The sequence below is a fragment of the Apodemus sylvaticus genome, chromosome 8 (assembly GCF_947179515.1).
Source record: "Apodemus sylvaticus chromosome 8, mApoSyl1.1, whole genome shotgun sequence".
NCBI lineage: Eukaryota > Metazoa > Chordata > Mammalia > Rodentia > Muridae > Apodemus > Apodemus sylvaticus.
In genome coordinates, this window is record NC_067479.1 from 60,301,565 (window position 1) to 60,445,158 (window position 143,594).

At 43.3% G+C, this 143,594-nt stretch overlaps 2 protein-coding genes, 1 non-coding gene and 1 pseudogene across 5 annotated transcripts; 3 read left to right on the forward strand and 1 right to left on the reverse strand.

The window, feature by feature from the left end:
- Window positions 1–18,653: 18,653 nt before the first annotated feature.
- LOC127690934 (translationally-controlled tumor protein-like) lies at window positions 18,654–19,262 on the reverse strand (annotated as a pseudogene).
- Window positions 19,263–23,320: 4,058 nt separating this feature from the next.
- Window positions 23,321–77,539, forward strand: Ppp2r2a (protein phosphatase 2 regulatory subunit Balpha). Its single transcript, XM_052191129.1, has 10 exons — window positions 23,321–23,661; window positions 25,334–25,408; window positions 53,684–53,781; window positions 64,387–64,552; window positions 67,820–67,932; window positions 68,835–69,012; window positions 69,458–69,622; window positions 70,382–70,551; window positions 73,215–73,306; window positions 76,557–77,539. Exons 1-10 carry the CDS (start codon window positions 23,655–23,657, stop codon window positions 76,834–76,836), a joined length of 1,344 nt encoding a protein of 447 aa, XP_052047089.1. The 5' UTR covers window positions 23,321–23,654; the 3' UTR covers window positions 76,837–77,539.
- A 7,851-nt stretch (window positions 77,540–85,390) lies between these two features.
- Window positions 85,391–108,162, forward strand: Bnip3l (BCL2 interacting protein 3 like). 3 transcript variants are annotated; one of them, XM_052191132.1, is made up of 7 exons: window positions 85,391–85,578; window positions 93,703–93,886; window positions 99,546–99,618; window positions 103,850–103,953; window positions 104,063–104,212; window positions 104,392–104,436; window positions 105,574–108,162. In XM_052191132.1, exons 1-6 carry the CDS (start codon window positions 85,482–85,484, stop codon window positions 104,396–104,398), a joined length of 615 nt encoding a protein of 204 aa, XP_052047092.1. In that variant the 5' UTR covers window positions 85,391–85,481; the 3' UTR covers window positions 104,399–104,436; window positions 105,574–108,162. The 3 variants fall into 3 exon arrangements, with proteins under 3 accessions (XP_052047092.1, XP_052047091.1, XP_052047093.1); XM_052191131.1 differs by lacking the exon at window positions 104,392–104,436 and having other exon boundaries at window positions 85,393–85,578; XM_052191133.1 differs by lacking the exons at window positions 85,391–85,578; window positions 104,392–104,436 and adding an exon at window positions 92,877–92,992.
- Window positions 108,163–121,697: 13,535 nt separating this feature from the next.
- On the forward strand, window positions 121,698–121,825 carry LOC127691719 (small nucleolar RNA SNORA71). The gene has a single exon (XR_007979319.1). It is a non-coding gene; the product is annotated as a small nucleolar RNA SNORA71 (small nucleolar RNA).
- The last annotated feature ends 21,769 nt before the right edge of the window (window positions 121,826–143,594 follow it).

Here is a 143,594-nt window from a genome sequence, read left to right on the forward strand (position 1 = left end):
CAGATTCAGGCAGGGCTGGGCTTTTCAGTCTTCTTTCTTGTCACCTGGTTTATTCATATACTGATTTTTTTAAATTTAATTTTACTAAAGATTTATTTTCTTTTACTTATATGTGTGTGTGTGTGTGTGTGTGTGTGTGTGTGGTGTTTTGCTAACATATGTGTATTGCAGCACACACATGCCTTGCGAGAAAAGAGGCATGAGTGTGAGCTCTGGTGCAATTGAGCTACACATGGTTGTGAGAGGTGTGGGTACTGAAAATTGAACTCAGGTCCTATGCAAGAACAATTTAAAATTTTTATTTTTCACTTTTTTTTTTAGGAGGTAGGTGGTTAGTACAAGACAGGGTTTCTCTTTGAATCCCTGGCTGTCTTGGAACTCACTCTGAAGTTAAGGCTGGCAGCAAAATCTGAGATCCAGCTGCCTCTGCTGGCATTAAAAGGCTTGCGCCACCACCAGCAACAACAAATACTCTTGACCTCCAAGCCGTCTCTCTAGCCTCTTAATTTTTCATTTTAATTCCCTGCACATGTATGTATGCATTCACATGAGTATGTCCGAATGCTCTCACATGTGAATGCAGGTACACGTCTGAGTGTTTAAGGGTGGCATGGAAAATCGTCCTCAATTGCTCTATTTTATTTTATTTTATTTTATTTTATTTTATTTTATTTTATTTTATTTTATTTTATGCTCTCTTGCTCAGCATAGCTCAAATTTTTTGGCTAGTCTGCCTAGCCTGCTTACTCTGGGGATTCTGTCTCTTCCTCCTGTGAGCTGCGATTATAGAAGGCTCAACACACACACACACTCACACACACACATATGCACACAGTCACAGACACATCACTGCACACATACACACACTTGTACACACATGTATGTACACACATGCACACACAGACACACATATATGCATACAGTCACAGACACATCACTGCACACACACACTTGTACACACATGTATGTACACACATGCATACACACAGAGACAAACACATGCACACAGTCACAGACACATCACTGCACACATACACACACATACTTGTATACACATGTATGTACACACATGCACACACACAGACACACACATGCGCACACAGTCACAGATACATCACTGCATACATACACACACATACTTGTACACACATGTATGTACACACACAGACACACACATATGCACACAGTCACAGACACATCACTGCACACATACACACACACTTGTACACACATGTATGTACACACATGCATACACACACAGACACACACATATGCACACAGTCACAGACACATCACTGCACACATACACACACACTTGTACACACATGTATGTACACACATGCACACACAAACAGACACACACACATATGCACACAGTCACAGACACATACTGGCTTTTACACAGGCTCTGAAGATCTGAACTCTGGTCCTGACACTTGCATAGTTAGCAGCTGCCTTGCTGAGCGCTCACACTCTTAAGCTTTTCTCAAGTCTGACTTCTCCTACTCTGCTCTTCCTGACACTCTCCTGCTTCACCTTAGGGTCACAGTAAGAGCCCCGTTAGAGTCCCTTTTTCTCCCCTCAACTGTGTGAGGCAAGCGACTTCTTAGGAGGCAGAAATCACAAACAAAAATTAGTTGTTCCAGGTAACACTATGTCATCCGTTACTCAGGCACCTTCAGCTGGCTATTCGTACCATAACAGGGGACCTGAGTGACACTGTACCTGGTCATCAGTGCACTTGCCATGAAATGAAGAAGCCAGCAAGGGGATGGAACTTATTTCTATTCATGGATGCTCTCTCCTTTGGTGATGGGAGTTAGCACCTGTTGATGTTCACCAGTTAAGTTTTTTAAGATGTATTAACTGGTTGGGATTTTTCAACATTACTACAGTGAGACTGTAATGGTTCCATATAGCTCAGACTGTCCTCCAACTTGTTATATAACCAAGGCTGGCCTTTTAGAGTAAGGAAGGTCTCTGTTAGACCCTGGGGCCAGCCCATTAGTTCTCGTTGATCTTAAAACAGGCTAATTAGATGACAAGTGGTCAGTTTTCCATAAATACCTAATCTGTTTCTTCCAGGTCACTGTTTTGGACTTCACCTATTATTTAACCCAGAGGTCTAGAGTAGAAGAGAGAAGCAGTTCTATTCTGAACTGGATCAACCTGTCCCCTCCCCACTTAATCATTAATCAGAGCTGGGAAGTGCTCAATGGAGAACTTGTAGGTGTTCCAGCATCTTTTAGCAAAAGAGCAAGAAGGACTCAAAAATGAATACACAAGCGTGAAGCCTGTAAGCATGTATGTCACCAATCACATAGATATTAGCCAAGCCCCATACTGTCCACATAGACATTAGCCATAGATGTCAGCCAAGCCCTATACTGTCCACATTGAGATTAGGCAAGGATGGTGTGATCACTGGGACTTTGTGCCATTGTGTTCAACTATACTTTGTTCTCTCTCTCTCTCTCTCTCTCTCTCTCTCACACACACACACACACACACACACACACACACACACCACAGTCCAGAGTCTTGTAGGGAAAATGAGCAAGCAGGGAAGCGCTGTAGGAAAAGATCCGTGTAGGGATGGCAGGCTCCCGTGTATCTATGGAGGAAGGCTGCCCAGCTTGAGGGGGCGGTCCTTGCTCAGAAGGCGGGCCCTTCTGTAATGAGTCTGGTGTGTCTGTAGAGGAAGCCTGGCTGAGAAGAGTCTTTCCTCCTTCCTGGAGCCTGGAGATGCTGAGGCCTGTTCCATTGCTCCTACCAGTGGGTTTTGATAAGAAGAGGCAGCCCATGGTTTCAAAGCTTTATTATAGAGAAGTAGGAAAAGAAAAAGATAGAGAAGTAAAGAGAGAAAGAAAAGATAGAGGGTTGAGAGCTGGCCATGACCATGTGGAAAGAGGGGAGAAGAAAGGGGAGAGAGGGGGAAGAGGGGACAAGAGAGAGACAAGAGAAAGGGACCAGAGAAAGAGGCAAAAGAGCTAGGAGGGGCCTGGCATCCCCTTTTATAGTGGGCTGGGTTACTGTGGGGCAGGGAAAACCTGGCTGTAGCCAGGTGACTGTAGGGGTGGAGTCCAGCCAGAACACTGAGGGCCTGGCCCTATGTGACTAATGGCCACAAGATTAGGCAGTCAGGAGTATGGAGCTGGTGTCAGGAGCCTAGGTATCTGGGAGCGTGGCTCACGTTCTGTCCCTTGTAGACTCTTCTATTGGGTCTCTGGAGTAAGCCTCGCTCAACCAGGCCACAGAATGCCTTTCACAGTCCCACAGAATCTCATGTAAGCCCAGTCTGGCCTTGAACTTGATGTCTTTGAACTTCTGAATCTTCTGCCTTCACCTCCCGGTATGGCACTGGGATTACAGACATGAGCCACCACAGTGTAGGCTGTTCTAGGGATCAAACCCAAAGCCTCAGGTGTGCTATGCTAAGCAAACACTCTACCAACTGAACTATATCTTCAGACTCTTCAACTGCCTTCCCTCCCCCCAACTTTTGATGAAAAATATTGTAGTTTTGACATTGTCATTGAACACCAACAAGACTGTGATGTTCAGAGCACAGCAATTTAAATAAACTGACAGCTTCAGAATGTGTCCAGCATGGTCAGAAAATGTCTAAGCCACCGGAGACAGTGGGGTGCTACATGTCTGTCTTTCCATCCACTCTGCTGTATTCAGGTTAGCATGTGGCTTCCAGTGCTAATTCAGCCAGACAAAATGTGAAGGGTGCATCCTTCCACCCTGCTCCAACAGGGTCCGAGAGAGCACTCCAGGGAGCGACCTTCAAAGCAAATAATGCCTTTCAGCCAGAGAAGGTTCTGGATTTAATTACCAAGTGCTGAAATGCAAAGCCACAGCTGACTCCTCTATCTGATTTTAGGAACTTGACTAACATGATGGCAGTATCAGTTATTGTGAATTATAGAGGATCTATTTCTCTGAAAGGGTGAGATATTTACCCGAAAAGACAAAGTTCTTGGACATCAGAACTTTGCAACAAGCTGGGCATGATAGCCCAAACTCACACTCCCAACACTCACAAAGCAGCAGCAGAGAGAACGCCACCAGTCTGAGGCTCTGTCTGCTCTACACAGAGTTCCAACCTAGCCAGTGATACACATATGGACACCCTGTTTCAAAACCCAAAAGCCAAAGACCAACCAAAGGAGGAAGACTCATGCTTAACATGGAGTTCCTAATGCACTAGCGAGGGCAAGACAGATAGCCCACGGCTCTTTCAGGCTTATCTTGAGAGACTCAGTCCAGTCACAAAGGTGGGGATGGGTCTTTAGAGGAGCCAGAGGAGTCTGCCTGTTGCCTTCAGGGTATCTTGGAGGAAGTGAGCTTGTCTCTGCTCTTAGGTGAACTTAAGCCGGAGCTGGGATGCAGGATGACAGACGGTCACCAAAGCTACCCCCAGCCAGTGGCTCCACTGTCAGGCGGAATCATGAAGACACTCAGATGTAAATAGAATTCTCTGAGGGGTTTTCTGTGCCCCTTCTGCTCCCCAATAATTGCAGAGTGTTTCTACACCCACTCTTACCTGTTTTAGCTCCTGAATAAAGACACAGAGACTTCATATTTTTATTAACAAGCTGCAAGCACTAATAGCTGAGCAGATTCTGATCTATTCTAATCTGACTAGTAAACTGCTGCTACCTGGCCAAATGGCCAAGGCCTTACTTGTCATTTGAGTCTTGCTCTGGTTTGCTGTGGTCCTTGTGTGTCCTCAGGGTGACCTTCTCAGCATGATCTCATGGCAAATCTTCCTGGTGTCTCCCTGGGGTCCTTCTCTATACTTCCTCTTCTTCTCTGGGACCCCCCCCCTCAACTAGGACTGGAAGCCGTATCATATCTCTTCTGCCCAGTTAATTGGCTGATCAGCTCTTTATTAACCAATCAGAGGTGATAGAAAACAATTTTTATACAACATTGAGACCGGAGATGCTTGATCACACATCTGGACGATGGTCCAGACTGCAGCCAGATGTCAGGGCATAGAAATCAGCATCCGAGCACATAACACACAAAACCATCCTCCAACACTCAAAGAGTGGGCAGCAGATTTTATTCCCTACCACCCTGTTGCCCTGCCTAGTTGTGTTTGTTTGTTTGTGACAGGGTTTCTCTGTTTAGCCCTGGCTAGCCTGGAAATCACTCTATAGACCTCGGTGGCTTTGAACTCAGAGATCTGCCTGCCTCTGCATCCCCAGTGCTGGGATTAAAGGCGTACACTCCCCAAGCCTCTCACCCCTGTGAGGTTGATCATTTTTTGAAGCATCTGGGAGAACTGGTGAGAAATTCATGTGCCAATAATGAATGTGCCCAACAAGAGAGGTGATGTTAGGTTACTCATCCAGTGAGGGGTAGACAAGCACCGTGTGTGTGTGTGCGTGTGTGTGTGTGTGTGTGTGTGTGTGTGTGTGTGTGTGTGTGTGACTAGTTCATAATGCACCAGGTCTTGCCCTTACTTCCTCCAAGAAACAAACTCCTGTCTCAGTATTACTTTTCTTCAAAAACATGCCTGCCAGGCCATGGTGGCGCATACCTGTAATCCTAGCACTCTGGGAGGCAGAGGCAGGTGGATTTCTGAGTTCGAGGCCAGCCTGGTCTACAGAGTGAGTTCCAGGACAGCCAGGGCTATACAGAGAAACCCTGTCTTGAAAAAAACAAATCCAAAAAACAACAAAAAAAAATTGCCTAAGGGGCTAAGAAGATGGCTCAGTGGGCAACAGTATCTGCTGCCAAGCCTCATAACCTGAGTGAGTTCAGTGCCAGGACACACCGGACTGAAGAAGAAAAAAAAAACAGTTGTCCTCTGACCCCCCCCCCCCCACATACCGGAAGTGGCATGTGTACAACCACACCCCCACATTGAATAAATAACTAGATAAATAAATTGAATAAAATAAATAGATAAATAAGTCAAATATAATTTAAAAACATGTCTAGGGACGTGAGGGTAAGGGAGTCCAGGAGTAGTTGTTGGGATGTAGGAGTAAATATAACCAAAATATATTGTATATTTGTATAACATTCTCAAAAGATAAAAAAAAAAGTTACAGGTGTTTTAAGCGAGAATGTGTGTTCTCAGCAGCAGTTTTAGTAAGCTGAAACCTCTGTGAGTGAAAGAATGAAGGCGGTGGCCTTGGACCTGATTCCCCCCCCACACACACACACACCGTGTGACCGCCACTCTCACACATCCACCTGTTTCTGTTGTCCTCAATTTCCATCCTGCTGGTAATCGGAATGTGGACAAAACAATGCTACTCAGTGACATTATCTTCAAGACAATCAACACCCTTTGGCCGGCTTGCCACCTCTCTTCTGGGTGCTCAGTTAAGGATGAACCCTGGCACCAGAATGCCCACATTTGGATCCTAAGTCTAATGCTCATTAGCTGGCAGCACTTGTTTGTAGCATGGGGTACCAGTGCATCTGCCCTGGGTTGTTGAGAGGCACAGTGAGTTAACGCAGATCCGGACCACAGGAAGAGTATAATAAATGATATGTTTCTACCACCTAATGACAGTGGGGCCTCAGCAATGTCCACGAACAGCTCCTTACTCAGCCAGGAGTTGTACAGTCTTATAATCCCAACACTCAGGAGGCTGAGGCAGGAGGATCACTGAGAGTATGAGAACAGACTGGACTATGTAGTGAGTTCTATGCCAGTCTATACTACAGGGTGAGACCCTGTCCCAAACAAATGAGCACAGCACATTCCTCTCTGGGTTGCAGTGATGTTGGTGCAAGAGCACTTCCTTGTGCCCAGTTGTATAAAAGTCCAGCTCAGGGCCAGAAACATGGCTCAGAGGGGGAAAATGCTTGCTGTGTAAGCCGGATGATCTGAGTTTGATCCCTGGAAACTCCATACATGTCTTGTGACATATATGTGCCTGCATTCACAAACACACATGATACACATACTAATAAAATTGAACTTCATAAAGCACAGCAATACAGTTATGCATAGTATATAATATTTGATAATGTTTATAAAGCACTGTATTGCTAGTCTATGCCTTTGTTATATTTTTATTTCTGTTTTATTAAAAAAAATAGACAAGGGGCTGCAGAGAAAGCTCAAAGGTTAAGAGCACTTAATGTTCTTGCAGAGGACCTGGGTTATTCCAGCACCCTCATAGTGGCTCATTGCCATCTGTAACTCCAGTCCCAGGGATCAAACAGCCACATACATAGTGCACAACACGTATGTGTCGGCAAAACAGTCATACGCATAAAGTAAAATAAATAAGTCTTTTTAAATGAATTATTAACAAAATTAAATCTCAAAATAGTATGACATGTTCTACCAGCAGCAGCCATGTTCAGTATATCACCTAGTGTGTGTGTGTGTGTGTGTGTGTGTGTGTATGTGTGTGTATATGTGTGTGTGCATGTACATGAGACACACACACACACACACACACACACACACGGAGGGACAGAGACAGAGAGACAAGAGACAGAGAGATACAGAGGACAGAAGCTAGGACTTCACATACATTAACCTTTCCCACTGAGCTATACCATCAGCTGCTGAGGTCAGCCTTGAACCCACTCTACAGTCTAGGCAGCCTTTGAACTTATGGCCCTTCTCATCAGCATCCCAGGTGGCTGGGATTGCAGGCCCGCTCCACCATATCTGGAGATGCAATCTCTGATTGCTCCCAGTCCCTTGGTTGATCAATACCCTCAAGGCTTGCATCAGTGCACTCAATTGTATTGATTTGTGCACAGAAGCACCTAGCACTTCCCTTCTCAGACACTTTCCCATCATTAAGTCACACTCAATCATGCCTGTCCAGGGTTCAGCTGGGCACAACAGATGTTTATGTGGAACTAGAGGAAGTAGGCTACTTCCTCCAGCCAGGCCCGAGCTCCTAGAGTTTTCAAAAACTCTAAAAAGCACCACAGCTGGATAAGTTAGCATATGACTTTAATCTCTGCAGGAGAATCTCTCTGAGTTCCAAGCCATCCAGGGCTACACAGTAAAATGTTGTCTCCGAAACAAAATAAAACAAATAACAACACCAAACAGCACCATAAACAGGAGACCAAGCACTTAGAACAGAAGCTTATAGGGTACATTTGTGATTCAAAAGACAAGAATACTTTTAGTTGTGAGACCTGATTTCCAGGAACATACGAAGCCAGTACTGCAAGGATACTGCTTTGTCGACTACGACATCTCATATCACACCTCTCTTACCAATAAGTCAGGGATTCCCAAAACTTTGGGTTATAAACATGGACCCCCCTTCAAAACTTAGATGCATACCAGTTTGCTTAGAACAGACCACATACATACATACATACATACATACATACACACACACACACACACACACACACACTTTGTATGTAATATATTTTTCACTGACCTCATTTTTAAGATTTCCCTTCTGTAGACATGAGAAAAATTAGAAAAAGGAAGTTCTGGAACAGAGCTTCATTCCAAAATTCTTTGAGGCTTGTCTCCATGGTGACAGTTTCAAGTGCCAAGTTCCAGGGCCACGTCTTCGTTTGATGAACCTTGGGATCCAATTATTTCTCATTATTATTTTTAACTTCTCCTCTAGCAGTGCTTCTCTGTCTTGGCCCATATACTAGAATCACATGGAGGTTTTTTAAAAATTCTCAAGGCCCGAACCACACCCTGATCAAAGGAATCCAAATTGCTAGAGGGTGGCAACAAGCCGACCTTGGCATGTCAAGCCAACCTTAGCATTTCAAGTTCCCCCAATGATTTGGACCCCTCTGTGTTTAACATTCTTCTCTCATTGCTGAGACCATTGCCTGACAAGAAGCAACTTGAGGGAGGAAGGGTTTGCCTTTGACTCATGGTTTGAAAGGGCACAGTCAGTGAGGAAAGTTTGTAGGGGTTCATCTGAGAGTATGGGGTGAGCTTACTGCTATCTCAGTAGACCAGAAACAGAGAACCCTGAAAGCAGAAACCAGGCAGGGTTACTACTAACCTCTATCTAACCCCTTCTCTAGGACCCTATACCTGCCAGCTTGGTCTCTGTATTAGTTACTTGTTTTTACTGTTGGGGCAAAACACTTGACAAAAACAATTTAAGGAAGGAAAAGTCTGGGGCTGGAGACATGGCTCAGTGGTTAAGAGCACTTACTGCCTTTGCTAAGGACCTGGGTGTGGTTCCTAGCACCCACATAGTGGCTCCCAACTACCTGTAACTTCAGTTCTAGGAGATCTGATGTTTCTTCTGTCCTCCACAGGCTCCTGAATGTACACGGTGTGTGAGTGTGTGCAAGTGCACACACTCGTAAAATAAATATATATATTTTAAAGGAAGAAGGAGCTTGTTATTCCTCACTACAATTCATCAGAGCAAAGAGATCATGAGCTCAGGGGCTTGGTGTGCCTGATCACATTGCCTTGGTGGTGGTCGGAAGGGTGAGAGAGACAGATGCTGGTGCTCAGGTAAGCCTCTCCTTTTTATTCAGTTGGGGACCCCAGGCCATAGAGTGAGAAAACCCACATTTAGAGTGGGTCATCCTACCTTAATAAATCTCCGGAGACTTGTTTCCGTGGTGATTCTAAATTCCATTAAGCTGCCAATAAAGCCTAACTGTCACAATTGCACATCCAGAAGTTTCCACGGTCTTCCAAAACGACCCCATCAGCAGAGGGCTGAGTGTTCGAACCCATGAGCCTGTGGGAGACATGACACATGTAGACCCTAATGATCTCCTTTGTAAGGAGATAGTGACGCCAGGCTGGAGAGATGGATGGTTCAGCAGCTATACACTCTTTTTTTTTCTTTCTTTTTTTTTTTTAAAGATTTATTTATTATATGTAAATATACTGTAGCTGTCTTCAGACACCCCGGAAGAGGGTGTCAGACCTCATTATGGATGGCTGTGAGCCACCATGTGGTTGCTGGGATTTGAACTCAGGACCTTTGGAAGAACAGTCAGTGCTCTTAACCGCTGAGCCATCTCTCCAGTCCAGCTAGACACTTACAGACGACGTGAGCTTGGCTCCTAGCACCCACCTCTCTCAGCTCACAACTGCCTATAACTCTAACTCCAAGGAAACTGATGCCTTGTATGCTGGCTAACTTTATGCCAACTTGACACAGGCTAGAATAATCTGAAAGCAGGGAACCCTAATTAAGAAAAATACCTCCATAAGATCAGGCTGTAGGCAAGCCTGTAGCATTTTCTTAATTAGTGATTGATGTGGGAGGCCCAGCCTATTGTGGGTAAGGGTACCTCTGGGTTGGTAGTCCCAGTTTCTATAAGAAAGCAGGCTGAGCACAAGCCATGGGGAGCAGACCAATAAGCAGCACCCTCCATGGCCTCTGCATCAGCTCCTGCCTCCAGGTTCCTGCCCTGATTGAGTTCCTGTCCTGACTTCATCCAGTGATGGACTATGGTGTGGAAGCAGAAGCCAAATAAACTCTTTCCTCCTCAAGTTAATTTTGGTCATGGTGTCTCATCACAGCAATAAAAAGGCTAACTAGGACAATGCTGGCTTAGGTAGCCACTTCACTCTGTGAGTTCAAGGTCAGCCTGGGCTACTTAGTGAGTTGTAGGACAGCCAGAGCTGCAAAGAAAGAAAAGGTGTCATGGTGGTGCACACCTTTAATCCCAGCACTTGGGAGGCAGAGGCAGAGGCAGAGGCAGGCAGATTTCTGAGGTGGGCCTGGTCTACAGAGTGAGTTCCAGGACATCCAGGGCTACACAGAGAAACCCTGTCTTGAAAAGCCAAAAAACAAAACAAAACAAAAACAAAAAACTCAATGAATGAATGAATGGATAGACGGATGGGTGGATGAATGAATGAGTACTTCATGGTTGTTTGGCTGCTACTACAGGCTCTTGGTTTATTTCCTTTTATTCTTCCATGACTCAGGACCTTAGATACATTCCTTTCTCAGTCATGTCTTGACTTTTATGAGTCTCCCAGGGGCAAAGCACAGTTTCCCCTAGATATCTTGCTTGAGACCCAGAAACCTGCAGAGACAAAGAAGGACGGCCTAGGTGGGTGCTGGCGCCTGAGGGAAATTTTAGGTTTGGAAAAAGTTCTGCCAGGAACTGAAAGTGGGACTTCATAGCATCCTCACGTGACCTTCCAAAGAAGTCACTTGTTACTCTGTAGGGGCTTCGAACTTTGACATAGTGGAGGAGGTTGTGGCGGAGGAGGTGCTTCAAATAGCGTCTGAAGGGTGTGCCTTGTCTTCTTCCCCTGCTGAAAGCAATTTGAAGTTTCACCTTTGTTACAGTTTATTGCCTTCCAAATTAGAAATTAAGTTCATTTTTTTATTGCAGTGCTACCAACATAACCTACCACAGCAGAGTTTTTTTGTTTTGTTTTTGCTTTTTGCTGTAAGCTGTATTTGATTCATTAACTTTTCAATTTTCTCTAAAGTCCTTTTTAAATGTTTGTAGATATATTTATCGCCTTTCCCCCTGCGCATTGAAGAGTTTCTCCTAAAGACAAGAAGTGAGGTAAAGTCCTACCAGGACATATTTATGGCCTATAAATGAGTTTACATGTTTTACCCATAAGGACTTGAGGGGGGGTCTCGAGACAGGGTTTCTCTGTATATCTCTGTAGCCTTGGCTGTCCTGGAACTTGATCTGTAGACCACTCTCTAGCCTCATCCCAGAGACTGGCCTGTGCGTACCTCCCTAGAGCTGAGATTAACGACATGAGCCACCAGCACCAGCATTTAAGGTTTTTTTTTTTTAGTATAGAATATAGTTTATTAAGGGCATGGGAAAGGGAGTTAAGAGGGTAGTAGAGACAGAGAAAGGCAGAAAGACAGAGGGGGGGGTAGACGCTGACCATGAGCATGTGAAGAGAGATTGGGGGGGAGGGAATGGGGGGAAGCAAGAGAGCAAGAGCAAGGATTTTTTTTTTTATCCTGGCAGTTTTTGATTGGTTGTTTTCTTCTTGGCAGCCTTAGAGATTGGATTGAGAGGCCTGCGCATCGCTAGGCAAGTGTGGTACCACAGATCTCTCTCTATAGCCCTTGTATTTATTAACTCACATATCTGTTGATTGTTTGTGCTTGAGAGGGGGTTTCCAGGAACTCAAGTTAACCTTAAATTCCCTGTATAGTTAAAGCCGAGGATGACTTTGAACTTCTTACCCTCCCACCTCTCTCCTGAGTACTGGGCTATGGGTGTGCGCCAGCACAGGGAGTTTATAAGGTGATAGAAATGGGACCCAGGGCTTTGTGAGCGCTAGGCAAGCGCTCTATAACACCAGTCCTATTTTTTTCTGTTTTGAGACAGGGTCCAGCTAAGTTGCCCTGTAATTTTGTATAAAAAATATTTTTATTTGTTGTATATGTTTATGTGTATGTACACATAAGTAAAGATGCACATATATGGGGGAGAGGGGAGTGGACAACTTAAGGGTGTTAGTTTTTCTCTTCACTGTGTGGGTTCTGGGGGGAATAAAACTCAAGTTGCCAACCTTGGCAGTAAGCACCCTAATCCACTGAGCCAATTTGCTTGCCCTCCTCCAACCCCTAACCCCCCTCCCCCCGTTAGTATTTTCAAAATGTGTGTGAGCTTATGTCTCCTATAAATGCTCTGAAATAGAACAGAATACAATGATAAACACTTGAGAAACACTCACCTTGGTAGAATAATGAAGGGAACTTTTACTGAGTGGACAGACAGACAGCCTTGCTCGCAGCCTTCTCTCTAACTAGCTGGCTGACCTCCAGCATGCTATCTCCACTGCGTAACAAATGTCTCAATCCCGTCAAACCTTAGTGTCCCCTTTTACTTTAGGAAGATCTTTAAAATAACATTCCTGAAAAAGTTAAGCAGTTTGCCAAACAGAATATGCTACTTGGTTTTGCCAATGCTGTCCAGAATAATTCGATGATCCTTGAATCCCGAATTGTGGAAAACAAACAAACAAACAAACAAAACCAGAAACAAGCAGGTTTTACCTCCTTCACAATCTCAGAAAGTAGAGGAAGACTGGCCCCCCTCTGCTGTGCACACTGAGACAGTACTTAGGTTCAGCATTGGACCTGGGTTTGCCTTCAGAAGCCCTATTGTTGAGATGGGGTTTTGTAAAGTTGTAACCAGAGTCCAGGAGCTCTGGGTGCCTGTCACCACAAAGGCTAGGGAGCAGAGAGAAAGAACTGAGACTTTAAAGCTGTGTGGTATTCGGAAAGCCAGTGATCTCAGAAGGCAGCTGATTAGTATCCTATAACCCCCACCCACCCACCCACCCACCCAAATAAAAGTATCTTTCATCTTCTCTCCAGACAGCAAGCTTTATAGGGCATAGGGATGGGGTGGGGACAAAGAGAGTCAAACACTGTGGAGCTCAGTCTTGCCCCTCTGATTAGGTGCTGGCCAGTGGTGTTTCTGAGACTCTGAGATGTCTGTGTCTCCCTGGTTCTCATCCCTTAAATTCTAGAATTCTGCTCTCATTCTGTGTATATCTCAACTTGGCTGCTTCTTAAAATGCTGGGTCAAATCCATTTCTGCTGGGATCTGTGTAAACTGATAATATGACCGCTCTATGGTATGATTGAGGGGAAGGTTTTTAGGAGAGAGAGAGAGAGAGAGAGAGAGAGAGAGAGAGAGAGAGAGAGAGAGAGAGAGAGAGAGAGAGAGAGAGAAAGAGAGAAGTAGACTGAGCATGGATGGCTAGGAAACAGGAGAAGGGCATGCTGGGCGGGGGGAGTTAGCATATCCAATATAATAATGGTATAAAGAGGTATAAAGGAGTATAAAGAGGTATAAAGCAGGGTGGGGATGAACTGGGGGCAATTTTAGGAGAGGGGAAGAGGTGAGCAAGGCTCAGGATATAACAGGTTCTGGTGATACCAATGTACTGTCAGAGAGCAACAGGAACTTTGTGATGCTAACAGGCTTCACAAATAGCCAGTTGCCCACTCTGCCATTTGGAATTTGTAGAAAAGGAATTTCCTATGGACATGACAGTATCAACCTTGTAATACTCTGGGCCTCATGGATTGAGACGAAGTTAAGAGAACAAACCACAAATAGCATGTGCATGGTAAGTTAGTATCAGCATGAATGTGCAGATTCCACCATATAATGTGGAGTACAATTGTGTCTTTATAATACAGAGCATGAAGAGTCCCCATATGTCCCTTCTATCCCCCACAAAAGTGTGAGCCAAAACTAGGGGCTATTTTCTATTTGGATAAATGAAAAATCAACTGTTTACCCCTCTAAAGGGACTAGAAGTCCCAAGGATATGGTAGCCGGGGACGTAGTTATCAGTTTTTGAGGATTCTTGTTTGTTTTTAAACATTTGGAAAGCTTTGTTTTTAGCTGTGTATATTTATATGTGCCTGCATGCATTTATGTATACCACATGTGTATAGATACTCGTAGAGGCCAGATGTTCTTGGATCCTTCGAACTATAGTTACAGGTGGTCACGAGCTGCCCAATAAGGGTGCTGGGAACCAAACTTGGGTCCTCTGCAAAATCAGTAAGTGCTGTTTTTGTTTTTGTATTTTGTATTTAATTTTTTTCGAGACAGGGTTTCTCTGTGTAGCCCTGGTTGTTCTGGAACTCACTCTGTAGACCAAGCTGGCCTCGAACTCAGAAATCCGCCTGCCTCTGCCTCCTAGAGTGCTGGGATTACAGGTGTGCGCCACCACCGTCCAGCTCAGTAAGTGGTCTTAATGACTGAGCCAGTTTTCAGCTTCTTGTTTTGTTTTACTTCTTTGAAAAAGAGTCTCCAGCAGGCAGGTTGGTCTCATACTTGCTGGGTGGCCACGGATGCTTTGAAACTCCTGATTCTCCTGCCTCTACATCTCAAGTCTTGCTGAAGATTCTGAGATTCACCATTACACAGGTTTTTGGGAGTTTTGTTTTGTTTCATTTTCCTAGACAGTTTTTCTGTGTAGCCCTGTTTGTCCTAGAACTCACTCTGTAATCAGGGCTGGCCTCGAACTCAAAAAAACCTACTTGTCCCTGTCTCCTAATTGCTGGGTTAAAGACATGAACAACCATGCCTGGTTTACTCATGGCTTTATGTGGTGCTGAGGACAGAACCCAGGACTTTGTGCATGCTTGGGAAACACTCTACCAACTGAGCCACATCTCCGGCCAGATTCCTGGGGTTTTGAGTCCTTAAGACGCATGTGCTATTATAAGATAGTTGGGGGAAAAAAGTCAGCCAAGAACTTATCAGAGGCTCCAATATTTAGACTAAATGCCTCAGGGCTGTGAATGCGAGGAGATAAGATCTTAGGGCTCACGGAAGTATTGCTTTGTCAGTGCTTGTCAATCAACCTTAATGGGACTGTGAAGGATAAGACAGAATCTCCAGCCATGGGGCTTAGGAAGAACTGTTTGCATGTATAGAAGCTACAGGATGCCCCTAGGAGATTTGAGTGAAAACAGGCCTCATACAGTGAAAGTCCAAAAAGAGGCCAAACACACAAACAATAGTTAACTAAATCCCATGATGCATTATAAAACACTGGAGCTGAACTGCTTTCTGGGAAGACAGAGCGGCAAGGACTGTCTAGCAGTCTAGATGGAAATAACAAGCAGTGGCCTCTAGCACGCTCAAATTGTTCCTTAACAAAATCCAGAGACAACCTTTGCCAGAGGCACAGCTGTTTTCACGCTAGTTGGTGAGTCTTTACTGTGTACACATGCCCCACACTTCTGTTTTGTCATCACAATAAGAAAAAGGCTCCCAACTGATATATAGGTATATTTTAGTAAATATTCTAAAATAGGACTTTTGACCTCACTATTTAGAAAGTGGACATCATAATTGGACATCATTAAAAGCCTACGGAAATAGGTTTTTTTTAAAGATTTTATGGATAGTTCTACCGTTTTAAAGATTTATTTTTTATTTGAACTAGAGAGTGTGTACCATGTGAGTACAAGTGCCCTTGGGAGACAGAGTGCTCTTTGAGTCCCCTAGGACAGGGGTTACAGGTGGTTGTAAGTCACATGCTGTGGGTGCTGAACTCACATGTAGGCTACAGAGCTCAAGTCCTCTGTAAGGGCCGTACACATCCTAACCCACAGAGCTGTCTCTCCAGCTCTGAAACTCTCTTTTTAAGAAATGTTTCAGAATCTGGGTGATGACAAATGAATTCCAGGATAGCCGGGGCTACACAGAGAAACCCTGTCTCAACACACCAACAGCAGCAGCAGCAGAGAGAGAGAGAGAGAGAGAGGGAGGAAGATGATAGATAGATAGATAGATAGATAGGTAGATAGATAGATAGATAGATAGATAGATAGATACATAGGGAGGTAGATAGATGGGTGGATGAAGAGAGACAGACAGACAGACAGACAGACAGACAGACAGATATATGATAGATTTTGGAACTAGGTGAGTTGGCCTAGCAGTTAACAGCACTTGTTGCTCTTGCAGAGGACCCAGGTTTGATTCCCAGCGCCCATGTGGAAGCTTACAGCCATTCATAACTCCAGTCCTGGGGAATCCAAAATTCTTTTCTGACCTTGGCAGGCACCAGGTATACATGTGATGCACATACATATGGGCAGGCAATACACTTATACATATACAATAATAAAGTTTTTTTTTTTTGAAAAAACAGTGATGTGGCTTAGCAGGCAAGGGTTTGATCCCAATAGTAGTAGAGAACTAACTCCTGAAAAATAGTCTCTGATCTTCAAACTCAAGCGCCCCCCACACTAGAGCAACTCAGTGTGTGGTGCACATACCATAGACATACAGACACATGCACACACACCACTCTTTACCTTCCTGTCTCTACTCCCAGCCCCCAAATGTTGAGATTACAGACACTTGCCTCCATGCCTGGGTAGAATGAATATTTATTTACTTGTCTGTTTGTTTATATTCAGTTATTTATGAGTTATTTTGAGTCAGGGTTTCTCTGTGTAGCTAACCTCAAACTCAAAGATCCACCTGCCTGTCCCTTCTAAGTTCTGGGATTTAAGGTATATGTCACCATCATCTGTCTTTTATTTATTTATCTAAATGCTTATTAAAGTCTTCATATGTGCAGTGCACTCTTGTGCATGTGTGTGTATGCATTCCTGTGTGCATGTGTGAGTATGTATATGTGTGTATATGCGTATATGTGTGTGTGGGTGTACATGTCTGTGTGTGAGTGTGTATATGTGTGTGAGTATGCATGTGAGTGTGCATTATGCATGTGTGTGCGTGAGTGTTCACCTGTACATGCATATGTATACATGTGCTCATGGTATGATACATGTTTGGAGGTCAATGCTTAACGCACAGGAGTAACTTTCTTTCCACCTTGTATGTCTGAGGGATAGAAGTCAGCTCACCAGGCTTGGTGGTAAAGACCTTTTACTGCCTGATCCATCGTACTGGCCTGCAGTTAGCTTTAAAAAATAAAATTTTTCTTTCTCACTGATATATGTTCAATACATACTATTTATAAAAACCCAACTGGCTAAAGAGGAAATGACCACCCAAATATGTCTGTGCCTGGAGACATTGTTATGAACACTGGTAACTGTTCTTCCTGTAAGGAATCTACAGATTTTCAGTTGGTTGTCCCTACTGGGGAATCATATTGTATACAAATTCTGTATCCTGTTTCTGAGGCTCTGCAACTTCCTTTTTTTTTCTGTTTGATTTTGTTTTGTTTTTAACAACATAACAATCTACCTGGTAGAGTTACTGTTATTTTTGTTAAACACTTTTCTGTGTAAGATACTGGTGACTTTTAAAAAGTGAATTCTATGTTTTGATCACCTTAGTAAGAATTGCTGTTTCAGAGCAGACTACTCCTAGCTCGGAGAGATCACCTTCCAGGCCAACTTTGTAGTGAAGATGTGAAAAGGTGACACCTGCTTATGAAGTTTCTTGTAAAGGCCTTGCAACTGTTTCAAGTCTTGAAAGAATAGCTATCATTTAGGAGGGAGGGAATGAGGGAGGGACAGAGAGAAGGAAGGAGGGAGAGAGGGAGGGAAGGGATGTGGAAAAGAGGAAGGGAGAGAGTGACAGTGACCACAGGTTAGTACCGGGTGTTTTTCTCAGTTGTCTACTACTTTATTTTTTTGAGGCAGGTTGTCTCACTGAACCTGTCCTCACTAGTACAACTAGACTAGCTAGCCAGCAAGCGTCAGCATGTTTCTAATCCCCCTGTAACAGGTGTGTTACAGTGTTACATACCTGCAAGATGTTGCCACACCTGCTTTTCTAAAGGTAAGATGCTGGGGATGTGGACACAGGCTCTCAAGCTTGCTTAGCAAACACTATCCACAGAGCCATGTCCCTTGCCCTGTTAATTTCTTCCCTTCCCATTTTCTTTCTTTTCATCCCTTTCTCCCTCTTTCCTGTTCATCTTTTATTTTATTTTCTCCCCTCCCCAGCCTCTTTAAATTCATTTTTCTATTAGATCTCCTGTAGGCCAGGCTGGCTTCTAACCCACTATACACAGTCAAAGATGACTCTGAACTTCTGATCCTCTTGACTCCACCTCCCATGCTAGTTAGGATTACAAGTATGCCCTAAAATGTTTGGCTTTAAAACAGATTAATTTCTTTTCTTTCTTTTTTTTAAATTTAAATGCACTTTATTTTTAGACAACCCACATGACACATTTTTTTCTTAAAAAAACACAAGCTCTCTACTCCAAATAAATCACAGTCAAAAATAAAAGCTCAAGATGACCTCAGTCCCATTTGTCCTAAGTCTTGGTGTTGTATGGATGGTAGCAGCAGCCAAGTATGGTGACAGGCGATAGATCCAATTTGTTAACATTTTTCCATCTCTAAGCCATCCTTAAAGAAAATCATGAATGGCGTCACACCATCTTCACAGCAGTCCAGGAGAGCAACCATACCATCTGGATTCATGCTCTCACCAATAAAAAACTGGTAGTTATTGAAATTAGCAAGGGTGTGCTTAATTTGCTCTGCAGCTCCAGTCATAAAAGGCTTTTTACTCTTTCTGGTTTCTGCTCTTCAAGTTTGCCTTAGAGTGATTTCATGCCGTCTTTGATGTACTTTTTGTAGGCCTCTGTTATGAAGCTGGTGTCTTGTAAGTGATGGTTCATGACAATGTCAGCACCGGTGACTGCTGCACTTCTGGTACCTTCGCCCTCTGGAAGCATTTCCACCAATGAGAAAGTCATCAATGGCGCCCTCTGTTCTACTGACCATCTTGCCCTCCACCTCCAGGCACAGCCTTTCCGAGATCTCCCAGATCTTGTAGATGTCAGAGAACAGCTCATCATGGCTGATGAGGTCCCAGTAGATGATCATGGTGACGCTGTGGGGACAGCGGTGCTAGCATGACAGTGCAGAGCGAGAGGGGTGCAGCACTGGGGGGTGGGGGGTGAGGTGGGGGGGTGGACAGAGAAAGCAATTTATTTCTATTGTTTTTATTTTTGAGGTGGAGGTCTTCACATGTCGCTTAGGCTAGTCTGAAACTCAAGATTGCCCTGGTAGCTGTGATTACAGTTGCTGTCATGCCAGTTTCAACTTTGGTGTTTGGGATATCTGATTTTGTCCTTACATTTAAGGTCTTACATGGAGACTCTTTGTGTAATCACCTGGAGAACAGAGGGTTCAAAAGGATACCACTTCTCCATTTTTTTTTTTTTAATGGAGAAGGATTTGTATTATTCTGAACTCCAAATCTAGCTCATCAGATGAAGAATTAATTCTTGGATAATTCTCCTCTGGTCATGTGAGCTGAATATTTTTGTGTGAACTTGACACAAGCTAGAGTCATCAGAGAGGAGTCACCTACATGCAGGCTGGAGAGATGGCTCAGCGGTTAAGAGCACTGACGTGAGGAGGTACTGAGTTCAGATCCCAGCAACCACATGGTGGCTCACAACCATCTGTAATGAGACCTGATGCCCTCTTCTGGTGTTTCTGAAGACAGCTACAGTGTACTTATATAATAATAGTAATAGTAATAGTAATAATAATAACCATCACCTACAGTGGAACTGGTTATGAAGGCTTGAGGGGTCACAGAGAGCAGTTGAGGCTTGGCACGGAGTCCCTGAAGAAAGCCTAGGAAAGGTTATTGGTGAATATACATCCCAGTTGCAGCAGAAGACCCTAGCATTTTGGAGATGCCAGTACCGTGCAATGAACCAAGAACAGCAGCAGCAGTGGAGTAGAGCCAGCAGGAACATAGAAGACAAGCGATGTGTGCTTCAGTGGACAGAGCTGGAGAAGTGACCCAAGGCCCCAAGTGCCCAGAAGATCATGAATGAATTCCAGTTAGTAATAGAACCCCTAAGACATCATGTAATATATTTTAAAAGCCACCTTGCAGTAACCCAGGGTGAGACCTGTTCAGCTCTAATATGCTCCTGATTCTATAATTCTTTGTGTCTCTTTACTCAGATTTGAAGCACAAAAGTCCCAAGTCTTCTAGAGTGTCATCAGAAAAACCAAAAGGGAATTTCCCTCTTCACATACCCAAGATGAGCTTAATTCTGCAAGGCTGGGTCACTGTGCGTGGTCATGCAATCAAGAATTACATTTAGGAGCCTTCTCTTTGTGTGTGTGTGTGTGTGTGTGTGTGTGTGTGTGCGCGGCACGCACATGAGACAGGGTTTCTCTGTGTTGTCCTGGAACTCACTCTGTAGATAAGGCTGGCCTCCAACTCAGAAATCTGCCTGCCTTTGCCTCCCAAGTGCTGGGATTAAAGACGTGCACCACCAAGTCTTCTCACATGATCACAAGCTTGTAGCTAAATGTGGTGGCTTGCCTGAAATCCTAGAATTTTGGGGGCATAGGAAGGCATATCTCCGTGAGTTCAAGGACAACGTTATCTTCACCATTCTAGGTCAGGGCTACAGAGCAAGACCCTGTCTCAAAACAAAACAAAGCAAAACTCAAAACCAATTCAAACAAAAGTTTCAAGACCATGTACAGAGAAGAGAACATTATCCTGTTGGGATATCCTATCTCCTGAGTAGTGTGTAAACAGGTTTGAAGATACAGTGGAAAGTAGCTACAGCAAATGTATGTACAGGTCACTTACCTACTTACCAAATGGGGTTGGTCATTTAATAATTGTAGGTGAGATCACCAAGATGACTTTTAAAATGCCTCCTTTTTTTTTTTTCTGGAGTTATGATGAATGAGGGCTGGAGAGTTGTCTCAATAGTTAAGAGCATTTGCTGCTCTTGCAGAGGACTGAGGTTCAATTCTCAACATCCACATGGCAGCTCACAAGTATCTGTGACTCTAGTTCCAGGGATGTGACACACTCTTCTGACTTCTGAGGGCACAAGGCATGTCCGTGGCACACATACATGCTTGCAGGCAAAACACTCGTACACATTAAATAAACCTTGAAACTTAAAAAAAAGAAGAGTGAGTGGAAATATTTACAATTCAGCGAACCTTAAGGAGCCAACATTTTAAGCGGTTTTACTTCCCAATCCAGAAAGACTTATTTATTCATCCATTAATCCCATGAATTATGTGGCTGGTGATAGGGAGGTGAATAACATACTTCCTAGCCTCAAAGAATTCTGTCTAATAACAGACACAGACTGAGATCATTTTAATGCGGTTTAAGAAAACAGAAAAGTGCATTATCCTTTATGAGACTATTTGTATAAACTGACAACATGACTGCTTCATAGTTTGGTTAAGGGGAGGGTTTTATTGTAGATATGAGAGAACAGCCAGAGGCATCTGGAAGAGTCCAGAGCACAGACTGAACATGGCCAGAGAGGGAAGAAGAGCAGGGGATAAAATATAGAGGAAACAGCAGACTAACAGGGTCATAAGGAGGAATAGCTGGGGTGGGAGTTTATGGTGTGTGTGGGGGGGGGGTAAGAAGCGCGGGATGCTAGCATGGACTGAAATGTGTAACAGGATCTTGTGATACCAGCATGCGCTTTGATATACAGCTAGGCAACATGGGTAGCTGTATCTCCTTTTTTGCCAGAAGTAAGGGAAATGACATTTTTGGTAGAGGGCAGCTGGCTTCACAAGTTGCTGAAGAATGCTGTTTTTTTTCTAACTGCCAGAAATCCTCCTATAGTCCAGGTTAGGCTCATTTCTGGATATTTGGATTGCCTTTTGCAGTTTGGGAAGTCTCCTTTGGACCTGACACCACTTGTTTTTGTTGTTCTTTTTCCTCCTGCTCCCCCTCCCTTCCCCCCTCCTCTTCTTTCTCCTGTTTTTCAAGGCAGAGTTTCTTTGTGTGGCTTTGGTCATCCTGGAACTAGCTCTGTAGTCCAGGATGACCTCCAGAGATCTGCTTGCCTCTGCCTCCTTCCCAGCCAGGAGAACTTGACACTATTAAGCAAGGACATCTGACCTGGTTAAAGGTGAATAGGAAATGGGGGAAAATGTCAGAGAGTCTGACTAGAAGAGGCTACATTTAAATGGATTTAGTTTAATTCTTTTGCATGTGTTTGATGTGTGTATGTTAGGTAGGGTCTCATATAGATAGCCCAGGCTAGCCTCAAATTCAGCTGTCCATGAACTCTAGAACCTCTTTCTTTCACTTCACAAGTGCTGCTGAGATTATAGGCATGTGTCACCACAGTCAGAACATCTTCTTGTTTTTTGGATTTTTTTTTTTTTTTTTTTTTTGAGACAGGGTTTCTTTGTGTAGCCCTGGCTGTCCTGGAACTCACTCTGTAGACCAGGCTGGCCTTGAACTCAGAAATCCGCCTGCCTCTGCCTCCCAGAGTGCTGGTATTACAGGCGTGCGCCACCACCGCCCGGCTCAGAACATCTTCTTAATCATTGATTTTACCACTTTTATCTGAACAGACCTGGACTATTTTTTGCACCATTCACAACATTCAATTTCTGTGGAGAGCTATTCTTAACTGCTTGCAGTAGCCAAGGGCTCTAGTCCATGGGAAGGTAACCTAATTCACCCAGATGGAACCAGCCCAGTTGTGTCCTTCTGGGCTCAGTGACCTCTCACCTTGGACAGGCAGTGGCAAGTAGGCACTCTCTTTATTTTGGTGCTTCCGGGGCTCACCCAGGGGGTTACTCACCCACAAAGGGGTATTCTCTAGAGAGGGCCGGCTCACTATGTGGGTGTGCATAAGTGAGACCAATCCCAGAATCCCGGCCTTAGCTCAAGGGCTTGCGACTGTATGAGGTGCAGACAGGCCGGGCCTTGGCCACTTGGGCACCGAGGCCTGGCACATCCAGCCCACAGCTCGAGCAAACTAAATGCAGCTCTAGCTCAGTACGGGACCTTCTCAAGGGTCCTAGCGGGAGGGGCGAGGCGGGGCGAGAGCACGGCAGGAAAGAGGCGTGGCTAACACAGCGCGACCCGCCCCAAAGACGCCCCGCCCCCTCAAGTGACGTCACCGGCCAGCCAGCGGGCGCCATTTTGAAAGTGGAGTCGCCTGCCCCTGCCGCCGCGGCCGCCGTCGCTGTCCTAGCCGCCGCTGCTGCCGCTGCCGCCGCTGCTGCTGTCTCCACCGCGGGAGAAGGAGCACGAGACGGGACGCCCCTGAGTGAACGCCACCATCCTGCTGACCGCTCCGTCCGGGCCGCTTCCTTTCCGCCCCGGTCCCCGTCCCCTCCCCCCTCAGGTGCCATCCGCCTCCATCCGCGCCCTCGATCCCCCCATCCCCAGGTGTGGGGGCTGAGCCCCGGTCGCGGAGACCCCGACGAGCCCGGCAGGGTCACCATTTGCAGTGCGACATGGCAGGTAAAGGAGAAACGGCCCTTGGGAGGCTGACAGGGTGCCGCTTCCTCTGCGCGCTCTCCGTCACCCCCTAGCGACCGTGGTGGCGGGGCCTCGGCCTGGGGCGCTGGCCGAGTGTGGGGCGGGCGGGCGAGCCTGGCACTGAGCTGGGACTGTGGGGCTTGGAGGCCGGGCGCGGGGCCTGGCACTACAACACGGCACGGGTGCGGTGGGGGTGGGAGATGGCGTGGGTGGGGCGGGTGCAGGCGTGCAGATGGGTCCCCTCTGCACCCTGCTCCCTCCGCTCCTTCTTACATATTCATTCCTCTTTCCGTTCTATTGAGAACCTTTCTGTCTGGACTGATACTAAGGAAGAGAGCTTTGCAAATTAAAATACAATGCAGGCATATGCCCCCTCCTCACCCCCCCCCCCAGCAGCACACAAACATTAATGGGGTAGGTCAGGTTTTGAGGGTGTAAGCCTGAATTTCGTTTCGATCGTGCTCCCTCTCCGTGCCTTTATTTTTTGCCACTCATCAATGCTAAGCCTTTAATAGAAGTTGCAAGGATTGGGGTGGGGGCTGGGTGGGAGAAAAGAAAGGTAATTTAAACTTTGCATTTTGCACAGTAGCGTTCGTGCAGATGTCCTTTTTCCCAGAAGGGTTTCTAGGAGTTAAAATAGTTGTGGAGTTCGGAGATATAAATAGCCAAAGGGAGAGGGATTTTATAAAAGCTTTCAGGGGGAGAAAGCCTGATTGGAAATGATTTAGCAAGGAATGGGTAAAGGAAACACGAGGTCTAATGTCGTTTGAGAGTCGGTTATCTTTGTACATTTCAGTCATGAAGCCTTTCATCTAGTAGAGTAATTCTAGATTGAGATTCAGTTTCTTTTCCAGAAATCCAGGGGTGCCCTCCCCAACCCCCATTTCCTCTTCAGTGCTGGGCAGTGAGTGTCAGAGATTAAACCAATTTTCTTGTCTTTTTCAATATTTACATAGAGAATAGGACCTTGAAAGAAGTTATGCAGAGCTGGTTTACAGTTTGCTATATAAACAAGCTGCCCTTTGACCTTGCTGAACAATGAAATGATAATTGGAACTGTATTGTAGGAGATGACAGAGGAGTAAAGTTGCATTTTTTTGGGTCCTTTGGATTCTCTCATTAGGTGACTGGAGGCAGAAGCAGCTTCCTTTGACCATCTCTTCCCAGGCATGCATTTCCGCCCCTTTCCCTCTGTCTGCAGCCAGTGATTTGCTCCTAACGAATGCAAAGAAATGGGTGTTGTGCTTGCTTAGTCCACACGAGTCATCCCTCCTCTCAGGCAGTAATGTTCCCGAAGTTTTCTCTTCGTTCTATATTTCATGGTAGTTTAGCCTTATAACTCTTTTGTAGGCCTTTTGTACATTTAAAGGAAAACTAACTTTGGTGGTTCTTCTCCCCCCCCCCCCCCCTAGGTCTTACGTGAAAGACTCTGACTGTCTTCTAGGGGAAGGGAAAGTAGAAATGAGGTTTTGAATATCTGTACGCTGTATGTCTTTGACTACCGACTATTGGAGCCTAATTTGGTTCCAGATCTGTGGGCTCAGTGGTAGTTATGTAGGGAGTATCATGATAGCCAGACTCAGATACCATCTCTGTGTTGATAAGTGTAAACAGAACAGAACTCAATTTTAATTGCTATGTTTTCTTCTTCCAGGAGCTGGAGGAGGGAATGATATTCAGTGGTGTTTTTCTCAGGTGAAAGGAGCCGTAGATGATGACGTAGCAGAAGGTAAGAAATTTTAACAATGACGACTGAGTATTTATTGACTTAAAAGTCCTGGGTACTGAAGGAACTCAAATGTTTTGTGTTTGCTGTCCAAGAGGCGGGATGGTAGTTTCAAAAATCACCTTTCTGAAAAGTCTGTATATCTTCTTATGTCTTGTTTATCTTATTTTTTTTCATTGAGTTAATGAAGTAAATGGCAAGGAGTAAGTGCTTTTTTTTTTTTTTTTTTTTGAGTAAGTGCTTTGAGGTTTGTGTGACAAAGGTTTCCTTTTTACATAAATTCTGCATATAAATGACTGGACTCGATGTTTATGTGTTGTCTTTAGATACTAAGGAGTAAGAGATGCCTGCAACACTTAGCTCAGAAATGCTCCCAACAGAACCGTTTATTATTTTTGGGAGACTCTGGTTCTTTTGAACTTAACTGCTTTAGGATTGTAGTATTTGGTTGCCATGTTTACTGAAAAAATGCTGGTTCAAATTATTTACTTTATTATGTTGCAGGGATTCCTGTGTGTGGTTAAGACATATAAGATATAATAAATCACTGTTTGGTGGGGGACATTTTTTGAGATAGAAACTTGCTAATTTATTTCAGAACATATCTGAAGTTTTGAAATGTCAAGGTCTTGCATTCAGTCTGAGCTGATCTTTTGTGGTAGAGAAAAATAATCTCAGAAGGGATTCCTTGCTCAAAAATATTTAAATTTTGTGGGTTTGGTGTGTGTGTGTGTGTGTGTGTGTACAAGGGAGAGGATGTGTATATGTGTGTCTGCTTGTCTGCCTGTCTGTCCCTAGCTGGCTTTGAACTTGCTATATAGACCAGGCTGTTCTTGAATTCTGATCCATCTGCCTGCCTTTGCCTGTCCAGTAACATTAGTGGGATTTTTCTAAACAGAAATCAAAGAAGAGTATGTACTTCTGTTGTCTGAAAATGTGTACCCCTGTCTCTAGGTGACTCCTTTTCCTTGTGGTTCTCCTCTGCTGCCATAGAGTGCTGTGGTGAGGATTTTTTTTCAGGTGGTAGTAGGCCAAAGCCTAAGGAGATGCTTGTGTGGTGACATTTGTTAGCAGTGTGTGTGTGGTGTGGTGATTCCTGTAAAAAGCCATTGGCTCACTTGTCCTGTCTCACAGGCTCTCCCACCTTTGTTTTCTGGTGGTCCTTATCCCTTTCTTACATGAGAGACCAGAAACTTGGAAAAATTAAAGCATTTAGGAGTGACTCAGTGAGGGTCAATCTGTGCTGCTTTTCTGTGGAACTCGTTTCGAGAAATAAATCCTGTGTTGAAGGGAGGGAGGAGTCTCGAATTCCTGATTTTGTAACTCCATTACCTGTTGAGTAGTAGGCACTCAGATACTGGATCCTCAGTTCTGTGTAGTTGTGTAATGCTTGCCGCATTATGAAAGTGCTCTCTACTTGGAAAACATTTCTTGGTTGCACTGTTTATTCCCTTTTCAAAGGTCTCCTGCATGTTGAGAACGGGGTGTATGGTGTCTAGAACATAAGCTTTCTACCCTTAAGAAAATCCGTTTACTTCATGTTAATCATGGGGAGAAAGAAGACTTCACCCAACCAGAAGAAATTAATTTTCTAACCTGAACAACAATTACTTAACCAAAACAAGTGGTAGTTTGTGATATTACATGTATATACAGAATATATGTGATGGATCTGTTTTAATTCTTATCTGTCAATTCTTCATAGCTTCACTTTGCTCTCGATTGATTAAATAACTTTCTAGGGTATATGTAGTGACAGTGTGCTCCTGACATCTTATAATGTGAGACTTGGAGTGTGTGCCTCAGGAAGAACAGGACTTGTTCTAGTACTGTGTCTGCACAAGTACATAAACAACATTGTTTTCACGTTACACTGCTTTGATTTGCAGATTCTTGGAAACTAGTTTGTATACCTTTGTCTATTATGTTTATTAAAGGGAAGTCTTGCTTTTCTAATGTAGAATATGATTATTGTACATGGCCCATAGGTAGAGATTATAATCTTTAAATGGTTGCTAGCCCTTAGACAGCCTGCTTTTTGTTAATGATGCATTCTGATTTTTTTTCCCTCTCGGTAGCTTGTGCAGTCTGACTGCCCTTGTAGCCAGGCAGTAGCCAGGGCATGCTGAGTTATTTGTATAATGTGTTCATCTTCTATACTGGCCTTATAACTTTTTTGGAGATAGTTTCTCTGTACTAATGGCTGTTCTGGAACCAGGCTAGCTTTGAACTCACAGAGATCTGAGTGCTTCTGCCTGCCCAGTGCTGGGATTAAAGGTGTGGTGGCTACCATGCCCAGCTGCATTAAATTCTTAAATGAGTACCACTTTCTTCCCATGTTTTACTTCTAATTTTAAACACAATCCTGGTTTGTCTTCTTTCTTGGAAATCTTCAGTGGATCATTGGATCCTCTGGATTAGAAACTACATTTCAGCCGGCAAAGTGTAACATTTCACTATGTTCCTCTGAACTGATACTGTACAAGCAAACACTATGCACACTCTACATCGGATTAGTTTTGCTCTTCTGAGGATTGAACCCGGGGCCTTGTGCATGCTGGGCAAGTGCTGCATCACTTAGCTACATCCCCAGTCCGTTAATCCCATTGATGTCTCCGTCCTCCTACAGTTGTCCCCATATCAGAATCCCACTCACCCTCAGTCACACCTATAACCTTTTAATTACCTTCTGTGGAAATTGTTTTTAAAATCTGTTTTACATTACTTTGTTAAATACTATATTTAGTACCTTGATTCTCTACTGCTACACTTTAAGCCTGGTGCCAAAGATCTTTGATTCTCTGAAAATGTCATATGTAAACTGCTTGGCCTAGAACAACGCCTGGCACACAGTAGGCATTGGCTATCTTGAGTGTCAGTGTTCCTGTTGCTAGGGTTTTTAAAGAGGAAGAAGAGAGGTAGAAGGTCTAGGATAGTGGAGGTGAACTTCTGGCACTGCCTTTCTGTTTCTAGCTTGCAGCTTTATATATAAGGCTGTAACAAATGTTCCAACAATTTAGTCTGTTGCTCTGCTTTGAGCCCTTCTGGGTTCCTGTACTTAGCCATAAAATTGACTGGATGAAGTGATTTCTGCTGTTTCTTTCTGCTTTTGTTCTCAAAGATGTCAGAAGGAGGTAACTGCATATTATTACTGCTGATAAGTTGTTTTCAGATGCTTACTCAATAAGGGCCTTAATTAAGAATAATGTCTTTACTGGACTGACTTCTCAAGGCTTAGGAGTTTTTATTAGGTGCAAAACAGAGTTTGACACTATTTAAGAACCCACTATCATGCTCATTGGAATAGACAGGCTTGTTTTGTTTTGGAGACAGTCTTACTGAGTAGCCTCTGGGTGACCTGGAATTTGCTTGCTATTCTTGAACTCAACAGAAGGACACTTCCACCTGCCTCTCAAGTGCTACCATACCTGGCCTGTTGTTGTTTCGAGACTGTCTCACTTGTGGCTTGGAACTTTTTTTTATGTGGTATAGTCTTTGCTGGTGTGGAACTCAAGATCTTCTTGCCTCAGTGCTTATATTACAGGTGTACATGAGCATGCCTTTCTTGTGAGAGCCATGTAAAGATTGATTTTTATTTCAGTGCTTAGAGCAAGTAAGGGATAGGTAGAGTCAAGAAACTGGGGATTGTCTTATTTATGTGTTGATGTTTTGCTGGCACATATATCTTTGTACAGAGTGTGTGCCTTTTGCCCACAGATGTCAGACAAGGGTGTTAGAACCCCTAGAATTGCTACTGCAGACCGTTGAGAGCTGCCATGTGGGTGCTTTATAATCAGACTGGGGTTCTCTGGTTCTTACCCTCTGAGCCATCTCTGTAGCCCATCGAGTGTTTTTAAAATAGTTACTAATACTTTGTTGGCCAAAGTGATTACATAGTATGTTGATGTGTGGAGCCTCACATTTTGTACAGCTGTGGATGACCTTAAACTTCTGCACCTCTGGCCTGCACCTCTCAAATGCTAGGATTATAGGACAATGCGACTACCAGGCTTGGGCTTTAAAAATTCTTTTAGTTAGTGTAATAAGTTTATGACATCTTCATATATGTGTACCATTGTACTTTGCTCCTATTCCCTCCCCTCACTGTACATGGTTTTTGATTATCTAGCAGAGACTAAGCAAATTGAAGACTGTTGTAGACTAGAGACAGACATTAAGATCACAAAAGCTATTAATTAGCATAAGCGCAGCCCCTCTAAGCAGATGGGAGGGGTTCTGAGGAGGTTGGGGAGCCTCAGACATCCTGACCCGGGTGGTGGTGTATAGATTAACCTGAATAGTTTTGGTTTGTTTGTTTTTTCTTAGACAAGGATTATTTTTTATCTTGTAGTTATTGTTTTGCCTGCATGTATGTCTGAAGGTGCCAGATCCCCTGGAATTGGAGCTACAAAAATCTGTAAAGGAGCCAGTGCTCTTAACCACTGAACCATCTTTCCAGCTCCTTGTTTTGGTTTTAATACTTTAAAACATTTATGTTTACTTGGGGATGGTGACAGGTATATGTAGGTTTGTTTGGTTTTGAATCCAGTGCCCTAGTAATGACTAGAATGAAACATGGCAAAATCTTTTTATTAACTTGTCTATGATCCTGAAGATGAATGTTAATTAAGCTCGTGTCTTGTTCCTTGTACTCACTTGCGTTTGGGGAGGAGTAAAATAATGATACATCTGTATCAGATTTACACCCTTTCAACTCAACAGTGTTGCAGCATATGCATGTTTCATTTGGGAGTCTGCTTGCCTTGTTAACACCGAGTTCATGTTCACTGTTGAACAGGTCGGGGTCCATGCTGTCGCTTGCTTCCTTTTCTCTAGTTATCGACTGTCCATTTATGTATTTATCTGTCCGAATCTTCTTTTTCTTCAGCTTAAAATCTGATAGCAGAGCTTGCAATCTTTAAGGAAAGTGTGTGGAGTAGTGTGATGAACTTGTACTGCCTGTCAGTTATATCAGCAGAGGGCCAGGCCACAGCTGTCACATTTCACACTCCCACTACTTCATCTTTTTCTATCTATTGCTTTTGAGTATGAATTCAAAATGTAAAAAAAAATGAAACAGCATTTGCTCTGTGAGACAGAATCTCATGTAGCCCAGGCTGGCCTCAAACTCCTTATATAGCACTCCTAAACTCATTGTATAACAGAGACTTGTGATCCTCTGGCTTCCACGTTAGAAGTGTTAGGATTGCAGGAGTGGACCACCACGCCCTGCTAATTTAATCATTTTTAAAAATATAAATGTTCTGCATATTGACAGTCTTCAGCTTTATTTCATAGGAAATTATTTTAGGATGGAATCTTGTTACTTAAAACCTGATTTTATGAAACCTGAATCAAAATGCATTGTATCTCTACTTTCTATTTTGGTAGAATTTAGTCTTGTGGACTGGTTCTTGGAAAAACATTTTATTTTCCCTTCTGTTCTTCAAGATAGGGTTTTTCTGTGTAATAGCCTTGGCTGTCCCAGAACTTGTTCTGTAGACCAGGCTGGCCTGGAACTCAAAGAGATCCACCTGACTCTGCCTTCCAAGATCTGGAATTCAAGGCTTGCCCCCCCATCACCTGCTGTCTTTGAGATACTTTTTAGCACCAGACCAGGTTTGTTACTGACTGACCTAGTCACCTTCACAGGACATGCTGCTCTGTGAATTTGCCTGGTAAATAATTTCAGTGGTATACTTCTGTAGTATCAGAGTTCTTTTATTGTATTTTACGGTGGTACTTTTTTTTCTTTTTCTTTTATACATTTAATCACTAAAAGCTTGTAAGAAGTAGTGGCTATTAAAGGTGAGTTAGTTGGCATCTGTTTCAAGTTTTTAAAATAAGTTGAAATTTTTATAACCAATTTAAAATCAGTCAAGCTCTTGGAAATGGTGGAATTGGATGGTGAAGGGGAAATTGCTTGGCTCAGTAGAGAACACAGATAATACATTGTAAGTTAGTTCTTTAATGGGAAAATTGAAATATTGAAGATAGATATTTAGCTAGCAGTCTTAGTTGTAATGTTCACCTTTTCTTAGTTGAGGTGAGGATCAACATTATAAGTGAGTAATTAAGGAGCCTCAATTGCTTCCTTAATAGAAGGAAAGAAATAAAAACCTGGAAGTCCAGGGAGATGGCTTAGTAGTTAAGAGCACTGGTTTGAGGATCATTTCTAACACCCATATGGCAGCTAAAAACTGTGGTGACTCTGTTCCAAAGGATCTGACATCCTTATACAGACATATATAGAGGCAAAACACCAATGTACATAAGTATAAACAAATTATTAAAAAACAGGCAGTTTTGGTGCATAACTTTAATCCCAGTGGTCAGGAGGCAGAGAAAGGCAGATCTGTTTGAGTCAGAGGCCAACCTAGTCTACAAAGTGAGTTCAGGACAGCCAAGACTATTAGCCACAGAAATCCCATCTTGAAGAACAAAAAACAAAAACAAAACAAAACAAAAACCAGAAAAATAAAGAAAACAAACAAACCCTGGTTTGACACAGATTGGTTGTTTTTTTTTGTTTTTTTTTTTGTTTTTTTCTTTTCTTTGCCAAGTGTCTAGAAGAGTTGGCCTGGTGTGGTTAATTAAAAACAGCTGCTAGCAATGTTGACTGTTTGTATAGTACACACTTGTGGTATACATTTATTTTTTTTCCTGTTTCTCTTTTCCCCCCAGACAGGGTTTCTCTGGCTAACCTTAGCTGTCCTGGAACTTGCTTTGTAGACCAGGCTGGCCTAGTGTTCTTTAATATAGAATTTAAGATAGAAGTTTATACTGATACTCCCAGTGAGATCCAGTTCCACGGGGTTCTTCCTTTACCTTCCTAGTTTGTATTTGTATCTTTCTGTCCTAGAATTGCTTAAAGTATCCCTGTGGTGTTTTTTGTTAGACTGTAAACTAGAATCTACATCTTTGATAATATGAAGTTTGTGAGTAACCTGCATTTTGGGGTCTTTTTATGTGAGATAACAATCTTATAGTAAAATGTATATGAGGTTTTTTTGTTTGTTCTTGAGACAGGGTTCATTGTGTAGTCCAGGCTATTCTGAGCTTGTTCTATAGACCAAGCTTCTGCCTTCCAGAGTGCTGGGAGTAAAGGCGAGTGCTTCCACCAGTTGTCTTATTTTTTTTTATTTTTAAAATTATGTTTATGTATATAAATTGTGCGACGGCCCACATGGTGGAGAGTAGAGAACAACTTAGAGTGCTTTTTATGTGGGTCCTTGGGGATCGGATACAGATTGTCACAGTGGTAAGTCTATCACTGAGCCATCTCACCCGGTCTTACTGTTTTGTATTTGGAGATGCTGTCTCATTCTGTTGCCCAGGCTAGCCCAGAGCTCATAGCAGTCTGCTTCCTGCCTCTGTTTTGCAATGAGCTGACTGGCTTGAGCCACTCCTCCTGGACCATTCCTTTGTATTTATTCGTTCCTTAATCTTCACAAAAGCCCTGTCAAGTAAGCAGACCTGTTGAGAAGGTTAATGTATTAGCTATAATCTTGGGCAAGTGGAGCCACTAAGATACTTACTTATCTTGCCTTCATTTTCCTAATGCAGTTTTATTTCAAATCCTGATCTCCACCGAGAGCTCTGTGGCTCTACCTGAATTCACAGCATTCTGGAGGTTGGGGCAAGAGGACTGTGAGTTTGAGGCTAGTGTGGGATACAGAGCAAGACCCTGTCAAAAAGACAAGTAGGAAAAAAAAAAGACAAGTAGATCCTATTTTACTTCTGGTAAAGAATCTTTTTTTTTTTTTTTTTTTTTTTAAAGTCCATCCTCAGGCCTGTCCCTCCCAAGTACTAGGACTACTGGGTACCATGCCATGTCTGGTTTTGTGGTTTTGGATTTTTGGTGGTGGTGGTGTATTTTGTCTGTTTTTTGTTTTTGTTTTTGTTTTGTTTTTTAAGCGCGGTGCTTACAATGTGGTTTATTTTAGGGGAAGCTGGTGCTAGGAATGAAGCCTAGAACTAAGGACCTTGCATGGACGAGGCAGGCATTCTGCTGCTGACCCCCAGCTAATACTTTTGTTTTGATATTATTTCAGTTTGGGGATTTACTGAACTTTCTGCTAATGTTATTTTGAAGCAGATATGAATGAACTACAGAAGAGTTAGGATTTTTTTATGAAGCTTTTAATGTATGTAAATTTATATTATATGTATTTGTACATAGGCATTTTTCTGGTCAGAGTTAATAACCACTGTGAAAATAGTTGTTATTAAGTTTTATTGCTCTCATTGTATGTCTGGCAACCTCTGAACTCATTGAAAACATATGAAATCAAAATATTTTCTTTTTTTTTTAAAGATGTATTTATTATATGTAAGTACACTGTAGCTATCCTCAGACACACCAGAAGAGGGAGTCAGATCTCATTACAGATAGTTCTGAGCCACCATGTGGTTGCTGGGATTTGAACTCAGGACCTTCAGAAGAGCAAATGGTGCTCTTAACCGCTGAGCCATCCCTCCAGCCTTCAAAGTATTTTCATAATGCAATTTGCCTTTTATACTGTGTTACCGTTTATAGCAATGGTGAGAAAGCCAGGTGTGTGAGCCTGCAGGCGTCTTGGTTAGCTAGCATTAATCAGTGCAATGGCACCAGCTTTACTAGTGGTCATAGTAATTCCTAGCAACACACACGAGCCACTGAGAGCATGCCCATTATTATTATTATCATCATCATCATCATCATCATCATCATCATCATCATCATCATTCTAGGTTTTGAGACAGTCTCTTGGCTGTCCAGTGTAGTCTTGGCTGGATTTGAACTCGGAGATCACAGTTCACTTGCCTCTGTCTCCTCTCAAGTGCTTGGAGTAATGATGTGCACCACTACACCCAGCTGTAACTAACCAATCTACTTCAGAATAGCCTCGGCAGAGTAGTAAGAAGTGTTACTTTTGGCTTGAATATCTGGCGAATAAAAGTTTTGTTGCAAAATGGAAAACACACTAAAAGCATTTCTGCAGCAGGGTAAGGTTGTGAGTGTGTGTGTGTGTGTGTGTGTGTGTGTGTGTGTGTGTGTGTGTGTGTGTGTGTAGAGAGACAGAGAGCTTGGTAAATGGTTTAGAAACCATTTGTTGGAGCAAGTATAAGCAAGAGTTTGGAACTGAGGATGCAGACTCTCTTCAGGGCACACAGCTCTAAGAAACTAGCGTCTGTTGGCTAGAAAGATGCTCTTCCGAAGATCCCAGCACCCACATGGTGGCTCACAACCATCTGTAATGAGATCTGATGCCCTCTTCTGATATGCATGAAGACAGCTACAGTGTACTTAAAATAAATAAATAAATAAATAAATAAATAAATAAATAAATAAATAAGTAAGTAAGTACATCTGAAGGAAAGAGAGAAAGAAAGAAACAAGCTACCTCCTGTCATGTTTGGCTGCAGTACCAGAGAGCTATCGCTGCCTACCTGAAGACTATTAAATAATACTCTCCCCTGATGAGCCACATTGCTAAATGAGGCTGGGTTTTTTTTTTTTTTTTCTCCCATGTATGCAGCTGGTTGTCATGTCATGAGAATCTTGTTAAAAGCAGGCCAGGTATTGAAGAGATTTGCAGCAGTGTAAACCACCAGCTCATAGCTGTCTCTTCTGTTCTGTTTTGAGACTGGTTGTGAACTCTCGATCCTCTTACCTCAAACTACCAAATTTGGGTATTACGAGTGTGTGCGGCCACACTTTGTTTGGGACATGTGTTTGGATTGAACCTCGGGCTTCTTCATCTGTGCTGCGCCAGCTCTGGAGTTGCCTTTGAAGGCTTTTGTAATTATGCAGAGTTTATAGTGTGACAAAAATACTTTAAGACCTTTTGGTTTCAGATACTAAAGGAAATTATGCTGTCCATAGAATTTGCCCGACCTTGCTTAGTCTCTTACGGTGGAATATGTGTCGTGTTTGGTCTGTGGGTACCTGTGCCTGGCCTGTATGTATAAAGGCCAGAGGTGGATGATAGTTTTTCCTTCTTCAGTCACTCCGGTGGATGGATAGATGCATGGATTGATTGACAGGTCTCACAATATAAAATCCTGACTGGTCCTTGAACTCTCTTATATAGGGCTGGATGGCCTCCTAAAGCAAGAGACCTGCCTGTCTCTCCCTGGATGCCAAGAGGTGGCTTAAAGGTGTTTCAACCAAGCCCTTTTTGAGACAGGGTCTCACTGAATTTGGAACTTACTGATTGACTTCAGAAGACTGAATGAATCCCATAGAGTTTAATCAGGGATTAAGAGCACTTAGGTCTATCCAAATCAGGCAGTTTGTGACAGAGGAGTCATAAACACCTTTGTGTGTATAAAATGAAAAATATATAAGTATATGTTTATATATTATATATAATAAAATATACTATATATTATTTATATTTATACATATTACTTATATGTAATATTACATATAATAAAATAAAAAAAATATATATATAAAACAGGGTTTCCCGGTTGTACTTGAATGTGGTAGGGTAGACCAGGCTGGACATAGATAGGCTCAGACATCTGGATTAAAGGTGTACTCCACCAAGTTTGGGTTTTTAACTTTGGAGCCAGTCTCATTTGAGTTGTCAGAGCTGTCTGGGAATTCAATATTTGGTTTAGACAGCTCTGTGGCAGTCTCCTGTCTCCACTTCTTGAAATGATGGGATGTTGTACTTTTCTTTCTGCTTTAAACTAGTTTTTGTTGGCATACATACTGCCTTGGTTTGGAAGATTGGGGGTATTACTTATGTTTATGGTAGAGTTTATACCACCTCATCCTATTTGATATAGTCTCTCACTGTAGCCAAGGCTGGCCCTGAATTTACTGTATACCTCAGGCTAGCTTCCAGCTTAAGCTGGTACTCCTGCCTAAGCTTCCCCAGTACTGGGATTACAGATGAGCTCTCCATACTGGCTGAGAGGATATTCTTTCTTAAGAATACTGATGTAAGCTAGGCGGTGACTGTGCATACCTTTAATCCCAGCAGCCTGGAAGCAGAGGCAAGTGGCTCTCTTGAGTTGGAGATGAGACCAGCCTGGCCTACAGAGTGAGTTCCTTGATAGCCAGGGCTACACAGAGAAACCCTGTCTAGGAAAAAATAAAAAGGAAAGAAAGAATATTGGTTTTAATATTAGTGGCATGAATCTTTATGTACTAGTCTTGACAGGTTTAGTGTCATCTGTCCCCTCTGTTGCCTGCTGTGTCTCAACAACAGAAGTATTATAGGAATGTATTGAGTTGAACTACTTGCACATTTTATATTTCGTTGGGGGTGGGTGAATTAAAACTCCAGTGTTCAGTATTAAGAAAGAAAAATAGGGGGGTTAAAGAGATGGTTCAGCGGTTAAGAGCACTGCTCTTCCAGAGGACCCAACGTCAACAATTCCCAGCACCCACATGGTGGCTCACAACCATCTGCAATGGGATTTGATTTTTTCTTTTTTCTTTTTTTCAAGATTGATTTATTATTATATGTAAGTACACTGTAGCTCTCTTCAGACACACCAGAAGAGAGCGTTAGATCACTTTACGGATGGTTGTGAGCCACCATGTGGTTGCTGGGGTTTGAATTCAGGACCTTCAGAAGAGTAGTCAGTTTTCTTAACTGCTGAGCCATCTCTCCAGCCCTCTTCTAGTATTTCTAAAGAGAGCAACAGTGTACATGAAAATAAATAAAAACATGGAATTTTGCCTTTTTTAAAAATAGACAGTAACTCTGGGAGAATCTTGGTGCGTGTATGTGTGGTTCTGGGTTTATCCCTATTACTGCATGAGAGACACTCAGAGAAAAATGAGACTATGTAAAGAGAATTTTTTTGTGTGTGATGATTTTAAACGTTTCTCAAGTTGTGGGTATATTAGCTTTGACCATCATTGCTTCTTGAGAACCTGCTCTTGTGCAGCTGTTGTCCATCCGCAAGACTACACAAGGAAGTGCATTGTGTAGCTGTGGCTTCTTGCTTTTGGTTTTTTGTTTGTTTCTTTTTTCCAGTTTATCACAAGGTAAAAGTCCAAGGTGCTAAATATAGTTAGATAGATTTCTAAAGAGGGATAGAAGGATTCTTCAATATTTTCTGTTGACTACTAGGATAAGATTGTTGAAAAGAACAGGCTGTTGTAGGCAGTAGGGAAAGATAACAGCGTGAAAATGATTGTTACTGGAATCAGTAGAACAGTTGTGTGTCTCCCTAGACAGATCATTTTCTAACTTAAGTGAGTTCCTTGAGTGAAATACTTGTGTCTCTGCCTCTGTCTTTGTCTTTGTTTCTTATCTTGGGAGTGTGAACCTGGGTTTCTAATGCTTGCTAGGCCTTCAGACTGAGCTTAAGCCCAACCCAGTGATGTCTCCAGAGCTTTCAGTTTGTTTTCTTCTTTTTTCTTTCTTTTTTCTTTTTTTTTTTGAGACAGGGTTTCACTGTGCAGCTCTGGCTGTCCTCTGCCTCCCAAGTTCTGGAACTAAGGGCATGTACCTGGCTCTACAACTTTTGATCCCATAAAATTGAAACTCTATGGGAGATGATGGTTCCACCCTTCCCCTCAGCCTGGGGGATCACCATTGTATTTTTGGTTTTTGTTAATGTAACTACTTAAGATAACTCAAGTAAAGGCAATCAAGTAGTCTTTTGTTTAAGGTAGGGACTCACTGGGTAGCTTTGGCTGTCTTGGAACTTGCTTTGCAGATCTAGCTGGCCTCTCATGTTAGAAAAGCAATTGGGCTTCAGGCAGTCTTTTGTGATTGGTTTATTAAACTTACATAGATCAGGTTGGCCTCCAATTCATAATTTCTCCTGTTTTATACCTCTAAGGGACCTGTTGCAGGGAAAGAGTCCTGAAGGTTGTCCTCTGCACCACATATTTGCAAACTAAATAAATAAGATTCGATAACTGATATAGCCTAGCAGTGGTGGTGCACACCTGTAATCCCAGCACTTGGGAGGCAGAGGCAGGGGGATTTCTGAGTTCAAGGCCAGCTTGGTCTGAGTTCCAGGACAGCCAGGGCTACACAGAGAAACCCTGTATCGAAAAAAACCAAAAAACCAAACAAAAAAAAAAAGATTTGATAAGTATAAGGTGTCTGCTAAGTGTTAAGGAAATGGCTAATGGTAGCCTGTTTCCCTGTAGCACTTCTTAGGTGTAAGCTCATACAGTTCACTCAGCCACCCTCTGAGGATAACTCAGTACCTTCATTTTATAGGTTAGGAAAACCAGAAATGTTATCTCCCTATTTTTAGACATGGTCTGTTAACTGGGTCTTTCTGCTGTGAACATATATTTCATAAAATACATGCTTTGAATTATGTTATTTGACTTATGTTTGAATGATAAGTGGCTGTAATTGTATGTCTAGCTGGTATATTTAGTGTAGACATTTGGGTTGAGAGTTATTTATTTTAATAAAAAACTTTTTTGAAATAGGATCTTATGTAGCTTAGGCTAACCTCAAACTTAATAGTAATCGAAGATACTCTTGACTTTCTAATGATTCTCTTGCCTACACACTACCAAGAGTGCTGGGATTACAGGCATGTCACACTATACCTGGTTCATATAGTTCCTAATACTTTATTTAGGATGTATTTATGTTGGATCAACATCTTTTTTTATGACTTCAGATGTGTATTGACTATTTGCCTTAGGATATTAGGGTTGGATTTCTTTGTTGGGAGGGAGGGTTTCATCTATCAGTGAGTGATAGTGTCTATTTCCTTAACTATTGATAATATGTATCATAATATTAACCAGATAGAAATATCTTTTTAATGAGTGTTTAAGTGTGGAATATTCCATACTTAACATATATTTGTGTTCTCTGTCCCTTTTCTTTTGGTACTGCCTGCTTTTTCTCATTGATATGTAGGGTGTCCTTTTCTCTCTTGGGTCATGCCTTCTAACTGAGAAAGTTGCATAGCGGCTCAGGGAACAAGTATGTTGAGTCTATTATGTGGGGATAGGTTTCTAAATAAAGTAATTTTGAATAGGCAGAAAAGAAGTCAGGAGCACTTGAATGTAAGGATGCAGGGATGCTAGTAGAGGCACCATGAGCATTCAAGACACTTAGTTGGTGTGGCTCAATTAGCAATATTAACAGACTGCCATTTAACAGAATAATCTTTTTGAGTCTTTTGAAGATTTTGCTTTTCACGTTATAGGTATGAATGTTTTACTTGCATGTTTGTCTGCATGATGTGCCAGAAGAGCCTGAAAGTGAAGTTATGTGGGTGCTAGGACTCGAACCCTGATCCTCTGAAGAGTCTCTGCTGAGTCGTCTTTTCAACCTCAAAATAGAAGAATCTTAAAATCATATTCTAATGTCCAGCTCGAGATCACTTAGTTGTTCGGAGGTTTGGAACACAGGAAATACCTGTTGCTTTAATAAGCATTGCTTGCCTTGGGTCGGTTAGGAGATTGGGAAAGCCAGGCCAAGAGTATTGATTGTATCAGAGTTGAGGCTAGGTCATGGAGTGGCCCTTTGACTGTTTGGGTAATCTAAACTTAAATGTTTAGTAACAGAAGTTCAAGTGTGGTTATCTTTTGGGAGGAAGAGTTGCCCTCAGCAGAGGTCAGGAGTAGGAGTGTGTGCTATTGACCCTAGTTGCTGCAGCTTAAAAAAAAGCCTTGCCTGAAATTTCCCTTGCTACTCAAGATGATAGTGTAAATGGTACATGGTCTCTTTTCTGTCTTCCTCAGGAAATATGTGTAATACATACCTCAGGTCTTTGCCAGAACCTTGTCTAGACTGATGAATAGATTCGATGTCCTTAGGAAACTCTACAGATGGTTGAGGAGTTTATAAATCGAATTGTATTGCCAGTGAACATTTTACATCTTTCTCCCCTCCCCCCCTTAAATTCAGAGTCCTCCTGTGGATATACGTGGGGTAGGAATCAGCCTTTGATTCTTCAGTTGTGCAATTCGAACATTGCAGGGGTACCAGTGCTGTTGCTTGCTGCCAGGGAGACTGCATAGGCCCGGGTTTTGTTTTGTTTTGTTTTTCCAGGGGAAGACGGTTCAATTACAAAAATAACAATTTTTTTACTTTGTTTATGAGTGGATCCATTGTGCTGAAAATTGCTGTAGAAATAAGCATTGCCAGAGACTTCTTTTCAGGTATTAAACACACTGGGCAAACTTGGGGTGGAGGAACTTTGTACTGGCCTTGAAAGAGCAGTGAGCATCAGGGTATACAGCCATTCTAGATGAAACTCAAGTTCAGTTGAGGTTGTATCTTGCTGTTTTAGTCAAGGTTGTTTATGCTAGATTGTGTCCCAATGTGAGAATGTGAGAATTTATACAAAATCTTACTCTTTAATTTTAACTATCCTTTCACAATTTTATGCAAATATATGAAGTATTTTTGTCATTTATCCTTCCTGTCACCCTCTCATCCCATTCTGTTAAACCCTTCCCTCCCGGGGAGTCCACCTTCTTATTTCCATGTCTTTTTGTTGTTTACTTCCTTGTTTTTGTGACTCACTGAGTTTAATTAGAGTTGCTTCTATGATCAGACATTGTTTATTATAGTTAAGTCAGAATATTCCTGTAGCCCACGATGTCCTGGATCTTTTGGCAGTTTTCCTTCCTCGGCCCCTTGAGTGCTGAAATCACGAGTGTGAAGCCTGACGCTGGCTCCCTCCCTGCCTGTTCTGCTAGCTCTGGCTCACACAAAAGACAATTTTTTTTTTAATAAAAAAAAAAAAAAGCAATAAAACTTACTTAGCACCTAAGAGGTAAAGACAGTAGAATTTCTGCAAGGTTTAAGGCTACTTACTGTTGGTTATATGATAAAACAGTGAATACCAAGCCAGTTAGGGCTATATGATAAAACTGTCCCAGAACATAGTAAGAAGCTAAGTTTAAATTGCTTGGTATCGCTTGTGTGACAGTTTATGTGGTCTAGGCTACTTGTGACTTGTAATTCTCTTCCCTTAGACCATTGATACTAGGGTTATACATGTATGCTACCGCACCTGGCCTAAATTTATGTTTTGAATTGAGTTTGATGACACTGAACTTTTAGGGTTCAGCAATTAGTAAAATTACCATAGAAGAAAAATATCCTGGGAATTAGTGATGTAGGTGAAAACAATATTGTTTTGTTCAAGAGTAGAATTAGACTAATTAGGTAGGAAAACTAATAAACATTTCCTATCACTTTTTATCAAAACAGGCTTTGAAAGAATGTGCAAAGTACCTTATTTAAGCAAATAGCACTATTGACTTGTGGTAGTGAATGGTGATGTAAACCCAAGTGTTAAAACAAACACTCTGAAATGTCCTACAAGCATAATAGGGAGAGTTCAGTATCCTTGGAAACCCTGGAAGAATGCCCTAACTAAGCTGTGAGAAGCACTTGGCAGGTACAAAGTAGTAGCTGGGAAAGATGACATTGCTGACTGCTTTAGTGTTTGTGTACAGGGTTGAGAGTCCCTAGGAGAGTAAGAGAAGGGACCTGTATTGATTGGTCTAAGTAGAAATGACAGTGGTCTATAGGATAGACTAAATGAATATTTTGTATTTTTGAAGCAGGGATTAAAAATCAAATAGCTGGCCGGGCAGTGGTGGCACAAGCCTTTAATCCCAGCACTTGGGAGGCAGAGGCAGGGGGATTTCTGAGTTCGACGCCAGTCTGGTCTTCAGAGTGAGTGCCAGGACAACCAGGGCTACACAGATAAACCCTGCCTCAAAAAAAAAAAAAAAAAAAAGCATGAGATCTGGGGTTGTAACTAACTGGTAGAACGTCTGCCTCATAGGTCCTGCAAGGTCCTGTGTTAGGTCCTTTTAAATAACAGCAACACATACACGAGCCTGTGCACACTGGGCGTTGTTGCATGAGGCAGGGAGGTAGCTAGGGCTGGATGAGAGAATCTTAATCTTGAAGCTCAAAGATGAAAGTACTCTAGGCTTTCCTCTGTAGCTTGTAGCATTAACCTGCCTGGCCATGAAGTTCTTACTGTTTTTCTATGCTGACCAAGGAACTCTAGTAGGTATCCTCTAAGATGGCTCCAATGGATAGTGCCCTCTGGTGTTACGGTCTTTATGTGAGTTTCTCCCTTGAATGTAACAGACCTAGCAACTGGCTAGTACAAGTTTAACAGAAGTGATGGCATATACACTTACAGATGAGGACCAAAAATGTCTGGCTGCTCCCTTTCATTTTCTTCCATTTTCATGACCAGCTACCATGATTGTGAACTTTTCTGGAATCCTTGTGGCAGAGAACTGGTATTGGCCAGCATCCAGGAGAAACAATGTCTGACAGCAGCCATGGGAGTGAGTTGTCTCTAGCTGACACCTACATAGTTTTCCCTCTGGAACATCCTCTCACCTGACAACCAAAAAAATAAGGCCATAGGAAATGATTGCTTTTATTTTGAAGACACTAATCCAATGTAGTTACACAAAAAATCTCCATGTCACCAAGCCTAAGATTAAATTACAGCCCCATTGCTCATATCTTTTTAAGTTCTTTTAAATGCAGTTTATCTCTACTGCTTTTCCAAAACACTGTCTGCTTGGCTTCTGGAAAAACATCCCACCTCACCGGCAGCACCCCCAATCCAGTCATCTCTGCATGTGGTTCCTGCTTAGCTGCCAAGGATGGGAAAGCCTCAAGGCTCTTAGCCCACAACCCTGGTTTTCTTTGCCTATCCCACAAGGAAATCACCTTGAAATGTCACATGACTTTGAGTGCCTTCTGTAAATTCCTGCCAAATCCGTTTAGCTGCCTATACAACATTCTGCTTAAATTTCCAGTCAAAGATGTGCAGATGGACTACAGCTTTTCTTGTTTTTCTTCAGCTGGGTTTGTTTTTACAACCTTGTTACTGCTCTTGGTTGGTCCATTCACCCACCCACCCACCGTCTGTCCGTCCGTCCGTCCGTCCATCCATTCATGTTTCTAACAGGGCTCCCTTCAAAATACATTCTTTTGCTGCCAGCCAACTCTGACCCTTCTCATCCCTTGTTTAGTAAGATTACATTCACAGAGTTATCACTTGAAAACATACCTTCCTTTGAGAAGTGTAATGGAGACAAGGAATTGAACTTTAAATAGGCTGTAGGTCAGGAAATGACTACCTGATTTTTTTTTTTAACCTACCAAAATTTAAGAGGAAAAGAAATTTTTAAAAATACAAGTAGAAAGGATTTACTGAAATTGCCTTTCCCCCTTTTGTTTGGCTCTTGAATGTCTCAGGCTAGCCTAGAACACCCTTACAGGAAATGATGGCAGTGAACTCCTGATCTACTCACTGCCTCCACCTACCTATTAAGTGTTGGGAGTGTAGGTTGCCACCATGGTATGCTTAAATTGCTGTTCCTATAAAGGTATGTGAGGTGTTCCTTTTGATTAAGGGTTATGAGGAAATCAGTGCTGTAATCTTTTGGTTAGTTATCGAGCAGGCTTTTTTTTTCTTTTCTGTTTTATTTGCTCTTTAGATGCTGATAAAAGGAGCTTCTGAGGTATATATCTGCCTAGTAATGATGAAGTCCACTGAGCCAGTGGGAAGACCTCAAGAACCTTTTTCTTGATGTTTATCTTTATTTTATGCACATGTTTGATTGAAGATTTGTTTATACCTGGCCTCTTGGCCTCTTGGCTTTAGGTTTTTCATCTATTAAGCCTGTGTATTAATGTAAACAAGTTTACCTGTTTGTGGTGGGGATTAAGTGCTAGTACTTTGCATGCAGCTTACCATAGCACGGCACTGTACTGGCTGCACTGCACTGGCTCTGACTACAGGGTTGCTTGCTAGGATTTCTGAAGCACCTCTGCTTTGGTCTCCTATCTTCTGATCCCCAATCTTCTTTGTTGCAGCTGATAGGGTACAAACTGACTGAGTTGTGAGTTAAAACTCATTGTTATGTCTTTGGATATTAGAATAAGGTCTGTAAATTTTTTATAACATAATCTAAAAATCTCTTTAGTCTTTCCATCTAAATTTCTTAATGTGTTTGTAACCTATGAGAAGTCACATTTGAATTAAGAATGACTGACGACAAATGGACAGTGCAGTGTGTCCTGACTCTTACAGCATGGCTATGACAGTCCTAGTTTGTAAAGCTTTTATACATCAATAGAAATCAAGTCTGAGGTAAAAAGAACTTACTTTGAAAATATTTTTTTTCTTTTCTTTTTTTTTGAGGTAGAATTTCTTTATGTAGCCCTGGCTGTCTTAGAACTCACTCTGGCCAGGCTAGTCTAAGGTTGGCCTTAGGCTCAGAGATCCACCTGCCCTTGCCTCCCAGGCGCTGTAATTAAAAATGTGCACCACCCTTGCTTGGTGAAAAAAATATTTTATGTGTCTGCCAAATGTATATATGTGCATCTCATGCATTCAGGTGTCCATGAAAATCAGAAGTGAGTGTTGGGTCCTTTGGAACTGGAGTTAGGTGAGGTTGTGGGTCTTTAGAGCCATCTCTTCAGCCTTAAAAGACATTTCTTTTGTTTTTTAATTTCAAAATTAAAAACCTCTATAGATACTTCTGTGTTTTTAGTGCCATGGAATAGTTTAGTTTTCAACCATTTAAAAATATAAAAACTCCCAGATGTGATGGCACATAGGCTTTAGTTCCAGCAGAGACATAGGCCAGCACATTTCTTGTGTTGATGACAGTCTGGTCCACATAGTCAGTTTCAGGCCAGTCAGGACCCTATCTCAAAAGTGAAAGTAGAAACATCCTTGGTTGGTGACTAAGATACCCAGTACCCATAGATGTAGAGTGTGGTTTGTTTGCATAGACACCAGGAGAAATGTTTGTATCACCGTCATCAGTGATTTTGGACTGGGTCTCACTCAGTAGCCCTTAGCTAGCCAAGGGTTTGCTGTGTAGACCAGGTTGGCTGCAAACTTGCAGCACCTATTTTTGGTGCTAAGATTAAGGTATGGGCCATCACTCCTGGTTTGGATCAAGTTAAAATGAACCAGCTAAAAGTTACTGGATATTCAGTGAAGATAATGTCTTAACTTTGGGTTTAGAATAGTCAGTTTATAGCTCTCTTTCCTTGTAACTTATAAAGCAATTCCACACTGAGGTTTGCCTGTTAAATCATACCTTGAATGTATTAGCAGCTGTTTCTATTTGTTGCAGTAGAGTACATAGTTAATTGCATTGTTTATCCAAACATGATTCCAGATTATCCAGGAACAATTTATTAAGGGAGATTGGTTCCAGATCACATCTCTGGAAAACACATTTTGGACCCAAATTCTCATGGGAACATTACAATGTAGGTTTTCTCTGAGCATGGACAGCCAGTGGCTTCTGTTGAGCTTATAAAAAAAATGATAGCCCTTTTTATTTTGTTCCATGCAAATTTCTCTATAATTTAGTTGGGAGTCACATTAAACTTGGGGTGATATTTTAGCCACAAGACATTTGGAATCCTGACCATGATTAGCTGTGACAGGTCCCAGGCTCTGAAGAAGCAACAGAGCAGGGCAGTTGTGATATTGTTACTTGCTTGGGCTGTAGGTTCACACTTCAGTATACTGTTTGGAAAACAAAGGCCAAGGCTATGCTGACTAACACCCTAGGGACAATTACTATTTTGTTTTATTTTGCTGTTGTAAAGGGTCTCACTGTGTAACCCTGGCTGGGCTATCCCTCTAGGTAGAGCAGGTTGTCCTTCAACTCCTTTTTGCCTGCCTGCCTTTGTCTCCTTATGCTGGGGTTAAAGAACCTCTTAAGAGGCTAGGCTAAGCTTCCTCCTCTAGGTCATAAGATAATGGCCAAGTAGAGTAGGAATCAGACAGTCATACTTTTTGTCTGTTTTCTGTGCCTCTTCTGCTCTAATGTGGTCCCGAGGTGTCATAGATGAGGGATCTCAGCCCTTGAGTGTTTCCTGAGTAGAATCTAGGAAGACAAAAACATCTTTATCTTTAAAAAGTGTGCTAACCTTCTCTTTGTGTTGGTACCCAGATGTGAAAACTGTGGGAACACATGGGCTTATGCTTCTCTGAGCGCATCAGGGAGTCAGCAGTGGGGAGGCATTTGCCTCCAGGTGCTCACTACTGTCTTCCCTCTGCCTCTCAGATTAAAGAGGAATGAATGGTCTAGTCAGTGCCAAGTGAGAACTCTGTGAAGTGGGGGAAAGAAAGAAATGGTGTGGCCTGTGTCAGGGGGTTAGTTTTGAAGGGAAGAGGTTTCCAAAGAACAACATTAAGTTGAACCTGCCCTGCATGGCACAGTAGATGCTTGTGCAACAGCCAGATCTGTGCAGGTTTAGTGGCTTGACCTTGGGAAAACTATTGAGGACTTTGAGCTCCCTCTAGAGGACAGCAGTCAGTAAAGAGCCTCCTGAAGTTCTTTAGGGAAAGAAAGAGCCTGAAGATAGCCTTCCTTTTTAATGAGGAAGTTACTGCTTTATGAAAGTATTATCCTCCTCTTTGTGTATTAGCCTCACAAGTGCTACGTTTCACAGTCTGAGCATTCCCTTATAGTATGGAGTAATGAGGTTTTTTGAAAAAAATTGGGTTAGTCATATCTAAATAGTCTTGTGGGGCCAAAGAAAAGATAGTAAATGGATTGTGCCTTTTAATTGGAATATAAGTAAGTATGTAACAAGCTTTGAGTCTTGAATGGACCTTGTAAAACTGTAATGTGTTTACCTGCTCTCCTCAGTCCACCTCTCCAACATCTGGAAAGAACAAGTACAGGAAGGTTAACAAGACTATGAGCCAAGCTATAGGTTTGTGCCTAATTAAGCCTGTTATGCCTAATTAAACCTGTGAATTGAGCTGACCACTGACCTGCCTAAGCTTCAGAGGCTAGCGGACTACTGAGCAGTTTGTTCTAGGAACAAAAAAGTGTTAGCAGTGGTCAGATGTTCTGAGGTGCATTGTTTTATAGCTTTTATTGTGGTTCATCCTTTTGTTCTCTGTCTATTCTTTTTTGCAGAACATGTGTGGATTCAGTTATTTTAAAATGCAGCTATAAAATGAAATGTTAATTTTGTGCTAATGATTTGAATAAAGCTTTGTGTGTGTGTATTAAACACATATATGTTTGTGTATGTATGTGCAAATGTCCATGCTTGGGGAAGCCACTGGTTGAGGTCAGATGTCTTCGTGTTCACTTTATGTGGTGCTGGATATGAAATCCAGGTTTTCACACATGCTAGGCAAGCAGCCCAGCCAAGTTATAGTTCCCACTTTCAGTTTTTTAAGTGCTAGCATTGCCTTTCTTCTTCTTTTTTCTCTTTAAAGTATAGGGAGATATGGTTGGTGAAAGCATGCCAAAAGGATCCAAAAGCCAACCCTGGAGGCTTTTCATGGCTAAATGTAGAATAATAGAAATAGATGGAAATTATATTTAAATTTTAACAAAGAGCTTTTTAGCTTTCTCCTGCCCCCTTTGAATTTAGGCTGCACCTCCCTAAGCACAATGTGCGGGCCTAGGAGTAACTTTATAGGAAAAACCTTAGATGAATAGAGAATGGATTATACGATCAGTAAATCATGGACATTTCCACTCTGATCACAGGAGGATGTACCATAGTAATACTGTGACATAATGACATGCTAACATTTGTGATTTTCCTGCCAGGAACCCATAGTTGTAGCATTACCATTAAAAAGAAAATGCACTTCACAGTCTCAGATTGAAAGATCACCCACTGTCTCCTGTCCAAGACTCTCGAGACTCATAGGTCAAGAGAAGTAATGAGACTGTAGTAGGGTAAACCTGGACGAAGTTTTGGAATAGAAGAGGCACAAGGAGGAAACTGAGGAACAGCACTATCAAGTTCATTTAAAATGTGCCACGCTAGCTGGGTGGTGGTAGCGCACGCCTGTAATCCCAGCACTCTGGGAGGCAGAGGCAGGTGAATTTCTGAGTTTGAGGCCAGCCTGGTCTACAAAGTGAGTTCCAGGACAGCCAGAGCTATACAGAGAAACCCTGTCTCGAAAAACAAATCAAAAAAAAAAAAAAGTGCCAAACTCTGCTTCCTTATCTGTGACAGATACACAGTAGCAATGTGAGGTGTGAACAGTAGTGCCACCAGATGCGGTGTCTGATGGGACTCTGCCATCTGGGTGACCTTTCTTAAATCTAAAGCTGGTGGAAAAGTTTCTGGAAGAGTCTTGGCCTCTATCAGCTTTATGCAGTTTTTGTTAAATGTTTGAAAAGTGAATCACCTGCTAGTCTGTATATTACTGCTTACAGTTAAGCAACAGCAGGCTATTCTATAGAAAAGTGAGGGAAAGTAGTTTGTCTCTCAGAGTTCATGTGTATTTCTCACAAGTGTAACCTTGTAAGAAATGGACTTTGGTGTATGGAACTTTGTGGTCATGTTCTTGGAAGACCCGAGGTCAGTGTAGTTTATGAACTCCAGGTTTTCTAACAGAAAACCATGATCCTAGGAAAAATTGGGTAGTGTCTGCAGATGTATGGCCCTTTCAAGCCATTTTCTGTATTGAAGTTTCCTAATAAAACTCCAGTCATTATACTCTTGTTCCTGCTAGATAGGTTGAAATATCTGTTAAATATGTCAGAGCATATGCTCTGTGAAAGACAGATCCAGTCCTGAACAGGTAACACTGCCTGTTGGTAGAACAGAGCTGGGACCATATCCTTAGTCTTTTGTCTTTCCCTAGTGGTTAGTGACTTGCAGGGCATTGCTGAGATTGCTGAAGGGAAGGAGGAACCTTTTCAGGACGGAAGAGAGAGCCTGGCCGTCTGAGATGGGACAGCTAGCAAGCCTGCTCTCTTGTAGGTCTTAGGGATGCAGATGACAGTGAGCATTTGAATCCATTACCTTAAACATCAGTGACAGAAAGTTATGAAAGTGAAACTTGAATGGCTGATAATACGTGCAGGATACTATATGCCTTAGGTATGCCCTTGAAGGCTTTAAATCCAGGAAGCATGTTAACAACTAAGTGAAATATCAGATGAGAAATACAGAATACCTAGGATAGAATTCCAGTGTCTGGATTTTATTACTTTCTGTGACAAACTTATTTTCACTTGTTAAACTTAACTCTTTTGATTGTACTGTGCTACAAGCTTTGAGAAAAACCAGTCACAGTCATTACCCCAAGTGGTACACCAAGCAGTTAGTTGAGTTGCTCCAGATGCTCCAGGCCCTCTGTAGTGTATATCTCATCCCCAACCCTAGCAATCAACTAGTGATCTCTTGTTTCAACCTTTTGTGCCATTTGCATTTATCTTTATTCCCTTAGCCCAGGCAGCAGCAGGCATCTTGATGTCAGGGCATCTTGAGCTGTATCCTGCTATTGTTTATATCAGTAGTTATTCCTACTTACTGTGACACTTCGTGTATGAGTGTCTGGTTTGTTTAGTTTTTGTTTTACTTGGGTAACTAAGTACTCAGTGAGATTGCTTAGTCAGCATGATAAGAGTTTTAAGTATTTGTATTAGTTTTCTTATAGCTGACAAAAAACAATTTAGAGATGATTTAAAAAAAAAAAAAACCCTTGGCTACAGTTTGAGGTGATAATAGTTTCATGCCAGGGAAGGCAATGGTGGCTATTAATCCTGTGTCCACAGTCAGGAATCAAAGCCTGCATTGCCCCTCCCTTGATTTTATTCAGCTTGAGACCACAGCCCCTGAGATGGTTGCCACTGGTGGGTTTTCCTTCTCAGTTAAACTACTCCCAAAACAGACATGAGGAGGTATGTTTCCTAGGTGCTAACAACTTTGGTCAGGTTGACGTGAAGATTTACCATCACAGAGCTGAAGCCCTGCATACACCCTCCAGTGCCTTTGCAGTGTCGTGAGTCTATAGAGTATAAGTATGTCAGCAGATGACTCCTTTTGCTTTCTTATTTAGTTATTTGAGTAGTATAGAAGAATATTCTGGTGTTCCCATGGAAATGATTACCCATCTCCCTGTCTAAGCTCTGGAAATTTGTTTTCAGTTTCTGGATATTGTCCTTAGAGTATCAAACTGCTTTGTAACTTTTAGAATACCAGTATGATGGCTCCTTTCTGATACAGACCTGTCTTTTGGTACTGAGATTGTTCAATTACACAAGACCCTTTGCTGAGTTACTAAAATAACACTAGTTCTCAGAAGTAGGATTAAGAATTATCTTGCTGGGGTTGGGAGATGGGTGACTCAGGAGGTAAGAGCACAGACTGCTCTTCCAAAGGTCATGAGTTCAAATCCCAGCATCCACATGGTGGCTCACAACCATCCCTAAAGAGATCTGATGCCCTCTTCTGGTGTACTTACATATAATAAATAAATAAATTTAAAAAAAAAAAAGAATTCTCTTCCCTTGATGTTTATGAGATTTAAGGGTACAATTATAGATGCCTAACAGCTGGGCACATGGCTCAGCACGAGCGTGGCCTTTACTTTGTGTTCTGACGTACAGTTTGCAGGACCTACAACCCATGGTTAGACACATCACACTTCAGCAATTTATCCAAGTTGACTCTTCTTCCCTTTATTTATATTCATTTACCTGTTGGTTCTGGAGCTGAAATGGGTGCATGTGTGCTATTAAAAATGTGCTCTGCCTCTGAGCTACAGTCAGTCAGTCCTAAGTGTAACATGAGGAGGCATCTCTACATATTTATTTGGACTTTATTGCTAGGATAACTTTTTGTTTTTTATATTTCTCCTTTGGCATTACTATTATCATTCATTTAGTTTTTGAGGCAGGGTTTCTCTCTATAGCTCTGACTGTTTGGTACTCACTCTGCAGAGCAGGCTGGCCTCCTAAGTGCTGGGGCTAAAGGTGTGCGCCACCACCACCTGGAATTATTTATTATTTTTAACAGGGTAATTGTATAACTCTGTAGCCTAGAGCTCCCTATGTAGATCAAGCTGACCCTAAAGCAATCTTTGCTTTTGCTCCTCTATTTTTGAGATGATATTTCTCACCCAAAGTCCATCTAGGTAGGCATTTGATTCATGAGCTGTCTAACTCTTGGTAGTTTTGTGACTGTGTGTCTGTGTGTTTTTTTTTTAAACATTAGCTCCTTATGTTCATCCTTATTGTTCCTCTTTCTTGCAGAGAAATCCTGTCTCAAAAACCAAAACAAAACGAAAAACAATTTCAGAAATCTTGCATATCTGTTCTGCTTGGTTTCTTTCAAATTACTTTTTTGAAAAGTCTTTTTTGTTTAAAATTATAAAACCAGTGAGTAAACGGCATTGCCTCACAGCTCAGAGTTGAATTTTGGAGAAAATGAAAGGACTGAGATTTTGGTCTATTAATGTGTAGCACTTGACACAGTTTCTGTGTGCCACAAGTGGATGCTTCCCTTTGAGTTTTAAAACAAGTGGGATTCTTGGCTGTCATCTTAACTGTTTATTATGCCATACAGAGGACTTTCAGAAAAGTAGATGACAAGAACAGGCAAGGTAAAAATAGGCCACTAATGCTGCTCTCAGTCACACCCACCAAAAGAAATGATTGTTTTACCTGCAAAGGGCAAGCCTGGATGGTAATAGTTTAAAAAAGGAGATGTTATAATCATAGAACGAATCCATTATAAATTCAATTTGAATTGATGTAAGAACTGATGAAACCTTTTTAAAGATTTTTCTTTTGTTGCATAATTTATAAAATCTATGTGTCTAAAATTTGGTGAGTATGGGTTTTGTTTTTTTTGTTGTTGTTGTTATTTTTGGTTTGGATTGGTTTGGGTTTTTTTTTTTGAGACAGGGTTTCTCTGTATAGCCCTGGCTGTCCTGGAGCTCACTTTTTGTAGACCAGGCTGGCTTCAAACTCAGAAATCTGCCTGCCTCTGCCTCCCAAGTGCTGGGATTAAAGGCGTGCGCTACCACCGCCCTGCTTGCTGAGTGTTAAATTGATGAGTGGACAGGGGATTCCTTTTCCACTAACCATATTATAATGTTCTAAGACAGTCTTGATTGTAAATAACATTTTTATTGTCCTTAGAAAGGTTGCTTTTCTTTTAAAATAGTATTTTGGTCTTTGCCATTTCTTATTTATGAGGACATAATGTTCTGTACTGGGCGATATATCACATTTAGTATAATGATTCTGATCGAGATGTAACTACTATCGTTTTTATAAAATACAGAATAGTTACTTAAATCTAAAGAGTGTTCCCATTTTGGTAGCTTTCATGACACAATTCTGTTTTCTTCTTGTTTGTCATAATAATGTGTATTCTAATTAACTATTTTCTTTGTACCCAAGAGTGTATATGTTACTGACTTTTAAGAATGCAGATTGGATTTATGGCTATTATTATGACCTAATTCCATCTGAAATTATTCTTATATTGAAAATGTTCCTTCTCCTGTAATGTCTTTCTTAGAGTTTTGTTGTTGGTTTTTGTTTGTTTTTGAGACAGGGTCTCATGTAGCAAACGCTGATCCTGATCTTCTCCCCCTACCTCCCAAATATTGGGTCACTGGCCTGTACCACTACATTGCTTTCTTCTGCCTTGATTTTGAAGGCTTTGAGTTTGTATAGACAAGCCTACCAGCAGAGGTAGGCACTTGCTTAGCATACTTCAGTCTCCCTTCAGAGTTGGATATAGAGTAACCCTTCCAGCAAACAAACCCAGTGATGTCAGTGCCATCATGCACATTAAAAGTATGTAAATAAAGCCAGGTATGAAGGCACATATCTTTAACTCCAGCACTCAAGAGGCTGAGGGGGTAGGATAGCAAGTTTGAGGCCAACTTGAGTTACTCAAGTTAGACCTTGTCTTGGAAAACCAAACCAATAAACAGTATTGTTAGAAAATTAATAAAATAATTATTGTTTGTTGGTGTTATCATTAAATACTTCAGGATGTCCAGGAAGGAAAATAAGTTATGAGAAGTTCAAGATGAGCGCAGGCTCCAAGAGACCACTTGTCCAGACAACCTACCAACTGGGCATTCAAGATGGTCCAGTGGTTAAAGTGTCTGAGTGCAAACCTGGCCGCTATGTGGAGACAGAGGAGAGAACCCTTTCTACAAACCTGCCCTCTGACCTCCACATGCACACGTTGGCCTGGTGACCCCTTTACAAGTCACACATATGCATGGTTATAATAAATCCAAATAACAGTAACAAATGTCACAAGTAGGTGGTTGATTTCTTTTTTCATTCACAAATTAAGTGAAATATACACAAGCCTGGCATTTATTACTATCTTCCTGATTGGTTGACGGTTTTGAGTTGGTTTATTTGGTGGATCTTCTCCCCCAAATGAAAGTGTTTTACAGAAAGACTTTAGAGCTCTTTGTTTCTGATGTGCATAGATGTAGAATATTGTTAGGAACATCCTTAGTGAGTCGAGGGTCAAAAACTGATGTGTTTTTGTTTTTGTTTCAATTATACAGCAGATATAATTTCTACAGTAGAGTTTAATCATTCTGGAGAATTACTAGCCACAGGAGATAAAGGTGGGAGAGTTGTCATCTTTCAACAAGAGCAGGAGGTAAGTACTGACAGTTCAGTTCTCCTTTTCAGTTTGATCTTGAGACTGGAGGTTATGCTGGGGAAACCCATCTTTAACACTGAACCCTGAGTAAATATTTTTCTGCAGATAGCTTAGGGTTTTTCTCAGCTCTGCGTGTGTGTGTGTGTGTGTGTGTGTGTGTGTGTGTGTGTGTGTGCGCGTGCATGCTTGAGTGTGCCTTTTTTGCTTTTATTTGAGAGCCCATTTAATTGTAAAGAAGCCCATTTAATTGTTAGAGAAGCGGGTAGGAAGCAGTTGATTAATCCAAGACTTAGGAGATTTAAAACCTTTACCCTCAGTAATAGTTGACCTCTCAAGGCTTAGCCACTCTGCGTAATTGCGGGTAAGGTTGACTGGAAGAAAATCACCCAGACTACTTTAGGATCAGTTCATACAAAAACCATTAAATGTTTGTGTTGCGCTTGCACCTATGTCAATGTAATCAATGCATCAACACAGTGCTAGTTTTTAAAATAAGTTTTTGGATACTGTTTCCTTCCTCTTCAGAATGAAAATTTTAAATACAGAGTCTATAGTTAAGTACGTTTCAGTTTTGTTTTTCTTACAATTTATGCACACTTGTAAATCTGATTGACAGGATTTCTCATAAGAATTTGGTGACACAATTTGTCATACTGGATATTTCCAAGCTTGCACTAGTCATTTTATGTCAAGGTATAACCTTTAAGACAATTGGCTTTGAAACATCTGTCCCCTGTCTGTCTGTAACATACGCAAATAATTTAATGTTGATAAATTGCAGGATTTTACAAATGTCTAAATCAGAACACAGGGAAAGGTTTTAAAGGATTGTAAAATTCCTTAAATAAGCAAAGAATCTAGTAATAATACGACTACTTTGCACTTCTATAGCGCCTTTGACCTGAGGATCTCAAAGTGCTTTAGAAACACTAATGAATTAATCCTCACAACACCCCAGTGAGGTAGGTAATTTAATTTTAAAAGAAATGATTAATAGTGTCTGAATAGAAGATGCACAAACACTAAATATGTCTCCTTTAATTTAATCTTTTGGTTGGAAGAAAGTAAGAAAAATAAGACTCAAGCCTTCGCCTGACAAAGAATAACCTGGTGGGAAGGGAGGCTGAACCAGCTTTTTGTGTCTGGATTTGTTTTGAGTGAGGGTGTCAGATATCGCGGAGTGGCCTAGAGCTTATAATGTAGTCAAGGATGGCTTTGAACTTCTGATGACCTTGCCTCCTCCACTTCTGAAGTGATGGGATTATGGACCTAGAGAACCATGATGAGTTTTAGTTTTACTGGGGATGGACTGTATGCATGCTAGGCAAGCAGTGTGCCGGCTGAGCCACGTCCCCAGCCCATTCGTTCTAGTTTTAAACAGGGAGACACTTGACCGTAATTATCTTTAAGAGAAAATGAAATGGGACTTATTTCCTCTCTTTACAGATAAAAATATTAGAAGTATATAGCCAATCTAGAATTTTTGGCATGTCTTTTCTTTCTTTCTTTTTTTTTTTTTTTTTTTTTTTGGTGTTGTTGTTGCTGCCTTTTGTATTAGATTCCCCCAAAATATAAACATTCATTCATTCATTCATTCATTCATTCACTTGCTTACTTATTTGGAGACAGTATGTCATATAGCCTAAACCAGCAATGAATTTGGCAGAGAATTTAAATTTGGGTCTTCTGGCTCTGCTTTCCAAGTCCTGGGATTATGAGTATGTGCCACTACAACTGGCTAGAGAGAAAGTCCAAAAATATTTTCAATTACTGTGCTTAATCTCTCAGGCAAAGGGAGATACATACAGGCTTTCCATTCTGGGTGTGTGTGTGGGGGGTGCGGTTCTGCTTCCTTGTTGAGGTCACTGCTATTTTAAAATGAAAGTTGTCAACTAAAAGCTAACTTGGAAATATTTTGCATGTGGATGAAGTAATTTCCACTTTCTGTAGGTGTTAATTTGTTATTAACATCAAATCAGATGCAAATAGGATGGGAATTTGGGATAAAATGGGGCAAATGATTGCTTTTATATGAGTTTAGTAGTTGTCAAAGCACTTTAAAATCTTTCTAAAAGGACCAGTGATAGTGCTTGGTAACAAAAACCTGGCAAAGGGAAATTGTTTAAACAGTTCTGTGTCAGAAAATGAGCCCAGCAATTCATATCCGAGAGTAGTCTCAGGACAGTGAGACACCGTGGTGGATAAAGGTCCTTCAGCCTGGCCTGAGGACTCAGGTCAGAGGAGGGGACAGATGCCTACAGGTTTATCTAGCTTCTTTATGGGGGCTGTGGCACACCCCTAATAGAAAGAAACAGATGATGTTCTTAAGGAAGTAGTTTCTTATTTTCTGAAATCTCCCCAAAGATTCTGAAATGCTATTTTAAATAAGTACTGTTTGAGGAAGAATTAGCAGAATGGTTAACTTTTTGATAATCATGCCATGATAAAAAAAAAAGAAATCTTTTCATCTGTTTTATATGCATTATTTTGATTGAGAATCACTTAGTACATATAAAATGTTTTTAAGTTATTGGTTAAGTAACAGTGATGATTTCTCCCCAAACCTGCATGTTGTTGATATTAATTGATGTGTTTCTGCTTGTTAATCTTGCATACTGTAAGCCGTGTCTTAGGGGGTAACTTTGGGTCTGTCAGTGATTGCTTAATAAGTGTTTGTTCAAGGCCTCAGGGAGTCACATCTGTGTTGGTGAAAGTATGTTCCTGGGAAAGGGAAAGGAGCTATGATCATCTTTTCCTAATTTTTAGGTTAAATCTCCCCAAAAAGTTCCATAACAAGGATATATATATTGCTTATTTTAATAGAGAAATTAAGGCACGAAAGTGAAGAGATTTTTCTGAGGTGATTATAGCCATGGTGTGGTCAATAAATCATTAAAGTATATTCTAAAGTAGATTACACATCTTCCTAATTTGGTTTTACAATTTAAAATAGCTTTGAGAACAAAAGAAATATACAAGGTTTTTTTTTGTTTTTGTTTTTGTTTTTTTTTTTTTTGGTTTTTCAAGACAGGGTTTCTCTGCGTAGCCTTGGCTGTCCTGGAACTCACTCTGTAGACCAGGCTGGCCTGGAACTCAGAAATCCACCTGCCTCTGCCTCCCAAGTGCTGGGATTACAGGCGTGCGCCACCACTGCTTGGCTCAAGTTTTGTTTTTGATGATCAGAGTACAGGTTTTAGAAAGGTCTAGGCTGCTTTTTGGTTTGTAACGGGTCTTGTGGTTGCAAGGATGTTCAGTTGGGATAGCAGTTGCTATGACTGGTTTGCTTTTCTTTTGAGACATTCTTGTCTTACTGTCACTCTAGCTTACCTAGCTGTAGACCTGGCTGACCTTGAACTCACAAAGTTCCTCCTGCCTCTATTCTCAGTGCTAGGATTAAAGGTGTGTACCACTGTTGCTGGTTTCTTTCTTTTTAACCAATATTTCTTGTTCTTTGAGATTTCCATTCTTATGTACATATTTTCACATTTATTTATACCTTGCACTAGTCCTTCCTGTCTCTGTCTCCTCTCCTTCCTCCTGTTAATCGCCACAGTCCAGTTAGTGCTGCCCATATGTATACGTGATTGTGAGCCCATCCACAGGGCTCTGGGCAACCTATCATTGGCCGCATCCTGAAAGGAAAAATGACTCCTTTCTCCCCCAGCCTTCACCAACTGCCAGTAGATCTTCAGCTAAGGATGGAACCTCACAAATCCCTTCTGCATTCATGCTGAAATGCTGACTGGCATGATCCTTGTTTAAGTCTTATGCAGGTAACCACTTCTGCTGTGAATTCACTAGTGCTATGGCTTAATCTTGTCCAGAAAAACATTTCACAGAATCCTTCTCAACTTCTAGCTGTGCATTCTTTCCACCCTTTTTAGGGTGTTTATTGAGGTGAGGGTAAGGGTGGGCAGAACACTCATAGTGGCTTACTTCTTGGTGCTTTGGTCAGTTGCTAGTCTATTATTAACTGCTACCCACTGCAAAAAGAAGCTTCCAAGGCCTAAGTAGAGAGTGTAACTAATCTATGGGCATAAACATAAATATTTAGAAGGCAGTTTGATAGCATGAGCATTTAGCATAATGACATAGTAGGACCACCCCTTCCACTTTCAGCCTGTGACCTTCTTAGCCATGGGCCTCTGGCCAAGTTTACAGCTCCACACATGAATTACTTCCTGTGGCACAAACCTCAAATTCCACTACTAATGTTAAATGTTACAGAGTTGTACCTCTGTAACAGCCATTACATTGTAGTTAGTGAGCATGTCTTCCTTGTTAAGGTTGGTGTTGTAGCAGGCAAGGACTAATGCTGGTGAAGAACGCTGATGTCTCTTCTTCCCCAGCAGCTTATATAGTTAGTATCTTTCCTCCATGGAAGCTAGCCAGTAGGGAAATTTCTCCATTAGTTCCAAATTCATTTCTTTGTCCTACAATCAGTCTGGTTTGGGCAGTAGGGTCTTTCCATCTAGTTATGGTGGCTAGCCAGTTGCAATAACAATAGCCTGTGTTATTTTGGGGGCCTCCCTGACTATTGTCTTGTAGGGAGGTAACCCAGTCCGAGGACTGAAAATTTCATTTCATAACCTGTATCTTCTGGTTGCACCATTGCCCAACCCAGGCATCCTTCAAACCCATTGTTTTGAAATTTGGTATAAAGTTTTTATACTAAAAATTATTACATACAAATATATTTTTGTGCTGGGCATGGTGGCACATGCCTGTAATCTCAGTACTTGGAGGCAGAGGCGAGCGGATTTCTGAGTTCGAGGCCAGCCTGGTCTACAGAGTGAGTTCCAGGACAGCTAGGACTATACAGAGAAACCCTGTCTCGGAAAAAAACCAAATCCTTAAAAAAAAAAACCAAAAAAAAAAAAAAATATATATATATATATTTGCAAAATAGTAGGTTCTGGAAAGCTTTTTCATATTGGTGTTAAGCAATTGAGTGGGGTTGCTCCCCTGATTTTTTTATTTATTATTATTATTATTATTATCTTGTTAATTTACACATACACACACACACACATGTTTATCAGATCTGAGAGTTTTCCCGTGGTCTTTTGGGTTAATGGTATAGAATCATCATCTGCAAATAGAATTTTTGACTTCTTCCTCTCTTGTTTGTATTCCTTTTATTTGGTTCCCTTTTTTTTTAATGCTTATGGATGGTTTGCCTGAATGTATGCCTGTTGTACCATGTGTACACCTGTTGCCTATGAAACCTAGAAGAGGGCATTAGATCACTTGGAACTGGAGTTGGAGCTGGGTATTTATTGTCCCTGGGTCCTTTAGAAGATTGGGACAGTGCTGTGACCCACTGAGCCCCTGGTTCTCTTGCTGCCCTGTAAGAATTATATCACTGTATTGAATAGGAGTGAAGAAAGGAAGCACCTTGTCTTATTCCTGGTTTTATTGTAAATGCTTTGAGGTTTTCCTCTTTTAATGTTGGTTATAAGTTTGTCTTATATATCCTTTATTTTGTTAAAGTACATTCTTTCTATTCTAGTTATTTTCAGGACTTTAACATGAAAGGATGTTGAAATTTCTCAAAAGCCCTTCCTACATCTATTTAGATGGCTATGTGATTTCTGTCCTATAGTCCCTTTGTGTAATTCATAATTAATTGATGTATATATGTTGAACCATCTGCCTCTGCTTCTCTGGAATGAAGCCAACTTGATCTGTTTGTGTTCTTGATTCAGGTGACAAGAGTTTTAGGTTGGGGTTTTGTTTGTTCTTTTTTAGGGTTGTTTCTGAGTTCATCAGGGTAGTTATTCTGGGATATATTTTTCTTACATCTTTGGTGTTGATGTCAATGTAATACTAATAAAAAGACTTTGGAATATCTCTTCCTTTTCTATTTTATGGAATGCTTTTGGAAAAAAACATTGGTGTTCTTTGAAGATCTAGGAATAGTCTCCAGTGAATCCATGTAACTCTAGACCTATTTTGGTTGGGAGTCTTCTTTTTTTTTAAAACCATTTTAAGGGGCTGGAAAGATGGCTCAGCGGTTAGGAGTACTGACTACTCTTCCAAAGGTCCTGAGTTCAAATCCCAGCGGCCACATGGTGGCTCACAACCATCCTTAATGAGATCTGATGCCCTCTTCTGGTGTGTCTGAAAACAGCTACAGTGTACTTACATATAATAAATAAATCTTAAAAAAAAAACAAAAACATTTTAACAAGAAAGGGTATTGCTATGTATCCTGGCTGTAGTTTTGACTATAGTTTTAGCCAGGAATTGTGGCATATACCTAGTAAAAGCTATATGCCATAACCCCTGGCTAAAATTATTTTGTGTGTGTGTGTGTGTGTCTGTCTGTCTGTCTGAGTCTAGTTCTATTGCTGTGAAGAGACACCCTGACCATAGCAACTTGTATAAAGGAAAAGTATTTAATTGAGCTGGCTTAGAGTTTCAGGGTTTAGTTCAGTATCGTCATAGTGGGAAGCACGGCAGCATGCAGGCAGAAATGGTGCTGAAAGTTCTATATCTGGAAGGGCAGGCAGCCAGAAGAGACTGAGGCACTCCTCCAACAAGGCCACACCCACTCTAATATTGGCCTGTGGGGGCCATTTTTATTCAAACTATCAAGTATGTTTTAGGGTGTGTATATTTGTACACATGCCACATGTGGAGTAGGGTTTTTTTTCTTTTTCACCATGGTGATTTAGGAAGTTGAACTTTGGTTGTTAGGCTTAGAGGCAAGCTTAGAGGTGCTGCTGAGCTGTCTTTCAGTTCCCATTTTGGGAGATGTTTGTTTTAAGACAAGGTTTCTCTGCTTCTGCTATTTTGTTGCTTTTGTAGTGTTTGGTGTTTTCTTCTTTGTCTCCTTTTAACTATTACTCTAGTTTGATTTAGTCTTCCTGTGGCCTTGTACATCAGTTTACTTTTCCTTAGATATCTTCTGTAAAGCTGACTTTCAGGTCATATATTGCTTTAGTCTTTTGTTGTTTTTGTTTTGAGACAGGTTTGTAGACCAGGCTGGCCTTGATCTGCCGGGCTTATTTAGTCCATTTTAATCATAGAAAATTTTTGTTCTACCATTATGAGAGATTGCTTTCTGGATGTAGTAGTCGCGATTGACATTCATAATCTTTCTGGATTGAGCCCTTCTGGCTTTCCAAGTTTCTGTTTTATAGCTGCCTCCATATGTGAGTTGGGATTCATACTTGCTTTGAGATTACTTTCTTTGTTTTGTGTATTTGTTGTTTAAATTATGTTTTGATGGAGGCAGTTCCTTTCTGGGTGTCTGTGTCCAGAATGCCTCCTGTATCTGGATTGTAATCTGTCTCTTCCTAAATACATGATACCTAGGTTTGTGGTAATACTGCTGTTATTCCCAAAGCCTCCACCTGAGATTCTAGTGACCACACCCTCCATTCTAATGCCATTTTAGAAGTGCTGGCATATGGAAGGTGTAAAATGGATGGGGCTTGGACTTCACAGTAGTGCAGCTCATGAAAATAACCAACAGACCCCCATTCTAAAAGCTGAAAAGTGAGTGAATGAGCAAAGGAGAGAGCTGTTGACCCCATTGTGGTGCACACCTGTATTCAAGCACAGGGCAGGCTGGTGTGGGAGAATCACAGGTTTGAGGCAATCCTGATTTATACAGCAAAACTCTGGAGTGAATGAATGAATTGAGTGAATGAATTTCCCTTTGATTATAGTATTTTAGGTATTCAGTTTGTGGCTAGTGGTTAACCTGTGGCAGGTAGAATACAGCTTTTTGACACTATTGTCCTTGAATTATGGTGTGTTCACCTTTATATCTGTGATGTGTTTTTGAGATAGGCGGTGGCCTTCCAGTAGATTGGCACAAGACCACCATGGTCAGAATCCAAGAATCTTAGCATGTGTGGCTTTGTGTCTCCTTGTCCCTGTACAGTGTAGCTCTACCTTTCATACTGGCCTGTGAGGCTTGTTAGGACAGACTTCTGTGTTGGGGGTTCTCTTCTGTTGTTGCCGTATGGAAATGTGAGGTTTGTGTTTTGTACTGGTTTTGGTGATTATGTCTTTCGAAGCTTTTTTCTGTGTTTGCTTATGCTTATGCATTTCGCTAAGTTCTTTCTGTTCCAAGTGCTGTTCCCCAGGCAGAAATTGAAGGCTCACTATATTCCAGACACTAATACAGATGTTGAGGATAAGCCACTTGTAAATTTGTTAGGCAAAATTTTACACAGAGCGCACATGGTGAAGAAAATAGATTTTTGTGGTAATCAAAAACTAAGAAAACAGGGATGTTTAAAAGGCCGTGCAAGAAAACTCAAGCACAGAACATGTTAGAATGCATCATAATTTTCTGAGATGGAGAACTATTTTTATTTCATTTTTTTAAAAAAAGATTTACTTATTATATTTATATGAGTACACTGTCGTTTTCAGACACACTAGAAGAGGGCATCAGATTCTATTACAAATGGTTGTGAGCCACCATGTAGTTGCTGGGAATTGAACTCAGGACCTCTGGAAGAGCAGTCAGTGCTCTTAACCGCTGAGCCATCGCTCCAGCCCTCATTTTTTGTTTTAAGTGAATCCCAGAAAGTCACCTTCTGATGTTGATGTGTGTTGAAGGTAAGACAATGTCCTTTTCTTCATACTTTTCACCGCTGTGGTCCCCATTAGATAACAGAACTGCCGTGGTTGCTTAACCTAAGCATAGGTTCTTCTGTTGGAGGAAAAGCCCAGGCTGGCTGCAAGCTCACTGCAGTCTGAGCAGGCTTTTTATTTGTTTTTGTTTTTTAAGTGCTAGGCCATCTATTCTATTACTTTGACTTGGGAGTTGAGTTTCTCTTTGTAGTGTAGTGTCATTTGGCTTCTTTTAACCTTAAAATAAAATTTTTTCAGGTAAATTTTTTTCCCTTCAGGGAAAGGGTATTTCTTGTAGTCTACAGCTACCACACTCTTCCTTGTTTGTTTGTTTTAAATTTTGTAATAAATTGAAATAGATCAGCTGTGAACCTTGTGTGAGATTCTTAAATCTTTATGATGGTATTCTGTTTCTGAAAAGTTTGTTTTCATAAGGTTTATGGTTTTCATGAAATAATTCAGTTTGTGACTTCTGTACACTGGGTACTTGACATTTGACACAGGGGATTCTGTTCCCTTTAAGCCTTAGATAGTCATAGTACTATATACCATTGTTTAAATATGATATTACGAAAAACTAAAGTAGTATTCACAATAATAACTCAGTTATAGATTCATATTATTTCATATGAAACTTTGGGTAAATTTATGTGTAAGATTGACAGCATGTGATATTTGAGTATACAGAAAAAGCAATTAATGAAATTTGGCATATGAGTGTGGCACACCAACACACACCAAGGTTGGATATGTTCTTGGTACATTCTGAAAAGTTTTGACCAGCCCATTCATTAATGGTTGATGTGTGCAAGAATAAGTGACTGAACAGCTCTGACTGATGGAGGAAACAAACCGAAGCATGTGTTTTCAAGATAATCTAACAGGTTTCTTCTGCTGTGGATGAGAAGATGGCTATTTTGCTAGCTGTAAACATCTCACTTGATAACTTGGTTTTCATTAAAGTGATTGCTTATTAATACACATATTTTCATTTAATTTACTTTCCCAAAGATTCTAGTAATTTTTTTTTAAAAATTTTTTTATGAAAGTATTTCTAATTGTGTGATAGGTCACAAGATGAAATTGTGTGATTATAATTTTTACTTTTGCTAGGCTACCAGTGTTAACTGAAGCACTTCACAAGTAGTGTTTATACAACCCCTTCAACTGAACAAGTATAGATCGGCAGACTGGCACTAAGTGAACTAAGCATCAGTGTGTAGAGTCCCTGTGATCAGAAAGAACTCAGAGTAAACCATGAAGCAGAGTTTCAGGCAGGCATTGCCAGGATGCTGTTACTTACTTAGTTGACAGCAAAGGGGTGACATGGATTGTTGGATTTATGAGAGCACCTTTCTTAAGGGCTTTTCAGTAGAGAAATACAGAAAGGAGGTTTCAGAAAGGACAAGAAGATCAAACATCACATTAGATAGCAGAGCAGACAAAATGTGTTTCAGCCAGATGTTTCTGAGCAGTCTTTCTAATTTTACATTTTAAATGGTATCTATTTACTGTGGGTGTTCAGTTTTCTTCTTTAACAGTATAACCATGCTTGCTTTTATTTTATTTTATTTTATTTTATTTTTTTGAGACAGGGTTTCTCTGTGTAGTCCTGGCTGTCCTGGAACTCACTCTGTAGATCAGGCAGGCCTCGAACTCAGAAATCTGCCTGCCTCTGCCTCTGCATTCCAAGTGCTGGGATTATAGGTGTGTGCCACCACGCCCGGCTTATAACCATGCTTTTTAATATACAAGTTAATCAAAGCAGTTTGTGTTTGGTCTACTGTTTCCCCTATTAAATGAAACTTACTTAAGTGTTTCCTTCTTACTCTTTTATAAAGTTTTCTTTCTCCTTTAAGGCCTTTAAATACAGAAAATAGTACAATAGCATATACGATAAAGCTGCCTAGTTGAGGTATCTACAATTTTCAGAGTCTCTTGGAGTTGATTATGGTTTGATATATTTCTCAACATAGTCCAAATACTTTTTTTTTTCTGTTGTAGAACAAAATCCAGTCTCATAGCAGAGGAGAATACAATGTTTACAGCACCTTCCAGAGCCATGAGCCAGAATTCGACTACTTGAAAAGCTTAGAAATAGAAGAAAAGATCAACAAAATTAGGTGGTTACCCCAGAAAAATGCTGCCCAGTTTTTATTGTCTACCAATGGTAAGTGTGCATCTTTTGTTTTCAGACACCACATGGGCACAGGCCCTAGAGAGGATACAGCCTTTCCCTGTACAGAGTGTAAAGTCTACTACTTTTGCTTCTTTTATTGTTAACTTGCAAATTTCAGATTTATGGGTATCAATTTTTATTTAGGCTGGTTTTATTTCTGTCTCCTCTGGCTGATCCCTAATACTGAGTTGAATATTCCTTACCAAAAGACTTAGGCAGCAGTGTCTGTTACAGCACTGTTATGAATGTATATTAACATGTAACTTGGCAGGTAGAACCAATACTCAGAAAGTGTTTCCTTTCCTCTTCCTTTCCAAACTCTACAGAAGGTAATTTCTAGGAGGGGACCCTTCTTTTGACTTTTGCTAGCTTATCACTTTCTTCTCTATAAGCCATATGGGTGGAAGAAGATTCTTCTCATTAGTTATACTTCCGTAAGGAAAGGTGTTATTAGATTACAGTGGTGGCGCCCGCCTGTAATCCCAGCACTCTGGGAGGAAGAGGCAGGCAGATTTCTGAGTTTAAGGCCATCCTGGTCTACAGAGTGAGTTCCAGGACAGTCAGGGCTATACAGAGAAACCCTGTCTTGAAAAAATCAAATCCAAAAAAGCCAAAAAAAAAAAAAAGAAAGAGTTAGAGCTGTGTGAGATGTTGGCCAACTTTTGAAGTTCTGTATGGCTAATTAAGAGTTGAGTCCTAGCCGGGCATGGTGGCGCACGCCTGTGAATCCTAGCACTTGGGAGGCAGAGGCAGGCGGATTTCTGAGTTCAAGGCCAGCCTGGTCTACAGAGTGAGTTCCAGGACGGCCAGGGCTACACAGAGAAACCCTGTCTCCAAAAAAAAAAAGAGTTGTGTGCGTATGTATATATGTATGTATGTACATGACTTGGTTTATCAATCAGGGCCTCGAGATTGAAGAGATAGGGGTTATAGTTGGCGATCTGGGTGTAATGGTCTCTTAAAACTTTTAGGCTGACACATGTTAGCAGAAATCTCACATTTTCTCATCTAGCTATTAATAGAAGCAAATCTTAGCACTTACATCTTTCTATTTGCACAGCCTGAGCCTCCTGACTACTTAGGGTGGCAGTGGGAGCTATTCAGAGTCCCCTACGTGTACTCTTTACCCCGTGGTTTCTGTATTGAATTTTTGGGAGTGGAGTGCAGTGCAGAAATCATTGCCACTCCTGACTCCATGCCTCCTTGGAGACCCATTGTCTTTCTCAGTTAATTTTTTTTACTCTCCGCCTTCCTCTCTTTTTACATAGATGGTATTTTCTTTGTGTTTATGAGCTAAGGGAGGTAATGAGACAGTCTTGCGTTGTAGCCCAGACTAACTTTGAAGTCTTGATATCCTACTTCTGCCTCCCTAATACTGGCATGCCGCATCACTGTATTCCTCCTCACTCACCTCTTCCTGAAAGAAAGTAACATAACCAGGCTGTAACATGTGGCATCCTTGGTGGAGGCACCATATAATAGCTTCTAGTCTTGCTTACATTTTGATTTAATGTGGTAAACTGAGGTACTTTAAGTAGTACTTAGACACACCCCCTCCCCTCCCCCCCCCCCCCCCCCCCACACACACACACAGGTTTTTCTCTGTGTAGCCCTTGCTGTCCTGGAACTTACTCTGTAGATCAGACTGGCCTTGAACGCAGAAATCCTCCTCCCTCTGCCTCCCGAGGCTAGGATTAAACGACTGTGCCACCATTGCCCAGCGACACTTTTATTTTATTTTATTTTATTTATTTATTTTTGCATCAAGTAATACATGATTATACTATTTTTGGTTTTGTTTTTTTTAACTTTTAGAAACAAATGTCCCTGGGAAGTGTGTTATACATTGTAGAGTTTGTGGCTTGGAATGTTTTATTTCACAGTCAAGGGCCTTACACATTGCAAGCTAGGCAGGTACTCCACCGCTGACCTCTGTCTCCAGAGGTGGGTCTTCTCCCCACCCTCACACCCCTTTTTTTGAGACAGGAACTCACCATGTAGCCCAGATTTACCTAGAACTTGCAAAGCTCTGCTTCCCCTTGTTTCTTGAGTGTTAGAATTAAAGGTGTGCGACATTATATCTGGTTACCTACCTTCTTTTCTTTTCTTTTCCTTCCTTCCTTCCTTCCTTCCTTCCTTCCTTCCTTCCTTCCTTCCTTCCTTCCTTCCGGCCGTCCGTCCCTCCTTGAAATAGATTCATATTTCATGTGCTGGTCTTGAACTTATTTCCTAGCTCAAGCAAATTTGAATGTGGGATCTTTCTGCCATACTTTGGGTCACAAGGCCTACTTCATGGTAGTTCATTTCATATTTTTACTTTTTCTAAAGGGGAAGTTTAAGTACAGGCTTTCAAGAGTTCAAGTAGAGCTGGTAGTGGTGGTGCACGCCTTTAATCCCAGCACGTGAGAGGCAGAGGCAGGCGGATTTCTGAGTTTGAGGCCAGCCTGGTCTGCAGAGTTAAGTTCCAGGACAGCCAGGGCTATACAGAGAAACCCTGTCTTAATAAACAAAAAACAAACAAAAAAGTAAAGAGTTCAGGTAGAAACAATAGTGAATGATGAGGCCCACTGCGAGCTCAGGTTCCACCTTTATTCTCATTGTAGACCATTAATTGCCATTCATTTATGTATGTCCAAATGCAGCTGCCTCCCTAGACACTGTTTTTTTCTTCTAGCAAAACTGTCATTAAATAAGCATTCCTTTATTTGGTTTTGAGATGGGGTCATATAGGAGTATGCCACCAGGCTCAATTCTGATGAACCTTACTTTAGGCACTAAGCACTTGGAGACTGTTTTGGGATGAGGCTACTAGGAATTCCTATGGCTGGTTCAGGGGGCCTGGTTCTGTATCTATAGAGAGAGGGCAGCATCTCTAAACACACTAGCTGCCTACATTTGAAAACACTGAATAGTGTTACAAATTATTTAAGAGCCTTGTCTTAGTCACTATTAGAGCACCTGAGTTACATATGAGTTCTAGAAAAGTCTGGTTTACAGAGTGAAACGTGCACTCCCAGCACTTGGGAGATAGATAAGGAGATCTTTCTTTGAGTTTGAAACCTGTGGTCTATGTAGAAAGTTTAGACCAGCCAAGACTACTCACTGAAACCTTGTCTCAAAAAGACTTGGGGGAGGAATGATGGTATAAAAATTTTCTTTAGGTGAAGTATTTGATGGCATATTAAAATGGCTTTTCTATCGAAATGGAAATTATTTTTCTCCTGCTGTTTTTTAAGGCTTTCTTCATTCTTTCCCCAGATAAAACAATAAAATTATGGAAAATCAGTGAAAGAGACAAAAGACCAGAAGGCTATAACTTGAAAGAGGAGGATGGAAGATATAGGGATCCTACTACAGTCACCACACTACGGGTAAGTACATGATTAAAATGACTCTCAGTCCCAGAACAGTGGGCAGAGGCAAGTGGATCTCTTAAGTTTGAGGCCAGCCTGGTCTTCCTAATGTGTTTTCCAGGACAGCCACAGATGTAAGAAGACCCTGCCTTCAAAGAAAGGGGAAAAAAACCTCTGATTGGATTTTTGTCAATATTTGTATACTCTGGCCCCAAGCTGGTGAACAGTTCTTTATGGGACATTGCATCTCTCCATTGAAACAGGAACAGCTCTATAGAGGTCTCTGTTAATAGAGGCAGAGCTGGACTGTGTTTTATACTATGCTGTTCACTGGTTTTGAATTTCAGGGTTGGACCCTTACATAGTGAGCTTTGGAGCTGAGAAGATAGAAATGGCAGAATCTTACAGTTTGTGCTAAAGGTGTTAAGAATAAAAAAAACCTGGGCTTTCCATTTTAGTTTCATTAACTCAAACCATAAACATTTGCTAGTTTATACCAGTGTACTTGTAAACTAGTACTGTTTCTTCCTGGAAAAGAAAGGTCAGTTGGGGGCTGGAGAGATGGCTCAGTGGGTAAGAGCACCGACTGCTCTTCCAAAGGTCCCAGCACCCACATGGTGGCTCACAACCATCCGTAAAGAGATCTGATGTCTAATGACAGCTACGGTGTACTTGCATATAATAAATAAATGAATCTTTAAAAAAAAAAAAAAGGTCAGTTGTTCATTGTTTATTTTTCTTTTTCCTAGTTCAGTGCTTAACAGAATCCACATCGGTGTCTTTGTTTTTTTTAAATCTCATTATTAATTATATTCTTCTATGTCCTGTTTTCTCAAAAGTAGGATAATAGTCATGTGAATCTTGTACTGTTTAAAAGGATTTTACTTTTGTAAAATGTGGACTTTCTATTTTATTGACAGGTGCCGGTATTTAGGCCCATGGATCTAATGGTAGAGGCCAGTCCACGGAGAATATTTGCCAATGCCCACACCTATCACATCAACTCAATTTCTATCAATAGTGATTATGAAACCTACTTATCAGCAGATGATTTGCGAATTAATCTCTGGCATCTGGAAATTACAGACAGGAGTTTTAGTATCCATTTGATTTTTGTTTAGTTTGGTGTTTGGTAAAGAAATAAATTAATGTCTGTCCCTATTAGATTTATCTTCTCTCCTAGATGTATTTGCGTCCTTAATTTATAGTGTCTTTCCATGTGTGGTATCTCCCCACTCCCTCTTTTTAAGTAATTAAAACTGGGAAAGTTGGACTAAGGAACTGATTAAAAGATTTATTCCTGTCTGTGTGTGACAGTGCTGCCTCAGTCCCATCACTCAGTGGGCTGAGAGTGTCGCGGCAGGAGTTTTAGGCCAGCCTGCTATAGATGGGAAGAACTCTCGGTAAAAAAGAAAAAGATAGAAAACACATTTTAACACTTCTGGGGTTTGCTCATTAAAAGGAGTAGTTATTGAGAAGAAATACTTGATCTTAGGTGTTTGCCCTTTTCCAAGTGTAGATTCCTTAATAAAATGCCATCTAGATATCGTGGATATTAAGCCCGCCAATATGGAAGAGCTCACCGAGGTGATCACAGCTGCAGAATTTCATCCCAACAGCTGTAACACGTTTGTGTACAGCAGCAGTAAAGGAACTATTCGGTTATGTGACATGAGGGCATCTGCGCTCTGTGACAGGCATTCTAAATGTAAGTCCATTTCTGCCCTTTCTTTAGAATTGCCTTGAGCCTGTGCGTTTATTCCACTGGAAGCCCATAGGGTGGGAGTGTCTGTTGGTATAGGTGTGGTTAAACTCTCTAGCATGATATGCAGTTAGGGCTTCTGTCCTTTCCTCCCTTCTATTCCTCATTTTCTCCCTAGAACAGGTTTGTCTCATCTTTATAAAATGTTGGGAAAACATGGACTTTAAAATGAGTGAGGCTGGGGAACTGGTTGAGCAGTGAAGACCATGGCAGCTCAGAGCTATTTGTATGTAGCACCAGCTACAAGGGAACCAACACCTTGTCCTGGCCCTCTTAGACACTGTTTGTACACATCAGTACACACCATACACATACAATAAAAATAAATAAAATATTTTAAAAGCAAAAAGAAGGGGTGTAAAATTATTTTCTTCGTTTTGTTGCCTTGAAAAACCTAAATATATGCCAGTTGAGGGTGGGGTGGGTGGTTTCCAGAGTGATAATACAGAGGCAGTGAGGCAGGCTGCATGCTGAAGTAAAGCCCGATGGAGTCCTGTGCAGAATCCTTTCCCTACTTTATTAGCAGGGTTTTGCATTTTGTAGTGATCATTTTCTCTCAAGAGACTTTGTGAAGAGACATGTTCCCAAAGCTAGAAAAATGTTTTAATTTTTCTGGACTAACCTGTGATTTTTACCTCACTCAAATGGTTACTTTTTTAAATGGTTTAAGCCCAAATATGAAACTTTTTTCCCTCTTTTTTCCAGTGTTTGAAGAACCTGAAGATCCCAGCAACAGGTCTTTTTTTTCTGAAATCATCTCCTCTATTTCTGATGTAAAATTCAGCCATAGCGGTCGATATATGATGACTAGAGACTATTTGTCAGTCAAAATTTGGGACTTGAATATGGAAAACAGGCCCGTGGAGACATACCAGGTATTTACAGTTTGTTTCTGTTGAGTATATACTTATGGACAGTATATTGAGGTGCTCCTCACAGGGTCTTTGGAGTGGAACACAATTCATTAGCTTTACTCAGAGGAGCCATGAATGTGTTATCATTGGCTATGTAAAGTATATTGTCTGTTCAGGTTTGCATGTAAACTTAAATTTTGTTACTCATGTGGTTCAGTACTGACAACTTGGTGTGCTCCTTTGTCCATGGAAGTGAGAAGTGTAGGTTGGAGCAGGTCTGGGAAGAACACTTAGCAGAGGGCACTCTATCTGATCAGCCAAGTCATGGCTCCTTTTGGCTATTTCAAATTTAAAAGGACCTGAAATCTCAGCATATGCTTTAGAAAGACGTCTCTCTTCAGTGCAGAATGTATGTTCAGGTTTCTCCGTCCTTGACCAGTATCTGTGATATCACAGGCAGTAGAAACCAAATTGCACAGTGCAGCCCAGGCCAGGCCAGCAGGGCCTATGGAGCAGGGTGTAGAAAGCAGTCAGACTGCTCTGGATGTGGGACATGCATGGTGCATATAGAACAATTAGGAGACATTCCTCCAGTCTTAGCATTTCAAACCCCTAAATATGTTGCATTGTCACAAAGTCAGAGGGAATGTGCTTTGTTTTCCGAGTTGGCAGTGACGAGGAGAGCTGCGTGTTGTAGTTGTCTTTTCCAAGACTTGTCTGGCTTGGGGAAAGCTGCACTCTTGTGAAGCTGAGTGCTAGGGCCTACCTGGTGTGTGACTTGACTAGCTGGTCTTCTGCCTGTAGAATTGGATTAGTGATTGAGAGTGGGATCACATCATGGCAGAGCTAGTGCACGGATGGTCATCTCGCTAGCCTCTGTAGGACTGAAGGCTATTTTTGATGTTTCTTTACTTCCCATTAATATGTCAGTAGCAGTTCCACTAACAAGGTGATGGTGGTGAAAGCCTGTAATCCCACCACTTGGGAGGCAGAGGCAGGTGAATCTGAGTTTGAGGCCAGCCAGGGCTACACAGAGAAACCCAAAAAAATGAAAAAAAAAGAAAAGAAATTTGTACCTAATGTCATATAAACATGGCTAGAATCACTCACTGCTTATATAAAGTGGACATTTATAATGAGCTTAGGTCTGAGTATGCAGACATAACACCAGAATGCAGGGGCATGAAACAGGAGGTTTGTTAGAGCCCCTAAGATTGAGGACAACCTGGGCAACATAAATAAAATACAAGTTACTTACTGGTGGCTGTCATTTCTTCCTTTTAAGGGTCTCATTCAACAAAAAGGGAGTGGTTGATAATTGTCTGCATACAGTGGGAAGTGCCATTAATGTAGAAATGTGCATGCTTCTTGACTGCCTTTTAAATAGCAGATTTACTTTTATGTTTATCCGATTTACTTTCCAAAATTATTTTTGAGAAATACTAGTAAATGTAGAACTATAATTTATTATCTTTTTATATTGAATAAATAATATGAAACAACACTCAAATGTTTTATTGTATATATTTGTGTATGTATATGAGTGTGCTATGTGTACACGTGGTAATCAGAATAATGTACAGGATTCTGCTCTCTTACTGTTATGTATCTTGGGACTTGGGTCATCAGATTTCATGGCAGGCATTACCTAGTAGCCACCTATCTCGCTGCCTACCACTGAGGTTTTTTTGGTTTTGGGGTTTTTTTTTGTTTGTTTGTTTGTTTGTTTTTTTTTTTTTTTTTTTTTTTTTTTTTTTTTTTTTGGTTTTTGGTTTTTGGTTTTTTCGAGACAGGGTTTCTCTGTGTAGCCCTGGCTGTCCTGGAACTTACTCTGTAGACCAGGCTGGCCTTGAACTCAGAAATCCACCCACCTCTGCCTCCCAGAGTGCTGGGATTACAGGTGTGTGCCACCACTACCCGGCTTACCACTGAGTTTTTATTGAATGATATGGATATGTGGAAGCTAAGAGAAACCAGTTCATCACTAAGCCAAAGCCTTGCTGCGCTGTATATGTAACTGGAAATGATAAGCTAAAGTTAAATTTGTGCTCAGAGAATGATACGTAAAGGCAAGGAAGCAGCATTCTTATTAGCAGTAGTGGGCTGAGTGCTGAGAAGTGGAAATGGAATTCTGCCGCAATGTTCTTTTGTTAGTCTCCTACCCATTCTTTTCAAATACCTTCTGACTTGGGTATTCTCCTATTGATGTAAAGAGACACCATGACCAAGGCACTGGGGCGGGGTGGGGGAGGGGGAGGGCAGATCTCTGTGAGACCAGCCTGGTCTTCATGGTGGGGAATGTGGGCTGCAGGTAGCCATGGTGCATTTACAAGCAGAAGACGAGAGACCCTGGTCCTAGCTTGGGCTTTTAAAACCTCAAAGCCCATTCCTAGTCTTCTATCTCTTCCAAAAGGCCACATCACTGTATTCTTCCTAAATAGACTACCAGCTGTGGACCCCAGACACATGAGCGTTGGGGTTAGTGGGGTTGTGCAATGCCCAGAAAGGTAGTTTTCCTTAGTTCTGCCATAGGAACGTGTACCTAAGAGATAGATGGTCAAGACTAAGAAAAGTACAGAGGGATGTATAATGCTGTATGAACACTCTTTAAGTATATGGATTTTTAGTCATGTTCCTGGTTTGAGAAGAGAATGATAAAAACTCAGTATATATTTTCTCTGCAGGTACATGAATACCTCAGAAGTAAACTTTGCTCACTGTATGAAAACGACTGCATATTTGACAAATTTGAATGTTGTTGGAATGGGTCTGACAGGTAAGGAAAGAAACTGGCTATTTCATCTCTCTTGTTTGTTACATTGGGTAAAAATAGTGCCTCAGTTTTTTTGACAGCCACTCACTTTTTTCCAGGTAGCTCTGAATAACTCTAGTAACGAACAGAGCCATAACGACGAAAACTAAGCATTGATTTCCAAAGTAAATGTAAAGCAAAGGAGATCTATAGCAAGAAGTTATAGGTACTTAAATTACTATTTTAAAAACTTTTTCCCCTTTTGTAAACCAAAAAATAACATTGCTAGCGGGGCTGGAGAGATAGATGGCTCAGCAGTTAAGAGCACACTTGACTGCTCTTCCAAAGGTCCTGAGTTCAAATCCCAGCAACCACATAGTGACTCACAACCATCCGTATTGAGATCTGATGCCCTCTTCTGGTGTGTCTGAAGACAGCTACAGTGTACTTACATATAATAAACAAACAAACAAACAAACAAATAAATCTTTTAATAAGGGCGGGGGGGGGGGGGGATAACATGGCTAGCTAGGTAAAATGTGTGCCTGTAGTCCTGCCTCCTTGGGCAGCTGAGGCAGGAGTTTGAGGCCAGCCTGAGTAACACATACAACAATTCAAGAAACATTTAAAATAAAACGTCACAGCTCTGCTATACCAGCAGTTAGTTAAGATAGTGGATTTTCATTTGGTTGCTGTTGGAGAAGTGTTGAGGTAGCAGATACTTGAGGCAGTACCTTATTACCACTTCATTCGTTTCACAGAAGTAACAATTATATGTTATTGCAAGTACTTCCTGCTTACTGTGCTCCATAATTTTGAAGTTACTTTAGTCTGTATCTAAAGAGGTACTTTATCTGGTAGGAGTTGAGTTTAAAAAACTTGATATGATTTGGATTCCTTGGTGTTAGGTGTTTCAGGGTGCCCTGGAACTTGGGGTCCTTGTCGTTTTTTCTTTCCTTTTCTTTCTTTTCTTTTACTTTTTAAGTTATAATTACCCAAGTTTTACATGAGACCCAATAATAGGCTGGCCACATTACTCACAGGCCTGCTGTGGGCTAAGCACCTGTGCTGTCGCTGCCAAACTTGAGACCCGGAAGGACAGATAGGAAGAAAAGATACTCGTGTGTGTGGTGTGTTGTATGGTTAGCAGTTCTCAGTTTCCTTCCATTATGAAGGAAGTTATTCTCAATACTTTCTGGGGCTGGAGAGATGACTCAGCAGTTAAGAGCACTGGCTGCTCTTGCAGAGGTTGAGTTCACTTCCCAGTGAACTTCCCAGCACCCACATGGTGGCTCACAACCATCTGTAATGGGATCCAGTGTACTCTTCTAGTGTGTGTGAAGACATCTACAGTGTGTTCATATAAATAAAAAAAAGAATACTTTCTAAGGGTAGGCAGGATAACTGATAGAGCAAAAGACTGCCAAGCCTAACAGCCTGAGTTGGATTCCTGGAACTCACAAGGGAAAGAAAACCAACTCTTTTTTTTTTTCTTTTTAATTGAATATAATCTTCATTTACATTTTAAATGGTAAAACCTTTTCTGGTTTCCCCCCCCTCCCTGGAAACCCCAACCCCTCCTCCCACCCCCTTCCTCCAAGTAGAAAACCAAGTCTTAAAGGTTGTCCTCTGACCTCTGCTTACCCCCACCGGCACCTCCCACAGTCAACCAATCAACTGAGAGATAGATACTGCATGTATATATATACATACATATACGCGCGCGCGTGCGTGCGTGCGTGCGTGTGTCATGTTCGTGCCTGGTGCCAATGGGGCACAGAAGAGGGTTGCAGTTCTCCTGGGATTGGAGGAAATGGTGGTCATGAGCCACGGTGGGTTGCTGGGAACAGAACCTGGGCCTCTGTAAAAGCAGCTACTGCTCTTACTCACCCAACCCTCAAGGTTCCCACACTGCTTCCTAAAGGACAGACCCTGTCTGCCACAGCTATGACCTAGATGCTCACTTTGGTCAGTGCTGTCTACAGAGCTCACTGGCCCAGCCGGTGGTCTCAGTCCCTTTATGGCAGAGAGAAATCTGCTTTTACAGTGATATAATGTCATATCTCATCTTGTTTATTTTTATTCTAGAAGAGTCCTTCAGTCTTCTTGTCTTTCATAAATAACAGCATTTTGTGTTAGACAATAACAGTCATTTTATAGACTTTCTCAGTGTGAGCATTGCAGTTCTTCATTAAATACATGCTATATACAAATCTCACAAAGCTGGGTACTGGGGGTGTGGGTATACAAGATTAACTTATGTGATTCTCTCTCACCTCCCCAGCAAGAGTTTTTTGATGTAGCCCTGGAATATGAATGATTTTTAAAGAAACAGTTTGTTGCCAGAGACATGTACCAACTTGAATTTAATTTAGATTGACTGTTGTTCCTTGATGGACCAACATTCTGAATAGGAAAGGTTTCAGATGTCAAGATTTGCTGTTGAAGATATTTAGTGAAAGTTGAAAAGGTATTTGTTAAGGTAATTTCAGAAAATAGGTTTCCTTGGATATACCCAGAAGGAGGATGACAAAGGAGCCAGGAATCCAGTGTCATCTACATACTGAATTTTGGAATCACGATTGTTGGTTTCATGAGGATTTCAAAAATTGGTTTTTTTGTTTGTATGTTCTGTTTTTTGTTTGTTTGTTTGTTTTTTTGGATTTGGTTTTTTCGAGACAGGGTTTCTGTGTATAGCCCTGGATGTCCTGGAACTCACTCTGTAGACCAGGCTGGCCTCGAACTCAGAAATCTTCCTGTTTCTGCCTCCCAGAGGGCTGGGATTACAGGTGTGCACCACCATCACGGCCCGGCCTTTTTTTTTTTTTTTTTTTTACGTTTTGGTTTTTGACCAGGTCTATTGTAAACATTCATAAAACTTCTGAACTTGGCATACTAAACACATGCCTATAATCCTTGTACTAGGAATGTTGAGGCCCCTGCCTGTTCTAGGCCAATCTCCGATGCATAATGGGACCTCATCTCAAAAACAAAAAAATTATCTGAGAAGTAAGATAGGCCATAATTTACATCATGAAACTTTGCTTCCTTAGAAACAGGGGGTAACTCATGAGAAGAAAAATATGCTTAGGTGCTATTAGCTTTGTTCAGTTGAATGTTTGTGGTTTAATATCAACAGCCTGTGTGTCCTAACTCAAATAAGCTTAGAGACGTAGCTTCCTGTAGAATGCTGGGCCAGGATGGTCACTGACTTGTTACAGTATACACAGTCTCTTGTTAACATGTTTGACTGGGTGTTCTACTACCTTTACAGCGTTGTCATGACTGGATCCTACAATAATTTCTTCAGAATGTTCGACCGGAACACAAAACGGGATATAACCCTAGAAGCATCACGAGAGAACAATAAGCCTCGCACAGTTTTGAAGCCACGCAAAGTCTGTGCAAGTGGCAAGCGAAAGAAAGATGAAATTAGTGTTGACAGCCTAGACTTCAACAAGAAAATCCTTCATACAGCCTGGCACCCCAAGGAAAACATCATTGCTGTAGCGACTACAAACAATCTGTATATATTTCAAGACAAAGTGAATTAGGCTGGCATTCTCTGCAGAGGAGCCACTTCCTGCTTAGTGAGATAGTTGAATCTAGCATTCATACCTATAAGAGAGCGGTCCATTGTGGCGCCCCTTTCCAGTGTTTGACAGTGTGCCATTCAACAACACATTTGATAGCCGCATGGAGAAAGCTGTGTGGATGCACCCCAGGCTGTTTTCCATGTCTGCTAGCCATTTAGGGAAGGGAAGGGCACTTTTAATTTAATGACTTCTTGCACCATCTTGCCTGGTGGACTGGACTGGACTGTGTCAGCATTGATGTACTCCACTTTTTATGCCTTCCATTGTGATGACGTCAAACACAGTGAACGCCTTCAGTCATGCTATGGAATTTGTGTATCCTCATTACTGTATCATTTGTGGGGTACACCCCTCCCCTCTTTTTTAAATTAAATACAGCTCATTCTTACTGTGGCTTGTAGCATTCCTCCTCTCTGGCCTCCTGGACTCTTCCCTCCATCTCTCACCCTTGCCCTTTCCACCTTGTCTTGGTGGTGGCGTATTCAAAAAAGGAAGAACGAAAGCACACAAAAATGAGTCAGTTGGGGTCAGTGGTAATGGGGGGAATATGTTGCGAACAAATGTTTTAATAAAAGTTGGCTGTAATCACTCCTTGCCATGTCTGGCACTGAAAATAAGGAAAAAAAACTACTACTGAATAAAAGTGACAAAGAATGGAGAATCTGGTTTTCTTTTTATTTTTCATCTACCTCTTTAAACCAATATTGTGTGTCATATCCTTGGGCGCAATGAAATGAAATGAAATGGGTTTCTCTTGTCTCCTTGGTATTTTTGTGAACTATTTTTAACAAGTGTTCTTTTCCATGGAGCAACAGAGGGGATCATGGTTCTGTGCGTCCATGTGTTGAATATATATATAATTGTTAAGGTTCACAGTCTAGAAATGCTAGAAGGTTCTGGGGTGGGTTTTGTTTTTTGGGTTTTTTGTTGTTCTTGTTTTTGGTTTGTTTTTGTGTGTCTGTGCTTGATTTATCTGTTAACAAAGTTGCTGTCAATGAGAACCACAGTGGTAGAGCTTCACTCTGAAGCCTTCTTCCACTGCTTAATTTCTTTGCCTTAGGAAATACCAAGTAGACAAGTTGACTTTTCTCGCTGTTCAGGCAGCAGACTGGAATTCCATCTGGAAGTAACTTGGTAGATGAAACCCGATGCTGCACTAAAGAGCTGTTTGTACTAATTGCTGTGGAATTACTATTGTACTTTGCCATAGATACGTCTTTTGGTTTTCCAAAGGTAGATTTGGGACAAGCTTTTAAAGGTGCAGTGCTGCATGGACTGCAAGAGCTGCCTATGCACTAGATATGTGCTGAGCTACAGGGTCCCAGTGCTGAGGCCCTAGCCAAAGACGGAGAGTGTCCCAGTCAGTCGTGCAGGGAGCTTTATGGAGAGAGAATGGACTTTATTTTTAAAAGATGAATGAGTGGGCATTTATATGAGAATGGTAGTATATTTTGGTTGAACAGTAATGTTGAATTTAGAGGACTCTGCGTGCTTATATATTCCCACTGCCTATTGTTCTTCAGTGATGAAAAATGATTAAACAGCTCCACCACAGTTCCCTCTACACTTACACAAATATTATGTCTTGTACCTTAACATTTTTAGTACACAGAAGAAATTTTATGTAATAAAGTTACTGTATCTTTTGGAGTTAAATTTGAATTTGTATTTAAACAATATGTCTGATTCTTAATGGCACCTTTACTAATTTATTTGGGGGTTGTGGGTACATTCTTAGTCTGTCTATTTCTTTGGCTTGCAAGTGGATAGTTGTGAATCCAGAAGGAGCAACAATACTAATTTTTGATGGGATAACTTTTCATGTCCTTTGGGATGGTGTCATTCCTATGGTTTGGCTTTGAGCCACCAAGCAGTTAATAGAGGTCTTTTTTTTTTTTTTTATTCAAATGGTAGTTTTTATGATTCTCATCCATCACTATAAGGGTTAGTTTGTATAGTTGAAAGAAACCTAACTGTTAAACTTAAGATGCCTATCAGGAATGCTATCATAAACTATGTAATAAGTGTTTTTCCAATATCTTTGATGTAGCAAGCTAAGCCCAGCCACTCATTTTATAGTCAACTTTTTATTAATAAAATTTATAGAATAAATGTCTTGTCAACTTGATTGATTTTGCTAATCTCTTATGATCCGTATACATATTTAACCCTTGTAATGATTTTGAAGTGCTAGAATGGGAGAGCTCTTATTCGGTTAAATGTCAGTCTTCACTTGGTGGCTGGGCAATAAACATTGGTAATATATAAACTACAATACACATTATAGTAACTAACTTCTCTGTATCAAGTTGTATATACAATCCTCAGAATTAAAAAAAAGTATTCTTGAACTTTTTATTTAAACCTCTATATCTTACACGTGACACTTTGTTGTGTTGTTGTTATTATATTAGTATTATATGTATATATGTATGGTGCCTGAGTATTTGACACAACATGTATGTGGAGGTTAGACGACAGCTTGCAGGAATTGGTTTGTCTTCCACCATGGAGTCTGGAAATCAAACTGCAGGTCATCAAACCTGCTCTCTGCTTGCACTGCTACCCCTAACCACCCCACCAACCCTAGAGAAATGCAGACAGTCATATGGAACTTACTACATTAATGTTTGTTTTTAGAAAATTTGCATATATAGCTAAGCAGTGCTGGCAAAAGCATTTTTGGTGAAATTTAAACCCTACCCAAAATTGCCGACTGGGCCAGTATCAAATGGCTCAGTGCATAAAGGCACTGAACTTGATGTGCATAAAGGCACCAAACCTGATAATCTGAGGTTAGCTGACAGAACCTAAGTGACAGAAGTGAGTCTCAGTAGTTGTCCTCTGCCCTCCACACCTGCATGCCCATTCTTACACTAGACATTAAAAGGTCTGCAATGGTGGGCACACCTTCAGCCCACCACACAAGAGGCAAAGGGTAAACCTACTCTATAAAGTCTCACCACATTCTAGATAAAGACAAGCTAATCCCTTGCATTCAAGGCCAGACTACAATGTAGGTTCCAGAGCTACTTACAGAGACCGTCCCCCTCTCTTCCCCAATTTAAGTGTGTCTAATTAATGAAGAATCTTACCAGTTTACTAAACTGAGAACCCTTAATCTGTCAAAAGATGGAGAGCTGAGGCTGTGTGATAGTTTCTTACACAGCATTCTTAATCATGTATAGTAAATCTGTAGAAGCTGGAGGTGTTCTCAAATGTTTAAGATACTGGGTCATTCAGGATGCACTAGCCCTATGTTTGAATTAGAGACTTTACAGATTTGAAGTTAACATAAAATCGCCCTCCATAACACCTTGCTTGTCACATAGACAACCACAAAACTTTGAATTCTACAATGAATCTCCAAGCAGGAAGTTAAACTGGCATAAAAATATTTAGAAATAGGGCCAGCAACAGTAATTTCCCACTAGGGGGCAGTAGTTAAATATTGACCGGCCTTTGTAAAGTGTTTTTGGACTATATAGACAGGTATGCCATTAAAACCCAAACCTGATCAAGTAAGCGGTAATTTTAAAGTGTTAATCCCCCGTTTGATGAGACCCTGCAATGAGAGGAGACCAGTGATACACACCCTAAAGCCAACTGTTGTTTGGGAATCACCAGCCTCTGGGCAAGAACTCACCAATCTTCCCTTGCAAAGATGGAGCTGATAAACCTTGTTACAAGACTAGAGATTTCATGCACATTTGTGCAGAGTTAACAGCGATGTGTATAAATTCCATTCTCTGGACAGTTAAAAAGTACTTAAGTGAAAGGATGTTCACTCATATGTTCTTAGGCTTTTTTTTTTTATAGGAACTGGATTTATTCTATATAAGCTTAATAACTTCCTATTTCCCCCTGACATTCTGAGCAGATTCCCATGCTAAGGATGTTGTTTTGAGACAAAGGGTAGTTTTGAACTCTGGATTTTCTTGCTTCTGTGTGTGTGTGCTGCTAGGTGACTTTCAAGTATTATCTATAAACAGGTTTGGTTTTTTTGTTTTTGTTTTTGTTTTTTTTTTTGTCTACATAGTCTCACTTGTGTGCATTTTCCATGACCAGTTCCTGTTTTTTATTTTTTTGTTTTTATTTTGCAAGTAGAAATTAATAAGTATACCAGTCTCTGTAAAAAACTACTAGTGTACAGTCAGTCCTACAGACAGAATTAGTGCCTTATAGGATAGGGACATTACAGATCTGGGACATGATGACAAAAATACTTTCCAAGATACCAAGACTTTGGTTCATGATTATATCAGCCATGATTATATCACATCCACTAAATGAACAAAGACTTGGTTTTCATTTTTATCCATTTAAGAAAGTAAATGGTGACTTAGGTTGGGTGTGGTGGTTCACACTTGTAATCACAGCAGCCTTGAAACAAAGGTTCAGGAGTCCAAAGTCATCCTCAGCAATATAGGGTTCCAGGCCAGCCTGGGCTATGTGCGACACTATCAAAAAGGTAGGCGTGGGGCCAGAGGGAAGACTCAGACATTAAGCGTCTTTGTTGCTCTCCAGAGGATCTAGGTTCAGCAGCTCCTGGCACCTATATGGTGGATCATAGCCATCTGTGGTCTCAGTTCCAGAAGAATCCAGTGCCCTCTTCTTACCTTGGAGGATGCAAATCACGCACATTGTACACATGTATTCATCCATGGGCACACGGCACAAAGTAACAGAGTAACCCAGTTTGTTTGCCTGCTCCCAGCCTTTCTAGTCTGGATATAAGACTTACAGAGTATGCTTCTGAGAGTACATTCTCTCAATATGAGGTGTGTTTCTTTTCATTCCTAATGGGATCTTTTGAAAAAATGTGTCTTTGCTTTAATTTTCTTCTATTTATGTATCTGAGAGGAGGCATGTCTGTGGAGGTCAGAGAATAAGATGAGGTGGTCTATTTTGCCTACTTTGCAAAAAATATATGTTGTCAGTCCTCAGTTGCATGAAATACTTAGACATAAAATGAGGAAACCCAGAGGAATGTTTTTATACCTGCATTATGCCTTTATAATACTGTATGTAGGGGGGAAAGGCCTAAAATATTTTAGTTATTACTTATTTGTGTGTGTGTGTGTGTGTGTGTGTGTGTCACTGACCTGTGGCGATCCAAGGACAATCTGTGGGGGTAGGTTCGCTGCTCCTACTATGTGAATCCCAGAAGTTGAACTCAGTATGTAAGTCTAGACTGCAACCCAGCCTTTGACCAGAGTCATCTCACCAGAGAATCAGGATTTTTGTTTTTAAATGCATGTGGACGAGTCATTTCACCCAAAGAATCAGGTTTTTTGTTTTTAAATGCATGCGGATGTTTGCCTGCATGTATGTCTGTGTACCATGCGGGTTTCTCAAGCCCTTAGAAGCCAGATGACAGCATTGAATCCCCTTCAAACAAGCTGTCATGGGTGTTTTAAACCAAACCTGAGTCCTTTGCCAGAGCTGCCAGAGTGCTTAACTCCTGAGCTGTCCCTCCAGGTCCTGAAAGCAATTCTAAATTCTCATGGGTTATGTATTTTTTTCTCTTGTAGATCGTGTTTTTGGGTGTCTTCTAAGGTTTCTGCCCAATTCAAAGTGACAAAGACTTATTGTTAATACCTTTAAGGTTTTATATTTAGGTCTATGACCCATTTGAGATGTTATATAAGACATAAAAGTTTGAGAAAAGTGGTTGAGGATCAATTTTCTTCACAATACTCTTGAAATTCAATTGACTATACACTTGTGAGTCTATGTCTGAACAATTTCATTAATATACAGATCTATGCTTTTCCCAGTAACATTGTCTTGATTATTATAGTATATAAATCTTGAAATAAAGTAGTATGTGTGAATAATATTTTAAACTTATTTTGCCCCACCCCCTTTTCTTATTCTTTGCAGAGTTTGAGGTTGTTCAGAGCTGTCTCATGGAGTCTAGAGACATAGTTCAGGAGTTAAGCACACTGGCTGTTCCTGTAGAGGACCCAAGTTCAGTTTTCGGTACCCACGTGGGGTGGTTCGAAACTGCCTGTATTCCAGATTCAGGGAGTCTGAGGTCTTCTGGCCTTCATGTGTACTGCCCTCACATACACAACCCAATACTCAGGCATGCATATATACTCATAATCTTAGAAATGTTTTTTCAGTAGATTTAGGCATAGGTACCAAAGAGAGAGGCACTCAGAAAAGTATATATTCAGCTACATAAGCATCTTTATATACCTTTATGTACAGTTTTTGGAAATGTTCATTAACATTACTTTGAATTTTTCTACAATGCTGAGGAACAAATGCAGGGTTGCAGGCCTTATGCACACATTTTCGTTTTGAGTCAGGGTCTCACTATGTAGCTCTGGCTCTCTGGCAGTCCTGGAACTCACTCTGTAGACCAGGATGGCCTCAAACTTCACAGAGATGTACCTGCTGCCTCTGATTCCTGAGGTCTGGGCTAAAGGTGTGTGCCACCATACCTGATGGTATTTTGATTTCTTATCTAGATTGAATTGGTTGTACACTAGTTTACTAGGTAATGGAGTTATCTGAAATATTGAAAACCTGAGTAGTTAGGGTTAGCTGGAGTGTTATATTCAGTCTTATGTATCTAGGAAGAGAGATTCTTCCTCTGGTTACCCCCTCTAATCCTTACTTGTTTCTGCAAGCAACTGAGTTCTCACACAGAATACTTTTTAAAATGATAAGACATGCTTCAACAGAAAGGAAGTGATCCAAGTTATTCGTAGTATGTATGTCCTCAGGTCAAAATACGATTTTTTTTTTTTATACCTGAAAATCAAGGTTGGGGAGATGGATAGGGAAAAACAGAACACTTAAAAATACCTAACCTTAGCCGGGCAGTGGTGGCGCATGCCTTTAATCCCAGCACTTGGGAGGCAGAGGCAGGCAGATATCTGAGTTTAAGACCAGCCTGGTCTACAGAGTGAGTCCCAGGACAGCCAGGGCTACAGAGAAACCCTGTCGGGGGGAACTGGCGGGGTGGGGGGATGGGGAGGTTGGGTAGGGGGTGGGGGAGGGGAGGGGGACGGGGAAACTAACACTTTTTTGAAAAAGTACCTAAAAGTGGGTTGGAGTGGCTAAGAGTGCATATTGCTCTTGCAGAGGTCCTGAGTTAAATTCTCAGCACACAGACAGGCTATCCTTAGAGCCTTTTGTAACTCCAGTTCAAGAAGGATCCAATATCTCTGACTTCTGTAGCATCTGCACTAATGTACATATCAACACACAGAAAAACAACTAAAAATAAAATGAATCCTGTTTTCATTGTTTTCAGTTAGGGTTTCTCTGTGTAGCCCTGGTTGTCCTGGAACTGGCTTGGCAGACCAGTCTACTTTCTGCTGGGATTATAGGCATGTGGTACCATACCTGGCTAAAAATAAACTAAAATTTTAATAAGAATCTAAAAGAAAAATGGAGCTGGGCATATAGCTATAGTGATATAGTGCTTTAAAAAAACAAATACTAAGAAATATGAGAGGAAATTGTGTATGTTTTTCAAATCAGCTGGGGGTGGGGTGTTGCACACCTTTAATCCCAGCATTTTGGAGGCAAAGGCAGGCGGATCTTTGAATTGAAAGGCAGCCTCATCTACAGAGCAAGTTCCAGGACAGCCAGGGCTATACAGAGAAACCCTGTCTCGAAAAAACAAAATCCAAACCCCCCACCCCCCAAAAATCTGTAGATTGACACAAAGTTAAAAGGCAAGTACCATATTGAGAAAAACATTCTCTATACAAAAATCAGGTCAAGTAAACTTGACAAAGATACAATGTAGGAAGGGTATTTAGGAACATTAATAGAGTCAGCAACGTAAAGGAGGTAGGGCATTTACGGAGATAGGTAACAACCAGGGTTTGGATAAATCTGTATTTTTTTTTCCCCTTTTAATTTGCTTTTGAAGGCAAGGGCTCACACGATAGCCTAGGCTTCTGGGAACTCGGGGTCCTGCTGTCATCCTCTAGACTCTGGAAGGGTTGAAATGACAAGTGTGCGCCACGCCCAGTCATTGATTTTTTTTTTTTAAACCGTGATTGCATGTTACATTTGCAATTAAAATTTTAGAAATTCCAAAAAGGTGATTAGCTCAGAGGTACCTCACGCGGCATTCTGTGGGAGGCACAAATAGATGTTTCACTAAGGGGAGGAACTGGGGTTTTCTGCTTCTTTAAAAGACAAGGGTAAGTCCTTACGTGGACACTGCAGGCGTGGGAGGGGCTCCATTCAGGCCCCGCGCTTCCGGGCTGCACACTCCTCCCCATTCTCAATCCAATGCCAACTTCCTAGCTCAGCCCTTCCGGCTATTGCGACTGACTCGTAGGAATTCGTTCCTGGCGCCTGTGTCAGCGCAGCTTCCGCACCCGCACCTCCCGGGCAGCTGACAAATGCCCCGCCTAGCCCGGCCTGGTCACGCCCCTTCTCCCCAGCTCAGACCCCGCGGTCCAGCTGCCTGTGTTGTCATCACGTGGCCCGGGAAGGTCCTGACGTCACGATGGGAGGGACTGCGCAGACGCAGAAAAGGGGGCGGGGGGACTCGACTTGTTGTGTTGCTGCCCGAGAGCCGGATACTGTCGTCTTGCGGCCGTGCCGCTTCCAGTCTCCAGACCATGTCTCACTTAGTCGAGCCGCCGCCACCCTTGCACAACAACAACAACAACTGTGAGGAAGGGGAGCAGCCCCTGCAGCCTCCCGCTGGCCTCAACAGTGAGCGCGGGGCAGCCGGGCTCAGCGGAGGGATGGGGGAGGAGGAGCCGCTCGGCCGCCGCCGCCGTGCGGGGGTGGGGGGGGTGGGGAGGAGGGGTGGGCGGGAGCAGACGGCAGCCCATTGGTCGTGGCCCAGGTTGCGCGTGTGACTGACAGCGGCGCGCTCTGGTCTGGAGCAGGCGCTCGGCGCTGGCTCGCGGCCTGCGCTCTGGGCGCAGCTCTTTAGGGTCGCGGTGGGCGTCGGGAGCCCGAGGCGTTCGCAGCTGGGGGTTGCAAGCTGGAGCTGGCCAGCGGAGGGGGGGCATGGGACGTGCGGCGGGCACACCGGGGGATGGACGCGACCGGCCGGGCGTGGCGGGTGGAGGTGCGACCGCGCAGGTGTGCGTGTGGAGCTCGCCTCCTATCGCACGCCAGTCCAGGGGTCACTGGAGTTTCGTGCAGGGGCTTGCTCCGCCCCTGACAGCTATCTTTTTTTTTTTTTTTTGTCTGAAAAATTCCCAAGTTTCTCGAGTGAGTTTTTTGTTGCTGTTAACCTTGAATTCATATTTTACTGCTTTTTTCTTTTCTTTTCTCTTTCTTTCTTTTCTTTTCTCTTTCTTTCTTTCTTTCTTTCTTTCTTTCTTTCTTTCTTTCTTTCTTTCTTTCTTTCTTTCTTTCTTTTTTGTTTTTTGAGATAGTCTCATATAGCTCAGGCTGGCCTCGCACACCGGTGACAGGAGCCAGCCACCATACTAGTGACTTTTCAAGTGCTCTTTCTTAAGTTAAATGGATTGAGTGCCCAGCACATGCCCTAAGATCACATCCACTTCAGCCAGATCTTCAGTGAACTTCAGGAAATACAGTAAACAACACAACAGACACAGGGCACAGGTACTGGCAATTGAAAGTTGATGGTCAGGATCGAGTTGCAGTCAGACAGACATCTTGTCCCCAGAGTGTCCACTGTTGTTGTGAGATCACTGGACCTTCTTGCCCAACCTTTCTGTTTAGATTTCTTGTCCTAATGAAAGAGGTAGTGGGTGGTGGTAGTTGTCACAGGGCCAGATAAAGTTCTTTAAAAGCCATTTGCATGCTTAAAGGTCAGGCAGTGTCTTTCACAAGAGGGGTTGCTTCCAGGGTGGCCAGAACAGTCAGGGAAGAGCTGTTACTGAGTCTAGAGGAGCGGTTGGGTATTTTAGCTAGGTGTGGTGGCACTTGCCTCTCTCCAGCACCAGGGAAGTGGAGGAAGCCTGAGCCCCAGAGAAAGACTTTGTGTCAGAAAACAATAAAACCAAAACATAAGTAACAAAGAATTCAGGTATTTTAAGACTCTCTGCCCCTGCCCCATATTTTGATAAGCAATATTTGATAACTTCTCTAAATGCTGGCTTTTACAAAGATTAGTCAATGTGTCCTTACATTTCACTCATATCACATAATTCAGAATTTAAAAATTTTACCCATCTTTAGCATACATTTTTGGAAATGGAAAGACTAAAGAAATACATGCTCTGTGTTAGTCCGAGAAGCGGCGGTTCTGCTTTGGGTCCCGCTGGTGCTTTCGGAAGCCTGCTCTTGCGCTCGGCATGCTTGCGTATGTGTGCATCTTCTGCCTGGTCCTTTCTCAGTTGTGCTCAGCATCGTCTTACTGCTTAGATGTCTGGTCAGTGTGTGGGGTGAAATACAAAGGGGTTTTCACTTTCCTTGGATTCTTTATTAACAACAGAACCGAAAAGGATTGAGCTCTGTTTGATTGTTTATCCCAAAGTCTGACAGACCTCGGAGGTGTCACTGGCCAGCCAGCTTCTTCCTTAGTTTTTTTCAGTGGCTCTTACAGAACCTCCAGCCTATATACAATAGCAGATGTTACTTTGGGAAGTCTGCTAGATAGAAACTATTGTACTCGGGCTAAGTAAGCTGCACTTTTAAGTTACTGAAAGCTGTTAGGTAATGCCAGGTGTAATTACTGTCCTTGCTTCTTACTTTGTTTGCTTTTTAAAGCTTAGTACACAACCCTGGATTGAACAAAACAATCCTTATTGATTCTTCCAGGAGGTTTTTTTTTTTTTTTCGATGAACAAAACAACGTATTCAGACATCTAAAACTATTCTAATTGCAGATAAGTCCAAGTGCTTTGCTGGCCCCAGTTCCACAATTGTGGAAAACAGCAGCTGAAACATACAGATTATCTCTGGCTTGGGATTTTTAGTTCAGGGATCACGGCAGAGGGTTGGTTTGTTTGTTTTTAATATGTATGGGTGTGCCTGCATGTATGTATGTATGCACCTTGTGCATATCTGTGCCTCAGGGGCCAGAAGAGAGCATCAAATCCCCTGGAATAGTACAGTATTCCACTATAGCAACTGTGGAACTTTTGAGGCAAACTTTTCGTTTTGCAAAGTTAAAAGGATGGCTCCAGTTGTTACTTTTATAATTAACAAAACTACCAAGTTTCTCCAGATACGAGAAAGACACAGGAGACTGTAGGAATGGCATAAGGAAGATCAGAGTGGTATCATAACTCTGATGTAATTGGGATTATAACCTTTTCTTGCTGTCCACCCTGGGAAGAGGTTCAGGCTGTGGCACGTGCAATGCCTTTGTCAGTCACTAGTGTGTAGTATCCACTGTACAGAAGAGTGCCAGAGATAGTTGTGTTGGTATCTGAGATCCCAGCATCTAGAATCTGAAACAGGCAGAAAGAAAGGCTTTTGTGACCCAGAAAGGCTCTCAGGACCTCTTAACTGTGTGCGAGTGACTTGTGAGGCCTTGAAAAGTTGGGAGAAATGAGAAATAATGTTTCCCATGATGTGTAAGGATTTGACTGTTGGTGAGAGAAGTTTAGGGGCTGCAAGCCGCAGTAGTGTGATGATCAGTTACTGGCCAGAACCTGTCTCGCCTTTCCATAGCCATTCCAGACGACTTCAATTAGAAAATATGTCTCAGTACAAACAAGCACAAAGGAACAGCTTTCCACATGTAAACAGTCCTTAAACAATAACTGTTTCAGCTCTTTCTTTAAAGTTTTCTTGTTAGGAAGAGAACTGCCGGGGAGGTGGTTTCCTCTATTTTTCGGATTACGTGAAATCTTTGCCATGCTTCCTTTCCGTGTAGTAGGGTTTGTGAGGATTGGCAGAGGTAGCAGAGGAGAGCCAGAGACAGTAAATGAGTTAGGATCATGGTAAAGGTAACCTAGACCACATAAAGAGTGAGGTTCAGGGTAGCCTATGTTTGAAGTGAAACAGAAGAACAAAAGAACCGGCTCGGCAACCCCCACCTGTTTTCTTTTCTTAGGTCATACTCCGAAGATAAAGTTAATGTTTTAAAATGTTTCTATTTCTGTTATCAACAACAGATTATTTCGTTTTGTTTTCAGACAGGGTCTCATTGTGCAGCCTAGGGTGACCTTGATGGAACTTGTAGCAACCCTCCTGCCTCAGACACACACTGGCCAAGGTTGCAGGTGTGAGTGACCACATCTGTCTAATAGGATTCCTTGTAAGGAATGTACACCTAGCTTTCCCTGTGGTGCTGCATGCTTCCACAGATGATGCATCTGGAGTCAGGAAGATGGCTCCATCTTTAAAGTCATTGCAAGTATGAGGATTTGAGTTCCCTAGAACCTATGCAAAGCTAGGTGCAATGGGCTACACTTGGAATACTGGCGTTGGGAAGACAGAGGTAGGTAGATCCCTGGGGCTCCTTGCTAGTCACCCTCGCCTAATTATCAGCTGCCAGGCCAAGGCGAGATCTTGTCTCAGAAAACGAGGATGGCTCTTGAGAAACTACCTGAGAATGACCTCTGGTCTCCATAATACACGTGCACATAGATGCACATGTACATGTACTTAGACTATCTCTAAAGACAGTTGCTGAGGTAAAGATAATCCAGCTTTTTAAGGCTCTTGTTACATCATATTGCCGGATGACCTTTCAGAATGTTCACTGATTCTGCCAGCGTAATCAAATATTGGGATTATAGTTTTCTGGGTAATTGTCTTTGGATAATAGTTAAAGTAGGCTGTGTCTTTATAAAAAGTTAGATTTTAGATAGCTGGAAAAAGGACTCAGTAGTTAAAAGTATTTACTGCTCTTAAAAGTACTCAGGTTTGATTCCTAGCACCTTGTAGTGGCTCATAATTGTTAACTCCAGTTAAAGGGACTCTGACACCCTCTTCTGGCCTTCACAGGCACTAGGTATGAAACACCACTACACATGAAATTGTAAAAGAAATTTTTAAAATGAGATCAAGGTATTCAAAAGAATGTATGTACTAACCTTGAAAAGCATTTCAGAGTTTTAGGTAAAAATCAGTACTTAACACAGTAAGAAAGCTGAAGTTCTCAGCCTTCCTAATGCTTTGGCCCTTTAGTACAGTTCCTCATGTTGTGGAGCATGAGGATGCCCAGCCAGAATTATTTTGTTACTACTACATAGCTGTAATTTTGCTACTGTCATGAATCTGATCTGCAGGATATCTGATGTGTGACACCTAAAGGGGTCATGACATGAGAACCAGTGACTTAGAGGAACTTATATATAGTACAATTCCATTTGTTTATTTAAAAAAGTAATTTTCGAAGTTACCCTAGTCTACAGAGTGAGTCCCAGGACAGTCAAGGAAGGATACACAGAGAAACCCTATCTCAGAAAACAAAAAATAAATGTAATTAGATATTATATGTACATTGCTGCTCTGCCTGCATGTATGTCTGTGTGAAGGTGTCACGTTTCCTGGAACTGGGCTTACAGGCAGCTTTGAGCTGCCATGTAGATGCTGGGAATTGAACTCAGGTCCTTTGGAAGAGCAGCCAGTGCTCTTAACTACTGAGCCATTTCTTTCTTTTTTCTTCTTTTGTTTTTTGTTTTGTTTTTTTTTTTTTTTTTTTGTTTTTTTGAGACAGGGTTTCTCTGTGTAGCCCTGGCTGTCCTGGAACTCACTCTGGCTGGCCTCGAACTCAGAAATCCGCCTGCCTCTGCCTCCCAAGTGCTGGGATTACAGGCGTGCGCCACCACCGCCCAGCTAGCTGAGCCATTTCTTCAGTCCCAAAAAAATATTTCATAAGAAAAAAAACTTGTAGAAATTTCCATGTGAAACCATTTAAGTGATTTCCTCTGGATGTAGGAATGGGAGCCAGGTGTGGTGTGTCTTCCTATAATCCCACCATTCAAGGTGTTGGAATTTGAGACTGGGTTGTATGAGACCATTTCCAGCAAATCACAAAGCTTGGGTTACATAGGCCTGTTGCACTTGGGTTCAGTCCCCCAATACCACAAAGAAACAACCTCCCCACCCCACTCCCCAAAACCCCCCCACAAAACTTGGTTAGAAATGGGAGGAGAGAAGAATCATTAGGTTTTTATTTTTAAGATTTAAACAAAAATTTTACGTGTGTTTTGCTTGCGTTGCATGTATGTGCACAGCCTGTGTGCAGGGTGCCCAAGGAATTCAGAAAGCGGGTATGGAGTCCTCTGGAACTGGAGTTACAGATGGCTGTGAACCTTCTTGTGGGTGCTGGGAATTGAACCTAGGTCTTCTGCAAGAGTAGCCAGTGCTTTTAACTGCTGAGCCCTCTCTTCATCCCTGAATCTTAGTTTTATATCTTGACATCTCTGAGTTTAAGGAACACACTTTAGAAATCCAGTGATTTTTGAAGCCATACAGAATATACTTACCAGAATGACTGACCTGTATGTGGCGCTTCTCTGTGTGCTTTATTCCTGCTATCCTAGTAACTCTGAATTAGATACAGCATTTATCCTTATTTACAGATAAGGATACTGAGACACAGGCTAAGGCACCTGCCCAAGCATAAGCTGTTAGCGTTAGCATGGGCTGTGGCTTTACTCTGCACTGTTAGCTGTAGTGCTGGTGTTTGCCAAGTGAAGACATTCTGCCTTACCGTGGGAATGGGGGCATTGTGCTTCAGGCTGTTGAGGCCTTGGAGGGGTCAATTTTAAACTTTCCTAGGTGTGTCTTCTCAAGTTCCTAATGTTAAAGGTAGTGACTATATATGTTTAAAACAGAAAATAGAGTTGGCATGGTGGCTTGGAAATCCTTCAGAAAAGTGAGGAGCAGAAACCCAGGCACTGTGGCCACCGCTTTCCTTTGGTGAGATTTTCCAAGCACATGTTTATTGTCTGAGTATCTGTCTGGAGCCCTGGCTCCTAGGTGCTCCTGCCAGAGCAGCCTGGGCTTTGTTGGCTTTGTTTATTTTGCACAGTGGGCTGTCTACAAGAACCAATCTCACTGGTTTTTACAGATGCTTGAAATCCTGGAAGCAGTGGGAGTAGGGGAAAGATTGTTTATTCTCTCTGTCCCTTCCTCCAGAATATTTTACAGAGATCTAAATTTAGATGTGCTCTGGCACATTCTTATCCACTTCATGGGCACTCTGAATATTTAAACTCTCCGTGCTAAAGGTCGTTCTTAGTGATACTGGTTTTATGTGCTCCTCCTGTGTTCTCATCCTTGCCCATCTTCACGTAGGTGTAGAATGAGGCCAGGTGCTGTTGTGTGCCTGTGGTGTTTGGAATTAATTGGTGATTTCAAGACTGCTGGCAAGGGGCAGAGGGTTGGGGAACTGCCTTTGATGGAGAGGACAAGCTAACTCTTTAGTGACATACAAACTCCTTAGTATGTAAGTGAGCACCTGCTGTTTGCCTTCAGTTTATGTTACTGTGCTTAGTTCTGGCAGCTCTAGGAAGGAGGTCTCTGTCACAGCTCTGTGTACTGGTGACACTGGTAAGGACAGGAGGGGTTAAAGACTAGATGAGCTTCTCCCTCTAAGCCTGGTGTCAATGACTCATTTGGGTGCATTTTAGGGTTTGAGGTAGTCTTTGGTGATTCTGACTGATCTGCTAAGGATTTAGAGATTTGGCCCTGCTGACCTGTTAGGTTACATTTTGGAGGTTTGGGGGTTTGGTTTGGGGAGAAATTTTGTCTGCTTTTCCATTTTCTCTCAAGTTAAGGCTTTTCTCTGTAGCCCAGGCCAGCCTTGACCTCCCTCTTGATCATCATCTTGCCTCAGACTCCTGAGTGCAAATGTGAGCTTTGTACCTGGCTGGTCACATTTCCTAAAGCGAAGCATTGTACAGAGGGAATGTAGAGCTTGTCCTTTTGGTGAGGTTGATTAATTGGCTCCTGCTACTGATGAATTGATTAATTGATTAATTGGCTCCTGCTACTGATTCCTATGAAAAATTTAAGAACCTTAGTCATTCAATGGATTGGGCCAATAAGAACTTTCAGAAACGTTCAGATTATAAAGGCCCATCCCCCTTTCCTCTGGTCCCACCCCCTTCAACTATTTGTTCCAAATTTTTTTGCCTGTAGCCCATCTGCATGGCTTCTCCCACCTCCATAACCTCAGGACTTAATGAAGACCCTAGAAAGTAGAGGTCCTAGGAGAAAAAAGGAACAGCTTGACAAGGTAGGTTTGGTATAGAAGAGAAAGACTTGAAAGAGCGTAGCACAGAGGAGAGAGAGACATCTGTGGAACAGAGCCAGTGCTCCCACCCCTCAGCTCTTAATTTTGTCTGCCTTTATTAGGGACCAACTGTGTCATTACATGCTCTGGGTCTGGGAACTATTTGAGAGCTTTGTGATTACATTCAGGTTCCCCCCCAGGAACTTTTTCAGTTGTGCTAGTAGACAGTTGTTATACTGTTGTGAACTGTGTGATGTTGCTAAGTCATATGTTGATTTAATTTAGTACAAATGTACCTAAGAGCTGAGGAACCCTGTGGCACACATGGCAAGTGCCTTTGTGTGTAACTGAATTGTTAAAGGTAACATCCTGTCTAGGAAAGGAAGAGGTATGTAATGTTTGAAGAACAGCCTGAGTTTTCACCAAAGCATTGATTGGATACAAATTAAGCTTTAACCAAAAAGAGAAATGTCTGGAGACACATCTTAAGTTTCAGATTTCTACCTTCTGAGTGTTTTAATGTGTGGGTCCCTGTGAGAGCATAACAACATGGACTCTGACTTTCTTCATGTTTATTTTCTTCAGAATACTTTGGCTTCTGTTTGAGGCAAGTCAGAATTCTTATCTGAACTCAGCATATGGACATCTGTGGGCACAGGAGGGATTTTGGCCCTGCTGTGGTTGTGACTTCTATTATCTGACCCGTCCAACAGGTTCCTGGGTGGAGCTACCCATGAACAGCAGCAATGGCAACGATAATGGAAATGGGAGGAATGGGGGACTGGAGCACGTCCCTTCCTCGTCTTCCATCCACAATGGAGACATGGAGAAGATCCTGCTGGATGCACAGCATGAGTCAGGACAGAGCAGCTCGAGGGGCAGCTCTCACTGTGACAGGTAAGTAAAGCTTTGGGTGCTAAGTCAGGAGTTGAGTGGTTATAAAGCTACCTTCATAAGGGGCAAGCTCATTTGCTTAAACAATTGTTAGCAGAATAGGCCTCCAGATTTATTGTAGTGCACATGTTTAAACTGCACAGCTAGGCCAGGCATGATGTGCACACCTTTAATCTCAGTACTTGAGGGGTAGAGGCAGTAAGTTTGAGGTCAGCTTGATCTACAGCTTGGGCTCCTTGCCAGTCAGGGCTGTATGGTGAGGCCTCATCTCAAGAAAATGAAAAACTGAATAGCTGATGGATAGTCACTGAGTTGCCCACCCCCATTGTCATTTTTATTCTCAGATTGAATTATTTTTAGTTGTTTATCAGTTTGAAATTGAGTAGCAGGTCAGCAAGATGGTTAAGCACTTGATGTCAAGCTTGGTTGACCTGTGTTTCATCCTGGGTCCCACATAGTGGAAGGAGAAAACTGATTTCCTCAAGTTGTCCTCTGGCTTCCACATACACACCCACACATGTATCTACACACACAAACTAAATGCAATTTTAAAATGAAAATAAAATGTAGCATCATTAATGTTCTCTCAGAGTTCATCTGAGTTGATGCCATATTCCTTTGTTTTTGAGCCCATATTGTGACTCACAGTAACAAGTCTCTCCCCTGTCGTAGGCAGCAGAAGCAGGAACCATTTGGCCTTTTTCACCCTTCACAGTAACAGGCTGACATACATGAGACACTCAGTAAATGCTAGCTTACAGGACCTGCAAGTTGATGGAGATTACAGCATGTCTGTGGCTCTGTGTGACTTGCAGTAAGCAGTGTACTGAAGGCATGCGTTTTCTCAGAGGAAGTGTATTTATTTACATCTCTGTATGGTTCTTTGTCTCTGAAAACTAAGTCCGTTTACTGTGATTATTATGGTGAGAACTAAAAATACAGAAAGATGTAGAAAAGGAAAACAAGTGGTTAATTTTCAGTTTGAGCTTTTTTTTCCCCCGTTCCTTTCCTGAGAAATTAGGTATTAAATAACATTAGCAATTCTAAGCTCCTAAGACATACCTATAGTATCATCATTCAAGAGACTGAGCAGGAACTTTCCACAAGGTGAAGGCCTGTCTGGACTATATAACAATACATAGTAATAACCCATCTCCAAAAATGGGGGAAAGTTGTTAGTGCATTTCCTGGCTCAATGGTAGCCTCATAGGCTACACAGTGCTGGTTCGTCTGCAGCTGGCTGCTTGCTCGCCACGTTGACAGTGCATGCACAGGAGGACCATTGAGGGAGCCCAGCAGCAGGGGAGGGCAGGACTGGAGGGAGAGAGTGTGCATATTTGCTGCCGTTGTTTTGTGTTTCATCTATAGGACATGGTTAATTTTTATTAGAGAAAAAGAGAAAGCAGTTAAATCACACCTGATCTTCTGGTATGCCCTGTGACCCAGTTCTATCTCCAAGGCAGCTGGAAGACAGGTTGGTTGGCAGTTTGGCACATGAGCACCCTGCCACCCCTGTGTCATCTCTGCCTTGTTGCCAAGTCTCCTGTCACAAGCAGAAGTGAGCACATCTTTCTTTCGGAATAGTTGCCATCGATTCTGGAGGCAGTAGCACTAGTCTGTTTTTCAGTAGTTTCATTGGCTTGTTTTTGAGACAGGGTTTCGGTTTCTTACATAGCTCTGGCTGTCCTAGACTGGGCTGGCCTTGAATTCACAGAGATCTGCCTGTCTCTGCCTCCTTGGTGCTGGGATTAAAGATGTGTGCCACCATGCCTTGCCAGAATGAAGTTTTCTATCCAGGGTCTTTGTCTTAGGGTTTTACTGCTGTGAACAGATATCATGACCAATGCAACTCTTAATTGGACAACATTTAATTGGGGCTGGCTTACAGGTTCAGAGGTTAATCCATTATCATCAAGGTGGGAGCATGGCATCCAGCGCCCAGGCATGCTGAGAGTTCAACATCTTGTTCCAAGGGCAAGCAGGAGCAGACTGGCTTCCAGGCAGTTAGGATGAGGGTATTAAAGCCCTCGCCCACAGTGACAGACCTATTTCAACAAAGTCTCACCTTCTAATAATGCCACACCCTGGGCCGAGCATATACAAACCATGACAGATCTGCTGAAGGATTTCCAGAGCTTTATCTTTTTAGTTTCCTGAAGCTTTTTGCCCTCTGTGGACTATTTTTGTACATGTGCAAGCCTGAGACTGATCATTGGTACCATGTGCCTATGAGCTACTCTTTACAGGGTAGAAAGAAGTCACTTGCTTGTTGGACATCTTAATTCAGCTTACGATGGCAGTGATGTGTGACATGGACTATGAATTCATCTTCCTAGGGTCAGCTTAGTTCAGGTTCTTGAATGTGACAGGGAGTGGCAAAGGGACTCCCTGGCCAGCTGCTAGTCCTGCTGAGACAGTGGGTCCAGGTCCAGTTAGAGGCACTACCTTACAAAATAAGGTGGAGAACAGAGAGGAAAGAAGTGAGTCACTTTCAGCTTCTACAGATACATACACTTGAACCAGCACAGACGTGTATACCAAACACACATAGCACAAAACTGCTGCAGAATAGGTGCCTTCAAGATTTGTGTCCTTTGACCTGTAATTGGTTATTAGGAAGTGTTTCTTGTGGGACCTACAATGCAGGTGGAAGAGTTCTTCGAATTGTTGGGCATTAGCCCCAGCTAATGTACATTTTCTCTTCTCCTTTTCCCTTTCATTTCTATCTCCCCTTCCCTACTTTTTTCTTGGTGCTGAGGACTGAACCCAATGCCTCTAATGTGCTGGACATGAGCTGCTCTGGTGTGCTGCATTTCTAGCCCTCTTGTGACTCTCTGGTTTTAGAACTGCCCCGCTGAGTTGCACAGTCTGGGTTTAAACTTGCTGTGTAGCCTGGGGAAGCATTGAACTTGAAAATTTCCTGACCCAGAGTCTAGAATAGCTGAGATTTCAGGCTTCTACCTGTAGGCCTGGACTGTTTTACAGAATTTTTTTTTTCTTTTTTTGATTTGGTTTTTTTCGAGACAGGGTTTCTCTGTATAGCCCTGGCTGTCCTGGAACTCACTCTATACACCAGACTGGCCTCGAACTCAGAAATCCACCTGCCTCTGCCTCTGCCTCCCAGAGTGCTGGATTACAAGCGTGCGCCACCACCGCCCGGCCAGATGTTTTATTTAAAAGTTAATTCCATGCCAGATGTGGTAGTACACATCTTTAATCCCACCACTCCAGAGACAGGCAGATAGATCTCTAAGTCCTAGGACAGCCACTACACTGGTGGTTAGAAGATGTCCCAGCATTCCTTGCTTTGTGCTCTCTCTCCTTAGGTCAATTTTTAAAAGCCCAGTGTAGACTCATCCTTAGAGCAATTCCTTTGGCTGTCAGTGCAGGAGAAGCATATTACAGTGGTTTAACAGGCTCCCCATGAGCCTGAGAGGAGCTGGGCTCCAGGCCTGATGGCCTTCTGAATCCCCAGGTGTAACCAGCTTGCCAGTGAAAAAGGGAATATATTTCTTTAGCAAAGATTAGTGTCAGCAGTACAGCACTTCTGTAGGCTTATGGGAAAGTCCTCATAAGTAGCAGGTCACTTTGACTGTTGGGTCTGGTCATAGTTGTATGTGACTGGCCCTTGATGCCATGATGTTATCATCATAAAGATGATAAATGTATATGATGTGAACCATTTCTATTTCTAATTAAGACTCCTTTAAAAGATTTAACTGATGTATATACTTGCCATATTTGTGCACATATGTGCCATAGTTTGGTTCTCTCCCTATACCTTAAGTAGCTTCTAGGAATCAGGTTCCTAGGCAAGCATCTCCACCCATTGAACCATCTCACCTACCCATACATATTCTTTCTTGATGAAAAATGCCTATTTCCTATAATTAAATTTTGACTTGGTTTTGGGTTTGTTGTTTTTTTTGGTTTGTTTGAGATAGGTTCTCTCTACTGGAAGGTTAGCTGTCCTGGAACACCTCTGTAGACCAGGTTGGCCTCAAATGCACAGAGTTCCACCTGCCTTTTCCTCTCAAGTACTGGGATTAAAGGTGTGTGTCACCAAGCCCAGCTCCATAGCCAAAAATATTATGGATAGCAGAGCAGTTGTTTACAGTTTTACTCTTTAATTTCTGGCCTAAAAGGGGCATCTGTATTCTCATCTACTTTTGCATTCAATTTGTGGTGGTATCACATACTGTTTTAAGGTTTCTGTGCTGTGAGGAACATAGCCAAGAGAAACTTGAAGAAAGGGTTTGTTTAATCAAACAGTTTATAGTCCATCATCCAGGAAAGTCATGGCAGGAACTCAAGGTATGAACCAAAGCAGAGGCCACGAGGAGCTGCATACTGACTTGTTCCTCCAGGCTTCTTCAGCCTGCTTTCTTAGAGCACCCAGGACCAGCAGCCCAGGGATAGCACTGCTCACAGTGAGCTGGACCCTCCCACATCAGTCATTAATCAAGAAAATCACTATAGGCTTGTCCACAGGCCAGTCTGATGGGGACTGTTCCTCAATCGAGATTCTCTCACACAAAATGACTCCAGCTGTCTCAAGTTGACATAAAACTGACCAACACATGTATTGTGTAGCCTTTAAAAGCTGTAGTGTATACTCCCAAGAGGGTGGAAGCAAAAAGACAAGTCCTAACAGGAACATAAGAGCAGTTTTTGCCTCACAGAAGCCTCTGAAGAGACTGAAAAATGCTGAGGAGTTGTGTGTGCATAAAAGTATTGAGAGAAAGTGTTGTGAGTAATTCCATCAGAGGACACATACAAACACTCTTAATGCCACACAGAAAGTTTGTATTGCTGGCCAGTGGCTGTGTAGAGAGCTAGCCTTAGTCATGCAGCCCCCAGGCAGTACAGTTCTTTGTCTTTCATGCTCAAAACCCACATCCTGGTTGTCACACTTCAGTTAGCAAGCAGTGAAACTACAAAAGCCAAAAAAGTAGGGTTGATACATTGAGGGACTTTTCTTAGATCGTAGATTATGAATGAGATGTTTTATAGATTAGGTCTTTGTTTCTGTTTTGGCGGGTGTCGGGACCTCTATGCTGGGTTTTAAAGTCAGAATGGTGCTTCTGGCATGGCATCAGTTGTGCTAAGGTCTGGAGGCTTGTTAGAAAAGAACTCAGGCTGTTCGGATTGGACAGTGGTGCAAGAAAGTGTGATGTTCTACATCATCAGGCCGCTGTCTGTTCTCTGGCTTTCTTGCAATGAAGGCATTCATTACCACTGCCAGAGTCTGAACATTCTGCGTGGTTACTCCATTACAGTCACTGATTACTCTCACATATGATTTTCTTACTTGGCGTTAGCTAGACTTTCAGATTTGTTCCTGTTTCCAAGCTATACTACTGTAGCTTTCAGTTTTCGGTTTTCCAATAAAGTCTTAAGATATGACATCAAGAATTAAAACTACTGGGAAGGCTAGCTGGATAGCTCAGGTGGTAAAAGGGATTGCTGCTAAGCCTAATGACTTTTTGAGTTCTATTTCCAGGAGCCCACATGGTGGCAGGGGACAACAGACTCCCAATTGTTGTCTTCTGACCTTTGCATGTGTGCCCAGGACACATGTGCAGCCACACAGAGAGACATCCATGTCCAGAAAAATAAAATGTAAACAAACAAAAACTAATGATCAAATTTTCTCTCTTAGCCCTTCACCACAGGAAGATGGGCAGATCATGTTTGATGTTGAGATGCACACCAGCAGGGACCACAGCTCTCAGGTAGGTGTGTGCTTTACTTTGATTTGGAAAATGCATAAGTCTCTCTCAAGTTTGTTAGCTGAGAACGGACTGGACTCCAAAGCTGATTGCATTCTGAAGCGTCAGCACCGAGTAGTTTGCCATTGGCATGCTTCCTGCACAGTGCAGAAGGAAGGCATCTCTGTGAGCAAGCTCCTGGAGCTGCCACTTTGGTGGTTGGGCTGCTCCCAGTTGTACAGGGCTGGTTCTTGATGTGCTGCATTCTTACCAGCGAGCATAGAGACAGTAGGATGTCCTTGCCATTTTCTCCTGTGCTCAGGTGTTTGAAAGGTCCTGGTGGCTATCTGAGTGGGGCCTGCAGACACCCTGCTTGTGCTCTTCTCCACTGTGTGAGCATAGGCACCTGTGCTAGAGCTGTGTGCCCGGTGCTGGCTCTAGTCTTCTGTCGTCTACACAGCTTCCCCATACCTCCTCATTGCTCTCCCTTTTGCTCTTTTCTGGTGCTGGAAAAATCCATGTGCTCAACACTGGCTCATGTGAGCTCACTTCAGCTGCTCACATGCTGAAACTTGGAACACAGTTTACTCTGAGACACTTTATTGCATAAAGAAGATTGGTGGTAATTGGCTGAAATGTTTCCATCTCTGGCTAGTGTGTGTGAGTTTGACCACATGCAGGATGGTGTAACTGGTGCGGAAAAAGCACATGAAGTTCATGGCAAAACTCATCCCCAGGGCAGAAGAGAGCAGGGCTGATGTTCTGCTGTGTGTGTTCTCCAGCCTGCTTGCTTTTGTTTAGACATTTTCCAAAGAGACTCTTCAAGTGCTCAGCTGGGAAGCCCCATAACCATGCTCTGGAGTCGAATCCTAGCAGTCCTGTAGTCCTGCCCCACAAGGAGCCATGCGTGTCAGGTTGTACAGAGCCCAAGTAAGGACAGTGTGCTCACTGAGTTTAACTGCGATGCTAGAGATGAATGTAGCATCATAAAATTAAAAAAGAAATCTGTGAAATCCAGGATAGTGTGTGAGATTCTGACAGATTGTCAATGAGATTGACCTTAATCAGGGACAAGCCATGCTGATGGACTGGCCAGCAGGGACAACATTGGTTTTGGCACAGGTAGCATAATGTTTCTAAAGACAATGTTGGGTTTTTGGGGTAAGATGTTTAAAACAAGGAAGATATATTAGTAGATGCTTTATATTGCCTTTTTAAAATTGAAGAAACAATTGAAAAACTAGTCACCAGGGATTAGGAAAATGGTATTTCATGAGTAGGAAAATTTGATGTTAGAACGTTAAGAACAATTGACTAAGGCTGACTCTTCTTTATGTGCACCTATGAGGAATAAGTGAGGAAGTATCACGCTCCAGCTTTGTCCAGAGAAAAAATACCAGAGGCTTACCAGTCTGTACTCGGTGCTAAGTTTATGTAAATAAAACAAACCTGAAAACTTCACACTTTAGCACTAGTCTTCTTAGTCCAGTTAGGGGAAATGGGGAGAGAGACACTGTCCTCATATGGTAATCACCTAAGATGACAGTGTAAGTCAGTGTTGAAGTCAGGACTGAATGTAAATTCAAACCCATGCTCTATCTAGTCCTTCCACTGAAACTAACCTCTGAAGGGAGTTAGTCCCAGGAGAGCTTGCTGGGCATACAGATAAACTGACAGGACTGCAGAGCCCTGGGGTGGGGATTCCTAAGCTGGCACAACTAGGGCAAAGTGTTGTTCTTACTGATAGGATGATGGTACTTACGACGCTCTATTGTGCAGCAAGAGACATATTCACAGTCTCATGCAGACACTCTGTCATTGTTTAGAATGGGTCCAGCACAGAATTGAGATCTTTGGAAATAGCTTCTTTTTTATCTCATGAGACTATTGTTTATTTGTACATGGATACAGGCATGCAGTTTACTATCCCTGTTTAGAAACTTTAAAAGGACTGGAGGTGGGCCAGAAAAGAAAGAGTTAAATGAGTGTAAGGTAAGGATGGACCCCCTCCCTACATCCCTAGACTGTGAGGTGTTCATGATATTTGACCAGAGGCATGTGTCCAGGGAAGAGCAAAGTGTGAGTCCTATGTGGTTAGATGAGGTCCTGCTCTTTTGCCATATTCTTTAGTCACGGGAAGATGGTTCAAAATTTCAAAATGGACCAAGCATGGTATTAAGATCTATATTGCAGTTTCAGGACTCAGGGGGCTGAGAATATGAGATCTGAAAGGGAGCCTTGTCTCTAAAGAATGCTGGAGGCCAGCCTGGAGTGGTGAGGCTGTCTCACCATCCCCTCTCCCAAACCCTGGGATCAACGGCAATTTTTAGACAGTAAAGGAAATGCAGAAACAGAAATATTAGAGTTTAAGGTTAGAAATGTGTCTGTAGACCAAAACAACTATATGAATATAAAGGTAACTTTGCTTTATTCCCCTGGAGGAAATCTCATCAAATTAGAAAATTCAGAGCACAAATCTCACTGTTTGTACTCTGAAAATAATACAATATTAACTGGTTAAAAAATAACTAAGCTAAATCAGAAAGCAATTAGGAGTTCTGGGAGGCCAAAGGAGGAACTAAGAACGAACGGCTCTATGGCTGGAGTGCAGTTACTGAGGCAAAGCTCTTGCCTAAAGGGAGGCCCTGGGTTTAAGTCTCCAGCATTGCTGAAACCAAACCAAAAGAACAGGGGACCACCAAGACAGCCTGACTGCCTGAGTTTCACCCCCACCTTAAAAGTCCCAGCACCCACATGGTGGAAGGAGTAAATCGGCCTCTGCAGGTTGACATGTGGCTTCTACATATCATAAATAAATAAACAAATAAAAAATAAAAACAAAAGAATAACCTATAGTAGGCTGAAGACTCAGAAGTGGTGTGCAGACATGCTGCTCGGTGCTTGCAGCACGACTACTGATGGGTTTCTGCCTGAGGATGATTTCAGGGTTACTCCACAGAGCCAGCTCATGATTCTGAGTAAGCTCAGTGCCTGCTGGGAAAAGCTCCGTCTTAAATGCTGCATTGTGTTACAGTGGAATTTGCCAACTTCAGCAGAACTAGATAAGGACTGTGCTGACAAAGGGATGCAAACATCCCCTAAGCTTTTGGCCTGGATTTGGTGTTATGTGTAGAGCCAGGCTCAGGCTCCCCGACAACTGAGTCACGAGTAGCTGGGGCTATGGGGAAAGCATCCTGTGAACAGTCCAGGTGGTTTCAACTCTCAGTCAGAATCAGAGGTTCGAGACCACAGTTTGGAGCCAAGCCTCACATTCCTTTAAAATTGAGCAAATAAAACTAATATGTTATTTTTAGGAATTTGTCATCCCTTGGTTTCTTTTAAAAGAGTTATCCAGACATGGTAGTTCAAGTCTATAATCCCAGCACTTGGGGACAACAAAGGCCAGCCTGGCCCCATAGTGAATTCCAGGTTAGCCTACGCTACAGAATGAAGTACTGTCTCAGAGAAACAAAAACAAGAAAAAGCTTGTGGAAATGTAAGGTTTTTTTTTTTTTTCCTGGTCTGAAAGCTTAGGTTATCACTGGCAATAAAAAAGAATATTTTTCATTTATTTATTGTAATAGATGTTAACTTCTGACTCACTTTCAAAATAGTTTATTTCAGAAAAACTTGACTAACATATTTTCAAAATCTTGAGAAATGTTCATTTAAAAAAATAATAACCTTTCAGAGAGTAAGAAACCTGGGGCCTTTTGAACAGTTTGCCTGGGTTAGAAAAATAGTGGTCTCGCCCTTTTGTTATGAGACGCTCAGCAAGGCACACAAACCCTGTCCTCATCTGTAGGGTGGAGTGCAGCAGTTTCTGTTTGGAGTTGACCATGGGAAGGGTTAATGAGTGACATCAGCTTTAGTAGCTGGTCTCCGGCCCTTCATGCTTCACCACATCCCTTTGCCAACCTTCTCACAGATTTGATCTGTTTCCATCTCCTTTTTGGTATGTTTATTTTAAATGTAGTTGAAAATATGTACAGAGTAGGAAATTTAATGTTGAGAAGGATGCAGTGGATGCAATGTATGCCCCCTGGGGTCCAGCAGCACCAACCCCAGCACCGCTGCATCCCTGCACAGGGCTTTCCTAGCGTTAGTCTGTACTGCAGTTATAGAATTCTAACAGGTTGTTTCCTCCATTAAAATTACCAATATACAACTTTGTATTTAGTTTGTTTTTGTATTAAAGAGAATTGTTCTTTTCTATATTTCTCTTCCTTTCTTCTCACTGCTTAATTCTTTTTAGTCAGAAGAAGAAGTTGTAGAAGGAGAAAAAGAAGTTGAGGCTTTGAAGAAAAGTGCAGACTGGGTATCAGACTGGTCAAGTAGACCCGAAAACATCCCACCCAAGTAAGTCACTGCATGTGTCTGGGCGGTGTGCTCTCTGCTCACGTGGAGGGGCTGGCTCAGTATCTGCTGCACGTGTGGCCTGATTCCAGCCTCTGAACTTCTTCCCCAGAGAGTTCCATTTCAGACACCCTAAACGCGCTGCGTCTCTGAGCATGAGGAAGACTGGAGCCATGAAGAAAGGGGGCGTTTTCTCTGCAGAGTTCCTAAAGGTTTTCATCCCGTCTCTCTTCCTTTCTCACGTGTTGGCTTTGGGGCTGGGGTAAGTACCCTGATGGAGCCATTGTGTGACTTAATGCTAATGGGCAGCAAGACAATCAAAGGAACCGTAATCATTTATCTTTTATGAGTTATTTAAAATTTGGTTAGTTGTGAGTAATTTATAAATTATTGAATGTAAATGTAGAAGTAAATGAAAAATGATGCCCCTCCCTTCCCCAGATGGTAAAACACAGCATTGTGGAGCATGATTCTGGAATACAAATGGTAGGCTGCTATGGGAATCCTCTTTTTCTTTTAAACTTTGTGGCATTTATTCAAAAGTCAGCCTAGTATCTCCCTTAATTCATTAACTTGTGGCATGTCTTTTCAATTAATAGCTTTCCCCTTTGCTTTTAATATTTAAGGAAACACATTTCTGAAATATTTTAGTTTGTAAGCATCAGCTTAATTAATATTAGTTTCAAGACCTACCTGCTGTACTCTGAGCATGCTTAGTGAGTCTTTTTCTGTGTCTGATGCATGGAGAGTGGGTTGTTCCTGATCTTGCTGTGCTGTGAGTATCTCAGCATAGCAGAGGAAGGCCTGCTCTGGAGCCTGGGCAGGGTGCATCTCTCACTGTGTCTCCTGTAGAGGATCCTGTGGAGGGTGTGTTCCGAAGACAGGGCCAGTATTCACAGGCTGCTGAGTGAGGGCGCTTGTGGAGCTTGGGAGGACGCCTAATACCTGCCAACTATTCAGTTCATTTACCACAAATGCTTGGTTTGGGGGGCCTTGCAGTATTTCTTGCTTTCATGAATTTTTAGCTTTTTTTGTTGTTGCTTTAATCAAATTTAATTCTTGCCACAGAAAATGTTTTAAAGAGGGCTTAAAAATTGCTGTTATATTGTTGAGGATTGTGCTGCCTGGTTTTTTTTTTTTTTTTTGTCTTTTTTTGCTCTTGCTGTTGAAAGGGTCATGTTCTTGCCTGGTATTGGGAAGCCATGTTAGGTCCCATCTTAGAAACACTGGCTCTGTGACCATCTCTCTAGATTTGAAATAGCAAGAGAACATTTTATCAAAAAAAAACAGTTGGAGGCTGGGGAATGCTCCGCTTTGGGCTTTGAAAGGATCTCATTTTCTTAGCTTGACTTGCCTTAGCATCACTGCCCTTGAGCTTTCTGATCCTGACTTAAAGAGGAAACAGAATCTATAAAGCCATTGGCTCTGAGCTAGTCAGTGGCCTGTCACTCAGTTGGAGCGTGCTGCTTTAACAGGTAGAGGAAGATGGTGAGTGGTTGGGGAGTCTGGGTGTGTGCACGGGCTTTCAGAGCTGTCCCAGCTTGTCAGCAGAGATCGCCCTATGAGCCAGGCTGCTGTAATTATGGAAATAGATAGAACATGATACACTCTGCTTCCTTACAGCATCTATATTGGAAAACGACTGAGCACACCTTCTGCCAGCACCTACTGAGGGAGACGAAAAGCCCTGGAAATTCGTGTGGCCTGTGAAGTGGTGTATTGTAGTTTGAATTTGAGACCTATTGTAAGCATGGTCCCCACCTCCCGCCCTATTTTTACATACCCAATTCCAGTAACTCTCAAATCCAGTATTTTACTCAAACTCTGTTGGGGCATTTTACTAACCTTGTTCCCTTTTTGGCCTGTAAGACACTTTAGAGATTCCTAACAGAGTTTACTGTTGTTTAGAAATTTGCAAGGGCTTTTTTTCAGCAATGCCACCAGCAGATTATAATCTTGTCAACAGTGCATCGTTCCTCTTAGTGCCACCAGTCACCTGCATCATTCATGCTAGAAGCTGTGTTCTAGCCATGCAGTTACATCTCTTTCTAAATGAGGTCAGGTTTGCAAATAATACTATAAAAGCTTTGTTTAGTCTTTGTTTTGTTTTCCAGGACAAAAACAAGCTTCCCAAAGCTTGAATTTATAGTTATAAAATGAAAACAAAACCAAAAAAGAAAAAAAAAGAAAAAAAAAAGCAAGACACAAGGAAAAAAAATATCCTGGGCAATAAAAGTTACTTTCAACCAGCTCTGGAGCCACTCTTTTCCTAAGCCTCCTGTGCCGCCTTCAGTTTGTAGGAGGCAGCCTGTATGAACGACAGACAGAAAACAGAGGAGTAGAACATACTGGCAGAGTTAACATTAGTATACTGCAATGCTGTCTTTTCTACGATAGAGAATCTTTGTCAGGAATGTCTCAGGCCTAGACATACATGAAACTTACTTTTGAGATTTTGTATGTTTGGTATTTTCATGTGTTACCTGCATGTGAATTTCTCATGACTTTTGTTTTTCTTTTTTTTCTAAGAAGAGACTTGGAACGAGTCTGATTCATAGTGTTAATAGAGGCTTCTTGTTTTAGGAAGCTGTGCTTACACTCTGGAGCCTTTACACACTGAAGAATAACTTCAGAGTTATTCCAAGTTCTTGTGTAACTTGGAAAAGTAGACTTGGTTTGTGGGAACAGTTGATGAAGTTCTGGACAGATGCCATTCGTTCTTTGGTTCCTCCCTGTTGTTGGCTGCAGTCTTCCCAAGGTGTCTTTAGTCTCTCCCAGGCCCTGTGACTTTCTCAACGTAGGTGTCTTCTCAGTTCTGTCAAATTCCTGATGTTCTGCAATACTCAGAAAATTCTTAGAATGGCAGACTTCCTTTTGTCTGTTTCTAAAATGTGAAGCTTTAGGACCAAATTGTTAGACAGCGTCAGGATTTGCAGGTTATCTCAAGTACATTGTGTTAGATTTCAGAGCACACTATCACTCCGAAGGAGTCTGTCTGATATACATAATTACTGTTTAAGATGTACACTTTGCTATAGTTACAGAACCATTGTGAATTTCAAAGCTAGCAACCTACATGGTGCACCAGGTTGACTTGAATAAATTTGGCAAGCAGGTTTGCCAGTGTGCAGAAACTAACTCTTCTCTCACATAAAGGCTTATAAAATTGGTGTGTTGTATGGAAATGGAAAGGAAGGTAGATAAGACATTTCTGTCATTATTCAAGAATATGGTTGTTTATCTTTAAGGAAGATAACATATATATCCAAAATAGTTTTGTGAGTTATTTTCTTTCTGGCATTTAATGTCTTCATGATTTGTGGGCAACTTCTGTTCCTTTTCCTTTCTTGCTCTTAAATCTGGTGACGCTTGATCTGCCTTCTCACCTGTTACTTCAAGTGTTTATACTTGAGTTTCTTAGGAAGAAAGTAAATCTGATGGCCTTTTGTTTTGTTTTAGTTGTTGTTTTGTTGTAGTTGTTTTTGAAAAGCCGGAATCAAATTGTCAAGGCTCCTGAGGCTAAAGTCCAACATAGTTTGCAGTGCTGATGTGCGAGCTGGCGGAGCAGAATCACTCTAAGCGCTCGCTCTTACAGGCAGACACTGCCTTCTCTCTAAATTCAGTAGCAGTTTTATCGGCAGTGCCATTGAATTATGGGAACATTTATGATTTTCTTTCAACATTAAAACTAAAATTTAGTTTTGCCATTGTTTGAAAGTATTAGTAAAATCATATAATACATCACAGAACAACTGTCTACCAGTGAGCCTGCACGGTGTTGATTTGCTGCTCCAACATAGGGGATGTTCATATTCCTACACAGAATCTTATTGAGTGAAAACAGATTGTCCTATCATGAAGTTGAAATTTAAGATAAGGTTTAAAAAGCTTTATTCCTGTTTACAATTTGGGATGAAAAGCAGGCTTCATTTTAAGTTTATTGAAAACTGGCTCAGATGTTTGTAAGCCAAGAGGAAAGCGGCCCAGAGAACAGCACAGTGAGTTACTCGGTTGAAGACTGAAATGGAGACTCGGCCCGTGGGACGAATCTCACAGTGAAGCAGCTGTTGGAACTCCTGGGATTAATGGAGCCAGAGTGACATGCATCCTTCGTCTGTCTCAGCAGCACTGGCGTCATTCCTTACAGTTTACAGAACACATGGAACTTGTAGCTAGAAACATTTTGTGCCATTAAAGCTCTCACAAAACCTGCCTGTCCATGTATCATTTTGACTTCACTCTTGTTGCCTGAAAAGCCTTTCGTGTCTACATGCCACCCTTCCTATGGAGAGCTCAGCAGGACCAGAGGACCTGACTATCCCAAGTGGTGTTGCACAGGCCTTTCTCTTGAGAGTAATAGTAAGCAAAATGGTATTGTTTAATCATTTGGGGTTTGTAATAGTCTTGGGTTGGCTGGCCTGACTTTAAACTTGGTTATTGTGGAACAATACATATAGCTCACTAGGAGAGGGTTTGTCTGCCCTGTGAAGTTCTGGAGTCAACCCACAGCACTCCCTCATCCCCATGTAGTAGGACTAGGATTAAAATTTAACCTGAAATGAGATGGTGGAGTTGCACAAAATTCAGTGTAGTGTAGAGAGTTAGGCTTTGTGTCGGTGAGTATCCCTTCAAGTTACCTGCCCTGCTTTCTAAGAGACATCTGCCTGCTGCAGACTCCCCTTACTGAGCATTGTGGCAGATGTTCATTAGTATCAGTGACGGGTGGCTTCACAGATGAAGGAACTGGGGCCAGACAGGGTTAATTCTTAATTCATCCAAAGTCGGTAGTGGTGACAGGAAAGGACTCAGGACCACCCTTGGAAATCAGTCTCCAGTAATCCACTTTGTTAGCTCAACTTACTGAGCCTGCTGCCAGCTGGGGACCAAGCTCGTACCCCCCACAAGCCTGTGGGCCCACTTTGTATCAAGCTGTCAGACTTCTATCATGTCATTCACAGAGTTGGAATGCCAACTTAAAGCAGAAGCAGTTTGCAGGCGCCAGCCTCTTAAGAGCAAGCATTGTGAATCGGTTTTCTTAGAGCAGCCCTGAAGTATCATTATGTTTAGGAGGATTATACACAACAATATGACTCTAGTAATGCAGATTCTAAAAAGTGCTCAGCCAGCAGCCCTGGTGGCATTGAGGTCACACAGCAGAGTGCTTTGTTCCCTTGCCTGCTAGGAAGCAGTACTGGCCACACTGGTACAATGAGGATTAGCGCTTCAAGGTGTTCACTGGGGTATCATTAGGTTCAGCACTGTGAATACACTTGGGGGAGTTGGACCCAAACATTTCAGTTGTTTCTCCAGGTTGATCTTCATCTCCTTTGGTAAGTCCACACTGTTCCTGTCAAAAGAGATAGCCTTTAGGGGACCGAAGTCAGGGTAAGAAGTTGGAGGAAATGGCTACTGGCTTCTCCTACACGGCTACTAGCTGTTAACAGTGTTAACTGTTAATGAGCTAGTTCTAAAACAAGTGAGGAAAGGAAGTGTAGAAACCAAAGGGAACACTCCCCATGAGCCAGACTCAGTTCTTCCTTCATGAAGATTTATTTAGTACATATGTGAGGACTGAGACAGGGCTTTTGTGGCCTCTTGTCACTCTACATATCCTTTTGGGTCAAGCCCTCCTACCCCCAGCCTAGGACTTAGATTTATTTGCCTAGGCCAGAAGTCAGCAAGTGTCTGGAGATCCTCTTCTCTCTGCCAGTAGATATGGTGGCTGTGATTTGAACTCTGGTCCTCATGGTTGCACAGCAAGCTCACTCCCATTGAGCCATTTCTTCAGCCTCTTCCCATTCCTTAGTCACCACAACATTATAAAATCGCTTAACGTTTGTAAAATCGAAGCTTAAGTCAGCAACTCAGTGATTTTAAAAGTCAAGCACTGTAAAACCACAACAAAGATAACACTACCTTGATACTAACAGGATAAGGGAAGGTGGTAGATTACGAAAGTCTTCATTTTCCACAGAGAACTTGGTATGTGCAGTGAGATCACTGCAGTTTGTAACACACAGGAGTCTTGAGTCGTGAAAGTGCTTTGGGGAGCAGCCATTGGCCTGAGGCACAGTAGTGTGCTCAGTGCATAGTGCATGTGCTGTGTATTCAGAACCAAGGCTCCAGGGAAGTTGCACAAAGCAATTTGGGGGCACTTCCCAAAACATCTTCGTTTCCTTGTGTGTTTGGTCATTGTGCATTCAGAAACACTTTAGTGTTATTCAGATTTTTAATAGCCCCCACAATTCAGTTTCTATGCCTACCAGTGACTTAAGTCTCCTATCTGTACACAGCTTCACTGGGACTTATGGTCATTTGTTTCAGCCAGTCTGACTATTCCAGCTAAACTCAATTTGCATTACTCCAGTGGTTAAGAATGTTGAACACTGGTTCAGAAATTTACTAGTCACCTACATTTCTTGGTAGAGAAAATCTCTTATAAACATCACCCATCCATAAAAAAGCTGATGGCCAATGAGCTGAGGCAGGAAATAGGAAGTAGGACACTTGGAGGGAGAGAATTCTGGGAAAGAGAAGACATAAAAAGGAGACACATGGAGTGCCATGAGAGACAAGGGTGGAGACAGACCGAGAAGATGGTCATTAACCAAGAGGGAGAAGCTGAGGAGACGCTAAGGAAGAAGCAGGCTGGGACTAAAGGAGAGGTAACTAACCACATGGTAGCCATAGAGTAGTTTAATGGGTTAAGTAAGTTAGAAGCTAGTCAGGGAATGAACCAAAGCTTAAGACCATTTACTAAAAGCCAGTTAGTCTCAAAGTCATTATTGATGGGAACTAAGGGGCCGGAAGGAAAAGGCAGAGTTACAAATTAATTTCTCATTTCTTCCCTTGAAAATTCTGGTCTGCTCATGTTTTGGGGTCCTTAATGTATTCTGGACTTTAACTCCTGTTCTGCTACAGAGTGGCATAGGTTTTCTCTCATCCTGTAGGTCACCTTCCTCTACTGATCATTTCCTTTGCTGTGCAGACTCTCTTCAATTCCATGCAATCCCACGTTTTAGTTTGTGAGCTTTCTTCCTGTGTTCTTGGAGTCTTTTTTCAGCAAGTTCTTGCCTGTGCCTGTGCCTGCGCCTGTGCTTTATGTTGCTTCCTAAGGGCCTCACATCTCACAGGAAGGTCTCCGGTCTTCTAATATCACTATATCAGAGTAATAACTGCACACTGTGAGAGGTACAGATTGTCTCATTAATTCACACGTGAACGCCCAGCCTTCGAAGCACCATTCGCTGAAGAGTCTCCCTGCCATCCCTGTGTTTCTGACACCTTGCTAAAGATGACGTGGCTGAAGCTGGGTGGGTTGGTGTGTGTGATGTGTGATCTGTGGTGCAATAACTATGAGGTCTTTGTTGACTTTTACTTTGGATGACCTATCTAGTGATGAGCCTGGGATTTGTAATACCACTGTGATTTCAGGACTGATGGTGATCTTTGATGCCCACTTGTATATATTTTGTGAAATTGGGAGCCCCAGCACTTGGTGGGCATATATTTATAATTGTTATATCTTGGTAAATTTTTCTTCTGATTAATTTTGGTTTGAAGTCTGCATAATAAGGGGTCAGAAGAGCTATACACATTCATTTTGGGGTTTCATTTGCTAAGCTGACTTCCATCCTGTGACTAGTAAAGGGGTTGTTTTGTTTTGTTGTTTTGAGACAGCCAGCAGGTGGATCTTGCTTTTCAGTCTGATCGGCATCTGCATCTCTTGACAAGTTGAACTAGTCACACTTAAGGTTATTATTGAGACATGCTTATCAATTGCTTTGATTTTTTGTGTTTGTTTTTCTGGTTGGTTGGGCTTGGTTTTTCATTCTGCCTCCCCCCCCCCCCACTGTGTTAGATGTGATGTATTTCTATCTTAGTTCTCCTTTGCTTACTTCATTTCAAGAAACTGATTCTTCCCTCTCTATCTTGCTCCTCCGTGTGCATTGTCCCTTTCAGTATCTTCTGAAATGTGGTCCTAGTGACCATGAACTGCCGTAGTTTGTGCTTGCCTTGACCACGTCCTTACCTTTGTGACAGTTAAAAGGTGGCTGCCCTCTCAAGCACAGCAAGCAGGGCGTCACTCTCTGGAGTTATAAGCAGTAGCTTGGCTGGGTATTGCATGGGTTTGCATCCTTGGCTGAGGCTGACTTTTAAGGCTTGAACCATTGTCCCATGTTTTCCTGGTTTTTATAGTTGCTAATTAGAAATCTGATGTTATGTTTTCTTTTGTCAGAGACTTGATGTTTTACTCTTGCAGTTTTTAATACTGTAGGAGCAGGTTTCCGGGCCCTTGAAAACTGGAGCCTTCCGGTTAGTTGCTCAGGGAAGGGAAGGAAGTCAGGTCACCTGTTGTTACCTTTCTTTTCCCATTGTTTATAGTGGTGCTGAGCCTTTAGTGCACTGGCATCCGAAGGATGTCAGAGCTGTCTTCAATAGCTTCCCTTCTCCATAAGATCCTGACCGAAACTCTCCTGCTGGTGTTCCTAATGTCACAGCTAAAGGGTTCTTTCAAGTTTTTTAGAGCTAGGTAGGTAGCCAGAATGTTGTGATGTGTACAAGTATAAGACAGACTTCTTATACATTGGCCTTCTTGCTGGAGAGGTCAACTGGAGTTTCCAGGTTGTCAGGTTCCACTGGTTGGTCCTGCTGGCCTTGGGCTCAGGCTGTCAGAGCCCAGGTTATCTTCCTTGATGGAGCCTGCTTCAGGCACTAATACCAAGGCCACCTTCTCCTCTTACGTCACTGTCTGAGCTGAACCTCCAGCCACCTGCTCGTGTTGACTTGTCCATATCTAGCCCTACATTTTCTGCACACCTGCCTCCCAGGGCTGCTTCACCCAACAGCTCCAACAGGAGAGATTCCTCCTCCCTGACCTGCACTGGTTCCTTGTTCCCAGCTCCCCCAGGGTGACTCAGTTTTAAATAGTAGGCTCCCATAGGTGGGAGTTATCTTTTCTTGCAGACCCATTGGCCAAAGGAATCACTTTCTCCCCAAAACTCACCAGAAGACTTGGCAGTGCACTGCCAGCCTCTCCCCAGGGCTCCCTGGCTTTCCTTCTTGATGAGGCTTTGGATGCCCCCTGCCACGGAGCCGTGTTTGGAGGTACACTTGGCTGCCTTACTTCTTTCTGGCTCGCCCAGCTCTCTCTTCACTGCTCAGCTCTTCAGGCACTACCTATGTGAGGTTCTTTTCCCCAAAGGTTCACTTTCCTTGGGAATAGTCTGTTTTTACCCAGTGTGATTCTTTACTGTAGAAGCAGTGTCCAGTCTACTGTTTTACCCAGGTATTTCATGTTTTTTTTTTAAGATTTATTTATTATTATATGTAAGTAGACTGTAGTTGTCTTCAGACACCTCAGAAGAGGGCATCAGATCTTGTTACAGATGTTTGTGAGCCACCATGTGGTTGCTGGGAATTGAACTCAGGACCTTTGAAAGAGCAGTCAGTGCCCTTAACCACTGAGCCATCTCTCCAGCCCATCATGTTTTTTTTTTTTATTATACGTATCTGTGTGGTTGACTCTGTGTGTGTGTGTTTGTGTGTGTGTGTGTGTGTGTGTGTGTGTGACAGAGACAGACCCCTTCTACCAGGTGAGTCTCAGATAGAACTCAGGTTATCAGGCTTGGTGACAAGTCCCTCTACCTGTTGAGCCATCTCAGTGATCCATGTGTGGGGTTTCTGATACACATTAAAGAAATTCTGTCTGTGAAGAATTTATTTGTTTTTATTTTACGTGTTCATACACAATGTGCATGTAGTACCTGTGGAGCCCAGAAGAGGGTGTCAAGTCCCCCAGAACTGGAGTTGGCACCTGCCATGTAGGTGCTGAGAATCAAAGCCAGGTCCTTACTGGAAGAACAGTCACTGTTCTTAACCACTGAGCTGTCTCTCCCGCCCTAAGATGCTCCACCAGTGAAATCCATGAAAACACTGTTTAGTTCCTAACACCCTTGAACATGAGACATTCTTTGTCTCACCATTGTGGTGAAGGGTAATAAGCAGGTTGCCTGGTAGACCCTCAGTGCCCACTTGGGTATTGTTGCCAATATGTTGCAGGGACTATGGGTGTGCTGATAGCTCTTGGAGATCTTGTATACAGTTCCTCTGAGCATTCATGATGTTTCTGGGTCATACAGTAATTCTGATTAACTATCTCCTTATTGTTTTTCATAGTAGGTCCACTGCTTGACTTTCCCAGGTGTGTGTGTGTGTGTGTGTGTGTGTGTGTGTGTGTGTGTATAGCTTGAAGGAGTCCGTTTTCTCCTTCTACCATGTGGGTTCTGGGAATTGAATTTGGGCCATAGGCTGGCAGTGGGTACCTTTACCTGCTAAGCCATATTTCTAGCTAAGATGGGTTTTTAATAAAGTAGGTGAAAATGTAAATGGTTCTGGTAACTTTAGACAGAGGACCCCCCCCCCCCAGTAGGCTTCTTGGCAGCACCGGGAGCAGGCACTGCATACTTCTGGGCACTTTGGTTCCTAAACTGCTGTTTGAAGCTACTGCCTAAGTTCTTGCTGCTGCTGGAGCTGAGCAGGAAAGACTGATGTTGTCCTGGGTGAGAGGATAAGAGGTCCAAGGAGACAGATGTCCGGATCTGAATAATGCCTTGCCCTGCTGCCTGGGATTGGGTAGCTGGCCCTTCTGGATCTGCAGTGAGACTGGAAGCTTCAATCTGTTGATATTTCAGAACTAATCTTTTTTGTTTGTTTGTTTTTTAAGATTATTCTGGATTGGATCTAAAGCCTCCTGCTTGCTTGGCAAAGGTTCACTTGTGCGCTTTACAGAGCCCTGTCAGGGATGCTTCACCATAAAAGAGCTGTAACAAAACGTCCAGAGCACTCACTCAGTGCTTTGTCTCTGGAAAATTATCTCCCCCCCCCCTTCTTCCATCATCTCTGTTTCTGTATCCAGAGGATTTAACTTGGGGTCTTCTACAGGGACTCCTAAGCAATTCCAGGAAAAATCATATGCCCTACTGGATTGCTCTGCATATAACTCAGGTTGGTCTTAAACTTGATATGTATGTAGCCCATGTTGGCCTGAACTCCAGATCCTCCTGCCTAAATCTGAATACTCTAATTACAGACCTGAGGCACCACGCTCAGCTAGGGTTCCAGCATTGTCAGCCCAGTGACACTGGGCTGCATTCAGGTAGGACCACTGTAGGAAGCACTGGTTCTGGCTAGCACTCACATCTATGCATGTGGCAGGGCCTGGAGGCACAAAGTTGTCTGCTTGGTTTGGTGGCGTGTTAGCCTCACTGAGTCACTGGAGTGCCAAGGATGCCTGGGTTCAGTCAGTGCCTTGACTCAGCCTTTCCACATGTAAATGAAGGACCTTGGCTGTTTATCTCTCCTTGGGGCAGGTGCAGCCTAAAATAGTTCCTCCCAAGTTGTCAGTTGGTGGCGGGGTGTGGTCATCATTTCTGAGGAGAGTAATAGGTCCACTACCCCACCCTAGCCTTGGGCACTGTAGAAATGACAGGGAAGAATCTGGAAGCAGCCTGGCAGGGGACCTGGCACCTTCAAAGGGAGTGGAGCAGGAGGACTGGGAAACGTGGCTTCCCAGAGAAACTTCCTGTCATGGATCTTCCCCCAGAGCAGTGTGTCTCATGAACTGGCAGAAACATTGGCCAGGTATTGCCTCACTTGGGGCTGAACATGGGGTTGTGCCCCGAAGTCAGTATCTTGCTTGGTGGAAGAGTCAGGTTGGGGCTGCCAGTATGTCAGCTTTCTAAACCAAGGATCAGCAAAGCCCTTCTAGACCAGGCCCCACCTCGATTTCTGCTTTGCATGGGCCCGGCTTTGGGGGAGACTCCCTGGAGATCCATCCTGTGTCTCCTTAGAGCTTTACTCAGTGCGGGGCCAAGCAGGCTTTGCTAGTGTTACTTAGTTCCCAAGGAATCAGGCCGAGCGGGGAGATAAATGACAGTGGAGAGCCCCCTTGCCCTGCCCTGGCCCACCACGCACCATATGCCCAGGCTGCTGTGTTTGTACTTCTTTGTCTGAAGACCACACTAAGGGACACCTGCCCCCACCCAGTGAATCCTTTCCATTTTCAGGGTCTTGTTCTGGCCCCACTCCCATCTCAGTTCCTCCCTTATACTCCACACATGTCTGTGAGCTCTAGGACATCCAGTCCATTTATGGTCCTGAGAGAGCCATCGGTAGTTTGAGTTTATGACTCTTACCTGGGGACTGTTCCCTGACAGCAGAGGTACTGTGCACTATTTATACTCCTGAAATACCCCAAACAACCCAGAACTTAGGGACAGTAATGATGGTAGGTAACATTAATTCTCTAGTTCTGTTCTGTTACCTCTTCCAGTTTGTCTGGAAGTCTCCACCCCTTACTAGGGTTCAGGCCTCTGCTCTGCAAGCTTCATATGTCATTGTAAGAGGCAGAAAAGGATCGAGATTCTAGGTGGAGTATATAATAACTCATTAAAGCTGGTTAGACAGAAGGGTCAGTTTTAACAAATGTTCTTGTCATCCTTTCAATCTACTAAGCTCCACCCCCAAGTCTTGCTGCTACTCAGTCCAGATAAGAGCTCTGCTGAGGAAGACAAGTGAGATCTGTCCTGGCTGTGGGTGAGCCGTCAGCTGCCTTCAGCTTCCCAGAAACACTGGTGGCCTCTTGTTGCCAAGGCTTCATAGCTGCACAAGCCCCTGGCTCCCGCATCCGCTATGTTAAGCAAGCCACTGGACCAACCAAGACTGCATCCCAAGGATGCCTAGAGGTGGGGGAAGTCATTCTGTAAGAAGATGTGCAGATGGGAAGGGATCCTGAGGTTGATGAGAACCCAGACCATCTCATCCCAGGACATACACTGGTTAGGGATGCAACACAGTGGTAGACCTTGCTTAGTGTGGAGGAGGCCATGGGCCCCATGCTCAGCACTGGGGGTGGGGTAATGTTGATTTTTTTTTTCCCTTTTCACAGAGCCTGTTTTCAGAAAAGCTGTGCTTGAAGTTCAAAAGGAAACAAACTGTTTCTGTCCTGTCTCAACTACTCTCTGTAGTTTATTTATGATACCACTTGGGGTGGATTTTCCCACAGTGACCCATTCTCCAGTGTCAGCTGGGCCACTTGTGACTGAACTACACTGAGGTGACACAGATCCCAGTAATCTGCCCCCAGCTTCAAAGCTCAGTGTCACCTCTGACTGGCTGCAAATCAGAGGTTCCCAGAGAAGCCTCCGTCCCCCCTCCCCCTTCTTGGGTTTAGACCCAGGGTCCTGGGCATGCAGAGCACACACTACTGAGGTATACACCCAGCCTCAGATACCCATTTATTATAAAGGCTACATCACCAGGCCTAATGGCAAGACCCGTCTTCCCAGGTACTTTGGAGGCTGAAGCAGGAGGATCACAAGTTCAAGGCCATTCTGAACTATAGAATTAGTTCAAGGCCAGCCTGGAAAATGTATACCCTGTTTCAAAGAGAAAGGATGGTGGGGTGGTGAGAGGGCTTAAACAGTGGTTCTTAACCTGTGGGTTGGGACCCCTTTGAGGTCACATATCAGATATCCTGCGTCTCAGATGTTTATGTTGTAATTCATTACAGTAGCAAAATTACAGTTGTGAAAGCAACAAAATAATGTTATGGTTGGGGGTCACCGCAACATTGAGGAACTGTATTAAAGGGTTGCCATGTTAGGAAGGGTGAGGACCACTGGCTCAGCAGGAAAGATACCGTGCTGGCCAGCCTGAGTTTGGTCCAAAAGCTTGAAGAAGAGAACCAACTCTCACAAGTTGTCTTCTGACTGCCACTACTGTGTTTGTTCACACACAATGGGAAATTACTTTTCAAAAGATTCAAGAATTATCAGTTCAGCAATAAGGTGATTGCTTAGCATTTGAGAGGTGTGACACTACCTCTCTGGAGTTCCTCCCTGCCAGCACCCCATGTTCTCATCTCAAAGCTGAACCCCTCCTTTGGGGAGACTCGTTCCCTGCTCATGAGTCATGAGCTTCTTGGCCCCTGGAAATTGACTCAAACCACCTGCCTCTGCCTCCCCAGTCATGGGTGGGGCTGGACCTTCCAGTCTTCTGGTGACACCTCGGTTCCCAGGACCCAGCTCCATACACCCAGGAGTCACCTCATTAGCATACACTGCGGCTGAAAGGGCTCATTATGAATAATTTAGGGAATTCCAAGCATCTTATGAGCCCTGCACTGGGAATGGGGTGATGTGTGTGTCATTATAAATCACAGTGTCACAAAGTGGTTCCTCAAGGTTCCTGAGGAAGAAAAGAAAATAACAGCTGTCACTGAAGCTTCCCTTGTCACTGCCTGTACTTGGCCTGAGGTCTGACACTTTACAAGTGGCTGTGCATTCTGTCTCTTTGCAGATAGACTTTTACCCTCTTGTGGTGAGGAGGGGGCTTTGGCATCCACACTGGAGTCCTCTGGGTCCCTGCTTCTCTAGGACTTGGCAAGTGGCTTGGATAGAGACACTTAGGCTGGATAACAGAAGACTTCCATCATGATGGCTCCCCTGGGGTTCCATGGCCGGAGAACCATCCGAGTAATGTGTGATGCACTTCCTCTGCATGCACTGCTGCCATGAGTGCTGTTCATATCCTTGGGGTTGTTCGGCAGGACTATGGACAAGACATGGAAGAGACAGCAAGACAGCCCAGGGCTGAGGACAGGGCAGTGGCCGTGTCAGTGTCTTTGTCTGTCTATCTTTGTCTCTTTGTGTCTTTGTGTCTCTGTCTTTGTCTGTCTCTCCTTTCCTCCCTCCCTTCCCCTCCTCTCCCTCCCCCCCCCTCAGGTTTCGTTGCTAGAATTAAAGGTGCACACCCACTTTCTTTCCTTTCCTATCTCTCCTCCTCCTTGTTTTAGTTTTTTGAAACAGTGTCTCACTATATAGCTCAGACTAGCCTAGAACTTATGATCCTCCTGCCTCAGCTTCCTGAGTGTTGTGGGTCATAGGATTTCTCCAGCATGCCCGAGATGGCACTTCTTAAGAAAATAGCCATCTAGTCAGGCAGCAGTGGCACACATCTTTAATCCCAGCACTCAGGAGGCAGAGGCAGGTGAATGGTTCTAGGCAAGCCTGGTCTACAGAGTAAATCCAGGATGGCCAGAGCTATACAGAGAAATGCTGTTTAGACAAACAAAACCAAAGAAGACAGCCATCTGTCATCATATCAAGATGAATACATAAGGATGGAAGGGTGGCGGATCGAAATGTTTTGGTACCGGACTGGAGTCTGGCTCTTCTGCCGGGCTTGCGTGATGTGAGAAGCTTATGCTAGGTAGGCAGGCTCACCCACTGTCCTCTCAGCAATGAGGAAGCTGAAGAAGGAGGATCTGGATTTGGGTCTCTCTGGGCTGTACAGTAAGACCTCTGACGATGCTCGAGTCAACCAGCAGGGTCAGCAGACAAGCAGCTGATGGTGACATTGCCGCTTCAGGGCGCTCTGGCCTGCTTTGAGTGGGTCTCACGTGTCCCTGAGGAAGGAATGCCTCAGCCACGCCACCTCAGCTTGTTTACCCAACCAGGGATGGCAGGGCCTGGCCTCTCATGGTACAGCAGCTGAGGCAAAGGTGACAAACCCAAGTAGGGGAGTGTCTGATTCCCTCAGGTCCAGACAGATGAGTCTCTTCCCTGACTCAGCAGCCTGGAGTGGGAGTAGGAGCCTGGCCTCTGGAGGACTGGTATAGCACTGTTGTGGTGTGAGTTCACTCCTTCTTTCATTCAGTTTAGACCACTAATTTCACATGATATTATTATTATTAATAAAATGCCTAATGTGTCAGACACTGCAGTATGTACTGGGCTGTAATCTCTAAAAGACAATTAGTAAAAACGCTGGTGCAGCAGGGTATGGTGGCCCATCCCTGTATCTCATCATACACAAGAAGAGTATGATGTAATAGAATCTAAGTTTGATGGTCATTAGGGGAGGAGAAAGCTCTTCCTCTGATGGGTGTGCTTGCAGCTCAAGGCAGGTGGGATTGCAGAAGAGTCAGAGGGGGATATGTATGGCCCAGCTCAGCAGTGTCCCTGGATGCTGAACTATTCTCTTCGCTTGCCTGACTTTGATGCCAGCATGATTTTCTTTAAGACAATTTTTTATTTTTAATTAGGTGTGTGTGTGTGTGTGTGTGTGTGTGTGTGTGATTTTCTTAATGCATTTCTTAATACATTCTGACTGGCCTTGGTGCTGCCTCCCTGAGCACGCACATCTTCACATCTCACAGTGTCAGGCCTGGGGCTGCCAAGGCTATGCCACACAGTGGAATGAGCTTGCGTTTTTCACCATTAAGCTGCTTCTCAAGGTGGGTGTGCCCTGTGCAGCCCTGCCAGTGGCTTGCAGCGTGTGCGAGGGTTTTATTTGTTCTGCATTTATGTTCACACTGTCCTCAGTGTCAACTGCAGCCACCACCCAAGTATACAATGGAGTCACACTGTGTAGCTACACTGAATTTCCCTAGTGACCAATGGTGCTGCTGATCTGCCCTGCTCACCTATCAGATTTGTCTACGTATCCATTTAAAGGAGTTTATTTAAAAAAAAAAAAGGAAAACAATAAAAACCTCCAAAATGAAAAACAACAAAACAAATTCAGGAGCTAAGCCTGTGACAGAGCTGTGTCAGAAATTTAATTTCTATGGTTTGTTCCACGGTACAGAGCTATTATCATTTAAAACATGTTTTAGTGTGTGCATGGGTGTCTGTCTGTACAAATGCGTGTGTTACAGGCAGTTGTGAACTGTACTCTGCTCCTCTAGAAGAGCAGTACTCACTCTCAGCCACCGAGCCATCTCTCAAGGTCTTCATTATGACTTAAATATTTGTAAACTTTTTATGTGTGTGCGTGTTTTGTCTGTGTGTACATCTATGCACCACATGCATTCCTGGGGTTTGAAGAGATCAGAGGGGAGCATCAGATCTTCTAGGGCTGGAGTTACAGCTGATTGTGAGCCACCATGTGGGTACCAGGAACCCAACCAGGTCATCTGCAAAGCAGCCAGTGCTCTTAACCATTGAGCCATCTTATCTACCCCCTTTTACTATTTTCAGTGTTTTTTATTTTTTAAAGATGGTAAAAGAACAGGTAACCTGATCAATAAATGGACAATGACCTGACCACTTTTCAAAAGACATATAAGATGATTAGTAAATGTTTAGTCAACTGAAAAGTAAAGATATGCTGAACTAATGTCAGGCAAGGACAACACACTTGCCAGCCATCCCTTGAAACCAAGAGGATGTTTGCAGAATGTTGCCTTCACACTCCAAGTATTTCCTTGTCATGTCCTTCAAATTATCTTCTGGGAAAAAAGGTTCAATTAGTAACATCTAAAAAGCTGCTCTTTGTCCATTAAGAAAAAAGCAAACATTACAGATTGGAATCTTTGTTTGTTTGTGGGACAGGGTTTCTCTATGTAGCTCTGACTGTCCCAGAATTCACTCTGTAGACCAGGATGGCCTCCATCAAATTCAAGAGATCCACCTGCTTCCACCTCCTGAGTACTGGGATTAAAGGCATGCACCAGCACCGCCCAGTGTCGCTGTGCATTTTATAACTAAAGCTGTAATGTAGAACATGGCTTAGAATAAAGACTCTACACTCTACTTCCCCAATAAGCTGAGTCCTTGGCTGTTCCTCATTTCAGTGTCTGTGGTTGCCTCAACCCCCAAGCTTTCACAGGAAGGAGCAAACTAAAACTACAAGGTTCCTGCTCAACCCAGTCAGAATAACTTTCACACAACAAGACAAGCCCCTGTATTCTAAAGTGACTGTGGGCTGCCAGGCCCTGGTCACTGATACTACATGGAGAAGATGCTGAAGCTTCTCCATGTGTTTGGAAGGTTGCTTCTGTCTTTGCCAAGCTCTGGTGCTTCTGACATGTCTTCCTTCTTACGCCCTTCTTTGTACCATGGCTGCTGACACCAGCTTCACTGGGGTCCTTCTACCTCAACGGCCTAGGAAGAGGTCTAGGGACCTCAGAGAGCCAGGAAATGGTAAGACCACCACACAAGGTGAAACTGGGGACACTACATCATGAGACAGCTCTGCGTAGTGCCTGGCTCAGGATAGGGGAACTGACATGCAAAGTCTTGACACCAGCACCTCAGCACCGTGTCCTGGCCCCGGGTCCATCTGCTGTGCCTGGAACTACAACAACAAGAGAGTCTCTGCTCAATTTGTTGGTGACTTTTCTGCTACCTCCTGAACAACTGTGTAGTAAATCTTATAGATAACAACAATAACAACAAAGGCATAATAATTTTTCAAGGGGAGGATAGATAGAAGGAACCCATATATACTGCTGATGGATAAGTTAGTCTGGCCACTGTAGAAGCCAATATGGAAGTTCTTTATAGAACTGGAAACAGAACCACCATATGACCCACCTATGACACCCCTGGGGATACACCCAAAGGACTCCAAGTGGCTTCCTATGCAGATGTAGACAGCCGTGTAGATCTCCATAGCTGTGAGATGTGAAGATGTGCGTGCTCAGGGAGGCAGCACCGAGGCCCATCAACCAGCAGAGGGGGAGGCAGACTTCGGCAGTAACCATAGTACTAGAATCCTGGCCAAAGTCCTGGCTGGGGCTCTGGATGTCTCACTAAGATGAGGTCTGACCACCTGCCTCAGAAGACCAAGTGGAAAAAGCAGAGACTAAGGAGGAAGAGAGGGCTATTCTCAGAGAGGCTGCACTGGAAGACAGGTTCTACAGACCTAACACTGTCTTTGGGGTGTCTACAGGCTTATGGAGGTCAGAACATGGGTGAGAGGAGATTGGGGGGCTTGTTTCTGACTACAACCTGGAACCGAGATGGTGTAGGTAGGTGTTTGTTGGCACCAAAGACATCGCCACTGCTTGGTGGGTAGTTCTGATTTCCGTCACAAATTTCTCTGTCAGACTCTGTAATTCTAGAGTTCGGATTAAAGCAACAGAGAGAGGAGCCTTGGAAAATAGGGTAGAAAGAAGAAAGACTGAAGCTCGGTCAGCGATAGGGTCACCCACGTGCAACACACAGAATCACTGGTTACGAGGAGGAAGCACGGCTTGAGCGTGACGCCATTGCACACCTGTGCAGTGGCCGAAGTGGAAAGGAGAAATAGTGTCAAGTGTGGGTGAGAATGGAGAGCAACTGAGAAGATATAGCCCAGATGTTTGCATCTTACATACGTGCATGGCTGTGTGGGGGTAGAGCAGACAGGAGACTGACTGCAAGTAAGAGAGAAAAGATGTCTGAAGGGCACAGAAGTTGGATTCCTTGTCTTGACTGTTGATTCTTTCATACGTATGTGTGTATGTGCATCTAAGTGCATCAAAATGTCCACTGACTCATTTTCTTCTTTTGTTGTTCCAGTCCAGGGGGTTGGTGAACCTAGGGCATCATGGGAGCCAGGCTGGCACCCTACCACTGAGCTGCAGCTCCAGCCCGAAGTAGATACTTACATGCAGTTTATTATACAGCATTGAATCCAAAATTAAAAATAAAACTTGAATAGATGTGCATGCATGTAAAGCTGTACTTAATCAGGAAATGAAAACTATTGGGTTATGTGGGGACATAAAGTCAGGCTGTGAGTACTGCTGGCGTGGTCAGGCAGAGCTCTGAGAGACGACAGGTAGGCACTGCAGCCAGGGAAGGAAGGCTGGGGTGTGGATGGCTCCTGTGGAGGAAGGGATGCTGCCACAGGTCAGTAGGCTGGAGAAAGCCTGGGATAGAACAGAACAGACAGGAAGTAATTCCCTGGGAATCAAAGGAGTACCCTTGGCCCTTCCTGTCCCTCTGCTTCCTGTCTCCCCCGAGGTGAGCAGTTTTCCTCTGCTGTGACGTTTCTGCCTTGCCACAGGCCTAAAGGTAGTGGAGCCAGTTGGCCATGGTTTATCCAGCTCAGAATTCTTCAACAAAATCGACTCACTGATGAAGTTACAGCCCTCATAACCTAGTCACCTCTCAGAAGACATCAGTGAGCAAGCAGTCCCTTAGCCCATGAGACTTTGAGGATAAGTTTTGTACTCAAACTATAACAATCCCTCTGCTGGTTAATCTTGGTTGTCAACTTGTTGGGATTTAGAATCAACTAGGTGAGAGATCTCTGGGTATATCTGAGAAAGTTTCTACATCGGTTAACCGAGGTCAGAAACCGCCCCCCCCCCAACTGTAGGTGGCACCATTCCATGGGGGGGGAGTCCCAGACTGATGAGGAGAAACTGAACTGAGCACCGACATCTGTCTCTCCTTCCTGACTGCACAATGACAGCTGCTGCACAGCCCTGCTGCTGATTTCTTCACTGGGAGGAGCTGTATGGGCCAACTGTGAGCCAACATAAACCACTTCTTAAGCCGATGTGTACCAGGTGTCCTGCTACAACAATGAGGAAAGAAGCTAATTCAACATCCCATACATTGTTAACCAATGGGGTCTAGTCCTTACTCACTCTGTCTAGGAAGATACTTGGATTGCAAACTGGGAAATGTACCGGACGGGCAAGAAGTAGAATCCACTGGAGTTAGTATCCAGGAAATAGCAGGGTGGGCATGTGATGGTGGGGTGTGGGCGTGGCTGGATGCTCCTAGGACAAGGCCCTTCCGGTACCACTTCCTTGCCTCATTTCAACATCCTGATGGGTTAGGAAATGCACCTTCAGCCCACAGGGAAGAAAGAACAACTCAGAGCTGCTCAGTGACTTGCTTCTGGGCACACAGCTGCTGAAGCCAGCTGGGTGACTTATCCTACAGGTTCTGAGTCCTACGTCCTTGCCTACAAGTACCCTCTAAACAAAGCCACCTGGACACACCAGCCTTCGCTGAAATGCCTCATCCTCACTGACGTGTGTCCCATGACTGTCTTCTTCCCTTGGGAGGAGGCTGCTCTGGGCCTTCAAGGAAAGGCTTCCTTGAAGAAGGGGCATGTAGGTAGAGCCCTTTGTGGGTACTTGGAAATCTCCCCGTATTCTCCGAGGGTCTGCAGGAACTAAGATGTTGAGAGGAGTAAATGTACACACATTGAGGAATGTCACAAGAGGCGATACAAGGCCCGGGTTGGGGGGCAGACAAACAGAAGAGCCGCTGAGCAGAGAGAAGTCACAGGTGTGTGGCAGCACCTAACCCAGTGGCAGCGGGGCGGAGGCTTCTTGTATGGAAGAGGGAAGAGCACAGCAGAGAAATAGGGTTTTAGGGGGGGCACTCTGGCCTGGAGGGGCATACTGTGGCTTGGGATGTGGTCATCTTGAGAACTCAGATGGAAAGTAGTTCTTTATGGAGCCAAAACACAGGACAGCGGGAGCAGGAGAGATGAGAGACTGTTTAGAATGGACTTCAGTCTTCCCATGATTAAGGTCAGTCCTGCCTGGTTGAAATCCCAATGAGAGCTGAAGGCCTTGCTGCCTCTCTGTGGCAGATCTTGTCTGGGAGAAAAGGTCAACCACAAATGAACCCTTCTCGGGCTAGGAGAGGAGAAATAGAGCACAGAGAAGCCAAGATTTGAAGAGCGCCTTGCAGGTGGTCCAGGCCAGCCTTGAATTCACTGTGTAGCTGACAGTGAGCTTGAATTCCTGGTCCTTCTGCCTCAACCTCCCATGGGCTGTGATTACAGCGTACCACTCACCCAGCTCTCTCAGGAAGCTATAACCTGTTAGGCTTTCAAGGAACCAGTAGTAGGGCAGTGTCTGCACCCCACATCCCTGATGATGTGAAGAACCAGGAGCTAGGAAAGGATGGAGGTAGGAAATGGGAGGAGGGAAGCTGCTGGGAAGTAGAGAGAGGGCCGTGAGAGACTAGGAAGCCAGAGGTCGTGACACATGAGCGTCAGAGTCACTTGGACTGAGATACAGAGGCCAGAGATGGGAGCCTGGGCTTCCTCAGGACTGTAGCTTAGAGAGGAGAATGGGCGTGTGGAAGACCATTGCGGTGACATTCATCTATTGATGATGAGATCCTGCCTGCCAGGCAGCTGCCTGTGTGGTTACCATGGAAACAGACTGCAGACCCAGAAGCCCCAGGTCCAACCCCTCTTATTAAAGATGATGAGATCTAAAGGCCAGGGATTTCTGTCTTTGCTAAGGCAACCTGGAACTCTTCCTTTTGCAGCAGAATATATACATAACATGATAGTTCACATTCAGATTTTAAACAAGTTTTCCTTTCTTTAGTTTTTTTGGTTTTAGATGGAATTTTGTGACTGATCAGATAGCTCCACAGGTCAAGGCACTTGGGGCCAAACTGATGACCCGAGTTCAGTCACAGGAATCCATGAACTCTCAAAAGTTGTTCTCTGACCTTCACACATGCACAGGCACTAAACAAATGTAATAATTTAAAGGTAGGATGTTATTATATAGCCCAGGCTAGGCTTCAGATACTCTGCCACTTTAACCATTTTTTCAGTGTAGTTTAGTCACACAGCACCCTCACATCGCTGTGTGAGCATGCCCACATCCCATCATTCAAAGGAAGATGCTTGACACTGTTAACTAACCCCTCCCCCCACTGGTCTCTTCTTAGGGAGCCCAGGGGAATTGGAACTTTTCAGCATCTGTTTGCCGCTGGCCCCTTTCATTTAACATAAATTGTCAGGGTTCACTTGTAGTGGAGTCCATTCCTGGCTAAGCCCAGATAGCTTCAGGGGAACCACACTCTGGTCATCCGTTCATGGATGGAGTTGCTTTCATCTTCTGCCTACTGTGAGTGGCGTCGCTGCAAACACATGTGCTGGAAATGACCGCCACCATTTGTTAGTGCCTAGTGACAGGAAGACATTAAGTTATTATTTATTTGTGTGTATGCATAAGCATGTGTAAGTATAAGTGGGGGAGGTCAGAGGAGAGCTGCCCAGGGTCAGTTCTGTCCTAGCTTGTGGGATCCTTTCCTCTGTTCTGATGATGCCACAACCGTGGGTTGACCCGGAATGCAGAGCAGATTCAAGGCTGAACTTAGCACTTATTTTCTTATCGCTGTGAACCAGATAGACAGGAAGTATCTTAAGGGAGGAAGGGTGTATTGTAGCTTACAGTTTAAGTAGGATACTGTCCATCCCTGCAGGAAAGATGTGGCAGCAGAAGGGGGAGGCTGCTGGCCATACTGCCTCTGCAGCTGGGAAGCAGAGGAGGAACAGAAGATGGGAGGGAGACGAAAGGCCTCAAGGCTTACCCCATGCCCGTGACCCAACATGGGGGACACAGCAGGGAGGCACAGAACCACCCTTGGGTGCTTCTCTGGGAGTCCTCGAGCTTCTGGCACCACTGCCCAAAGGACACCTGCTCTGTCGGCCTCTTACAGGCACCAGGCTCAGTGGTGGTGGGAGTGTCCGTCTCTGTTATCAACCAGTGGGTACTACCGGTCACTCAGAAAGCAGCTTGTCGGAGAATGACAGAGGCTGCAGTGAGTAGATGTCATGTGTCGTAGGCGGTTCTCATGTCAAGTGGAGATTAAGTCAGCCTGAGGTGAACCGCCTACTCCCACCCCCTCCCCGGGCTTTCTAGGTTACCCCACACCTGGTCTCTGGGACCTGATATTGTCCTCCGGCCTCTGTGCTCTCCAGCTGTTTATCTAACCTGAATTTGTGCCCAGCACCCTTGCCTCTGGGCCTTTGCTAGCTGCTGCCCAGAGCCACAGCTCCGGCCCTTGTATCTGCAGACCTCCTCTGCTTCCTGTCTCACCTCGCTCGCTCGGATGCCACACTGTTATTTCTGCACTTAGCAGGAGGACCCTGCCTACTGCACATCCTGCTGGAGGGAGACTGTTTGTTTGCATTCCTTCCCAGGATCCCCACCAGCCTGAGGGTGGAGACAGGGTATCTTGTTTCTACTCCCACTATAGACAGGAGTCCAGTCCAGCATCAGTGAGCCAATGGCTGCTTTGGGGTTGGGGGTGGGGAGCAGGTTCTGCTCTCCCTTCTTTCTTAGGTCTAATGAGCTAATTTTCTTGAAGGACAAAGCCTGGAGTTTATTGTTAGCATGGTATAGGGCACCTTGCCTCACACCGGGTATGGGGGTGCGTATTCCATGCAGTCTTTGATGATTGTAGCCGCTGACTTCTTCGCCTCTTCTAAGTGTAACCATCTTGGCAGAAATGAAGACACTCTAAAGAGAACCTTGTGTCCCTCTCCTTCCACAGATTATTGAGCGACGGACCACAGGAAATTAGAATTTCCCCAGAAATCTCCTGCTGGGAGAGGGATGTTAGCCAGAGGAGAGCTTGTCTCTTGGGAGGAGAGTTCATACAGTTCTGACCGCTTGTTAGAGCTGCAGGAGGGACCAGAGCTGCATGGGCTGATGATGGGTAGGGCTAGCCTTGGCCAGGATTGCTTTATGCATCCCTCTTACCTTCTTAAACCTAAATCATATCAGGGTCCCAAAGATGGGCTTTTGTGGGGTGTCACCGAGCCTGATTCCTTTGTTAGTGAAAAAAAAAAAGATGTATTTTTATCCATGCATGTGTGTGTGTCTGTGTGAGTGTATGCTCTATGTGTGTGTGTGTGTGTGTGTGTGTGTGTACACTCACCCGAGGAAGCCATAGGGATTTAGATCCGCTGGAGCTCGAGTTAAGGTGGCTGTAAGCCACCTGACGTGGGAGCTGGGAAACTGAACTTGGGTCAAGCCAAGTTACCTCTTGCCGGTTTATTTGGTCATATTGCATTCATCTCCTTTTTCTGCGTTTCCCTGTTAACTGTATCTTTAACTGACCTGTTGGTGACAGATGACAGCCTAGCTTGCTGGAGTCCACCAGGTGGACTCACCAAGCTCTGAGCACCAAAACTCTGGTAACAGGATGGGAAGCCCCGGAGGCATGGATGGCCTCTGCCCTCCTTGCTCCTGCTCTCTGAGTTCCAGCCATCCTAGAATGCAGAATGACTTTACTCTGCAACAGAATGCAGCTGCCAAGAAGGAGGGGCAGCAGCGCCTCTGCCCTCTCAGAGGATGACACTTGTTTTCAGTGAGGTTAGATGCAGCTCCCGGCAGCCGCGGCTTCCTGTCACTGTGAACTCTGTTTAATCTCTCAGCTGGACTTGGCTGAGTGGGAGGCTTCACGGGCATGCTCTCTGTGGTCCTGGGTGAGTTTCTGCCGCTAGGCAGCCTGTCTGCTGCGGCTCCTGGAAGCTCACCAGCAGGGGGCGCTGGCTCCATCAACTGCAGACCGGAAAGCAGGCATCAGCAAATGCAGGAGCAGGCCAACAGGGCTGGACTTTTCTAGTTAGCTCAGATCTTTTTGTCCTTTTGTTCATCAAAATGGATTTGAGCTTCTAAGTGTAACTGTTCGGTGTGATACAAGTTGCCTACATTCGTGAGATTTTACATGTAAATTCACTAAGTAAGAATACCCTTTGTAGCCAGTAGGAGGCGTTTAATCCCAGCACTCAGAGGCAGATAAATCTCTTGAGTTCAAGGCCAGACTGCTGTACAGATAGAGTTCCAGGACAGCTAGAGGTACACAGAGAAACCCTGTCTCAGAAAACCAACCAACCAAAACCAACCAATCAAGACCCAAAATAACAATAATAATAATCCTTTTGGAGATATTTGTTATTGTGTTACTATTACATGTGACCTGGGGGAAGCTGAGTTTGGTGGGCTGCCGTGTATGTGTGTGTGTGTGTGTGTGTGTGTGTGTCTGTGTGTGTGTCTGTGTAGCTAGCTGCCGTGTAGCTGCCTGTCTACATGTCGAGGTCAAAGTTCAAGCCTAGGTCATTCCTCATGGCTTACTCATTTTGTGTTCTGACAGGGCCTCTCTCCTCTGAGTCCCACCAGTTAGGCTAGGGCAGATAGCCAGTGAGCCCCAGGCATCGATCTACTTTCTGCCTCTCCGGAGCTGGGATTGCAAACATACACCAGCTCTTCTGTCTTCTTATAATGCAGGTTCCTGGGGTGAAACTCAGGTCCTCAAGTTTATGAGGTGTGTAGTTACCGGCAGGGCTGTCTTCTCAGCCCTCTGGGCTACCTTGTACTATTTCCCAAAGATCCTTCTTAGAGAATAAGTCGGCTCCCACCACAGCCCGTTCTTACTGCCCCTTTACCTCCCCTTTGCCTGCTCCTGTGCCCTCGTCAGCCTTCCCACTTTAATGAAACTTCTGTAGTACCTGCCTTCTTATTCTGGACGGTGCTACATCCGGGGCCTTGATCCAGAAAGACCGTCCTCCTCGGGGCCAGCGGCTCCCTAGACAGAGTCCATGACGGTTGGTTTCACTTTCAAACCAGTTGATCCGAAGTCTGTATCTCATTGCCCAGTGCTCACCAGTGCTTATCCAGCCCCGCCTTAATCATCCGGTGGCCAGGCCCCAGGCAGCAGTGGACACCCTGGGCCCCAAGCCCATGCTGCTCAGGCTTGTCAGGCCTCAGCGAGTGCTGCTTTTCTCACTTAACCACAGTGAAGCACGCTGCCTTCATTTCCCCCTGCCACTCCCCCCCCAACCCCCCACCCCCCCCAGCCCCCCACCCCCCCCACCCCCCACCCCAGGTGTTTGACCAGATGGCCCCAGGTGACATGCCATGGAGGAAAACCCTTCTTCCCGACAACCATTTCCTTTCATTCATGCTTCCCATGTCACATTAAAACAAGTCTTGAGTACAGCTGGCAACAACTTAAGGGCCTGTCTTCAGTTCCGGCCTTGGTAATTCCTGTAGCCTCCTGGTGGTTCCTGGCTTCTGGCCACCATGACCCTACTTGTTAGCCAGAAGGCAAACCTGCCATGGGACTCCTGGTTCTTTCTTTTTCCATTTTGCCAACTGTCAGCCCAAATGCAAGCAGAGACTTTTTCCATGCTATGAGGTGCTAGCCTGGCAGTATAATTTGAGTCTTTTTTTTGGGGGGAGGGGAGTTGGAGACAGGGTTTCTCTGTATAGTCCTGGCTGTCCTAGAACTCACTCTGTAGACCAAGCTGGCCTCAAACTCAGAAATCTGCCTGCCTCTGCCTCCCAAGTGCTTGGGAGTAAAGGTGTGTGCCACCACTGTTTAAGTCAGGCTGGAGAGATGGCTCAGTGGTTAAGAGCACCAACTGCTCTTCCAAAGGTCAATTCCCAACAACCACATGGTGGCTCACAACCATCTGTAACAAGATCTGACAGCCTCTTCTGGTGTGTTTGAAGGCAGCTACAGTGTACTCATATAAATAACTCTTTAGAAAAAGAAATAGATAAAGGAAGGGAGAGAGAGAGAGAGAGAGAGAGAGAGAGAGAGAGAGAGAGAGAGAGAGAGAGAGAGAGGAAAGAAAGAAAGAAAGAAAGAAAGAAAGAAAGAAAGAAAGAAAGAAAGAAAGAAAGAAAGAAAGAAAGAAAGAAAGAAAAAGAGAAAGAAAGAAAGAAAGAAGGAAGGTTGGTTTAAATCTCTGACAGCTGCACCTCAGCATTTGGCCCAACAGCCCCTTCCCCAGAGCAATGCCGTTTCCCTGTATTTGTTTGAATGAGCAGTCTCACTTTCCCTCACAGTAGGAGCTGCGGCTGAGAACCACACTCTCCATGTCTTCGCTCAGGATGCTCGATTCCCTGTCGTCCACAGGCAGGGCACCCAAGAGGATGGGCATGGTTTGATGAGTGACAGATCCTGATTTAAAACAAAACACCCCTGAGTTTAAAATGAGAGGGTGCAGCCCCAAACTGGAACCATAGCACAGAATGTCCAAGTCGTTAGGAGAGCATTGTAATCTGACAAAAGTCAGAGAATAGAGAGAAAAAGTGCAGGAAGTGTAAAACATAGAAGAAAATGAGGAATGTGTTAACCACACCAGTAATCTCAGCAAATGGAAGTGAGTTTAAATGTTATCTTCTTCCTTCCTTCCTTCCTTCCTTCCTTCCTTCCTTCCTTCCTTCCTCTCTCTCTCTCTCTCTCTCTCTCTCTCTCTCTCTCTCTCTCTCTCTTTCTTTCTTTTTTTTGTTTTTTGAGACAGGGTTTCTCTGTGTAGCCCTGGCTGTCCTGGAACTCACTCTGTAGACCAGGCTGCCCTCAAACTCAGAAATCCACCTGCCTCTGCCTCCCAAGGCTGGGATTAAAGGCGTGCGCCACCACCGCCCGGCTTTAAACGTTATCTTAAATGTCCAAGAATGCAGCTGTAGAAGGCATTTCTGCTGCAAAATGCTGCAGGAAAATTCTACATCACACATGACAAAGTACCTCACAGTATCATGCACTCTCAACTGTCACATGTACCCCATAATCATGTATCCTATAATTTATATTTGTCAGTTGATGGGCGCTAAGTGTATAGCTCAGAAGAAGAGTACTTGCTTATATATGTACAGCTTTGGGTTTTTCCCAGCATGGTAAAGAAATAAAAATAAAAAATTTAAATGTATGAAAAAGATCTTTTAAGGAAATCTTAATAAATATGTAGATATTTATACCAGACAAAAATAGAATTCAAATGAAAATGATAAGTTTTAAAAAAGCTATTTTAAAACTATACATTTTGGGGTCATAGAGAGTGGTTAGGACCACAGGTTGCTCTTCCAGAGGACCAGGGTTGGTGTAGTCACAGCACTCCCACTGCGGCTATCATCCGTAACTCCCGTTCTAGGGGATCCGATGCCCTCTTCTGGGCTTGGAACCCCTCCGTATTCACACACATACATACACATAAATAAAAATAAATATTTTTTAAAAAAAGAAATTGATCACCAGATATCAAAGAAAATCTCAATTCTAAAAATGCAGGATGATCACAACAAAATAACAACAAGTAAAAATAATAATAATGAAAATGTCCAGAGTAATTTATGAATAAGCCTATAAGAAGTTGTAGTGTTTGCTTCTTGTAAAAAGAGTTGGGGATAAACATGAAATTTTTATATTTAGCCACACGAATGAGATACTGGCTTGATTTTTTTTTTATTATTGAGTGTATAATTTTGAGTTGTTAAAAGTAACAAGTATATAAAACAACAAATGAATATCAAATAAAAACTCCTACCGATTGACGGTGTGTGCTTAAAAATATATTACTTTGAAATAAAGTCTCAACAGTTGTTACATATCAAAACCTCTGCTCCAGGGCAGAAGAGTAGCCAGTGCATGTATACAGTCTGAAGTACACAGATTAGGAAACTGCAAAGCTGCCTCAAACTTAAAGGACGATCCTGCAAACAGGTGCAGATAGCATCGAAGTGAGACAGAGCTGTTATTTTCTACTGCAGTAACATCCAAGCGAACCTGCTAAGCCAGTAATCCAGGAAGAATAAAACAGTGTGGTGCTCTGGCTCCTTACTTTGGCAGAAGTTAGCTCCTCCTGCTGGCGTGGATGTTTGGGGGGAAAGCCCTTACCTTATGAGAGGGCAGTAAATCGCTTTATCACTGAGAGCAGTCAGGGTCTGCAGGTTAGCCTGTTGTCCATGGGCAAGCAGCCTCACTGATGGCTCCTCTAGAGCAAGACTTTCATAGGTGCCAGTCAGAAGAGTCTCCATGGGAGCTGGGTAAGGCCAAGAATTGGCATGAGAATTGACCAACGCCATTCTAGCTGGGAGGTGGCTCAGTGGGTGAATCACTTCCTGTGCAAGTGTGCAAGTGTGAAGATTTGAGTTTGGATCCCAGGCCCCACACAAAGCAGGACACCACAGTACATCCACACGATTGCAGAACTCCCAAGGCAGCCACAAGGGAATCCCTGGAAGTGTGTGGGCCAGCTAGTCACCAGCGAGCCAGAACTGCATATCACACAGGTGTGAACCAACCCCAGGCCGGTAAGTGATCCTCACGCGTGCACTGTTACACATATACACATGAAGTCCCATGAATATGCATGTGTGCGCACGCACGCGCGCACACACACACACACACACACGAGTGTGATTGCACACATACGCCTGGGGAGGAAGATGTGCACAAACAAGAAGACACAGGTAGCACTGAAAGGAAACTAGGCTGAGAAGCGCAGGGGCAGGAGGTGCAGAGAAGAGCTTAGCAAGCAGTGGTCCCCAGCAGAGAAAACTCTGGATTTGACAACCCTCAGCCAGAGGTTAGCAGGTAGATCAACCCCCAGAGCCACCTCTCTGCAGCATAATACACTACACCTACCGCTGATCTTGCCCCAGGAAGAGTGATAATTGGCGAATTGTGAACCATGAGGGCAGGTTTTGGCTTGAACATATCTCAGCGCTGTGGTTGCAGTGGCAGCATACTTGGGACTCACCCCACAGCTAGAACATCAGCCACCCCAGGGGCTGTTAACATAAAGTCAGGCTGTCTGGGAGCAGGGTATGAGCCTGCAAAGCTACGTGCGGCCAGCAGAGGCCCCCAGTATATAAAGGAGGCAAGCCATAAAGAGGAGGCAGCTCCGCGAGCCCTCAGGTCTGCAGGGCAGAGAGGCTCAGTGGAAGCAAGGACTGCATGGAGGGCAGAGTGCACAATTGGCTGATGCTCTTTGCTCGTTTCTTCTCTCCTCCCATTTTATTTTTACTGCGTTTGGTAGTATTTTTACTTTGTGTTAAAACAATTAATACATGTTTTTATTCTTTATGCCCCCTTACAGCTCAATCTTGTCAATGAATTTTCTTGTTCAAGTTAAAAAAGATTCCTTTTTTAAATTTTATGTGTGTAGGTGTTTTGCTTGCTTTTATGTTGGTGTACCACACTCATGCCTGTTGGCTGTGGAGGCCAGAAGAGGACATTTGGGGTTACAGATGGTTGTGAGCTGCCATGTTGAGATTGAACCCAAGTCCTCTGGAAGAGCAGCAAGTGGGCTCAACCACTGCGCCATCTCTCCGGCCCTCATGCAGTTTTTTCTTGTGATTGGGCAATTGTTTTTTTTTTTTTTTACCCCACCCCCTAATTCTCAAATAAAAAAGTTTATTCAGGTCCCTTGCTGCAGTATCTACAGGCGGCTTCTCCCTCTCACAGTTATCACTTCTATGGCTATGTGCAGTTGGGCAGATGTCCATGTTGAATAGACTCCCAGGGGGCTCTCTGATCCCTCGGTGCCTAACTAATATTCTAGCATCCATTCTGTGGGTCATCACAGCTTCACAACAGTCCTCCTGGAAAGAACAGTCAAACCCAGGCAAATCCAGATGTGGTTTACATTTGGGACCTGGGTGGCTAGGATAAAAAGTGTGGTACAGTCCAGAGCCTGGTCTCCAGTGTTCAGCAGATCCATGGTCAGATAACAGACCTGTGAGACTTACGGCCCAGGACTGTCTCTGCAGCTGTCCAGACCAGCCACGGGGCACAAGCTAGACTTTGCTCTTCTGGTCATTCAGTGTGAGGCTTACACTGTGAGCAGCCTTAGCCTTGCGTCTTAAAGTTCTCTCTCCTCCCTCCTCTTGAGTATATTCAGAGCTCTTGAGTAAATTAGGCCAGCCAGCAGCTAAAAAGTCTAGGTCCCACAGCTAGGGACATCAGATGTGCACGGGGCAGACAGCCTCTTCCTCCAGCCACCTGCTGACACAGCAGCCACACAGCAGTGCTGTTGGGCAATGCCTTCTTCTTCAAAACATTTTGCTCCATCTGCATCTCTCCTTTCCCAAAATTCCATTTACATCCATTATGTGAGCCACCACACAGGCGTGGCAGTCAGAGGACAACCTTCCAAAGTCAAAGCAAGCCCCTCTCCCTGCTGAGCTCTCCCTTTTTCCTTTCTAGTCCACCTTTACAGCTGTTTTGACTTTTTTGTGATGGTCTGTATACGCTTGGGCCAGGGAGAGGTACAGGAAGTGTAGCCTTGTTGGGATGGGTGTGTCTCTGTGGGCGTGGCATTTAATACCCTAGTCCTAGCTGCCTGGAAGTGAGTATTCTGCTAGCAGCCTTCAGATGAAGATGTAGAACTCTCAGCAACTCCTGCACCATGCCTGCCTGGATGCTGCTGCGCTTTAGCCTTGATGATAATGGACTGAACCTCTGAACCTGTAAGCCTGCCCCAATTAAATGTTGTTTTTATAAGACTTGCCTTGGTCATGGTGTCTGTTCACTGCAGTAAAACACTAAGACTTTATTAGTTTCATTTTTTAAAAAAGGCTCCAGAATTTTAATTTTTTTATTCCCCTTCTTACATTGATGTAATTTTGGTTTTTAAACTTTCTAATCACTGGGAGATCTTTCTTTTTTTTTTTTAAGTTTTTTTAAAATTTTTTTACTTTTTGGTTTTTTGAGACAAGGTTTCTCTGTATAATCCTAGCTATCCTGGTACTCACTCTGTAGATCAGGCTGGCCTTGAACTCAGAAATCTGCCTGCCTCTGCCTCCCAAGTGCTGGGATTAAAGGCGTGCACCACCACCGCCTGGCTTCACTGGGAGATCTTATGCTGCTCTTATTTTCTACCGTGTTCATCTCTTGCTCCCGTTTCTTGCTCTCCAAAGCATCTTGCTCTACCCATTTCCCCTTCCCTTTAGCCTACTACCCTGTCGTTCTCCCTTCCTTCTTTCTGTGTCTTTCCTTCATCTCATTTACTGTCCCCACATTGAGTCTAACTTTCTAACTGACAGCACATTCTGCATTACATTAGATATTTCCAGGCTTAGATCAGTTTTGGTCCGCTCAGGGCTCTAACTCATTTTCAGTCATTCTGTGTGCTGCAGGGTTGGAGGTTGTTGTTGCAATGGTTAGCTTTCTTCGCTCTGAACTGATGGGGATTCGGCCTTCTAGATTAGACTGCTCGCAGGAAGATCCCCAAAGCGGGAAGAGAGGTCCCACTAACAAATGCGCAAACCACAGCACAGGAGTGTGGAAAAGCCAGGTAACAGGACCCTTCAAAAGAGTCTTACTCCCCAGATGCCGAATGCAAAGACACCAAGGTAGGCAAGAAACAGAGGGCTCAGTAGTTTACTTGTAAGACAGACCAGTGACTCCAGAGGATACAGACAACAGATGGGTTGAATCCAGGACCCAGAGAAGATAGTCAGGCACATGGAAGGAGACGTCAGCAAAATGGTTGGGAGAGTCATCAGTAGACATGCACACTAGCAGCATGGCAGGAAAATTCAACAAGGAACATGAGAGTTTGAAAACAAAACAGAAATGATGGAAATGAAAAACTTGGGGGGGGGGGCGGGAAAGGCCAAACTAACAAAGTCACTCATGGTAGAAAACATCTGAACCAAGCAGAAGAAAGACCATCAAGAATGGAGGATGGAGGTCTGGAGAGATGGCTCAGTGGTTAAGAGCACTGACTGCTCTTCCAGAGGTCCTGAGTTCAATTCCCAGCAATCACGTGGTGGCTCACAACCATCTGTAATGGGATCTGATGCCCTCTTCTGGTGTGTCTGAAGACAGCTACAGTGTATTCACATACATGAAATAAATCTTAAAAAAATAAATTTAAACATTCTATTAAAAAAAAAAAGAATGCAGGATGGAGTTGAGGAAATAGAGTTCAAGGGTCAGTATCTGAAAAGAAACTGAGCTGTGATGAAGAGACCAGAGACAGACCAGCCAACAGGACCTGTGATAAAACCAGAAGGCAGAGTCTGCTCAGTAAAGTCAGAACAGACAACTTCCCAAACTAGACAAAACCCAAACTGTGGCATTCAGAGCCCAGATCTGACCAGAGACCCTCTCCACGACCTACCAGAGTTCAGAATCCAGCGTGCAAAGCAAAGACACATATGGAGAGCTGCAGAGGAAACCGCAGTTCACCTTGTAAATGCTAGGGAGGCAGACCAGTGACATGCCCAGCCAGCGAATCACTCTGGCCAGATCCAAGTCTCCCCAGTCCCCACGGTAGGTGAGACCTGACATCTGAAAGTTATCTTCCCGCATGGTGCACGCGCGCACACACACACACACACACACACACACACACACACACACACACACACACACACACACACACACACACGCACGCACCCAGACAAAGAGAATGAGCCCCTCCTTTTGCCTTGTGGGCTCTGGAGCTCAGACTCAGGACCTCAGGCATAGAGACAGCACCTTTTACCGGCTGAGTCTTCGTGCCAGCCTTGTTTTTCATTAACAGAACAGGGTCTCACTGTGTTGCCAGAGCTAGACTCGACCTCCTGAGCACCACTGATCTTCCTGACTCCTCAGAGGTTGGGATTCTGGGCAAGCACCCCTATGCCTGGCCTATTAGGAACATCTTGCCTTAATAGTGTACATTGTTTTCCACTTATGGGTCAGTATCAACGCACTGTCATCTGAGGTTCATAGTTTGCATTAGGTCCATGCTGCACTCCACAGGCTCACTGGGTCTTGACAGATGTGTGACGGCATGACTCATCATTACAGTGTCGTACGCAGTTGTTTCCCTGCCCTAAAAACCCCTCCAGTGCCCCTGCCATGTCGACATCCCTCCTCAAGGCCCTCCCAAGCCCTGATCCTTCATTGCTCCATAATTCTGCCCATCTGGACAGTCCTGTGATGGACTCAGGCATTGTAGGGTTTATCCATTCACTTCCCGTTTTACTGATACAAATAAACCTCTGTAAGCATCTGTTGCAGGTTTTGTGTAGACATAGTTTCCGGACTCCTGAGCTGTGGTCAGACTGTTTAGTTTTGTACAGAGCTGCTGAGCTGTCCTCAGGCCAGTCTCCATCCACGAAAGCAGTAAATGAGAGCTCCTGCCGCCCCACCCTCCTCTGTGACCGTCAGATCCTTGGATGTCAGCCAATCTAAGAGGTGTGCCCTGGTCCCTGCTGTGGCTTCCATCTGTGCCTCCCTAGTGACATGTGATGTCTCACAGCTGCTCCTATGCACGTTTACCATCTGCCACTCTTCATAAGACGTGCAGCCCAGGTGACAGCTGGGGGCTCCTGGCCCCTCAAAAGTCAGATAAGATTTATTAAGCCCTGTATTCCAAGACTGTGCATGTGCTAATGCCTCCCAGAGATAAATGAAGGCTAGGAGAAGCTTCTAGAAGTGGAGGCATTTACCACACTTACGGTTTCTGTGGAACATAGGAGTGGCTTCCAGTCAACATCACGTGGTCTTGGTAAGGGCAATCTCCAGTAGGTACAGTAGGTACTATTTATTACTGTTATTCTTTGAAAAGTGAAAATACTGAGGTAAATCATTCCAGCTTACGAACAGGCGCCAGAGTGAGACATGAACACTGGCCGCTTGTCACTCAGACCCACGGGCCTTAGGCTGGCCGAGTCCACCTGCTGTGGAAAGCCGCAGAAGCCGTAAGTATTGCAGCCTCCTTTTGTGTCCCTTCCTTCCTTCCTTCCTTCCTTCCTTCCTTCCTTCCTTCCTTCCTTCCTTCCTTCCTTCCTTCCTTCCTTCATTCCTTCTTCCTTCTTCCCCCTCCCTTCCTTCTTTCCTTCCTTCCTTTTTCTATATTTATTTGTTTGTTAATTTTGTATGAGGACAGGAGTTGTGTGTGCTTGTGAAGGCCAGAGGACAGCTGTTGAGAGTCAGTTCCCCTTCCACCCCGTGGGTTCTGGGGAGTCAAGCTCAGGTAAGCAGCCCTGGGAGCCACTGCCCTCACCTGATGACCTCCGCTGACGTTGCCAGCTCCTCATTTTTAGTTTTGTCTTTGAGACAAGATCTTGCCCAGGTCCTCCTCAAACTCTGTCCTCCTGCCTCAGGCCACTGCATGCTGGTGTCACAGGCGTAGGCCTCCATACCTGGCTTGTGTCATGAAGACCTGACACATGTCTAAGCCCACACAATCAGGAAGTAGGGACAGAGTCTCACTGAATCTAGGAGCTTGGTTCCAGGCGTGGCTGGACCTGGGGTTTCCTCAGTTTCTCCTGGTGGGTTCTAGAAAGATTCAGCATCCCAGCAGTTCAGGAAGGCTCAGCATTCGTCACCAGACATGTGCAGTTGTCGGACATGGAGCCACTGTAGAAAGCAGATTTTCAAACTTCTCATGATCTGACAACTTGATTGAGTCTGTGATGCCCTCCATGTGTGCAGTTGCCGTCAGATGGTAAAGAACTCCTTAGGAGAGTGCCCTTCCCACACACACCAGCCACGCCTGCCACTTCCTTTATGGGATCTTACACTTGAGGCCACCATTCTTCCAGCCTAGCTGCTCACATACAAGTGCCAAGCCTGCCCCAGGCCTGCCTGCTTCTCCATTCCCCCTCTGCCTCCCAGTCTACTCATGGCTGCTCTGTGTGGCAGTGGGGGGACACCCTTGCTGGGGACTGTGAACAGCAGCCAGATCTGTTGACCCACTACTGGCTTTTGGTTTTGGTTTTGGTTTGTTTTGATTTTAGTTTTTGGTTTTGGTTTTAAAGATGATCCCATGTAGCACAGGCTGGCCTCAAACTTTGTGGTGTAGCTGAGGATGGCTTTGAACTGCTGATCCTCCTGCTGCCACCTCCAGGTACCACATCTAGTTTATGTGGTTCTAGGGCTCAAAGCCAGGGCTTTGTATGCTAGGCAATACTTACCACTGAGCTATATCCTAGCCCAAATCAACTTACCTTAAAACAGTGAGTGTGGTGTATTTAACCCTTTGTTTCCAGAAATAAAGCAGTGTGGCCCTTACTGGAGGCTGTGACCTGTGTCATGCCTGAGGCCATTGTGCTGAGAGGCAGATCGTGAAGACCAGAAGACCAGCATCCTGTGAGATGATTTTTGGCACCTCCAAGATAATCCTTTTTCCGCTTCTGAAAGTCTATAAAGAATTCATACCACCTTTGGCAGAAGTGAAGATTACCTAGCAGTCGACCTAAAGATGGGTCCAGACAGAGCCTAGAATCTGAGCTAAAAGTTCCCCTAGAGCCCCAGGAGAATCTAGGGAGGCAAGTCAAGACATGAAGACACCATCATCTGCATCGGGGCGAGGACCAGGAGGTGCTTCGTTCCCATGCCTTGCAGGGAAAGTTGTAGGGCTTTCATGGACATGGGGTGGCTGTGGGGGATGGATAGACATCAGCCAAGGTTACACTTGGACTCCACAGTGACATTTACTGTTGACAGTACTGCTCTCTCTCTCTTTAAGCTTTCTTCATACTCAGATCCTCCAAGGACAGAATGCGGTGGTGCCAGGTGTGTGTGTGTGTGTGTTTAATAAATCTGTGGTCCTCTGTTACCTGTTCATGCTTCTTACCCTTGGCCCCCTCATCCATCTGGCCTGCTTAATGCTGCAAATATAGCCATGCCAAGCTCCTGACAATGCTAACCACCACAGCCGGTGTAGCAACAGTCTAGCTCTGCCACTCCAGTAATTGCCACTGTGGACAGCACATCTGCATTGAGCAGCCCTGGTCCAATAAAACTTTATAGAGTCCTGAAGGAGCTCAGTGGGTCACTTGCCCGGCATATGCTAAGAACCCAAGTTTAGTCCTTAGCACCACAGAATAAACAAAGCTTTACTCATGGACATCAGAAGCCAAACTTCCTAAAATTTCCACAGACCAAAATGTTACTTTGATTGTGTTCTAGCAATTCAGAAATGTGGGAAACAGCCTTAACCCATGGAAGGGCAAATGAGCAGTAGGCTGGGTTGGATTGCTTAGCTGCCTTGGACTAGATGCCCCCTAGATTCTCTGTCAACTCTGGTTTCTAACCCTCACCTATTTCTTCTCTCCTCTCTTCTCCCCCCCCCCTGTCCTTGGAGAGCTGATCTAGCTGAGGAGAGAGATATAAGCAAATCAATAAGCCAGTGCTATTGTGTGGTGGGAGCTTGCAGAGCAAGACCTGAAGCAGAGGCTAAGATGGGACAGGCCCACATCCTGCAGCTGTGGCAGGTGTCATAGGTGTTCACGTGGCTGAGCTAGAGGAGCCCATAGACCTCTGCTTTTCTCCTCAAGAACAGGCCTTCACTTCCTGACTTTTCCTGGAAGTACTTCATAATAAATCACTTTAAAAACCCCTTTGCCTCCTGGTCTCTGTTATGGTTCAAGTGTACAGTATCCCTATAGACTTCTGTGCTTGGACACTTGGTTCTTGGCTGGTTTGGAGAGGTTGTGAAACCTCACTGCAGAAAGTGGGGGGCCTGCAGTGTTTATAGCTGGGGCCCACTAACTGCTCTGTTTTCTGATGGTGACAAGCTGCGACCTGTTTGTTGCCCCTTCCTCCAATTGCTGTCATGCCTTCCCTCCAGAATGTCTTCCCCTTTTCATTTTTGAGTCACGGTGCTGGAGAAATGACTCGGTGGCCATGAGCTCTTGCAGAGGACCCAAGTTCAGTTCCCAGCATCCACGTTTGGCGGCTCCCAGCTGCCTGTACTCCAGCTCCGGGCAGATCTGATCTCTCTGGCCTTTGTGGACACCAGCATTTATGCGCACATATACATACTTAAAAATAAATCTGTAAAAATAACTAAAACAAATCTTAAAATGGTAAGCCAAAACATCCCCCTTTTCATCATTTATTTATTTACTTTACATCCTGGTCACTGTCCCCTCTCCCCTGGTCCCCTCCCCCTCACACAGCTCCTACCTTCATCCCCCTGCCCCCGCCTTCTATGAGAGGGTGGAGGCTCTCCCTGGGTATCTCCCAACCCTGGCACATCAAGTCTCTTCAGGGCTAGGTGCACCCTCTCCCATTGAGGTCAAACAAGGCAGCCAAAGTTACGGGAGTGGATTCCACAGGCAGGCAGCAGCTCTAGGGACAGCCCTGCTCCAGTTGCTGGGGGACCCACATGAAGACCGAGCTCCCCACCTGCTACATATATGGTGGTAGGGTAGGGTAGGTCCAGCCTGTGCTCCCTCTTTGCTTGGTGATTCAGTCTCAGAGAGCCCCCAAGGACCCAGGTTAGTTGACTCTTTTGGTCTTTCTGTGGAGTTTCGATCCCTTTTGGGCTCTTCCAAAAAAGTCATTCCCCAGTCTCTGTCCAGTGTTTGGCTGTGGGTATCTGCATCTGTTTCAGTCAGCCTCTGGGTGGGGCCTCTCATAGGACAGCCATGCTAGGCTCCTGTCTACAAGCATAGCAGAGTACCATTAATAATGTCAAGGATTGGTGCTTGCCCTTGGGATGGGTCTCAAGGTGGGCTGGTTATTAATTGGCCATTCCCTCAGTCTCTACTCCATCTTTGTCCCTGCGTATTTTTATAGACATGACAAATTCAGCAACTAAAAAAAATAAGATTATGAATTTTTCAGGCAAATGGACAGAACTAGAAACTATTGAGTGAAGTAACCCAGACCCAAAAGGACATGCATGGTGTGTACCTATTTATAAGTGGATCCTAGGTATAAAGTACAGGATACCCATGCTACACTCCACAGACCCAAAGGAGCCAAACAAGGAAGGCCCAAGGGAGGATGCTAGAATCTCACTTAGAATGGGGAATAAAACAGTCATAGGAAGCAGAGGATGGGAGGAAACAGGGTGGGGGAGGGGAATGGGAGGGTGTCCAGGATCAGGTGTGGGGAGAGACAGGACAGAGGGCCAGAAGAGTGAATGGAGATCCGCAGATGGTGGAGGGGGGGTGAGGGATGTGTCAGAGACCCTGGATGGGGGAGGCCCCCAGGAGTCTGTAGAGATGATGTTAGCTGAGACTTAGATCAGTGTGGATATGGAACCTGAAGAGGTCATCTCCTCTAGCCAGGCAGGACCCCCAGGGAGAGATAAGGACACCAACCCATCCATAAAATCCCTCTATCCTCCCAAATCCCTGCCTTTAAAGTTTTTGTCACAGTAACAAGAAAGGAAACTAAAATAGTCTCGGTGTGGGGACTCCAGCATGAAACAAATATGGAGGAGTGACTGTCTGTAGTGTAGCAGTTTGAATGTTGTGCAGACACATGATACTTCCCTGGATCCTAATGGGGTGAAAAACTAGGACAGCCTTGGAAGTGAGGATGGCTGTGCAGTCTAAGACA

Coding starts and splice junctions, on each gene's coding strand:
- Bnip3l (XM_052191131.1), top strand. CDS start 85,482: ATGTCTCACTTAGTCGAGCCGCCGCCACCCTTGCACAACAACAACAAC. Junction 93,887..99,545: donor GGCAGCTCTCACTGTGACAG/GTAAGTAAAGCT, acceptor TTTCTCTCTTAG/CCCTTCACCACAGGAAGATG. Junction 104,213..105,573: donor GTGTTGGCTTTGGGGCTGGG/GTAAGTACCCTG, acceptor GCTTCCTTACAG/CATCTATATTGGAAAACGAC.
- Ppp2r2a (XM_052191129.1), top strand. Junction 53,782..64,386: donor TCTTTCAACAAGAGCAGGAG/GTAAGTACTGAC, acceptor TTTCTGTTGTAG/AACAAAATCCAGTCTCATAG. Junction 69,623..70,381: donor CTGTGACAGGCATTCTAAAT/GTAAGTCCATTT, acceptor TCTTTTTTCCAG/TGTTTGAAGAACCTGAAGAT.